We start from the raw sequence: 144179 nt of genomic DNA on the forward strand, positions 1-144179 counted from the left end.
AGCTCTGAAGCTGCAGAAAAGTAGGGCTTTTAACAGTGCAATTTAACAAACTAGTAAGAGGACTCCCTGGAGCTCTGGGACCAGCAGAATTTGCCTTCCTCTTTCCTCTCACATCCTCTTTAGCTGGAGCTAAAGCAAAGTGGACTGTTTTAAGAGTACAGGGAGCATATGCAGATAGTAGGCGGAATGGTCTGCCCAAGTATCTGCTCAAACATTTTGGGAACCCTCTGTGTATTTGATTAAATCTTTCAGTAGTCAGCAAAGCTCGTCATGAATGCACGTGCAGCAAATCATTCAGTACTTCTGGGCTTCACAGTCTCAGAGAACAGTCTGCCTCACTGCATTCGTATGAAATACTGCTTCTTAATTTGGATAACTCTAAACCAGCATTTCTGGAATAAGCAAATTTCTGAGTTAACCATCAGCCTCTGTCTTCAGCAATCTGCCTGTGACTTACACAGTTCCTAGCCTTCACTGAGGCATTAGTGTCTTTATTTTTGTATCACCTGCATGAGATAATGAAGTGTCATTCTTCCTAGTTTTTAACTGGGGAATTTGGATTCGGGGGAATTGCACAACTCTCCAAAGAGGAAGAGGTATTTATTTCCCAGTCCATATCTCCAGTCCCAGGCCAGTCGTCTTCCTCGTTTCATTTGCTCCAGGAAGGTTTTAAAAACTCTTTTTATAAATAGGAAATATACTTTCTTGTGCTTACTAGAGGCAAAACTGTTTTATTCTAGCTTGGTATTTGTCTGAAGATGTTTTGTTGTTTTCTTGAAAAATTTAGCCAGCGAGTCAGATGAAGTAGAAGGGTGGACTGGAAACTCTTCTTGAAAATCAATCACTACAGTTGTTGCTGTTCCTTCTACAAAAGTCCTGAAAAGATCTCTCCCATAATTACCTCATAACTAATTCGTCTTGTTCCTTTGCAGAAGCCAGTACACAGTAATTACTTCTTAAATGCTCTGATTGCTTCTCTAATCCATATTTAATGGATATGTAGTGGTGAAAATACCAGTAGACATGAAAGGCAGTATTGTCTGTGCTCAGGCTTAATTTGGTTGGTATCTGGGCAGTGTCAGTGCTCCGCAGCAACGGGGTGCGGGAGAAGGAGCTGTATGGTGGCACCAAAGACCAGACAAAGGGCTGATGGCCAGAGAATTAAACCCTGTGTATTACGCGGCGGTGAGCACGCTGAGGTGAGGCAGTGAAGGAGGACATGCTCCAAGTGCTGCCTCAAGAAGCAGAGGTAGCAGATGTGTGTTGGCCCGTGTAGGGCATCCTACTGCCGAGATGGAGGATGAGTGAATCCTCCAGCACTGGCTATAAGCTGAGCAAGACCGGCTCAAGTGAGCATCAGCGGCGTATAACCAGTCCTGTTGCCTCAGGACCAGTCTCGGAGGATGGCACCGAGATCCCCCGTTCATTTCTCATGTCATTGGGGTGTGCTGAAGAGACCTCTCATGGAAACCTTTAGGTGAATTTCCTGACTCTGCTCATTAATGATATACTAGGTTTATTTTCCTCTTTGTCTTGTATCACTAATCAAGAAGTAATTGAATTAGCTGAAAAGAAGGGTAAGATAAATTACTAAGAAGAATTAACTGTGTGCACCTGAGGTCAAAAGGCTCTTAGAAAATTCAAGGTGAGAACTGGCTGGACTGTAAATGAGATTTAGCAGGAGGATACCAAATCCTCTGGGGACTCGAGATGCAGAAATACATATTACAAACTAGCGTGAAAATCTAGAGGTATCTGAAAGTCTTTGGGCAATTCCTTTCTGTTTTAAGATGGGGGAGCAAAGGATTGTGCTTACATTCTTTCCAACTGCTGTATTTGATGAAGGGAATTTCCCTGAAGTTTAACTTTTCATCCTTGTGTGAACAGCCTTTGCCAGAAAGATATTTTTCCTTCTGTATTAATATTGAGGCAGTAAATTGTCTGTCCCTGTGTTCACTTGCTAGCCTTCCTTTTTTTATTTTCCCTGGTTGCTCTGTAATTTAAGTTCATCTTTCATGAAAACCATATGTTGGATTAAAGACAGGGTATTATTTTCATGCATTGTAATATACTCTATTACCTCCTCCATTATAGCACCATGTAAAAGTAATTATTATTCCATGTGTCACTAGGAATACATTTAAGATTCTTTAAGTCTTCTCTAGCATGAGTTGATTCCCGATTCACTGGTCTCATTCTTTTTCTGTGTTGGAATTAGCCAAGTATAAACATCTTAATTTTATAAAAGACTTTTAAAAATATGAAAAATGCATATTAAAAATGATTAGAAAATGAAGTAGATTACCATTCAGGAAAATATTAAGCTAATGACAGTAACTTATTTTATACATTAAAAAACCCTAAATAAATGTAATTAAGTAGCAATATAAAGAAAAGAAATTCCAGTCTTTAACACCTTGAAACAGACAAAATAAGCAGTTTATACAATTGCATTTGCTTTGGCAATTGTATTTGCTCTTTTGAACAAAGGTTGAAACTAGGTGGCTTTTAAGAGTTTATGAACTTATGTTTTTGCAGCAAGTTTAAACTGATTATATTAACTCCATAGAAGGAGACTTCATTTGATAAGTTTCCTTTATTGTTAATATTCTCTTGCCACCAAACCTCAGCTGTAGCTGTATTAAATAAAAATACAGAAAATGGTATAGTAACCTCACCATCTGCTGTACAGCTTTGGTTTTTGTTCTGGAGTTCAAATTGAAATACATTACTTGAAATTGTGGGTTAAGTCGCTGAAATTAGATGGGACCCCTGCAGTCTAATCCATAGGAACCGGCCAATTCTTTTTAGTTTTTGTGTTTGATTAGTTGTACTGTAATTAAAGAAATTACCAATAGTCTTCTGTCTGGAAGTGATTAACCCACCAAGTGCTCATACCTATATTCTCTAAGCATCTTCAAATAATATAAGGCTTCATTTATGTTCCTTAATAAGGAAACAAATGAAAATCGTCTACAGCCTTAATACCGTGGCTTGTGTGTTACAAGCTGTTCTGTCTTGTGCCTCTGTGATGTCTGTTCAATTGTTTCTGATTATCTGCATTTTAATTAAAGAACTAAAATGCTATTTGTATAAATGGAACGTGCTTCTCGGTACAGGCATTAACCACGGAGAGAAAGAAGTCAGATAATGATGAGAGCTACCTAAGCAAACAGAATCCGGCATGTTGACCCTGCACACTCCTGGAGATGTGGATATGATTGCTTGAATTATGGCTAAATTTCTTGTGGGCTCTCCAGAACCAGAGTTTTCATTCATTGAGGTACAAAAAGCTTAAAAAAAAAAAAAAAAAAAAAAAAGCCTCTCTCAATCCTGACGTGTTGGTGATGATAATGATTTTTGCTATTAAAAAAATGCAGATTGAACTGTTTTGTTAGATTTGCAAACTGAAAGAGCAGCAAAACGCAAATTCATCCTTATGTGGGTTCTCACTGGAAGGAGGAGATTCACAGACTGTCCTCCCAGAAGAATAACAATCTTATGCCTCGTGCAAAATTCTCCCTGTGCAGGGGTCTAATCGCTGTGGGCTCACGGGGGGCGAGTTTGGCAGCACTGGGCTGGTCTGCAGTGCCTGGATTAGGAGGTGCAGATCCTAACCTCTGGCCATTTGCCACTGCTCGCTGGGGTCACGCAGAGCCCTGTGCCACGGGCCAGCACGGCCCTGCCATGCTGGGACACGCTCGGCCTCTCTGCGCTGGGCTACCTACCAGTGCCGGAGTTCAGCCCCCAGATTGATTTTGCCTTCCTACTCCCCTTGGACTCTTAACGTCTCTCCAAGTTCTTCCTAAGCGTGAGCAGCGGAAGGCATCAGAGGAAAAAAACCAAGTGAGTTTTCCCTGGGAGAGCGGTGCAGCACCTGGTGGGATAAGGCACAGAGTGCAGCTGCAGCACCGCTTGGTCCCTGCCGAGCGCCGGCTTTCCCCAGCAGCCTGCTCCCTGCTGAGAGAACACAACCAGTAACCTCGCGACACATTGTATTAAAAATAATCTAATTTTCTCCAGAACAGGGCAGAGGAGGGCTCGTGGAAAGCAGCAAATGAGGAGGGGCCCGTAAGGTGGTTTTGTCTCATCTGTCAAATATGTTCTAGGAATATTCCTGCGTGTGTTTTCACTGTAAATGAATTTGTGCATGGGCCTAGATCTTGAGCTGTGCCCTGCACGCTAGGGAGGGAGACACAGATCTCTGCTGTGACATTCCGGCAGTCTATCATTTAACTGTTTCTACCCATAAAAAATGAGCTAAAAGCAAGATAACCTTTTAGAACATGCAAATTAATAGAACTTGCTTAAAATAAGTAGCATCGTGTGTCACGTGTCTATATATAAGAGAGAGATGACATAGGACGCTTCATGAGTTTCTGAAATGTTCTGCACCATTTTGGGTGAGAGCACAAAGTAAAATCCACTGTTATAAAATTCCCGCATTAAAAATTCTGTAAGTGGAATTTTTCCTTTTGATTCAGTAAATTGTATTGTTCTCACAGAAGCTTTTCAGTGGTTTCTTAAAAGTGATTATTCTTGTGGAATCTTTATTTAACTTAAAAGTCACCTAAATGTTCAGCCACCTTTATCAAAATTAAAAAATCAAAAACCAACAAACAACACGATTAACAAAGGAAGACTTAAAAGTCAGTACCAAACTGAGTGTGTATAACTAGGTTCTATAGATCTGTAATAAATCAGATGTTAAAAAATTGCATTAAATATGGATACTGACCCTGTATCAGTGTTGCTATTGATGTGTCAACCGGATATCGCAAGAGAGAAACTGCAGAAGTGAAAGCTTTGAAGAGAACCATTTGCTGAGCCAAGGTATTTCATCTGCAGTGTTTCACAGCACAAAAAGGTCTGGGTAGGCTCGTTTATTCTGAGAAATAGGAGTATAAATGCTGTGGGAGGTTTTGATGTACTTTTAGTATTAAGGAAGAGCCCAGAGATGAACCGGGTCCTGGTTCACCCATACTGGGAACCTAGGCACAAATCCCAAACCTATTTTAACCAACTGATGCATCCCCTTGATTTGCATGGACTTCAGATGGAACACACAGGTCCCAAGGAAGTGGCATTTGGAAAGGCTAAGACTTCAGGAAAGAGGCAGTAAAAATGGAAACTGTTTAAAAATGAAAATAGGTTCCTTGCATCTTGCTGTTGGCATGATTACTCTAGCACATTATGGGGAGAAAAGCAGTGGGGGTAAATGAATGCTTATGTACCAGTTCTAGAAAGTTTTTCAGAAATAAATGAGTGGCTTATAAATAGGATTGGATTACATTTACTATTAGCTACTAAAATAGGTATTAAAATAGTCACTGAGGTATTTGCAGAGGCTTTTATAGTTGATCTCAGAATTATATTTATTACATTTTTATATTTGATCTCAGAAGTTTTCCATGTACAAACCCTATTCTGTCTCACCAAAAAAAAATAGTTGGTAAAATAATCACCCATCTGTGGACAGCAGCAACATTTTCTTGGGATTTAATGTATCACACTGTCCACACTTCCATAGCTCCTCTACAGCCATTTGCTGCAGTGCATTTTAGTTGCATGCATCAGAATTTGTGTTAGTCTGTAATATGATGTATAGTAATGGGCTTTTACAGTAAATAGAATTTATGGCTTCATTTACTGCGGCATGCGAATTAAAGTTCTGTGTAGTTTCATACAGAAAAAGCTGCTTACACGGCATTTGTCATTGGCTGTTGATCGTCCTCAGGCTGTAGAAATAAGATTAACATATAAGTCAAGTAAATTTGTGTGGTAAGTATTACTATATTGTGTAAGATAGCACATTATGTATCTCCTCTTAGCATTACAATAATTGAAGGTTTGATAGAATTCGAAAACTGGTGGGGTCCTGTAAGGCGGTCATAAGAATTCTTTATCTGCTGTGGGTTTGAGCAACATGTATTGGCTGAGAAGTGAATAGAACAGAGATGCTGTGGAAATAACATGAATTTTGGTGGGCTCTGAAGTCCTGGCGGTGTCAAAACTGGAAATGCGATGGTCTGATTGGCACCACAGAGCCTCTTCTGTGACCACCCAATGGCACCTAATACACCCAAATGCTGGAGAGTGAAAAAATCAGAGGCAGGGGAAGTCGCTATTGGATCTAAGGTGGCCCTCAAAAGAGCTGCAGTTGGGTGCTTTTGCCAAAACCTCCCAGTTCGTAGCAAGATAGTCAAGGCAGAAGACACTTGTGACTGAACAGGGAGTAGAGTTTAAGGTCTAGAAAGACTGATGGCTTGTCCTGTCTCACACAAAACCGTGTGGCAAAGCTGGAAACTAGGGAAGATCCCCTGCCTGCAAAACAGACTTCTCATCCTCTTGTTTTCCCTATTTCGTCTGTTTTGATTGTAAATTCTCAGGAGGCAGAAGCTGTCTCTTACCATAAGTTACACAGTGCTTAGAACAGCGTGTCTTCATCATGGCTGGTACTTCTAGGAATTATAGTTTTTCCAAACGAATACACATCACGGAGAAATAATAATACTCATCCTTACTGAATGTCCTTTCCAACATCACAAGCACTAAATGGAAATAGAGAATAAAGCTACTTTTCTGGTTCTAAAAATAATTCTTCTGGGTCATGTGGAAAATCATTGTGGAGGTTATTTGTGGGAGTTCAAATGTTCAGTTGTTCTGCTTTACTTTTTCTAGGAATTACTGCATGGCTGAGTGTCAGCCTCTGAAATTCTCAAAAAGCTCATGAAAAGAACTGCTGTGTTTCCTTTGGAAAAACTGGATGGCAGTGTAAGGAGAGGAAAAAAAAAAGTGTTAGAATGCATTACAGCTTTACTGGGATTTGGAAATATAATAGAGAGTTTAGGATGTACCTATTGGTGTCACAACTCAAACTGGACAAGGAATTCATTTGGGGATAGACTTTATTTTTCTTAATGTGTTGTGACCCACCGTGAGGACAGAAGTACTGCTCAGCAATGGAAATGTGTCAGTGGAAAATCATGAGGTTTTCCTTGAGAAACAATGAAATTCCTCAAAGGTTAGTAGTGTGCAATAAAGAAGGTTGATGAGATGACTGTTTGGATCATCTTCAAAGTTGAGGAAAGGCTATTTGATGTGCTTAGCCAAGGGGGCACAGCCATGTGTGAGTGTTTGTATGGGCCCTGGTGACAATAGTAACCTGTAAAGTTTGACTGAAAAAAAGATGGCTTTCCTGAAAGCCGCTGGCAAAGTCAGGATGCTGAAATAGCAAGACTGCTGACCAGCAATTCCTGCACTCTTAGCAGTTTGTCAAAATGTAATAATTTTTTTTTATAGTCAAAGGCTGAAAATAGGAAAAAATAAAACAAAACAGTGTTGGCCCGGTGTAGAGCAAGTCATTTCCTGATCCTAAACCCGTTGTCAAACCACAGGTCATCAGTACTACAGTTTGCAATTCCTTCTCTTGAGTAAAAGGAAATCAGACCTGATTAAACAGCAGATTGGTTGCTTCTACGTACACCCAGACTTTTAAGGGCTACCTTGTTCTTTTTAGCTTGTGTGCCAGTGTATATTTTTATGGAAAAAAAAAAAAAAATCAAGACAGGAGCTTCCATCCCTTCGCCCTCTTTAATCTTTTTTCATCATAAAATGTCTTTTTGAGTCAGAGGAAGTAGTTGTATCATATATGGGAATTTCTATGTCCGGGTAACAAGGAAGAGAGATGTAGGGAGGACAAACTTAGGAAGAAAGCGAATGGTGGGAAGCTGTATAGGCATTATTTTATTTTCTCTGGCTCCATCCTGTCTGTTGTGTCATACGTTAATAGAAGTAGGGCAAAAAAATTGGTTCTGTAGCCTGTACATTGCATGCCTTGTAATCTGTATGCACGGAAGAGAAAACTCTGATGTTCATGTAAAACTTCTTCATGTCAGATAAGGGAAGAAATCAGCTCACCTGTCAATGCTCACCTTGTTTCAAGATCTAACATCTTCTTTCATGTTCTCTTGCCATGCGGTATGCAAGGATGAGGGAGGAGGACACCACAGCACTGCTCATTTGTAGAAGAATCTGTTGTACAAAAATCGAAGGGATCTTAGCCTGAAATTTTAAAATCTACTTCTTGATATCTGTAAACTTCAGGAGCACAGCATTAACACGTCTCCCTCTCTTCTGTCGTGTCAGCAGACTGAGAAGATGCTGAAATATGAGCTGATTGTCACCTTCTTGAGAAGAATAGAGGCCTAGCCAACCAGTAACAAACACAGAAATCTGAACAACTGAAAAACTGTGTCTTCTGCCTTATTTATCTTACTTGGCTCTAATTTGTAGTCTGCCTTAATACATGTTTAGCAACAAGGCTCACAGAGCTGAAAAATGTTCGCACTGTGAAACATAACTGTCTAATATGATATCAAATCCTGATAATAAATTTAACTCCCTGGGAGGCAGAGGTCTGGGTCAGAGGAAAGATGACTTAATTCTAAGTAGAACTAAATGCTGAAGGGATTTTGGCATAGTAAAACTGCCGTAGGCAGGAGAAAACGAGGACTTTACCGAAGAAATAAGGGGAGAAAAAAGTTTTACTACTGGCTTTTAATCTTGTTGGCTTCTCAAATATATATAGCGAATGGACAATAATTACTGAATAATTTGTAGTGAGAATTGGCTGTGTTCTGTCGCGTTAGATATATGTGCGGCATTTACTTCAGTACCTTCAGCCAAAACTTCCCTTCGTGCTGCTGCTGTTCAGGATGCTGAGTCCCGGGTGACCGCTGTTCATCGTTCCAGGCATGGTCGTTTGTAAATGCTATTCTCTGAATTAGGCCCAGTCCTGCTCGAGGAGCTCTGGAAACTCGGGCAACCTCGCATACGAGCTCATCGGGGCCTTGGGCTGGTCGCTGGAAATTCTCGTTTCCATGAGCAGTTTAAATCCTGTGGAAAACTCCCACTGACTTTGCAGGGATTATCCATTTGCGGAAAGTTATTTTGAGGGAGGCGCATTCCTTTGTAAAATGGCTGGCAAGAGGTCTGGGCAACACTTAGGTCTCAGTTCTGGCCGTATATTTTTGTTGGTCTGAATTTGTCCTGTGCCTCGCACAATGGGAATGTACTCCATGACTAGAGCTTGCACTTTCCATTTTAGTCTAATAAAAAGTAATAATAAAAAAAGAAAGCAAGGCTCGAGTGCATAAGTGTTTTCAGATATTGGACCCCTTGGGCTATATCATGTTTGTGTCTTTGAACAACTCTCTGTAGAGATCAGAGTGCAATTCTGCTTGAAAAGCATAGACCCAGCATGACCTACCTTTTCTCAGGGCCTTTGGACTCCCAAGTGAGGAAAGTTGCATTTTAAATGGAAAATAAAATTAGGTACAGTGTTTTTCATTAATTTTCTGAACATTGTTATTATTTATACTCTTTTTATATTTTCATACCTTCTATTTCTATTTATAGTTGTTTTGTGATCTCATTCATTTATGTATTTTCAAAAATATTCCAGTATTTAATTGGAAGGTAAAGGAGAAAAGTCCCCATGCTGGCTTGTTTAAAGAACATGTTAGCTGCCGTCTGGTCAACATATTTTCTGTGATGCTTCAAGAGAGAGAACCCTGCGCTGCATTTAAATTTAAGAGTTTGCTAGTAAAAATACAGTTCTTGCTGAGGTTATTTAAAATGAGGACCTACATTTCTCACATCCTACTGTTGTCTGAAATACAAAATCCCATCCTATATTGCTAAGCCAGAAAATGTTAGTAGATAAAGTGCACAGCAGGTCATGGTATTTCTAATTCAGATTAATGACCCCATTCAGCTTGTCTCCTTAGCAGGAAATTAGAAAGTGCTAGGAAGGAGAAAATAGTGATTCATAATGCGTGACTCTCTGTATTGGCAGTTGCACTCATTAAAAGCTAAGATATTGTTTTGATATAAAATAATTGAGTCTGACTTATTTATGGTATATGGCTGTCTGAGCTCATAGAGATTCCTTGAGAAGACTGCTGGCTCGATGCCCAGAGCGAGGAAGAAGAGGTGACTGATGGCTGTCAGCAATCCCTGGCCGGCTTAAGTGCACAACTCTCTTCTCCTACTGCAGAAATGACCACAGCTGCTCTTCTCAAAGAGTCTAAAAGAGTAAGCACCTTCAGGAAGGATTTGAGCAGTCAAGGAGAAAGCAATGAGAAACCACCTAGGAAAGCACCTCATGTTTGTTGCATAGTTTGATATGTGCAGTTACGTTTCAGTGCAGGGGTTGTAGCTTGAGGATCGTAGAAGAGACAATTATGTCAGCAGTCAGCATGGCTCCTCGACATCCTGGGCTAGATTTTGCCTGCAGAGGCTGGGGATAAAAGAGGTCTGATGTTCTGTGCACCTCTGGCAGCCAGAGTCCAGGATACAGCTACACACTCAGCTTCACTCACCAGCCACAGCCTTCCCTTCGTTACGGGGAGGCAGCCTTCCTCCAAGTTCCCGCTCATGCAAAATGAATTTGTCTTCAAAAGAAAGTAGAATTTTTGCCTGGAGAAATGGTCCCAGTTCAAGAGCATTTAAGTCCAAGCTAGTATGGAAGTGTGGGATGCGTCTTCAGGCAGCAATATTCGTGCACGTCACATGGGCATGGCGTAGGAAGAGGCTGTGTGGGGCAGTACACAGGATTTGCAGCTCCTTCCTTCTGCCTCTCTTCTCTAACCTGTGTGAAGGGCAGTATGATTTGGTTCTTTCTGGAACTGTATAATCTCTGCCCCTGCAGTGAAAGCTTTGCTGTTGGGCTGGAGAGACAGCAGAGCTTTTCTGTTGGGTAGGTGAGGTTCTCAGGGGTCACCAGAAATGCTTAAATGATCCTGAGAAGGAAGGACCAAACCTGGTCTCCAGGGGAGTGCTTAGCTCCCTGATATTAGGGTTTTGCTCCTGTATTTGAGTTCTTTTCCCTACCCAGGGGCATGGCACCACTTTCTGGCAGATACTGATTTGAAAGGTGGCAAAAAGGAGAAATGACTGTAGCAGTGTCTCTGACATGCTAGGCAAATCCTTAACCGGCAGCCTGTTCAGACAGTGGCACCACCCTCGGCAGTGGCCTCAAGAAGAGGGACCACCAGTACTGTCATTTTGTGAGAAGTTCAGCTCAGTTTGTGCCTGTTAGTTTGGAAATGTGCAGTAAACTGAGACCCGATGCACAGAAAAGGACTTCTGGATCCCAGGGGACCAGAGGGTGTGAAATGTTAGGGTATAGGAGGCTAGGCTTGTCAGAGGCTGGGGTGCATAGGATCTTGGATTTTCAGATTTTCAGCACTGACATCGGTAATCTACATTCTGCTGAAATCCTGTATTAGGTGGGGGTTTGTATGCTGGGTTTGGCTTGTAATCTTTAAGAACTGTAGTTACTAGATACTAAAAGGTGGTACCGTGCACGGCTTAGTGTTGTCTTGATTGAAACACTGAGGTCAAAGGCCAGCAGAAGTCAAAGGTCCCTGCAAACTAACCATATGCATGGGCTCGCTGAGCTCTTCTCTCTCTGTGTCATGAAGACAAATGGCATTTTTTAAAATTCTCCCAATGAACTAGCATTCATTTTCTGGCGTCTCTTCCTTCTTTATTGCTTCCTAATGAGCTTCATTCCCATCACCTCTAGCCTTCTGCTTTCCAACCTGCATTTACACCCATGCATAGAAGAGAAGCAAATTGAACAAATTAATTAAGTTGGCCTGTCCAATGAGATGGGTTTGGTGACTTCTGGGGTTTTGCCTCTTGCTTTTTACAGAAACCTTCTGCAAATCTTTGATGGTCACAACTGCCGGGCTTTTTCTGTCCGTAGGGTTGACAAGAACAACAAATTTTCTTTGTCTGGTGTCTCAGATTTAACTGAGAACATTTCTGTCTATATCTATATATATTACATACACGTGTATATTTTTACTCTTCATTTGTATATTTATGGTGGTCGTTTTACTTGCTTATTTTTTTTAGCAATGGAATTTTCATGAAAGTGCTTTTCAGGAGCTTTTTGGAATAACAGCTGTTACCTAGGGGAGGGGTTCTGTGCTATAACAGTCCACAAAACTTCCTCTCAACCCTGGCCTGGTTGGAGTTTATTTTCTCTCCTGTTCTTCCCATGCTGCTTTGTTTGCTCTTGGACAGGTCAACTGATTCAGAATCAAGTGTTAGCTAGATTTATTTTTTTTTAAACTCGTTAAAAGCGTGTGTGTGTTGGCTGGCACCTAATATTGCCTCCTGCAATGTTCCTATTGAAATCTGCACCCAGATATAGTTGTGCTTATACTGCTTTTGTTTTTCCCAGCGGTATCACTTCTTTGCACTGGAGGAAGGCAGCTGTCTTAAACTGGAAAAATCTGTTAATTTCAATGAATTGTGGATAAACCGAGGATCTGGCTGCACACATGTTTTTGTTGCTCATTATCACTGCTTTCCTCTTGGCCTCGGGTGAGGATCTTGACCTTTGTGCTGCAAGCTGCCTAGGTATAAAATCCATGCAACAACTCTGTGTGCAAATACATTATTATCTTTACGTGGCTTTTAGAGATTCTGCAGAAGCGTGAAGGAGCATGGTGAAACTGCTGAACCTTCAAAGGTTAAGTGTGGATCTAAGAAAGGACTTTTCCACTTTTGACCATTTACTAGTATCAGCTGTTGTCTGCAAACACCCGCTGCATATGAAGCAGTGGGTGTGATGAAGCTGTTCTTTCGTATGATATCAGGTGTTACCGTCAGGCAATCCAAGCTTACCCTTGGAGAAGGCAAATAATGCCAGCCACATTTCTGGTTTGTGTCAGGAATACTTTTCATTCCTCCTAACATGTGCCCTTTGCTGCATTGTCATTGCAAGGGTTTAATTCTGGTTGTAGATGACTAGGACTAATAGCCTCCACCTGATTTTTACAAGATAGCTATTTAATCTGGAATCTCTAAGTGCTGTTTCCTAACACAGTACTACTATTACCAGATGAAAGTGCTATGGATTCTTTCCAAGGAATATGTGAATAATTTTAAATTCCTCTGCTGAAACTGCTTTTACTGAACCTTTTCCCCTTCCTGTCTGCACTGTGTTTTCACTTTGAAGTAATAAATACATACAGGCTTTTGGTATCTAGATAGTTATCTTGGCCATTTTCTTCCTTTTTATTCCACACTCATCACTTCATTATACCTGAAAAACAGTGATGCTCCTGTGAAGTGAGGGTTATATAAAACACTGTTCTGGTATGGAATAGCACCTGAAACTTCAATAGTGGTTAATGGAAAACCAAAAATGTTGTACGTTGAAATGTCAGTGGGAATCTGAATGTGATTCAGCTTTCAGTGTTGGTGCTCTCTTAACTTTAGTAGCATTATTACACAGTGAGAAATAACATTTTTAAACTCATCCTTCTGCACCTCTTAATTCACTGCACGTAAGTGTGTCCAAGAGGAACAGCACAAGCTTTTGTTCCTGCTTCTTCCGTCACACAGTTTATCATGCAGTATTTTACCGTTCTCCAACTAGAATGTGTGGAGATGAATTATTTTAGACGCTTGCTACTGTATAGTCTGGATGATGGGTTTATTTCAATCCCTGGATGTGAAATTGATAGTGCAGTCTCAGAAGGAATGAAGGTGATCCAGAATGAAGCAATCAATTGGGAGTTCATACTGAGAGAAAGAGGTTCTCAGAAATTCCTTCAGCTACTATTCTTGTGGGTTTTTGGTGTCTTTATGTGTTCCTACTACCCCAATGATAGAAAGGCCATAAATGGCTCTCTGTGGGGGATTTAAAATGCCAGAAAGTGCTGCTGAAGGCGTAGGCTTGGTCTGCGTTGCTAACTGTTAGCCTTTGGGAGTCGGACTTGCTCCCTAAAAAGCTGTGTATCAGTGGCATTTTTATTTGTATTTTTTCTGTGCTGAGAAGAGTGGCAAGGGTGACCTCTAGGTGAGATTTTGGACACTTTCATTAGTCCTTCTGCATTCAGATTCACTGGCTTCAGCTTTCATAGTTTGAAGGATGCTCTTCCTGGCTGGAATTTCCTGCGGTCAAGGCAGTAAGAATTCAGCTTATTTTAGAAGGCAAAAGTTTGTTGTTGACCATGAGGATCAGCATGCCTCAGATTGTTGCAGTCCTGACAGAGGAGCTGTCGCTACAGAGATGGAGGGCTAAATTGGATGGGTTCTAATTGTACAGTTTACTTGCAGAACCAGCACATAAAATACATATTAAAATGGCCATGTCGGTTGTGGTTTTTTAATTTCTTGAATGCCCCACACCATTTTATGTAAGCTACAGTTCTTACAATTTTTTCACTGCTTTGAAATGGACCAGAAGCTTGTGTAAATCTTTGACAGAGCTGTTGCCATTTGTGCTTAAGGGAGGTCTGGATTGAAATTTTGCCAGAGAGAAGGAACAGGGCGGTGCTATCGGAGCAAGCCCGCTCACGCTGCCTTACCAGCGCACCGCTGCTCCACCGCTGTTGGGAATTCTATGGACAATTTTCACATGAACGCAAAAACTGGCACTAGGGCTTAATATAGGAAGCACCTGATGGTGTCTCCTGAGATCAAGGCTACCTCATAACAGAAACAGAGGTGAAATAGCTTGTTTAAAGCTGTACTGCTGGAGTAACGGGCCTGGGAATTACCCTAGGCCAGTGTCTTAATTGCTGAATGATTCAGCCTCGTTGTGATGCCATTTCTTCCCAATGCCTTCCAGTCTAGAAATGAGGGTACTAGACCACACAAAGGTGCATAAATTCAACAAAACCTTCTAGATTTTTTTGCCACATACTTGTCACGCCTGAGGAGAAGCAGTTCCCTCACTTCTGCCTTGGAATGCCTTGGGAGGGGGCTCCCTAGGTAATGTTATAGTTTTATAGGGAATAATCCAATTCTTTTGGGTTGAAAGATCTCTTTGGATAGTTAAGAAGAAGCCAAATAAGGAGGGAAACAAAACAAGATGTGCAAAGAAACACAAATAGCATGTTTTCTTTGTCAGTTTTCTTCAGGAGAAGCAGCACTGACAACTATATGCTCTACATGTTTGACGTTAATTCACTTTATGGGAGTTGGCACTGCCGAGATTCTATATTTATAGGGAAGTATTCACACGACTTCTGCTTCACACAGACTACTGATTTAGGTGTCTAATTTAGGAGCACAGGCGCTCTCTGTAGTCAGTGGAGCCTAAATTAATGTCTGTCTCTGAATTACCCCCTGAAAGGAGGTACCTTTCTCCACTGAGTTCCGAGCGACCCGGGGCTCCTAATTGAGGCACCTAGGTCACGTGCCCTGTGTATTAGCCTTGTGTAAACAATACTGTGATTAAGTGTTGGCCCTGGCACTGCTTTCTCCCCCCAGGCAGTGAACTCCTCAGGAGACCACTGCTTTGTCAGAGTTGAGTGTGTCTGAAGGACAGGATGATCTTCCCTAGCTGGATGTAGCCAGATATATGGGCCTTGGTGACTTGAGGGCAAAGACATGCTTGCATACAACTGTGCAATACCGAGATACCTTTTAGTCACTGAGGGAAAAGGGAAGAGGCGTGCACGCTCGGCTTCGGGTGACAGGGCACATAGCAGCAGAAACTGCCTGCAAGATAATATGTGCATATAGGAGCTACCGTGGATGTTACCTTAGGGTGAACAGAGCGAAAAAAAAAAAAAAAAGAAAGAAAACCCCACCTCAAAACAAGGCACGTGTCTGCAGAAGTGGAGATCAATAAAGTGAGGACCAGAAGGGGCCTGTGAGCCCCTGGCTTCTACATCTGCCGCTGCCAAGGGCTCTTCCTGTGACCCTGCACAAATTGCGGATCTCTTGCTCATTCTCCACCTCTTTGCAATGAGAATGATTTTATTCACAGGAGGTGATGTCACGAGATTGTTGTGAGGGGATGTGACTCAATGTTTGTATAATGCTTTGAAGATGAAGAGTGCTAAGTATTGTTATTTGAGATGGCAACAAAATAAAACAAAATATGTTCGGTGCAGCTGTTCAAGCCAAATCCATTTTCAGTTAATCTTCCAAGCAGGAATTCAAAATCAAAGTAAAAAGCCTTGCCAACTGGAACTTTACAGCTTGATGGGAAAGTTAGAAAGAGAATTAATTGGGTTTTAAATAGTTGTAACTGTATTGTGATGGAGCGTGACCTGGAGCGCTCATCTACTCCTGGTTGCCAGTCAGTTTGGAACTGTGAATTAAGGCATGCTCAGGGGAATCTTTTTTTCAGAAAAGAAAAACAGTTGGGCCATCTTGCATGGCATACTGTATAAACTGTCAGAAACGGCCTCTCTGCTCTCTGAAAACGTGTGCTTTTTCCACTTTATGCTGCCTTTTTTCAGTAATGCAAAACAGCAAAAGAGATGGAAAGCGACAAAATTTCCAAACGCCACCACAGAGCACCTCGGAGGGAATTGCTGTCCCCTGCCAGAAGGCTCAGCCTCTGATGCCGCCCCAAAGGGCTGCTCCAGCTAGGGCAAGTGTTCTCCTAGCACCAGGCGAGCGCTGCCCAGGAGAGCTTCAGGATCGCGTCCTGCCGCTTCACGCTCGGTGCTGGCCCCCCAGCACCTGCTTCTGGTTTGCTCACAGGTGTGTCCATTACACGAGGATCTTCCCTTTGGATCAGGGTTCTTAGTAAGCAGACAGTGTTTACTCTCAGTGTAGTACAGAAGAATTTGCTCCCCGGCCTTGGGACTCTTTACGATGGCCTTTAGCCTCTCTCGCCTCAGTTTTGGGAACACACAAATTATTGTAGTGAATCAGACTGACAGTTCAGCATTCCAGCAGCAGCAGTCAGTGTAGCTGACCTGAAACTCCAGTAAGGACAGCTGTGCTTCAGAATTGTTTCTACCTCGTGGCTGATGTTTCAAAATGTGATGGCAAAAATCTCCTTAATGCATGTTCTTATAAAATGGCCATAATGACACCCTTGCTTCCCAGAAGCACGGCTAAGTCTGGATCATTTGCAAAATGCTTTCAAGTCTCATCCTGAAATTAGCAAAGTTCAGCTATTTTTACCTACCAAAGACCTGCCTCTTGTAAGGAAGGCTCTATGTACACTGGATTTAGATTTTTCACCTGATGTTCAAAGGGACTTGAACATGTCTCTCAGCCTGTTGTGTTTAGTGGGATTTGTCAGTATGAAGCACCTATATAAGAGGGTTATTCATTGCTTTCTCACTTTCACTGAAGGCACTGTTTTCTAGCTAAACCATACTGTTTGAATTTTGCTGTTCTGTGTAGAGGTATGCCTTCACATCCTATTTTTTGTTTTCTTAATACTTTTGAAGTTACTTGTTCCTAAAATATGACTCTCAGTAAACATTTCAGCACTTTAATTTGTCTTAAATTTACACTTGAATATTAGAGTTCCAAAATAGTTTTATGAGCAAATAAAAAAACGATGGCTCTGGGAGCCTTTCTTTTCAATATCTTTTAGTTACGCTAAACTATATACACAAGTAACTGCCTTATAAACAGCTTTATATTGCACTCTATTGCAAATCATTGGAACAAGATGCCAAAATGGATTGCAAATGGCATAACATTATATGCCACAGTTTCTGCAGCCAAAATGAACAAGATCATTGGAAACACATCGTGTTGATAGAAGTGGGCATAGAAAGACTAACCTTAAATCTAAACTCTCTATATCACAAGGAATAGAACAAAGGAAAAAAATACAAATATATTTTTCTTCTCAGAAGCAACACAAGCCAACACAATTCTGCTTGCTGAAACACGTTTTCTATCATATTCCAAGTAAAATTTTTATTTCCTTTAAAGTGATGGTTGCTGTGACAGAAATGCTTCTTTGCATAAATCATTTTTGCTCACCTTTGGAAAACTGATTCTGCAAATCAATTAGTTAGCTGTCAGAAGAAAGTGCGTATCATATATTCACACACACTTAGTGGACAGAGCAGTGTTGAAACACCCATGGCAAACATTCATTACTTGAGCTCTGCCAATAGGAAAAGTGCAGTATAGGACAGACATTTATTTTCCCCCCTTCTGGAGAGAAACCTTTATAATTAGTCAAATGCTTATATTTCATTCTGAAGTCTAAATGCAGCGTTGCCATTTAAAACTGTGTCCTATAATTCTTAGGCGCAGCAAACATTGGACTAGCTTTCCAGTTCCTGTTCCCCGAAGTGTTTCTTAGTGGCACAGGTGTGTGTGACACCAAACACAGAGTGCTTGTCCCAGAGGGACAATCTTGCAAACCCTCTGCGCTCTAAATTTCTGGGCTTCCTCCCTTGGAGGCCACTCCGCAGGATCAAGTCTGAGCTGAGTGCTGTGAGGAGAGACCTTTCAGGGAACGGGTGGAAGACAAAAGAGCCAAGGGCTGCAGTCTTGCTGGGGTGGGGCTAGTACGTTCTGCCTGTGCTCTTCTGTCTTGATCATGCTGAGCTATATATGTGTATATACATATATCCTCCATCAACCACATACCAACCCTCCCTTGGCGTTATGATCAGCATTCAAAGGCTTGACCAGAGTCCTCTGTGTCTCCAGGTAGGCTGGAGAAGAGGATTAAGGGGAGATCAGTGTCAGTTTTGGTGCTACAACTGCTGGGCATAGGGCAGGGCACCTGTGATGCTGAGGAAAATTTTAAGCCACTGGGTTCTCTACTATGGGAATGTTCCTTATGTATCCTGATGTAGATGGAGAGGCTCTATAGGCAGGGGAAAATCCAAGTAGAAAACTCTAGCAGCATCATCTGGGATTTTCTGGTTTTACTCAAACTCCAGGAAATCTTTTAGTTTTGTATGAGTGTAGCAATCAGCCACAAAAATGAGAAATAGAGGAAAAGATGGTCAATACTCGTATGATATTTCACAAAATCTTGATCATAAAAATATCACCAAATCCCTAAAAGATACACATCTTTTCCAGTTATTATCTTGACAACCTTGACTTTTCAAGTGCTTTCTGAAACACATCCAGAAACTCATGAGACCTTGTTCCACATGGTGCAGCCTCTTATGCCCAATGAATAGAGCCACTGCCCCCACTCCACCCTCAGAAAAAACCCAACCAACAAAAACCCCTGCCTGAAAAGTTTTGGCAGAAAATAAAGCACTATTAACTGAGGGGCATGTGTGCTTCCTTTGTGTCAGTAGTGTTTTGGGTGTCAGCTGTTTGATGATCGTACATGTTAATTAAGGCAGGGCACACTGATGTGTGCAGTTTTATTTGAGCTTGTTCTTCCTTGTAAGCCTAATGAACTTACTCAGCCCCACAAGCATGAACAAGCCTGTCAGGTACCTCTGCCAGCGGTCTTTGGCAGAGATCCCTGTGCAGATAGTGTGAGGCAGCATCATTCAGTAGAGTGTTCAATTCTACAGAAAACTAACTACTATACTTAGTAAAATAAAATACTTAAAGGGGCATATTTTCTTCCTACCTTCCTGTACAGAAGGCAGTGCACTGGGGGAGGAGGGTGTTTCGCAAATGCGTTTCTAGGCATAAATGCTTTTGGAGAGGCTGAGATGGCTAATAGTACACAAATTCTGGCTTTCTTGGTGCTTATTTTATCGTTTGCTTTCAGGAGTATGAGCTGTAGCTGGTTGGGCTGTGGCCCTTGCGGGAAAAGTCCCCAAATATTTCTTCAGCACGGCTTGAGAGCAGTAACCGTGAGTTACTGCCCAGTAATCTTCATAGGGCACTTCACTGGGCAGTAAAGGCAAACCACTCAATTCGTGTTTTTATTTTGATTTGATTGTATTTCAACAGACTTTCCTGATTGTGTGTGAGAGAGGAAGAGAGGAAGGCCAGGTGGAAGTTTTTACAGTGACAGCCCTAACAGAGCAGCAGTTGGGTCCTTTCCCTGCCTCAGCCGTGGCTGCCACCTGAGGCAATTCACTCATCCTTTCTGAGCCCATGTTCACAGGGATTTCTGTCTGAGGAGTAAGTCTAATAACATTGACTCATGGTGGTGCTGGGGGGAAACGATGTCTTGTAGCTAAAGCAAGGAGTCAGAATCGGGGTCCTGTTCTCTTCAGATTTACAGATGCTTGCTCCAGTTCTCTACCTGTAAGCAGTGCCTGAGCTTCCTTGCTCTGTCCAACGACATTGTAAGCTGTGATTTGTACATTTAAGAGTCACTGCAGCAATCCTTAAACTGCGGGCTGATACCTGCATACAGATGCAGGGCACTGGGCCTACGAAGGGGAAACCCTGCAAAATGGCAGGTGATTCTTGGTAAGCGTGCCTGGTACCGATGGAAGCACCTTTTCCGTGTCAGGACCGTGGTTTCAGAGAAGGTGCAGCCCCTTCTCCAGGGCAGGAGGGGCACAACAAGCCCAGGGCCTAGGGGCACCCCCGGCAATCGCTCTCCGAGGGGCCCATTTTCCCCGGCCCTAGGCCCCGGCAGGGGAGGCCGGAGGCAGGCCCGCAGGCCTTTGGAGCTTCCGAAGAGCGGTTAAGAAGCACGGCCTGAGGGGAAACCCCTTTGTCCTGCGGAGATGGAAGCGGAGGAGGAAAGTCTGAGGCAGAGGAGGAGGAGGGCCTGAGGCGGAAGGCCTGAGGCGCGTGACGCCTGTGTGCGGGCGCCACCTGCCGGCGCCGCTGCCGCGCGGCCCGAGGCCGCCGCGTTTCCCGCCGAGCGGCCGCTGTGGGCTTCTGAGGCCCGGGCGTCGTTTCGGGGTGAGGGGAGAGGCCGCGTCGGGCTTTTCTGCTGGATACGACGGCTCGGAAAGCGCAGGTGGGCGGTGGCGGGCCTCTGCTTCTTCGCGGAGCCACCCTCCGTCACCCTTCTGAGGAACACGCTGAGTGCGAGTCGTGAGGAGATTGGCCTGAGGGAGAGACAAACTTCACCACTGGGCAGTCAAGGGCAGCCGGCCGGGGCAGGCCTGAGGTATTTTGACATGTGGGCGATTTGACCCATGCTGTGTTACATGTTGCACACATTTGTCCTGCCTTCTATTTTTAGAGTTTCTCAAAGGGAGAGCCAAGCTTTCAGGCGCAGATGACAATTTTAGCTGTATGAGGTGGTCCTCTCTACTTTCTGTGAAGAATTTCTCTCAGGTGTGATGCCCAGTGTCGTGGTTTGAGCCCAGAGGGCAACTGAGCACCATGCAGCCCCTCGCTGCCGCTATCCCTCACTGAGTTCATGCAGGCAGGGATTTCATTTGAAGGGAACCTGCGTTCTGTCAGCAGCTTCACTGTTATCCCCACATAGGGCTGGACTGCCAGTGCTCACAGTGCTTGTCTCTGGTTTGTGGTGCTGGAAGTCACACAGTATTTGAGCTTGCTCTGAGGAGAATATACTTTTCCTAAGCTGGAGGAAAGGCCAGTGTTTGCCCCGTCTAACTAGCCCTGTGGGCACAGCTGGCCTGGGTCAGGTAGCCCCTCAGCCCGCTGTCCCGAGGGTTCCGTGTGCTGAGGACGCATCTCTGGCAGAGCTGAGCAATCTCCTCTCAGAGCTGCTCTCTCCCCATGGAGCACACAGCACTGGTGACTGGCTCCATGCGAGCGCATTCAGGTAGGTGGCAAAAACGAAGGAAGATCAGTCTAGGTCAGCATTTTTGATCAAAGCCAGGCATAGAGAAAGTTTATTTAAGCTGTATGTGAGTTAAGTAGATAAAAGCCAGAGAGGAATGTAGCTCTTGGCTCCTAAGTACAATCATATTTTATTTCTAATTTCTGTAATTTCAGTGCTAACTTATATTAGAGTTATTTTCGAAAATTTCAATTAATAACTCGGTTTTGCTTTTTTATAAAAGTTCTCTAAATAACAAATCCACAAAATTCGCTAAGCTGGTTGAAGTCATCACTCCACTGCTATTTCTCTACTTCTCATGCAGTACCTCTCATGGACAGATGAGGCCGCTATGCAATTGTTTCTTTGATTTTGGGGAGTGATATTGAGGGGACTGTCCCCTCCTTGCTAAATACTCGCTGAGGACTTTCACAGGCTAGATCTCTGTTGTCTCCCAATAAATCGTGTGGCCGCTTTCCTGGCCCAGTGTGTGCGAGGGTCTGGGGAACCAACAGTACCACATCCTATCCGGCGAGCACCTTGCTTTCAGCCAGTGCTCCATGTGACATGCAAGCTGAATTTCCTTAGTTCCCCTGTGTTTGTAAGGCTAATGGGGGAGGGCACCCCTAGGAAAGCCTGAGGATATGAATTCGATTTGGAGATGAGGCATACAGGAGTGAAAAGCACTGGAGACACTGTGGGGAATCTTACCAGCTCCTGTTGTTGAAGAGGTTGCAGGATTCTGCAGTCCTGTTTTGTGATGTTACCAGCCCTGAATTCCTGGATGGCAGCCTTAACCTCAGTGCAGGTACTTCCAGCTTCGATGGGGCAGGGGTTTGCAAAATTTTCTTTCTGATGCAGGCTTTGCTATAGTTACCCCTGCCTGGCTCCTTTTAGACTAGATTACTATAAAGTGGAATAACAGAGGACTGTTTACCTTTGAAGACTGCTTGGTATCTTTAGGTAATGCTGAAGAGGCCCCACCAATTTTATAGGCTGGTGCTAGCACTGTACCACTGCTTCCATGTTCAGCACTGGCTGTCATTCCACTGCCATGGGCCCATCGAAACTTCGGTTTCCATTTAGAGAGCACCGAGTGCCTGAATGTGCCTCAAAGACTGCCTCTCACCTTTTCTGCCAAAACATTCTTGCCTATCTGAGATGCTCCTCCCGTTTCTACTGGAACATTAAGCTTGTAGATATTAGGGTAAAGCACTGTCAGCCGAAATCCCTGGCTCCACAACTGACTGCCAAATTTGTAGTCTAGCCTTAACCTCAGCATAAGCAAATGCTTACTTAGGTTATTTTCCAAGTATATGCTTTAGTGACATCACCAGACTTCTGCCTAATAAAGAATTTTCGAGAAGCAAACAATAAATGGCAGCAAAGCATATCCTTGAAGTAGGTTTTGGGTACAAAACTCTAAGCCTTAGCACATCCATCTTTTCAGTAATGAGATAAGAAGAACAGAATCAGCTTTTTGGATTAAAAAACATAGCACATGGTATAGGATGGAGATATGTGATGAACAGCACACCTGACACTGTCTGTGGGTGAGCATCACCATAATGAAAATCACTGTCTCCGGGCAGAACTGTTTTGTACCCTTATAAATCCAAAAGAAAATAAGGTAGGTAGTGCAATGTATTGTCCCGGGAAACAGCATCTCGTTACAGCAGACCAAAATCCTTTTTTCTCCAAGGGAACATATTGAATGAACTATATTATTCTCTAGATAATGGACAAAAACATTCTTTATTATGAAAACTTTATGCTCTTTCATAAGTGTTAATAATGCTGGGGGTGTGTGGGTGGGAGAGCAGGTGGGTAGAAATGACAAATGGAAAAGCAAAATGGGATAGCTATGAGGCTATAATTTCTTATGAAATATTTCTCCATATGATATCTCTTTCCTTTAGAACATTTTTATAAAAGAGAAATACTTTGCATTTCCTGCAGCCTTCAGGTTTTTACTGCTTTTTGTAAGTGCAGTACTTCTGAAAGGCAATGGGAAGGGGGTGGCTTAGGAAAGCCGTTATTTATCCAGATGACGTACAGTACTAACAGCAATGGAAATTTCCCCGTGCCTGAATCTTGTTTAAAAATCATCTCTTGGGCTCAGAGCATTATTCCTCTCCAGTGCTCATTTATTCTCCAGCAACTCTCCCAAGCCTACCGAGATGGGACAGATTTGCTCTTCTAAAAATGTTTTCTTGTGCTTTAGAAATTGGGTGGGTTTTCCTCATTATCTGTTTCAGAGGTGACTGAGCGATACAAGCAGCAGTAGTTGCCTGCACACTTGAATGGATTCCTGGGGTGGGCTCCACGTCAGAGTACCAGGAATCCTTTCATCTTGTGTTTGCCTGGAAAATTTTGTCATTAAATCTGATTCCTACATTGTAGCAATCAGCTGTTTCAGCTTCAGAGTTCTGTCTCAGTGTGGCAGTAATGGCCCTGTTCTTTTTTTTCCTATTTCAACCCGTTTGCCTCACTATTGCTATTGTAGGATCTTCCTCACAGATACTAGTAAGTGTTTAGGACCGTCCTCCTGGTGACAATTACCAATGAGAATTTCCATTCAGGGTCCAGCAAACTTTATTAAGACAGTTCTTTCTTCCACAGTGTGTATGGAAATGCTTTTCTGAAGTGATCAATTGCATTCTGATTGAAAAGTGTTTTCAAAGTTCTACAGACTTTTCATGGCTGAAAGTAAAAGTCAATGAGCTTGAAATATCACTGTGTAGATCTCACCAGCTAGCTTCTCTCTAAATTAAAGAAATATTACATTTTAAAGAACAATTAAAAAAATTAATTAATACAAGAATGGATATATGCAGCCCTAATAGTCAGAAGCAAATGATGTAATGAGCAAGATTAAAATCAGTGCTGGCCTTTCCTGTTAGAAGTTTGTGGGTATTTTATTAATATAAATGAAAAAAAATAATCTGATAATTGAGTTATTAAAAGGAACTTTATTCAGCAGGGTTTGAGTGATTTCTGTTGGCTTTCACTGTTGTGCTCCCCCTTCTTTGTCGCCTCAACCTGTATGCTGGAAGCATTAGGCCTATATTTATTTATGTAACAGGGAAAACATGAGAAGATACCCTTGATTGAAAACATGGAACTAGCACCAAAAAACACAAGTTAGAATGGGTACCAGCTGCTCAGAGGCTACTACAACCAGCTAAAGAGTTAAGACATGAGCAGAGAAGTCATTTGAAAGAGGTAACTGTATCAGGCTGGATAAATGCTTTTGTCCCTCTACACTTACAAGTTCAGATGTAACGCTTGACAATTACACTGGGGGGTAACAAGAGATTCTTACAGGGAACTCTAGCTGGGCAATTTGCATTGGTCCATAGAGAAAGACAGAGAACAGCAGAGCAAACAGTCTCAGCCTACACATCTGGCCGGGAAAATGCTGCAATAGGAATTAATTTTCATTAAAAAAGTGCGTGAAACAGCAGGAGGACAAACTGAAACTCTCTGCAGATGGAGAGGGCAGTGGTAGGAAGGCATCAGCAGGGAGACCCTGTGCTGCAAATTGTTATGCAGAAAAGGCAAATGCATTTACCCTGTCAGCTGAGGGAGGTTTCTTTTTATTGTAGGCTCTGTGTCACAGCTAGTGTATATGGGTGCTTATGGCTTTGGGAATTTTTGTTTTGTTTGCAGTTTAGTACCTGAAACCCCTTGAAAACTATTGAAAAAATCTAACAACTGTGAGTTATCTAGGCACTCGGTCTGACATCCCAGCACACCAGTGGCCTGCAAAAAACCCCAGAAGGAACTTTTCCCTTCTCAAAAAGGTCAATCTGTTACCCACAAAAACAACAGATGTTGAAAGGAAGTAATTTTAAACTGTAAGATTTAAATTGGCAGCAGGGGAAGATGAGTTGCCAAAATGTGTCTTTGTTTTGTGTTTCTGAAAGCCTCAATTCCTCCTAGTGGAAGACTTCCATGTCTGGCCCCTGCACAGATATCCTTGCATTACATTTAATCTGCTGTGGCGCAATCAGAAGGCTCGGGCTGACAAAAAAAGGCCCGTGGAGCAGGTCCAGGGCAGTTAGCCTATGGCAAGCTCTGTCTCAGCACTAGCCATACTAGGAGTGGTGATTTTTGAGGCACATCGGTGAATGCTGCAGTCACTAGGAGTCAGGTGAGAGCACTTGCCACATGGGAAGAAGCAATGGGCATTTGGTCCCTGGAACTTCCCAAATCCAGCTTTTGTGTCTGCGCGTGAGCGCTTCAGTTCCAGGTAACGGCAGCTCCAGTGGCTTTTCCTGAGGAACTTCACCTTGTTCCTGGTGTGGCGTAGCTGCTGTAGGATTGAAGTTACGGCGCAGAACCCCCTGTGCATGAGCAGAGTTTAAGAAAAAGAGATTGTGTTAATAGGGGTCTGTGGGAATCTACTAGAAAGGCAGAATTTTGAGGAGAATAAGAGAGCAGATGTAATTTCCCATTGAGTGTATAGAATGGTTCAGAAACTATATAATTACTTGGTAATAAGCTGTACAGAATCCTTTTTAATTATTTCACATACATGCAAAGAAATAAGCATTTTGCGACTGTAGTGGTCAGAGAAGGAGAGTAATTGAAATGTTAATTCTAATCATATGATATGCTCATGCATTGATTTTAAAATTCGTATTATCCATTAATTAGTTAATGCCTGCAAAGTGCATTGAAGATAGAAAATGCTATAAATTACTATGTACTGTTGTTACTATTGTTATCCACTAGGTTTAATTAGTTCTCGTACATTTTAATTGGGTTATTGAGATGTAAACTTAGAGAATATGATTTCAGCCCAAATGCTATCCTCAGAATCCTGGTGAAGTGAGCAGCTGCAGTGCCCGTACCTACAAGTAAGAAGACTAGCTTGTTTATGTGGATTGATACATAGATCTTTTTATATTTGTCCTACATGAAGATGTGCATCCGATGGCTTCCCTCTCCTCTGAAACTATCCCCGTCTAAGACTCTAGGCTAGGGCACATTTGGCACAGCCTGGTGATGGCATTTCTACAGAAGGATGCGTGGCAGTGCTAAGCAGTGATTTATGGCCCTGGAAGACTAGAAACAAAAAGATTATCGTACAAAGATGAGAAGATGCTGAACTTTCCCGTGGGGCCAGCACGTTTCTGTCACCCTCTGAAGAAGGGGAGTTGGCTTTAAACCAATAGTATCTAGCAATATCTGGTTGTAGATTTTTCTTTTTATTTTCTGTATCTATAATAATAACGAAACTGACCTTGTCCTTTGTGGTTCAGAAGGATGTATGGAAAATAACTGTTTCTTTTCAGCCTTATTTATTTAGAAATAACTGCTTTTGAGGGCAGCATCAGCATCTGATCCTCTTGGAAGAAAACCTTTGGGAGGTTTTTCCTTTCAACTTGGTCCAAACTGCTTCCCCCCGCCCCCCTGCAAGATCAGGGACTTTCTGGGTTTGTGTAAAGTCGTAGATGGTCTAGTTCCAGAACCTGCTTTATTTCCAAAACAGTAATTGGGCAGCTGACAAATCTTCCCATGTCTGCTTGCAGCAAGGCTCTGTGTTCTGCATTTTTTCTGAATGTTTTGGTTTTAGTGCTTGTAAGGCCCCCCCTGCTTCAAAATCCCCTCCCCCCCCGCCCCAAGCACTACAGTGGAAAAAGGCATAAATTTGCTCTTATTATAAAAGACATCTATCAAAGTTAAATCAGCTGGGATTTTATGATACATGGCTGACTTGCAAAATTCTCTTTAACGTCTTTGCATTTTTGGCAGTGTAAGGAAGTACTTACCATTTGGATTACTGGGACTGTACGGGAATTCCAGTTGACAAGAGAAAAAAGTAGGCGATGTGATTTTTATCTTAATTATTTTTTTATTAGCTGTTTCTCTTTTCTAATTTTTTGCTATCACTTTCTCCGTGCAAATGTCAGCCTGCTTCTAATAAGAGATCAGGAATAAGGCTGATAGGTAAGTAATTGAGCGGGGTACCAATCCAGTACTTCTTGCAAATAATGGAGACTCACTTATTTGGGACAAATTCTAAAACATCTAAAAACTGTCTGTTTCCATAACACTGTGAGTTCTTGATAAAAAAATACCGAGTCCTCTTTTTTTAATCACAGCTTTCTGTTAGTCAGTTCTGGTGTCTTAGGTAGTGGCATCTCATCCCCAGTTCTTCAGACTTTGTAGGACTGAACCCAGCTGTCCCTATCTTCAGTAATTAGGAAGTCAAAATCTTTTATTTAACCTTTGATGAATGTTTGCTGTGTCAGCCTAGGAAATCAAGTTTCTGGATTAGATCCTCTTTTATTTCACATGGTGCTGTAGTTGCAAGAACTCCCTGTGCAATGATCCTGCTTTGTACACATTGTTTATCTAAGGTTACAAACAGAGCAAACACTCGTCCCCTGAAGATCAGGGGGGTTTCTTTGGCCTCTAATATTTCCTCATCAGAAGCAATTGTTTCAACTGCAGCCTATCAGTTTACCTTCAGAAACACTTGCTCTTGGCAATTGTCATACCTCAGTTGTGACAAAATGTACAGCAATTTGATTCTCTTTCCTTTCCTCTCCCTGTATATTCCAGACGTTACAGTGTCTGTCATCCCTAATTGCTGGGAATTGACTGAGGTCAGCAAGATTTTACTGGCAGTTCTGAAGCAATGGTTTGTGCTGTACTCAGGTTAAATGTTATTTCTCGGAATTGCCACATTGCCCTCCCTCCCATTTTACCTCTGTTTAAAATTTCCACTGTGGTCTGTCGTGCCTGTGGCTCTGCAAGCCATACGCAGGGATCTTCTCTACCAATGAATTCCTGCTCCGCTTAAAAACCCAAACAAGCAAAAACCCCCTCGCCTCAGTGCCCACCTATTAGTGCACCAGCAGTTTCCAGAGTTTGTGTCTCTCCTCTTGAATTGATTAAATAATAATAGCTAAAAGAAGTACGCTTAGATTAGAAATCCTGGTTTGGGTGTTCATTTTCTTTTTGCTTTTACTGTTCATAAGCAAATAGAACAAAATCCCCAATAATGTGCATATCATTGCAACACTGTGTTGTACAGAACGTTGTGATACAGCATGTAATGTTAAGCTAGCACTAGATAGAATAGTTCACTTACCTAATATATTGAACACAGCTTAATTAAATATTTAATGGATTTTTCCTGCTGAGAGGAATCAGCAGAATTACTAAAGGGTGTGTTCATGGAGATGAAAGTTGCAGAGGAAGGTGATCTGTGGGGATCGCTGCTCATTCAATAACCTCGTGAGCTGCCTTTCCAATTACTGTATACCTTTCTTCTAGGTGTGGTATTGCGTGCATTAATATGTATAGGCGTGTTTCAGCAGCCCCAAACCAGTAAAAAATTTCAGAGTATTATTGCATGACATGATGGTAAATGTTACATTGATTACTGCTTGCAGAACTGGCAATAGAGTTGGAAGCCAATACATCATTTGAACACATTCAGAGTCAGAACAGAACATGCAGTGAAGATGATTTTAGCAGTGATACAGAAGCAGATTGGATGCCTGCAAGCACAGGATTCATGGGCCATTCTCTGCACATTTCACCAACAGTACACTTCCAGAGCGTTTTATAAAATTTCACCGAGTGCAGGCCGCAGAAGTGCCGTTAGGAAAGCCCAGGCCAATGCACAGCGTCATTGACAAGGCCACCTCTGGCTGCTGCACCAGCTAAACAATCCCTTCAACCAGACTGTGTGAGCCCATGTGAGAACACTCCCTGTTTGAAGACAGTCATCTTTTCTCCCCTGCAATCTCTATGGACCCTGTGGCCTCAGCTCCTGAGGGCAGTTGTTGTTCAGGGCAGCATGCCATTCTTCCCTCAACCATTTCTCATTTCACACCAGCAGATCTCCCGGTGGCTGCCCAGGTTGAGGCAAACTCGCAGAAGGACCACCCTTGCTTTGAGGACTTAAATACTTCTACCATTTTCCCTGTTGCATCTCAACGCCTTGTGTCCCCAATAGTTCTAAGGTTTTCATGAAAATCACCTGCCCAGGCATTTTGAGGTAGTTGTTTTGGTTTTGCTATTAAGGACTTCATAATCTTTTCAGATTACATTATTGGGTTTATAACTGTTTGATATAATTCTCACGATTACTCTCCTCAGAATTCTTCTTTGTCTCTTAATATCCATTTTTCTTCTCTTCATTGCAAACCTTACAATCCTCCTGTTTGACTTTTGCTACTTTAGTGTGGTTTGTTCCTTCATTGGTTTAATGTGTATGTAGGTTTACAGTGAAAAATGACTATATATTAAACAGGACAGTCTTATTTAACCAGTTCTGCCCCTTCCCCTGCACTCTGCAGGAACCAGAGGTCTGAGGTGTAGCTCGTAAATTCTAGCAATACTGTCTTTTTATGTACTATATTAAGGACAGTCTTCTCATTTTGTGGTTCTGTAGCTCCAACTCAAAGGGTCATACTCCATGGCTAGAGGTTGCAGATGCTATTGTAGTACAAATACATAAATAACGCTCGAGGCGACTAAATACACTACAGTGTTTATTCTGTCCTGAATGGCATTGTCAGAACTGCTAATTAATTGCTAAAATTGCTAGAGCTGTGTAAGGCTTGAGCAAGTGCAGAGTGTATCTGCTAGCGGACAGCTTCCTTCTATGTTCATGTAATTTCTAACCGATGTGAAGGCAATGACCATATGCTGTAGCTCCAGCTTCAGCTTGCAACTTTGCTAGGCACTGTGATAGTTTCACTGACATATCATTAACTCCCCTTTCTTCTCCAACAGTTTTTCTTGTTTTCCTCATAAAAGATAATCTGTGAATAGCAATTCAGGAAAAAAAAAATGGCAAAAGCTGTCTGCTCACCTGTGTTGCTTTCACTTGACAAACTGAGAACCAAGTAATGTTTTGAAGGAGCCTAAAGGGCTCTGAATGGTGGCTTCTTCATCCATATTATTAGCATGTTCCACCAGATCAGTGTGAGGCATTACCAGTGAACTAGAGACTGAGGGTTTGATCAGATGTGTGATATATACTCTAAAAAATATTGCAGAAGGTTTCAAACTGCTGTAGCAACACAGGGAGTGCATTCAATAGGAAGTATCGCTTTCTGTTAGATAAGCTCTGAATGCCTTACTTCATAGGAGCCCAAACACTGAGGGTTGCTTTTTGGCTTTTGGTGTTTTTTTTTTAAATTAAAAAGGAATGGAAGAAAAAGCCCAGTTCTGAAGAATAGGGAGAAGGAAACAGGAATTCAGAGCTGCAGCTGGTGTAAAGGCAGTGAATGTTATCACAGCCACATCTGCTAGAGAGGTTGTGTTACCCCTGCTGCTTTTTATTAGATAAAAGTTGAATGTTTTTTGTCCTAGAATTCTGTCTTGCAGAAAGAGCTATACAGAACAAAGCACCCCTCAGACGAAGCATGGGTTTGGGGCTGGCAATGCAACACTGCAGGTTAACGCTGAAAAATACTCGTTAGGAAATGAACTGTTCTTGAGTCGCTATGAAAAGTGGCACTCTAGGTGCTGTGGTCTGGCCATTGGCTTTGAGAAGTGCTGTAGATGAACTCAGAGTTGCAGTGAGGACATGAGACTGATACGGACTGAGGTGCAAATGTCTTCAGTGTGGGTTCTTGGGTTTATGCTTTGCTTTCATTACTCGGTTTCCAAATTTGTACTCAAGAAGCAATGCTTGGCTGGAAAGAATGGTTCTGTTTTATCTGTAAGCTAGTCTAGTACTTAAAGAGAATCTAGGGAAATCTTCACAAGAATCTTATTTTGCTTCTCTGTAAATAGGTAGTCCTGGTAAAGACAAGAACACCTCAGAATGGGAAGTCAAGAGAAGTTGGGAATCTCTGGAGTTGTTTCCCGCTGAGCTCCACTGTGGAAGTAGCAAGAGATGGGGAGAAACTGCCTTTGGCGACAGCCTGCTAGCGTCTCTCTGGCAAAGGGTAAGTGATGAATAAATTACCAATGATTTCACAAAAGCTCACCTTATTGCAGACAACAACTGAATTTGGGGGAGATTTGTTGAAACTGCAGAGTCTATTTACAAAATACCGTCCTACCAAGGAAGGGGGTGGATATAAAATGCGTTCCTGTAGCCGTGCGGCAGCCAGAATGTGTGGGTGGGTGACGGATTTAAATATTTGGGGATAAATGAAGATGATTCTAAATGAAAAGTACTGTGTTACAAACCATTGGAGATCTGTCCCATATACTCTTGTTGTAGATTAGTTTTATTTAAGGATACATAGCTTTAGAAAAACCCAATGAATAATCTCTTTTTCCTAAAAAGGGTTTATTAACAAGTAACAATAATGCCACTGAAGAGACAGATTAAAAAGAAGCTTCTAGCTTGAAAATACAGTCTTTTTGTCTCGTAGATTCAGGGAAACAATAATAGAATATGGAGGCTTTCCTCTTCATTAGATAGATAGTTCGGATCCTGGTTCTTAGGACTTAGGAAGGGTGGCTTATTTGGTACGATGGCTCGTGTGAATGGACATGAAGCCTGTGAGTGCTGGTTTTCGTGTGGTTATCAAGGAACCCACTACTCCAGTCAATTTGTATCAATTTTCATTTGTGGTACCAGAGCTTAAACTTGAAAAAAAGACATAGGAAGGAAGAGGGGAGGGGGAGGAAAAAGCTCATGTGAAGTGTTCAGCATCCCTCAGGGCAAGGGATTTTTCCATGTTCCTCCTTCCAGACAGCAGTGCCTGTCTTCCTGGTGTGGTATTGGTTAATTTCCAGAACGTTTAACTTTTTTTCCGAGGATTTGCCTTGATTTCATTCCAATGCTTGTCATACCTTAATCTCATTCCAGTGCTTGTGCTTACTGAGTATGTTGTAAATGCGTAAAGGTATACTTGACTACAGTTATCTTGGTGTCTTAGAGGAGGACGGAAGATCTCCATCTTCATCCCTGTAGATACTGTGCCAGTATTTGCCACTTTTATGGGGTTGGGGGAAGCAAAGGATTATGCTGTAGGGCATGCACCTTTTCTCACTTCCCACCGCACAGTCATCGACTTTACTTCCATCAGCAATAGTGGAAGGAAGCATCTGGCCCCTTATTAACTCACTAATCAAATACGAACACAGAACGAGGTCCAGTGTTACCAAACTGCGACCAGGAGTACAATTAAAACAAACCCACAGATGCTCTGGTTATGCATCTATGTTGGATCCCAGCCAGAACAAACTGTTAGCTGTGCAGAAAAGTTGCCAAGCTCTTCACGATAAAATCAACCTCATAAAAACGTTACAATTAACGATTTCATTTTAACATCTTTGGATGCCTTTAAGTTATTGTTTCAGATACGTTTTCCGCTGAGTTGGAAAGGTGCCTGTTTCTATATTTTATTTCATCTCTGAGGATCAGTCATCTAACCACTTGTTTAACCTTGAGCAGTTATAAAGCGTGTTTATTTACATGCACCTCGCTGCCGTTAACAAACGGTTTAGGAGTATCGGCCAAGGCTTGCGAAAGCAATTTCCGAGTCAGTTAGAGCGATGGTACCTTTTCCTAGCACCTCCTGTGAGTAATCTGTGACCTGGGGATCCCAGGTTTGTCCTGGAGAAGGGCCACAAAAGTCTCCAATCACTTTTCCAATTGAAATAAAAATAAGACCTTTCAGGATTTTTCTCTCTGTTAGAGATTCCAAGATTCCAGATTCAAATCTGGAAGCCTGGCTGAGCCCCAGTCACCACATAAACTGGAGCAGGAAGCACTAATTGCCTTCTGCTTCTCTTGTCTGGGGCATCTTTGGTGGCTGTCCTGAAGGCTCACTGTCCCGGCGTGTTTCATCTGCTCTCCATGCAGGCTGCCATCAACAGGGATGGTCTTGCTCCACCACCACCCCTGGGGTTGTGTGTTCCCTCCACCTCTCTTGCATCCCATATAGCTACTGTGAGCCAGATCAGTGCAATCGCCCACGGAAAACCAGTCATTATTTTTAAGTGGTTGATTTTTTAAATTTTTCTTTTTCGTTGACTCATGGAGCTGATCCAGCTCACCACACGATTGCATGATAGCTAGATCATGCAAAATGTGTAGGTGGCAGTAGGAGGAGGTTCATAGCAAACTTTGTTTCATGAGAAATCCTTAATTTTAAGAGAAGGAGATAAACTTTTGAGCAATTGCAAGAAGAAAAGAAGTTTTTATTTCAATTTTTTCCTTACAGTAAATAGAAACTGTTTATCATAGGTAATTAATTGAAGGGTTTAAAGTTGAAACTGTCTAAAGTTTTAAAAAGCCCAATGACTGACTCAAGCTGAGCTTTTTTCCCCTCTCCAGATTGTTAATTTGAAAACATTTTTTCTAGATTTCTTTTACATTTTCTCATAGCTGGGAATACATGAACCTTTTTCTCTCTGAAAAGTCTTTCTGGGATGAGAAAGCTGCATGCTGTCTAGTTTTAAAAAATGCTCGTAGCTGCACTGGAAATTATATTTGTGGAATTGTTTGTCATCTAGGTTGCAATAAAGCTGAAACATCGTCAAGAGGGTTTAAGAATCACACAGTGGGCCCTCGTGGAGCCAGCCTTGTCCTAGGGCTCTGCAGTCTCGGCTGTTTCTGCTCAGCTTTTGCTTTCTGCAGCTGTTACTGGTGCGTTGGCTTTGCTGCAGTGCTGTGGTTGGTGGCCAGCGTTGCTTGGGTGGAAGCCTCTCAGAGTATGGTGAGAGGCCTTCTGAAATGCCAAGGGCATGTGGTACAAGAGCTTTGGAGAACCACCTGGTATTTTTGAGTCACTTTCCCTTTCACATAATGTACTGTCTTTAATCTCATTTAAAGCTGAAAAGCATGCTGGTGTGTCTATACCTGTCACAGATTTATTGAGAGATAATGGTATAAAGAAACCATGCCTAAGCAATGGGTTTAAGCCAGAGAATGTGAGTATAGTTCACATTGAGTTGTGAACATAATGGAGTTTGGGTTTGTTCAAAGCTGGCTGTTTACTTTGAGCTATCCTAAAGCCCAGAGCAAAAGAGGAGGATTCTGTCTGTAAATGTTTTGAATATGTAGGTGTCTGTAATGAAGGATTTTGCTCCTGGCCAGCTTTAGCTAGATGGCATTATCCATAATACCCCCTGTGTGATGGAAGTGGCTGTGCGTGAAGTAGAAAATACTATATGGACTGACTAGTATTAGTCTATTCATTTTTATCTGTACTAATACTCTATGAACACTGTATGAGACTCTGTTAGGAAAAGTTTTATATTGTAGTGGAAAATATTCTTGTGTGAAGGGGCAGCCAGGGTCTGTGCTTGTCAGGTTGGAAAATGCAGACTCCTGTGACGGTGAAAGGGTTTGAGGAGTGGATGGATCCTGTGGTCAGCGAGTGCTTGCACAGCACAGTGTGTTGACAACAGGGATTTGGCTTTCATGAGTGTGGGACCCTCTCTGAGTGTCAAGGACTGTTAGGAAAAGATGGGATCCACCTGACCAAATTAGGCAAAAGTGTTTTTGCCAACATGCTGGCAAACCTGGCGAGGAGAGCTTTAACCTAGGAATGGACTTAGGAGAGAGCTGATGACAAAGCATCCAGTGAGTAAATAGCGGACCGGATTGACAAGCGAGGGATGCAGGGTGACGGGGACAAGGGAGACATCCGAAATCGCACACGGGACTGAAGGGCGCCCACCGAAAGCATACACACCTAAATGAGGAGGTGCTGGGGGGACAGCGTTGCCAGGGAAACTCTACCGCTTTTCCTGGGAAAGAGGCCCAGCTGGGTGCCTCTGGAATGCCTGTACGCTCACGTGGACAGCGTGGGGAACAAACAGGAGGAATCGGAGGTCTGTGTGCAGTTGCAGGGCTGTGATCTCACTGGGATCCTGGAGGCATGGTGGGATAGCTGATGTGACTGGGGTGCTGCCATGGAGGGCTTGGGGCTCTCTGGGAAGGCGAGGAGGGGGCAGTCGTCTTTTTTGTTAGCAACGGGAAGGCAGGGAGCTCTGCCTAGGGACGGGTGATGAGCCAGCAGAGAACTAACGGGCTGGGATTAGAGAGCAGCCAGCGTGGGCGACGCTGTGTTGGGTGTCAGCTACAGACACATGAATGACGGGTAGAACATCTAGAAGCAACTGTAACTAAAATTACTTGAACTTTTCATTTTTAAAGCTCTTTCTACTTCCTTCCAATTTGGGAATGACATTTTTCAAGTCTGAACTCTTCTCAAAAATATTTTTGGAAAGTCTGAACAAAACCAGTTTAGCCATCTTTGTGTAAAATGACTGCTATGAAAGTATTCATTTGCTATGACACATTTTTGGCAGAGAGCTATAGAAGAGTTTTATGGCCTTATTGGAAATGTCCAAGAGTGTTTTTAAAGTAATTGTATAATTATTATTGGTTATAATAATGCTTAGAGACTCCGCCCAGTGATCAGAGACTTAAAGACAGTCCGCAAGTGGCAATGAAAAGCCAGTGCTAGCCCTCAAGGACTTGCAAGAGAATTTGCCAGCAACCATGGCTGCGTATCTGCATGTCCAGGGGTGAGCAGGACACAGCAGTGAAAATGTTACTGAGCTGGCAAACCACGGCCAGCTATGGACATTTAATTGGAAGCGGGTCTGCATTGCTGCTAGCATTTGGCGCACGGCATGAAAGAATGGAAAGGAAGGGGACCTGCCATCCGCCTCGCCACTGGCCAAAGGCTGCAGTGATCCCAGCACTGCAGTCCCCGAGCTCATTTGCCTGGTCTCTCCACTTCAGCCTGTGAATGAGAATTATCCATCGGAGTAAGACTGTATGGCAAAAAAAAATCAGCTTCAGTGTGAAAAATAAAGTGTTTGTTTCAGGGCGATTGTTGTCATCACCGCTGATGCTAACAGCCCAGCTGTAGGAAAGTACTTGGCTTTTGAGCAGTAAGGTGGACTATCTGAAAGTAAAGTTTTAAAATTGCCAGGAAATGGGAATAATTATGTTGCACTTCCCACTCTCGTTTTGATCTTGTTACGCAAGCATGAGTGAATGTGAAATTAGATCCTCTCCTTATAGAAACATTCCAGATTAGTTTCACTTGATACGTTTTTGGTTCCATTATTACAGCTACATTTGTCCCAAACTTTTGAAGTCTGACTTTATGAAACTATTTCTCGTGGCCGTACTTTATGAATTCTCCTTTCACGTTTGCGCCTGTACAATAAAGCTGTGCCTCCTGAAGGCACACGTGTGGTGGCGTTTCACATCGGTGGAGCATGCAGTGTTCCCTGAAGCTGTTCATCTCAGATCCGTGCTTCCCGTGGCACCCCATGATCAAAAGCTATGAAATGCTACTCCTGAGAAACACTGTTAATGTTGAATTGAGGTGAGTGGACATTCTTTCATGAAGCTTTTCGATTAAAAATTTCAGACATTTTCCTGTCAACTGTTTATTTCATGGAAAGCAACACATGCGAGCTTTTAAAAATCTACCGTCATATGACCTTTCAACTAATACACTGCTGAATTAGAAGAATAAGAAAAGCCTTTATTTATTGCTGCCATTTCCCCAAGCTGTTCTTTTTTAGTTGCATTAAAATGGAATATATTTGGGCATAAAAGATGACAGCTCCTTTTCATGGCCTTTTACTTTATTTTTGCTGTGGCTGGTCATCTGCTTTTATCTAAAGCTTTGTTCTTTGCAGTGGAAAAAAATTCAGAGGATTTAAGAGAGAGATACAGTTTTCAGAGAAAATAAAATTTTCCCACAATACTTAGTGCTGATCAGGAAATGGGATTCCATGGTGGCAAAGCTCCATGCTTTGTCGAAAGTCTTGTTGACAGTGATGGGGTTCACATTCACCTTGCAGCTCAGCAAACAGGCCCATCCTTTTGCGCTTCCCTCTGCGGCGCAGGTACTGTTCGTAGTAGGGCTGGCGGGTAGTTCCCCTGCGCCCCGAGTAGCAGCCTGTACCTAGGGTGACACCTCGAGTGCGATTGCCACGCCGGGAGCTCGGCAAGTGTCTGTTAGGGGAGGAAGCTGTCATGGGCTTTTGGGGCTGCCCGTGCTGGGTCGTCCTGGGACCCAGCCGGATGGAACCAGAGGGTCAGGTGTGGCGCTGGGAAACTGGAAGTACAAGAAAAATGGATCAGCTGAAAGAGCATCTCTAAATGGCGCTTGGGAAGGAAAAACGCGGGGGACTTTTTGGCATGGTGAAAACCCAAAGTGTAGCCCACGATGGGTAGAGCAGGAGAACTTCCATTGTGATCAGATAGGTCAAGGAGGAGATTAGGAATAAGAACAAAGGCGTAATGTTTGATTTATCCATTCTTGTGACAACTTCTCAGTAGGACCAGATCAAAACCCAATCCCTGGCTGGTCTGGTCCTGCGGCCTTGGCTGATCTTCCAGCAGGCAGAGCAGAGTTGCCTGAGGCAGCGAAAGGCCAAGGGAGTTGGCTGAGATGGTGATGGCGGCCGGGCAGGGCAGAGCCAGCCCTGCTCGTGGGGCCACAGCCTCGTGATCTGCCAGTGCTGCTATTAAGTACTTCAAATTTTCCCTTCAAGAACGAGAAATCCTCTTTAATGCTAAGCAATTACAAAATTGCAAAATTGGAGGTAGTAAGGGCCTATTAAGTGAGGCACCCTCCTCTGCGTGCAGGGGATTGTTCAGGGGGAACTAGACGATTTAAAAATGGGAATTCAACCATTTATTCACCTAATAGTTTCAGTTCATCCACTTCTGCCACTGAGATATATCGTATCATCTTTCTTTGTAAGCAGCATGAATGGATTATCAAGTTTCATTCTCAAATCATCTGCAAGGCAGATTTATGTAGAGCCTTTGTATCTCTAAGCAAATGGGGAAATGTAAGCCTCTCATGACACCGCGACTGAATATTCTCGAGGAAGAAATATGAATATCCCAATCTTAATTCCCGTGGGGAGCTCATTTCACGGCATGCGAGCTCCCGCGCGAGTGAAGGGTGCAGCAGGGAGCGGTGTCGTTCCGCCTGAGCGCGGCTCTGCAGGGCTCCGGTGGGGGTGAGGAGAAAGCTGAGGCGGTGCTGGCTTGCGGTGATGTAATGCGGCCTCTCGCACGCTGCCCCGGCGGAGGGGCCGGACCGATGGCGGCGGCGGGGGCTGCTGCGTTTGTCCCTGCCAGTCCCACATGTCCGACTCAAGTGCTGCCTGGACCGCGGGAGGGCGGCCCGCGCCCGGGACCTGCAGCCGCCTGAGGGGCGGCCTCCGCGCCCACAGCGCCAGCTCCCGCCCGCCGGCCCTTCCAAGGGCCCCCCGCGGGGCCGCCCCCACCAGCGGCGGCGGCGGAGGACGAAGACGCCGGTCCCGGGGCGGGCGGAACCGGGCGGGGACCGGCCGAGCCCCCCCCCGCCGCCCGCGGGGGCCGCCCCTGGCGGGCAGCGCGCGGCAGGTGGCGCCCGCGAGCCGCGCGGGGCCAGCGCCGCCCTCCCTCTGCCCCCCGCCCCGCGCCGCCCGCGCGGGCCCGCACGTGGCGCGCGCCCCGGTGAAAAGCCGCGAGCCGCCCCGCGCCCGCCACTGGCGCCGGCAGCGCCCGCCCGCCCCGCGCCGCTCCGCTCCGCTCCTCCCGCCGCCGCCGCGGCGGAGCCCGCCATGGTGCGCTGGCCCGGGACTCGGCGCCCTCGCCGCTCGGCATCCCTCCGCCGCGGGGCGTCGGTTCCCGTGAGGGGCGCCGCTTCCAGCGCCGGGCAGCCCCGCCGCACGCCGCGACCGCTGACCTGTTGAAAGAGCCGGGCTTGTCGGGGCTTTCTTTGTCTTGGTCCGGTTTTGTGGTTTTTTTTTTTTGTTGTTGTTGGGTTTTTGTTTTTTTTTTTTTTGTGGTGTGGTGGTTTTGATTGTTTTTTACGTTCTCGACGGGGGAAGTTTGCTCCCTAGACTGTGGCCCGGCTTCCTCCCCACCCTTTCCTCCTCCTCTTCCTCCGTTTTTCCAGGATCTGCTGCTTGGGGCCAGAAGTCATCTCCCTCGTTACCCCCGGGAGCACCGGAGCCGGGCCCCCCCCCCCCCGCTCCCGTCCTGCCGCTGGCCCCGGGCTCGCCCTCTCCCCGGCGGACGGCGGGGCGGCCCCGGCAGGGCTGTTGCCCCGTGGCGGCGGGGCGCTGCCCCCGCCGGTGCCCCCGGGCTGCCGGACCGCCACCATGTCGAAAGTGGCGGCGGAAAGTTGCGGTGCGGCGCCGGCCGAGGACTTGTCCAAGGTGTCGGACGAGGAGCTGCTCAAGTGGAGCAAGGAGGAGCTGATCCGCAGCCTCCGCCGCGCCGAGGCCGAGAAGATGAGCGCGATGCTGGACCACAGCAACCTCATCCGCGAGGTGAACCGCCGCCTCCAGCTCCACCTCGGCGAGATCCGCGGCTTGAAGGTAGCGGGGTGGGCAGGGTGGGACCCCTGAAGTTTCTGCCGCGGCCCCCCGCCCGCCCCGCCGGGAGCGACCGCATCAGGTGGATGGGCTGGGAGGAGCCGTTACCGAGGCTCGCATGCGAAGCGAGCAGCGACGGGAGTGAAAAGCGTTTGATCCCGCTTGAAAATCGAGTGGCCGATTAAGAGATGCCCAACTCTTCAGCCGTGGAGCACGGCCATCGTACGCTCTGCCCTAGTATGCTTTATGCTGACGAAACCAACCTTGTGTTAGACTTTACTGGTCTTTGTTAGGGTTAAAGGATCCTGGCTGAAGCACACGTGAAAGGGGAGCGGGCAGTGCTGTAGACATTCAAAAGGGTTTGTGTAGCTTACGCTGTTTTCTGTCACTGTTTTAAGGTGACATACCCATCTGTCAGGCAGTCTGGTGGGCTCCTGAGAGAGTTGGTCATGTCCAGGATGCAGTGCAGAGTGTGGCAAGTGATGGCAAACCCTTGGGCTCGATTTCGGGATGATCAGAACCAATCCCTAGTTTATTGTCTGAGAAAGACGCCTGATAATGCATCTCTGATCAAACCGTCTCCGATTGTACGCTTCTGCAGACTACAGTCAGAGGCCGACCTAGCCTGTAATGATTTATCCCTTCTTAATTTAACTCTTTTGTTGGATGAGACGCATAGTCCCTAATGTTTCCTTCCCAGTTCCAAGGATTGGGAAGCTAGTGTGACTCTTTACAGATAATTACCCTGATGTAGCATGTACACGTGTGTCATAGCCTTAGAAACTTATCTTAAAGTAGGCATGGCTACAAAATGTTTTCTGCCTCGTTGCTCTGAGAAAGAACATAGTTTTTAGGAAATTCCTTCAGGTTGGAGGGAAGGAGAGACAGAGATGCAGTGTGGGCTTGTGAAGTATTACGTGAGAGTACAGTAGAAAAGAGTTCGTCACTTGTAGAATGGCTTTAAACAACTAAATTATTGAGAAAGTGTCTTTGGTAATAGTGCAGCATAAAATAAATAGCATGTGGGGGAAGACTGTTCCTGTCTCCCAAGTTTTCCTGTTCTGCAAAGTACGAGTGTGTGTGTCCTCTCCCTCTTTTTGACAATATATGGTGTCTAGGGGCAAAAAAGACCCATCCATGATAGTACTTCAGTAAAAATAAAGCTTACATTTTAAATGTAAGTTAAATTGCAACGATAGTATCTTTCTCCCAAGTTATGTGCAAAGGTGTTGCAACACCAGATGGATTCATGCATCTACCAGATAAGTAACAAAGCACACCAAGATGTGTAGGAAGGTGTAACAAATTCCTGCCTCAATTCTGAGCTCCTTAAGTGATGTTTAACTTCCACCTTTTGTTCAGATGCCTCAGCTGGAACTTTTTAGAGGAATTTGGGAGAAGGAGGTGATGAGCCCTGTGTTGGTGTCTGGACATCTGCCTCCTTTGTCCTGTGTGAAATAGCTGCTCCATGAGTGAGAATGAGCAGCTGCGCCTGGTTTCGGTAGCTGGGTGCCTGCTGCTTCTGACTGATGAATTGTGGGCTTCCACAACTTTTTTTTCCACTATGGGGTCATTTTAAATATCTCTCACCAGCACCAGTGAGGATACCTTGTAGCCTCATGGAGTTTTTTCCTTTGTCAAATGTGGATTGAAGTTGTTCAAGTTCAAAGCTATTTTGAGGCAAGGATCAGACAAAGCACGTGCATGTGTGCACACAAATCCAGTGGAGTTACAAAAGCTTCCTTTTCTTAAGAAACAGTGCTAAAATGGTCTTTCCATAAGGCTAAATTTTTAACAGTTGTGGCTAATCTCTACTTCTAATATCGTACTTTAGAAGGAGTAGATATTTAGATGGGAGAAAGATAATGACAAGCCGGTTTAGTAAAACTAGGAGGATAAAATGCTGAAAACATTTACTGTGGCATATTATTCTGCTATAGTAATTACTTGAACATTTTTGCTTCAGAGCATTTGCTTCAGACTGTTCCTCACTTAGAGAAGGGCATGGAATCATATACTTCATTTTGTTAGGAGTGAAAAATCTATTAAAGCAGATTATTTAATTTCATAGTGGTTGAAGCAATTCTGATTAAGTGATGACTGACAAGGTTCTCGTGTGCAAATCTGAAACAAAATCAAACAAAACCTAAATTTTTTTAAATCTCTGAAATGTTCTTCTTTATATGTGAGTATGCTTTAGCTAATAGAGAGTATAAATGTGAATAATTAATTATTTAAGTGAGATTACAATTTCTGATGTACCTTGCAGTTTTATTCAGCAATAACTCGCAGGTGAATATTTCTCAAGGGAGTGAGATCATCATGAGAGTGCTTACGATCTTTGCTCAGTTTGGGAGCTAAATTATTCTGATATTTAGCATGAAAATTAATTAAGAACCTGAAACTTTTATGCTGTATCAGAAGTTAGTCTTTGAGCCCTTCAACATTAGCTCCACATTACAGTTACTTTTTACTGGACAGCAGCGTTGTTTGAAGCCTGATGCTATTATAATATGCCAGATCTACACAGGCAATTACTTATGCCTCAGTTGAGTGCTTATATGATGGGTTTATAGCAGTGCTGTTCACTGGCTTGTATAATGGTGATGGTATACTGTTAATTCTTCTAGACACTTCTCTGTCATGATGATCTTTCTTTTAAAGGATATCAACCAGAAGCTGCAAGAAGATAACCAAGAACTGAGAGACCTTTGCTGCTTTCTGGATGATGACAGGCAGAAAGGCAAGAAGGTGTCCCGTGAATGGCAGAGACTGGGCAGATACAGCGCTAGTGTTATGCACAAAGAGGTTGCCTTATACTTGCAGAAGCTGAAAGAACTGGAAGTGAGACAAGAAGAAGTGGTTAAGGAGAACCTGGAGCTGAAAGAATTGTGTGTGTTGCTGGATGAGGAGAAAAGTGGTGGAGCAGGCAGCCGGAGCTCTATCGACAGCCAGATCAGTCTGTGCCAGTTAACCACGACGAGTACTTACGTAAGAGATGTCGGTGATGGGAGTAGTACTTCTAGCACAGGAAGTACAGACAGTCCAGACCATCATAAACATCATCCAAGTACTAGTCCGGAACATCTTCAAAAAACCCGGGGTGAAGGAAGCCCTGAGCATCAGAAACACAGGAGTATCAGCCCAGAGCACCTGCAGAAGCCCAGGAGTTCTGGCAGTCCTGATCATCACCTGAAAGGACCAAGTCCGGAACATCACAAAACCATTGTCAAAGCACCTGACCAACAAAAGCACAGCAGCGGCAGCCCAGAAACTCTCCCAAAGCACATTTTGAGTAGTAGCCCTGAACACTTTCAAAAGCAGAGGCCTGGTAGTAGCCCTGAGCATCAAAAGCACAGCAGTGGCAGCCCAGATCATCTTCAAAAGCACACGCCGAGTGGAAGTACAGAACATCTCCACAAAGTGAGGGGTACGAGCCCTGAGCATCTCAAACAACACTACGGAGGAAGCCCAGAGCATCTCAAACATCTCAGTGGAGGCAGCAGAGAAGGTACTCTCAGGAGACAAGTTACAGATGACCTGTCACCTCATCACCGAAGTATATACAATGGAATGAATGGTGGGTCAATACATGTAGTGAAAACTCGCTTTGAAAATTACTAAGGTAGTTTCAGTGCTATTTCTGGGAAAGGAATAATGTTTTCTGTGAAATGAAAGGTAGCAAGTCTGGTGTTAGCATTATTCCATTAGCAAGAGAATTAATTGGAGTATATGTGTTTGTCCGTCCAATGGGCGTTGGGTGGATTGAAAAAGTAGAGGAAAAGTGCATCTTGAGTGTTGGTGTAAGGTATCCAGAAGCCTTGATTCTACTTGGTGGTTGGTGGATGTAAACTCTTTGTCCCTGGGTGGGTTTCCATTTATGTTGAAGAGGAATTGTGTATGTTACTTGTCTTGCCTATATCTGAGTCAGCAGAGTGGAGGTGAATGTCTCCAGCTTCACTTCCGCTTTCCTAACCTACCCTGTCTGTAGCTTTAAAGATTTAAAAATTTCCTGTTTATTGATGGAAGGCTTCTTACATCCTTTGCCATAAACTCTGGAAAAGACCCCAGATGAAGAGCTAGACTCAACTGAACGAATCTGGTATCTCCTGAAGCTTTTCAAAGCCTTGAGTTTGCATGTGTTTAGTTATAAGAAATTAATCAAGGAATATCTTAAGTGTTGGGCTTTTTTGTGGTGTTATTGCTGCATTTTAGAAAGATACCCCGTCAACATGCCTAGCTTTTAAGAGCTGCGTATCCTCAATGATTGAAATGAATTACTTTAAGATAGTCACAATTTAAGTATTTCTGTATTTTGAAAGTCAAGTGGTTACAACAGTATCGAAATGAATGAAATACAGCAAATGAAATTATTAAAAACAAAGTTCAAACATCCTACTGTACTGTAGAAATAACTTTTTATAGATGTAGCAGAATTTCCATAGTCTACTTTATTTTGTTTCTTGTATGTGCTTTGAGATGTTTTGATGAAAGATACTAGCGTCATCGTTGAAAAGCCATTTCTCAGACCTTTACACTTAGATTTGAAGTCAAGCTCTGAAGAAGGTGAGGATTTTGACTTGGTAAATTGTCTTGGATGGAGTTCATGTGTTTCCATTTTATAAGCAGCCGTGAGAAGTTGTGTTGACACCGGTGGAACTGACCACTTGTTGTTGGATCTGCTTGTGAGGTGGAGGAGACAGTGAGCTCTGTGCCGGGTGCTGTCCTCGTCATTTATCTCATCGCTCTCTCGCATCGGTCCGTTTGCCTGTCATGATTAACTCAGAGAATGCCTTCAGTTAAGATAACCTGCTCTGTAGGGGTAAATCCAGATTACTTTCAGTGAAATGCATGTGCTTGACAGGGCTGAAAAACCCCAAAGTGGTAAGTGTAGAGACTTCTCTTTTTAATGATTTTTTAAATGATTAATAAGTTGACGCTATGACAACTGTATGAAGATCTGTAATACATAAGTTATAGAAGTTGGTCTTAGAAAATTTCCAGTAAATCCTGTAGTTTTTTCTGTTTATAATTGACCTGGCTGTAAGTAGTGTGAAGTGTGGAGCCATTTGCACTCATGATGTTCATCAATCCAGTCACTGATTATGTAGAATGGTGCTCTAAGGTTTTAAGTATCTGTTTTTAAAACTCACACACAGACAAAGACATGGGTTTTATGCTCCCAACATGGTGAGCTTTCAGATATTTTTTTTTTTGTCCAAATAGTCTTGCTGAGAACTCAGCCGTCTTATTAACAGTGCAATGAAAGCAGTTGTTACTTTAAACCTGAGTTGACTGACGGCCTTTGTGCAGAGTATTTCAACTATCTACAATTTGGACTCAAGCCACAAGATGCTGCAGAGGGCAGCTGGTGATTTGGGAGTCTGTTTATTTACTTTAATCAGAGCTTTGCCTGTCCTACACTTTATATAAGCATTTTTGCAGAGGACTTCTCTCACGGGTAAATTGTCAAACCTCTCTTCTTTCATGTTTATCTAACTTGAAGCAAGCATGAAGTTTAGTTCTGAGATTTGTCTGACCTTGGTCATTGGTAAAACTCTTGGCAGCTTTGCTCTGAGGAAGAGGCTTTAAGCTTGAGGAAAAGACTTGGTCTTCACAGCGAGGTTGTATCGTTTTGGGTTCTTTGTGTTTTGATTTTCTCAGCTACTGTAAAGTTGTGGAGAAGAACGGTTAATATGGAAGTGGTACAAGTGCTGACCATTATCACTTGTTATTGTTGTGAAAGTGATGTGTAAATCTGAATTTGCATGTTCTGTGTATACCTGTGTACATGGACCTGCCAATGGAGTATAGATGGGGAACTGTGCATTGAGCTGTAATGAAAATCCTGGTCTTTTCCATCTGTTGTAAGGAATGGTGAAATTGTGAAAACATGAGTTAGAAAGTGGCATGGAAACCTGGCCCTAAACTCTGGTGAGCAATGTAAAAGGATGCTATTCTCAATTACTATCCCAAAACAATGTAGCAAGGATACTATATCGTGTTGGTGGAACCTAGTTTGTTTTAAAATTTGGAGTAGATGTTTGATTGCACATCCATGTGATTATTTTGCAGGGCACTTGTAATCTTATTGCAGGACTTGTGGACTGTCATTTGAGCAGCAAGAGTGAAGCGTTTGTGATCCCAAGTGCTGAATAGCAATGACTAACATCTTTTGACTCCTTTGTAAAAAAAGGAATAAAATAATAGATTTTAACTATGTAATCAGAACTTAGCAGACTCAGTACAAGCCTGTCCCATCTTCCTTGGACTTAACCGGGCTCTGAATCAGGTCTGAGAGGAGGTTTTCCTCTGCATGGCAAACCTCATTTGAAGAATGTCTACCTGAAATTGCTGTTGCTAACTGGAAAGCGTGTTTGTGAATAGCCGAGCTATTTCTGTTGAAATGACAGCTTCCGTATGCTGTTAACAGCTCCCGTTTACCCAGAGTTCTGGTCTTGTCAGCACTGGTGTGATCACAGGGAAGCAATGTGTTCAGTAGTGTACAGTTATCTATACCAGAACGCTGACTGTGTGTGTGGGGAATGGACTTGGAGTATCTGTGGGTTTCTGAACAAACTCTTAAGCTAAAGTTAAAGCGGTTGCAATATAATATGACAATGCCATCAGAAGCATGATGTGTAGCTGTCGTCTGCTTTACAGGATATGGTATGTGCATTAATCATTTGGGCTTCATGCAAATTTTAAGCTGTCATGAGGTATGCGGGAAGTTACTGCAGTCTGAAGTCCATAGGCACAGCTGAAGGAATAAAGGATGAGGTGATAACATTTCCTTTCATAATTCTTCTCATTTCCTATGCTCAAAGGTTTGATCTTGGTATTTTTTCTTGTATGACATGTCAGCTTTCATTTATAAGATTTATAAAGTTTTAAAAAAAAATAATTACTTCAGGGTTCTCCTACATATTTTTTTGAAATGGGTGTCCTCAACCTTTGGAGTGACAGCAAATGGGATGTGAGAGCTAAATTTCGCTTGATGTTTGATAATTGAAAACATACGTATTTCATTTTAAAGGCTCTAACCAAATAAAACATGATAATCTTTTGCTGTGATCACACCTAAATGTTCTGGGTAGTGAGTACAGAGGTATTTGGGATAGAAAGATTGCTGGAATTAGAAGAGAAAATAGCACCGGTTAAAAACATTTTAAAGAGAACATTTATGCAGCCTAGAATAATACACGACAGTTTAACTCTGACACAAATATGTGGGGTGTAAGTGCCTCTATATACATTAATGTGCTTTCAGCATTTGCAATCTAAGTAGTGTTTTTTATTCTAAGCACTTTATTGTAAACTTTCTATTTTAAGAAGTCCTTTGTTTTACTCTGGGCTTTGACTTTTGTGTGAAAGGAAAGTATCAGAAGGCTCTTGTACGTGCTTTTCGCTTCCTGCTGAGGTTATTAATGAAGAGAAGCAAAACTGCTGACTAACACTATGTCTGCTGCTGGAGGTGTGAGGATTCTTACGGAACGAACGCAACAGCACCTCTCCTTGTACAAAGGTACTTGTAGGCTAAATGGAGACTCAGCTTAAATTTTGAACAATTTCTGCTATAAATGTGCCTCTTAGAAGGAAAATAAAATCGGAAAATACTGTGGTGAGGAAAAAGAGGAAACTGCAGTATGATTTCAGAGAGAAAAAACTTACAATAATGTTACTGAGTTAACTGATACCCTCTCTGTGGAATAGCTCACATCCTGCCGGCCAAATAGTGAAATGATGTCATGTTTCGATGTAGGTTTGCTTACATGTTATGTTTCTTAAAGTTGAAATGGAAATAATTTGCCTGTCACTAATAGCAGTGTACAGTACTTCGTGTGTGACTTTCCTGATGGCACCCACCGCTGTACATCTGCTGTTGGGAGCCTGATACAGCATTACTTACTCTTGAGAGTAACCTGTTGTATAAACAAAAGCTACAGGGTTGATAGAATTTTTTGCTTGCCAGTATGAAGTAATCTACTATTTATTTCAGAAGTTTATTATTTTAAGTGTAGAGCTCCTAAACTTTATGTCAGGGTCTTTCAGCTGAATTCCATAGGTTTTATGTCAAACTTGTACATTAGTTTTAGCTATTACACACTATAAGACAGCTGGGGCATGATCTGTGAATATGTATGTGACTAGAGCATGCTGCATTTATTAGCAAACTCATTTTTTGTGGAGTAATTTATCAAGTTGAAAATGTGGCTTGTAGTATCAAAACAATGAGCCTACTAGAAACTCATGTTGTGGGGCTTTTTGGGAGAAGCTTCACTTACATACCCTTAACTTCACGGGCCAAACCAGTGTTGGTTTGAATGTTTTAGTGTAAGGTGGATCATCCTTCCAGCAAAACTATTGACATGTTAATGGGAAGAGTGCTGCCTCTCCTTATAGAGAAACTTGCCTGGGTTCAAACAGTTCTATGGATGTTCCAGCACTCTGATGACTGAAAAGTTCAGCGGATGGTCAGAGGGGCAAACAGGCTGGTGCTGATCGCAGAGGTTTGCTTCTGTCCCTGTCTGTTTGAGGCTAGATAGGCAGTGGCACTGCACGTTTCGGTGGGAAGTATAGGAGGGATTCAGCTGAGCAACCTCTCTTGTTACAGGAGGATAAATACGTCACCGCCACGTGTGATACACAGCACTTTCTGTGAAGTTACTACTTTCAAGTTTTATACTTTCTCCTTTTTCCCTTAGGTTTCATATCCTGCTACACAGATGACTTTGTTCTGCAATAAACACTTGATGCTAATTCAGTCTTTGATGGAAGCAAGAGTCAGGGTAGGGAATATAGATAGATACATGATCTTTAAGCCATCATCAGTATACCATGTATCTTTTAGAACAAGGTCTGTGTTAGTCCATCAGGAGTGTGTGTGTTAATAAGGTGAGAGGGAATTGGTGCTGACTATAGAGCTTCTGCCAATGAGTGGGTTACTCATCCCCCGATGGGTTCGTGTGGCACAGCACAGTCACGCAGAAATGTTGATAGAGCCCACTCAGTAACTCTCCCCCAGACGTGTGAATAGTGCCCTTATCTTCCAAGCATTTAACCAGTATGAAGTGGAGCTTGGCAGCTCTGCTGGCTGGCTGATTAATTTGAGATGGGTGGCCACGTCTCTGGGTTTGAGTGTCTGCTGGAACTTCACTGACATTTGACCAGAGACCTCCCGAAGCGCAAGCCTAACAATAAATCACAGTGCCCTTATGGGCTGTGTCTTGACAAACACCCTGCAAGCCAGCGCTTGTGTGCATCCCCCGACATTGCTGAGATGGATCTGACGTACTGATTTTTCTTTTGTTTTGTCTATTTGCTTGTGTGTTTTTAAAAATAATGTATTTTCTGAGTAGTGAGTGGGAGTTTTGTTTTGGTATGTACAGAAGACAATAGAAAAGCTTATTTAGTTTTCACAGAGATTGGGTCAAGATGTGAGACATTTGCCTTTACTGCTGAGAGCTCATCAGGGGCTTGCATGGCTGTTAGTGTTGTCTGCCTGAAATAGGTGGGCGGATTTTTATTTTATTTTATTGTTTAGTGCCAGAGTGGAGAGTCCTCACGTTAAAGCCTTGTGTGAGTCCTTGCTTGGAGAGAATACTTTTAACATGAGGACAGGACCTCATGTAACATAGTGCTTTGGACAGCTTTCCGAGTTAGTGTTATGATTTTATAATAGTAAAATATGTTTTTAGAAATATTACAGTGATTAAATTGTCAAATTCTTTGAACTCTGGCAGTTATAATGCAGAGTTAGGATATTATAACTCTTGGTAAGTGCTGCTTGTGTAAGAACTTCAGCCTTGTAGGGTATATTACATGTGTTAATCAGTGTACTGTCTCTTCTGTCTATTAATGGGGTTTTTTTTTTCTTTAGGTTTTTTTATGTTATTAGGAAGTTAACAGAGGAGAGTTGCTGCAGGTTGTGCAGGGTTTGGAGCTGAATTGGCTAACCATTAGGGAAGAGCATAGCAGTCAGTCTAGTGTGGGGTTCAAATTTTGTACTACTATTCACACACCAAGTGCCCAGATGTTGACAGGAGTCAAGGACAGTGAGGCGTCCCAAATTACAGGGTATTTAATGAGGTATAATAAAGCTTTGTGTACATAAGAAAATGACTCTAGCAATGAAAATTCATTGGCTTCTGAGCTAGTAAATCATGTCTTAATTAGTAAACTGAAGCACAGCTTATCTTAGGTCTTATTGTCATATACACAGATATATAGTTACTGAGAGAGCATTAAGAATTATCTTCAAGTCATGATCTTGATATAAATCTTGTGTGCGTGTCCTTCTTGAATAGTTAAACGGTGGGCTTTGTGGAGGGAATCGGCTAGGACTGAAACACTGAACTTTGAATTTTGCGTAATGCAGAAAGTACATCTTAGTATACCACATCCATACTTGTGAGGAGATTAAAAGCAAATTATACAGCGCTTGTGGTATGGTCAGTTTTACAACAGCCTTGTATTTGAATCTGTAGAGGAGTCCACTGTGTAGCCGTCAGTGTCCTTGTGTGTCTGAAGATAACTGCGGCGTTAAGCCTTAGTAAAGAAAAAGGGCTAGAGCTCTGTCCCGTGGAATTGGGAGAGGTATTTTAATAGGATGTTCAGTTGTAACTGACTCTTAAGCTGCACTGCCAGGTTTAGCCAGACCCTCATTGCTGTGAAATGACACAGAGCCCAACAACAGTTAAAGTCCTGAGAAGTATCATACATTCCTTCGGATAATGCAAAATGAAAGCTAATATGGGAACCCCTGGTGTTTGGGAGATCTGATTCATTTGGTCTAAGGTGAACATCAGCTTCTAAGAACTGGAAACTGAGGGGGAATTTCACTCTGGTGTTAATGGCAAAAGTTTTTGTGTGCTTCTCTTTAAGACAGCTCGTCCTGGTCCCTGTTGGGGGGGTGGGGTTGGGGGGATATAAAATACTAATTGCATTGGTCTGATCCAGTGGCAATTTCTCATTTCTGTGAGGTGATTCTTTGGGTCATTGTTCACTTGTATCGGGATGCAATTTTTCCACACGCTCGTTCTCCAGCTGTGGCTTGTAATATTCCTGGAGGACTTAATAATACAGTCTTCATCATTAGTGCAAACTTGAAGTGCTGGGAAGGGTTTTAGTAATTTTCTTTGGTTCCTTTATATACATGAATTAAGAATCTTCCATAATCTGTGGGGCATTCACAGTCATGAAATCTAAAAGCATATTTAAGTAAATGAGGAGAAAAATCCACCCTTCTCTCTTTCCCCTCTTTGTGGTTTTTCAAGTTCTTTTGAAATCTCATCCCTTGTGATGGCATTTTCAGACAGTGTCATAACAGAAAGATACCAAAAGAAATGAGAAAAAGGAAGGATTAGCCTGGAAGAGGCCTTGGACAGTGGGACTGAAAGATAGCAAGATATACTAGTAATAACAGTAATGCCTGTCAGAGGAAATTAATTGGCGGGGTGAAGGATATATACTAAAGTTGTCTTTAAAAAAATAAACACACCAATGATACTAGTCTGTGCACATTTAGTGGTTTGGGGTTGTTTTTAGTGCTTTTAATTCTGCAAGATACACAGGACAGTCAGAATGATGATTTGAGATCTGTCCACGAGCATTTGGTGCACAGCATGAAAATGTTTGCAAATTTATTGATTGTGAATGGGAAAGCTGCTATCTTGAGCTAGGCTGTCTTAAAAGATAAACAGTTATGTGAAGGCTGTGAATAACAAATAGTCTGAGTTCAGCTTGTCAGTTTTGCTGTAAAACTGCTGGCTTATTTGCATTGTTTCTGTCCATTCCTGGGGAGAGGAAGGAACCAGCAGTTTTGTACCTTTTGTACCAGCAAGTATATGTTTCTTTGACCCTTTATTTTTTTATTTGCATGAATTGTGTGAACTTTGTGCTGAATTATTATAAATATTTTGTCAGGTTACAGAGGGGAAAGATGGTGACAAGGTTTGTAATACTGATTTGTAAAAGTCCGTATAATAACTTAAGTGCTTATTTAGACTAATCAAACACGGTAATGTTCAAGCAGCAAAAGATATGTCGTAGCTGAAAAAGCACAGTGAGCATGTGGCAAGAAACAATATTGAATGTCTTCTAAAGGTTTCCATTTTGGTACTTCGTCAAGGTTACCCAAATTATTCCAGAGCTTTTATGCCTGTAATATCAACTTCTCTAATTTGATCAGTACTGAGATACCTCCTTCAAATGTTTGACCTCAAAACTCACTAGTCTTCTTTCACTGCATCTCTTTAAGTTCCCATGAATTGTGAAAATTTGCCTTGATCAATGCTTGCTGTAGGCTTTTGAAGTATGTACTTGTGACTTGGATTCAAAGAAAATATATATATGCTTTCTACAGAAGTTACAGGGCTCATTGATCACTATGTAGCTCACATTTATGTGAAGTTCAGATAAGCCTCGAGAAAAGCATTGATAGGTGACCCACATCCCCTCTTGGTTTTGGAGTCTATTTTTGTTTTACAGTGAATGAATCTTAATGATGTTAAAAGTCAATCTTAGGATTTTTGTGGTCTGAAAACACTACCGATGACATTAAGATGAGTCTCTAAAAATACTGTGTGATTATGAGAGAGAAAAAGCATGTTTCACTGAAGGCAGCTGAATGCATCAAGCTCAAGCATATGAATGCTATGAGGTAGAACCTGAAAATTGACTTACATCCTTCAAAGTATTTGAGCACTTCTCTACTCGCTGGCACCTGACTTGCACTGAAATTGGATGCCCAGACAGGAGCAAGTGCTTAAATATCCCTGTTCTTGCAGTGCTCTGAATGAAGTCACTTGTCTGCTATTGTCATTCATCTTGCTTGCTTGTGTCCATTTTAGAATTTTTTGTAACCTGAAGTTAAATTTTGAATTTTAGCTTTTTGCAGTATCCTTAAGTTCATAAAGAAAACATGAAAGCAAAGAGTTCCAGCAATGTTTTTTCTTAAGCAGCTCTCCAGCCACCAAGACCAAAGACTCTGCACTCTTAACTAAACAGTAGAAAATGCCAGAATCTGTCTCCTCCAGGTACAGGTGCTAAGAACTTTTTGATTTATTCCTTGTTGTTGGAACTTGATACCTGGTGTACACTTCAATCAATAATGCTGAATGCGACATTTTGACTGCTTGCAGTCGTAGCATGTGCAAATATTTTGGAGAACTGGGAGGACAAAAGCATTCTGAGCATATCAAAATAAATCTCAGTTTCAGCATTAGGGCATTGATATTTGCGTGTTTTACCTTCTCTGCGAATGTAATAAAATGGAAAGATTTCTTAACCTTTTAGAGTGTACTGGAAAGATGTGTTTGGACTGATAAAAATGAATTGCTGGATTGCCTGACAGCACGGAAGTGACGGATCAGACTATGTTGGAAGCCTGGATCTCAGAGTTTTATCCTCTCAAGTCACTCCGTCATCCTGGTTTTGTAAAGACTGAGTAGGGTAGTTCTGACTCCTTGTATTGATCACAGCACACTGAAAAGATACTTGGGGAAGCCCAAAAAGAGATGTAGCACAAGAGGACTTGCTTGATCCTCTTTCATGATAACTCTACAAGAATCCAAATTAAATAAAATGTATTGTACTTAAATGAGAAGTCAGTGCTTATCAACTGCCACCTGGAAATGTGTACTTTAGGCACTGAGGCTAAGAGTCAGTTTCCTGGGCAACATATGCTATTCCACCTCTGTTGCTTCCATGGTGTTTTCCTTTTAATTTGTTTTTTTTAACTACAAAATCGACAGAGTTGATTCTCATAGCAGTTTGGAAAACAGATATGTGAAGGATTAGTGAAGAATGTTTGAATGAGAAATAATTTCTGTTTGCTTGTGAGCAAAATACCTGTTGAATTTATCAATATGAGAAGATCTATACTTTAAATGTAGCGAACCTTGGCTCTGTCTGCTTTGTGTTTGGTAGGGATGTGCTTAGCAGATGCATTTTTCAGTAAATTGATGTTAGCTATTAATCCTACATGTCACTTAAACCTAATGTGAGATTTCTGGATATTTGTTTTCCTTGTTACAGGAGAAACAGGGTGTTGACTGTGAAGATGTAGTCAGGTGATGAGTTCTCACATTTAACATTTTCATTGAGTGCTTTTAATACCACCAAAATTTTGTTAGATTTTAATTTATTTGTCCTTGCAGTGCTGCTCAGAAATAGATAGCATAGGAAGCAAGAGGCTCTTCAAACTCATGGGAAAGGATTTGTAATGGGAGGTGAAAGTGATTAGTAGATTTTCACTGCCCAGAGTGAAAAAAAAATCCAGATCATGTTTGTGTTCTGTGTATTAGGAAATGCTGTTTCCCAGGGAACCAGGAGCATCTTAATTTCAAGCACTGAGCCTCACTGGTCTGTGTTTTTAGCCGTCAGCATAGTATTCAGGTGCCTCAGGAGTGTGAATAGTCATGCTAGTTAGATGACGAATAAAGCAGCTGGTTGGTTTATTCATCTAGCTACTAGCAGCACTGTTGATACGCTGCTTACTAAGTACTAAATTTGTGTCCCATCCTATCTGGTGAAACACGGTGGGAAAGGTTCTTTGAGAGCCAGTTTCTTCACTGCTTCAGAAGTCTGATCATCAATCTGGAGAGGATAAAGCTGAGAACATTCTCAATTTTAGCCACATCCAGAGACATTTGTTGCAAATGTAAAGAAACCTATTTCAACAAACAGATTTCTCTATTTTAATGGTGTAAATCAGAAGTAGCTCTTTGACCTATGGATTGCAGCCCCAGTTCTCTTCTGCATGTAAACACCATCCCTTTAGCAATCCAAATGTATTTCTAAGTCAGAGCTCAAGCCAGCTGCAGGTCTGTGGAGGTCCAGGGATGGATGAGATGGTAGATCTGGCCTTGGCACGATGCTGAGTAAGCTGTCATCTGTGGGCCTGTCTGCTTTCAACTCCCATCAGTGCTTATTCCCCACGCCATGCACCATGTGGCCTGTAGCTGCAAACCAGTCAGCTGGGCTAGAGGCTGACTGTGGGGAGGTGTTGAGATTTTAGTGATAGCTGGTCAGATAAGGCTTGGCACCAATTTCATTGCATGCGCGTTAGCTAATGGCTGTTCCCATAGAGTGGGGGGTATTCTCAGAGAGGTCTGAGCATCCTCTGCCCTCCTCAAAACCAAGGGGTGCTCCTCAGTGCTCAGGTGGCTCTCTTCACCTTCTGGGATGGCATCACTGCAGTGAGGTCAGTAGATCTTGTATCCTGTTATCTTGCTCTGGTTTTCTGAACACATGTTTTTAATTGTGTATTGTGCAGAAAACCTAACCCTCAAAATCACAAAGCTGAGCTCTGAAAAACCCAAGTATATATCAGATCTGAAAGACGCCAAAATGCATATTCAGTGATATCTATTTTGTGTGTCTGTGGTATGTTTAAATTCTTCTGAATTCATGAACATCTGGCAGAGGGAAAGACTGAGAATCTGTAACATGTTGGTCATCAGACTGAAGACATTTATGGATCTTCTGGAAATTGCCATTGCAGTATGTCTGTTCTTTTCAGGCCCAATCTGTAGGGCCAAACCCCTTTGCTGTGGTTCATGGTGTGTAAGCTTGATTCTGTGTTTCAGTGCGTCCTGTGAGCTTCTGAAAGGTCCAAAGGAAGTCTGTGATCTCAGAGGTGGGGACTGTGCTACCAGCCAGGGGAACTGGAGGAGAGGACGACATTGCTGGTTTTCTTTGCTCACTTGGCTGCTTGGAAAGCCGTCAGAAAGTCCCCTCTTTGCTCCAGCTTCTAAGTGTGGAGTTGGAGCCTGCAGAGGCTTGTGGACCACTCTTGCGTGACTCTTAGGAGATAAAGCAGCTCTGACTAGAGACCTTCGGTTTTTCAGTGGAAGATGGATCAACTCATGGTAGTTCTAGCCCTGGAGACCTCTTGTGTGTTGAGCAGGATAGCATCAGTGTGTGGAACTTGCATGGATTTACATGCGTGAATGCTCTCCTGATTGTAGCCAAAGACAGTGGTTGCACGGTGTCAGGAAAAATGGCTTTGTGAAGTTGAGACCCTGATGTGTGTAAAGAGCTCTGATGCACTGTTAACCCAAGTAAACCCTTACATGTCTTAGTAGTGCCTGATTATTACTCAGAGCTTTTTATCAGTAGTTTTCAAAACAATTTACCAGTGAAGTAAATATTGTGATGATCATTTTGTGTATGAAGAACCATGAGCTAAACAAGTGACAGCACAGGATTAATCAGCTACTAACTAAACCTTAAAGCCAGGTTTCCTGAGTTTTAGCTACTGATTATTCCATTGCATCGTGCCACTTTTCTAACAGCTTTTTTCTTAGATTAGTCTGAGTGTGGTGTAAAAACTGGGGCTGAGGTTACTCACGTGCCTAGAAAACACCTTTATGAACAATTAGCTTGATACAAACATTTTCAATGTGTTTCCTTTCAAAATCAACTTTTAAGGCAATGTTTCCTTCCTTCCTGAATTTCGTGAATTATGCTAACCAGGCCAGTGGGGAACAAAGCTATTTTTAATTTATTTTTTTGTGTGCGCAGCAGGCATGTTAGAAGATGCTAATGTAACTTTTGCATTTACAGAGGTGCTTAAAAGTGTCCTTGCACATACAGAAAGTAATTTACAATGAAAGCAGACTTGAAGTGCTGTGATAGCTTTACTAGAGAAAGCTCTGTTTTTCTGTCTTGTTTCTTGTGGCCTGTTCTTTATGTTGCAGAATAGTTGTGTAGCTGTAGTTGTCTTCATTTGGGAAGTCAAGATGCTGGTACAAATCGGGAAGCACGGCCAGCTATCAGCTAAGGATTTCAGGTTGCTAACAGTACAATCAAAAGGACTAGTCATTTTCCATCAGAATAAAATTGGAAAATGAAAGCTCTTGCATGCTAAAACAAATGAGATTATTTTGGCAAGATGGTCGTTTGGCCCCTAGTATCAATCAATAGTGTGGCATTTTCTGAATATGCCAGGGAAGTGGTACTTAGCAGGTATACATCTCCGTGATGAGTCTGAGCCTGAACATCTGTGTGACTTGGCAGATGTGGAACATAGGAGCTTGGTCAGCTAGTGTATCTTGAGATTTTTTGGCTGAATGCTGGTAGACTCGTTTCTGGCAGGTAGGTGGTTGCTGCTGGCTATCTGATACTCCAGCCTGAAATGTTTACAGAAAGTCATGTGAAGCAGGGGCTGTGTTTGAGGGAAGACTGGGTAAAGGTTCTTGCTCTCTGCCAAAAGATGGAGGTTTCCTGTTCAAAGTAACTGTAGGAGAGTCATTTCTAAAAACGTTTGAGTGGCACTGATCAGAATTCAGTCGAGGATTTTCAAGCTCCATCGTAATGTACGCTCAGTGGGGAAGCAGGCTTTGACGTTCAAAAACGACAGCCTAAACATTTGCAGGCAGTGATATGTGATGACAGGGCTACAGTAACAATTCGATTCATGAGTAGAGAGTTACTGCAATTACAGCAGCTTCCTGCCATGCTAAGTAGTGAGGCTTTAATGGCACGTCTCATGATGAAATGTGGTCTGAGTGCAATTTAATGTTTCAAACCTGCGCAGAGATTAAGAAGACATTGGTGCTGTTGCTATTTTTATCTTATAAACTAGAGCAAACACCAGGTTGTGTGTCATGAGCATGATTTAGCAACCTGTTAGTCTTTTAATTATCTCCTTCCTAGTTAGATTGGTCTGATTATTTGGTACTTGAAATAAATGCATATTTTTAAGTTCTCAGGGCAGTAGCTTTTGGAAAAAAATCATTGCTTTCCATTTTACAGGCATTTTGTCTTTCATGCCGAAGTATGGGAACATATGGTGCTACTTCTGATGTAGCACTTGTCTAAATATCTTTGCTTGTAAAATTTTCTGCAGAGCCATATAATTTTCTCCTGTAAAAACATTCCTAATGTATTTAACTGACTTTAGAACTACAGCATGGGATTATCATGTTTTTGGCATTGTAAACTTTTACTGGATGCAGGTCAAGTAATGAAACTGTGAATCCTGAATAAGAAAGATGGAACAGTAAGTAGTTAGAAATTCAAAGAGACTAGTAAGAAATACAATAGTCATAATTGCATTAAAAAGTAAACTAGTTTATCAAAACACTTCCCAGATATTTTGAAAGGGTCAAAATAGTAATTTTATCTTTAGGGTAAACTCCTGGGCTATCACTGACAGTCAGTAGATACAGAATCCTCGAATACAATATCCAGAATACTCCAGTGGTAACTGGTTACGTGTCATGTTTTGTGTTCAGTCTAGCGAACACAATTCCTAAGTGATGGTGTTTCTTCTGCCTGAGCCATGTGAAGCTTGAGTCATGAACATGCATTAAAAAGTGTAAAATAGCAACACATTCATCTGTCTGCGATGAAGGGAAACTGAAAATGTTTCTGAGACTGAAGACTTCATCATATCTGGAAAAGTTAGAGTAGAATAACCAGAATACTTTTGTACATTGCTAGGCTGTTATGCAGTATGAGAGATGATTAGCAGGAGGCTAATTGGCCTGTTAAATAAACTTCTTTAGAAATGAACAAAAATATTTCTCTCGGGGGTACGATGCAGATCTAAAACTACTCTTCTTACATAGTGGTGGGAAAGCAGGGATCCTGATTCATCTGATCCTCCTGAAGTTAAAGTAATTTTCCAAGATTGCGATGAGCATCACCAGTATCACCTGCCACTCCAGGGAATGCTCTAAGGGGTGGGACGGGTGTCAAACTGGTGACAGGGTCTTGAGCTTCCCCTCTTGCTTCCCAGCAGCTATGTTATCCAGGAGTCAGCAGCTTCAGCGCACATAAGGATGGAACTGGGCAGACTTTGAAAGACAAGGTGCCAGAAAATATCCTAGCATATCTTCTAGGAATATGGGCAGGTTGTATTAAACCAACACCTGAAGCACCTCTTGCTATTTAGAATAAATGACACTTGCCTGTTTTAGAGTCTCGAGTACTGGGTTATAGAAATACGTGTGTGTGTGGATATGTGTGCTGTAATCTTGCTTCTTTTGAAAACAAACTGGCCGTGTTGTGTTGGAGATACTAGTCTAGCTAATGAAATAATTTAGGGTTTGATGCTGCTTTTGTTTATGCAGGTGTCTGACTTTATACACTCTCATGTTATCACTGAGTTCACAGGCTTTTAGAAACAGGTTGGGCTTTTTTTTGAATAGTGTCATGGAAATACGAGCTGGGTCTTGGAAATTTATTCTACGGGAAGGAGGCAGCAATCCCTTTTTTCCCCATAATGTTCTGATCTGAAGGACATCTTGCAACTTTTCTTTCAACAAGTTCTATTTGTCCACTGCCTGCTTTCAATAAGGCTGGTATTTGACACGGAGACTCTCAGTCCAGCTTTGAAGACAGTCAAAAAATAGCTATTGCCTTTCTCTCCCTGGAGCACTGCCTTCATTGATCCCTCCAGGGCTGAGCTCCTGCCCTCACTGAAGATGCGGTAGGAGCTGCCTCTGCAGCTTTTAGTAGCAGGGGAAGCATGTCAGGCTCCCTCTCTGCTTCACTGGAAACATTCAACCAAGTACAGAGCTCTTGACAACCCATATACCTTGTAAAACACTACAAGGGATGAAGCGTCTTCAGTCTCCAGGAGAGAAAAAGCAGCTCCAGCAGTCGTGCCTGGGGTCTGGAGCATGGAGGCAGAGAGCCCTCTTCCCCAGAGGGGTTACAGATGGAGTAGCAAGTGCACAATTGCTGGAAGCGGAAAGGAAAGAGAAGGACAAACTGAACAGGATCTCCTTTCTCCTCACTCCTGAAACTGGGTTCAGAAGCTGATTGCCATCTCTAGGGAAACGTCCCTCAGAGGGGAAGGTAGTGGTGTAGCTGTAATGGGAGAAGGCCGTGCTTGATGGAGAAGGTTTGAGTCGCACCCTAGTGAGCACAGAGGATGAAGTGGGTCAGAAGAGAACTTGGAGTTTCTGAGATCTTTTTGAGAAAAAGAAACTAGATGAGGTTAGACAGATTCAGAGTTATGTTAAGGAGTGTATACGTTGTAAAGTGAGGATGTCTGAAAAAGGGAAAACACCATAATCCAGTTGCCCAAAGTTGGATTATGGTGTAGTTGCACTGTTTTTAACAGCATTCTTGCTTCCAGAAAACTGAGGTGTAGGAGAGCAGAATTAGATTATAGGGGCAACCAGAGCTCTAGCATTTCCAAACTTGAAATGGTAGGAAATGATGTAGGTAATGACCGTTTATATATCACTTTTTTGTGGGTGATAAAAAGAATAATTGAAGAGTTTTGTTAATGACGATGCAGTTTTCTAGTCAGTCGCAGATAGTGGTTTGATATCCCACCCCCCCTTGTTCTGCTGTCAGATGAAAAATAGGAGATTTTTTATGGTATCTGCCAGCCACGGTGTAGCTGCCATCGTAGTAGGGCTGATTGTGACTGACTCACAGTGGGTGCTCAGGACTTTCACCTCTGTAGCATCTCTGAGCTCCCCATGGCTTTTGGTGTCTCGAGCACTTGAAGGTGCCTACTACAAGTTTTACCTTGGGATGGAAAGTGAAATACAGCTGCAGCTACTTTAGCAATCCTAGCAGCTAATAGTATAGAAGTGTAAATTTATTTTTACCTACCCTCTACTCTTCTACCAGAGCTTTCTGTAAAGCAGGATTCTTCCCCTGTGTATTGGAAAGCAGAAGTCTTTCATTATTAAACATTTAATTTTTTGAACAATTGCTGCCATGACATCAGTGAAAAGTCTGTGTTAGTTGATGAACTCTGCTACTAAATCTGAGCTTTCCTGTTTAAAAAGGAGAAAGCAAAATATGTTTTCTATCTGCTTTTTACTAAATTAATCGTAATTATTTGTGAAAGTCATTACTGTGAGACCTTTGATGATTATTGCTGTTGAAAAAGCAATTATATTGGAAGACCAACTAAAAGTCTAGTGTGAGATTACCAACTACAGTGCTAGTTTCTCTTTCCATTACACGGGCAGGGATGGTCTCTTGCTGCATTTTATAAACACAGATTAGACTGTCTGCAGGCAAGAACAGAGGTAATCCGTTTATTTGGATTCTCAGTTTTGCTATTAAATAGCTAAGTTCTTCTCTTTTTATAATTTGTTGCTGCAACAACATATATTCTTAAAGACTAATTTGTCAGCCATCTCCCTTCAAAGTGCAAAATCCACAGCACCTGCTTTAATCTGGTGGGATTTGACTGAAGATTCAGCGACGAAATTGGACAGATTCAGCAATGTGGCAAAAGTGTCAATAGAAGTTGAGTCCAGCAGTACAGAAGGATCTAATAAAGACTTTCAGTGGAAGATCCAGATGGCTTTCACTGCATTGCTTTTTCAGCACTGTAGAGCTGCTTAAAAGCTTAGTGATGTGGATGCAGGCATAATCAGAATGATCCATCAGGCCAGGGACAATGCATGTTACTCTGAAATAAAAAAATAGCTTAGCAGATAGGTTTGGCTGCAGTCCTCTTAATGCACTGAAGCTGCAGTTTCAACATGTATAGCCTTATATTGGGCCCTGAATTGTGGTCATTTACAAACAGCTCTCACCTAATGTGCTAAAGTGATGCAGTTGTCTTCTGTAAGCTTTTTTGTGTGTTCCTCATTTTAAGTACCAAAGCAGCATTTGCTGATTTGAGGACTCGGTCTTTTAAAGGGCAAAGTATTCTTCATTAAACTTGGCAATACAAGAAATTATGTGGTTCAGGGAGTCTGATGCACACCTAATGTACAGACCGTGTTGATAAGTAAACTTTAATTAAATCTAGGTTTGGAAACTATGCTTTGGGCATTGCCAAAGAAATGTTACGTAGATCAAAGTCATAGATTTTGTTGAGTAGAATCCTCAAAATGAAGAATGGCCTTGTTTTCTTACACATCACACACCCAGCTGGGAGTTGGGTGTGAGTACAATCTGTCTTTGTAAAACACGGTGTCATTCTCCGAGTGCTGCTTTAATGCAGCACTTATTTAATGTTTTCTATTTGGGTTATATTTTGTTGCCTTTTATACATTGGGTGCAGTGTAGTAAGAAATAGGCTTAATTTCTTTTGCATATTGGTAAAAGATGAATGCATGTGTTTTCTACCTCTGTGTAATACAGCTTGTCAGATAAACTTGGGATCATATCCAGACCTGACATAATTTTTGTAATTTCAACAGCATTGTGCCTGTTCCCACGAAGGCCAACTTCCCCCCCTACCAACACTGAGATGTATCACTGCAAATCTGCCAGTGACTAAAACGATAAGAGTCTTCTAAAATGTTTGTTTTTCCTTGATTTCTTTTTGATAGTGGGTGATATGTTACTCAGAGTGAGACAGGTATGTAAGAATTCCTCCTGCTTCCTCTTGTTAGTCCTTGTCTAGCAGCTGTTTAAATGATAGAGTGTGCTCTGATGAATATGGCAGCATGAATTTTATGGTGGTATGAAGTTCCTATAGGATCCCATGCTTTAGCACTTGGAAAAAAATCTCAGATTAACTGAATTGGGAAAGAATCTAATGATTCATTTTATGTCTGTCCACACATGGTAGCATTTATTAATTCAGGGCACCACTTGTCTCATTTTAAATAAAATAGAAAATGTTTACTCAACTGCACAAATAGGACTATCCATCTGTATACCTATTATCATATTAGATTAATTAAAGTAAAAAGCAGTGAATTAACTTCACTTACAAAGGCTGCCATGCATTGCTTGATAATCATTTAATTATATATTACATAAATAGAAGGCACCATATAACTAACATGTTAAACTACAGATTTTTGGTCAAACATTATGAGGTTTTTTTGTTTTGCTTTCAAGATTATCAAGAAGCAGCAAAATAGTCTTACAACGACAGCAGGTCTGAAAGCTTTCTTGAATGATTTGTAATGCTTAGTTTTAGCTTTATGACTATTTCTAACTATAGCCTTAAGTACCTTTAATCTCTCAGTTTGTCTAAATGGTAATTCTGATAAATTTAACATGAACCCAAGGTACTGTGGGATTGAAAACTTTCCTGGAAGGTCCCGAGAAGAGAAATGGATTTTTTTTTTTTTTTTTTTAATTGCACAGAGCTAACATGAAATTGCCTGCCTTTCTGTTTTTAAAAGTGAAACCTCTGTCTGAGGCAGAGAGAAGGGAGAGTAATCCAATGCAGGTGCCTGGAGACTGCCATCCCACTGCCAGGGTATTTGGTGAAAAGTTAAAATGTTTATCAGAGAGGATTTTTATATTTCCAATTCCATCATAAGGTCATATGTGCTTCTCGGGAAAATATATAGATGTGGGCTATATTCACACACACACACACACACCCCCCTTCCTTCCATGCAGTATATATGCTTTTGTACAAAACTCCAGGTAGGACGTGAACCTATTTGTGGGAACTTTTAAATCTGTTTCAAAAGGAGAGGTCAAGTGCAAGAAGGTACACAGTGTGATAATGGTTATGTTGTAGCTATACAAATAAGCTCAATATTTGAATATACAGGCTGTCTGCAATTCAGCACTAAGAGAGAAAGTAGAATTAATACAAGTGTTGCCAATCTATTACTGTACTGAGGGCAGGAAATTAGACCTGCTCTCTGCAATAAATTAATACTGTGACAGTCTGCGAGACATCCTTGCTGTGCGCTGGGCTATAATGCTTCAAAAGAAGAACTATATGCGAGTAGCACTCAAGCTGTTGTATCATGAACTGTGATTACATTTCTGGAGATTGGAATAATTTTTTGCCTGTTTCCTTTTGAACTTGCTTTGGTGACAGCCAAGGGCCGGCAGTGTTTGCTTGCTAAATAGATAATGGTAGACTGATAAGATGACTGTTCTCCTTGAGGAAATGCAGATTTTAGTCACTGGTATATTAAAAGTCACAATTACTGTGTATGTGATTTGGGCTGTGGTTTGGAGCTTTTTGCTCTTAAGTCAAGGAATTGCATGAATTATTTCACTGCTTTTTAGGAAAATGGAACTAGGTGGGGAAATGCGATGGAGATGGTTGTTGGAGTTGTGGAGAGATAAAAGTATAGGATTGTGCAGCCTCTGGATGAGGTTCTGCTGTGCCGCGCTATTCCTGTCATCACTTGAGGTGGGGTTAAAGTCCGTGGAAAGACTTGTGTTGACTCCTGATTCTGGCAGCTGGCCTGGGAATAGGCATATGAAGAAAGTCCTATGAGCGGGACTTAGCTAGCAGCAGTGCAGAGCGAAAGGACAGGCAAACAGCAATTTGTGGTAAGTGCAAAGCTTTATAACTCCATATAGATGAAAAAGGCCTTTCTAAATTTATCAGAGACTTTTCGTCTAAAAACTTGTTTTTCTTAATATCTCAGATTTAAAAAAGCCAAGAGTGTTACCTCGGGTATGCCATGGTAGCTCCCGGCTGTCAGCGTGATGAGCATTTCCAGTCCCAGTGCTGTGACCCTGTGTTCATCACAGTAACAGACGTGTTGAAGCGATAAGCCCAGGATCTTGAGGGTAAATTGGCAGAACTCTGTGAATTCGTTGAACCTATCTTAACATTAGATGTTCTGGTCCTTAAGTATCTTGAATGAAAAGAGCATAATATGCTTTTTCAATTACCCCCTTCTCTAAAGATGTAAAAAAGAAGAGAAATCCCTATGCAAGTATATCATAGGCTATTTCTTATCCACACGCAAGAGAGATTCGAAGTAGAATGAAGAAGATACTGAACTAGCATTGTTGGGCCTGTTTTCTCACCAAACAGCGGAGTCCTTGAAGCAAGAATAACAATTGCCAGGAGCAACAATTGACCTCACCACACTTAGGACACTGTAGGTTAGCAGATGACATGGGTACTTCCGAAGTACTGTTTCCAGCCTGTTTAACTCCAGTTTGATTTTTAAGAAAGATGGAATATCAGAAGGAGAGAGGAAGTTTATCTTGCTGCAAAGAACTGGTCACACAAGAATTCTCTTTTGATTTTATTTTCACAGGAACATATGTTTCATACTTGATAGCCATCTCTTCCCTAAATCTTTGCTTTCCCCAGTAGTTGAAGTATGAAAAATCAGTATGCGTATAGTGAAGGAAACAGGTGGGGTTGGAATAAAACCTTGACACAGTTGGCTGCACATAATACATCCTTTAGAACATAAACAGACGAGAAAATTTATTTTCTTCAAAATAAGAATGGCCAGTAAACCATGGGGAGAAGGGACAGAGGGATTTGGAAAATGCTTCAATTGCTTTAATTTCATTTTTGGTGGGAAGAAGAAATTAATTTGAATGAGAAATTGATCATACACGCTTTGATCTTCTTGTAGAGATATTGCCATTGATTTCTAGAGGAGCAGGACATAGCCCCATTGTTTGCCTGTGACTGTGCTTTTCTGTTGGTATAGACTAATTCAGTGACCCTCAAAAAAGCCCCCAAACCAAACAAAAACAACCCTCACTGCAAATGAACAAACAAAATTTACTTGACTGCATAGAGACTAAATTAGCTTTTTAATCTAGAATGTGATTGTTTTGCCAGAGCCATGGGGGCTGAGGAGAGATTTTCGTTGAACTTTGAGTCCTCAGACTAACTGCATGTTTGCTGAGTAGTTCGGTAGTTGAAATGGTTAAGTCATTTTCTAAAAATCACATAGATACATGAAGCTGAGACTTTTTGATTTATTTTGAGCTCTGAGGAATATAATGTGAAAACCTATTCAGGTTCTACTAGCTGGCCAGAGACTGCAGTCAGTTTAATAAGACACAGCTAAATTTACCATGATCAAGTGCTGCTTCATGCATGAAGTAGATGCTGTGGTCCTGTGCTGGTGATTGGTGCTTTATTACCTTCAAAACTGTAGAACCAACATGCAGAATTAATTTTCAGTGGATTATTCATGTTATCATTTGTTTGTACCCCCTGGAATCTTATACGATTGGTAAACATAATTTTTAAAACCCCCAAAACTAAAGAATAAAATCTGAGAGCTTTTAAAATTGTGCTTTCCACAATACCCCACTTTTCCCCCATTAGGTTTGTTTTACAAAGCTAATCTAGCTGCAACAGAAGTTTATAGCTCACTTTATTCTGTTTCCTTATCAAATTACTGGTCTTATTCTTTAAAGCTCTCGGGGGATTGACTTAAGCACATAGATCATCCCTCTCTGCATGGTCCTTTGTCACCCACGACAGTTTCTGGACTGATCTCCGCTGACAGGCTCAGTTTGAAACCCCAGGCAGCGGGAGACCACTCATCATGAAATGTCCGCATCAGGGCTTGCTCATCCAGGGGAATTTTCAGCTCTAAGTTATGGACCTGGTTTTACCCTCTAACTTCTGGGAAGATAACCTTTTTGTTTAGGCGTAGGATTAGCAAAACCCAGAAAACTGAGAGGAGAGTCCATCCAGCAGAAGATGGAGAGGTATGTTAGAGGCATCCTCTCCTAAAGAAAACGATCAGCTGTGGTATGGTGGTAACTCTGGAGGGTAAGCACAGTTTGGGGGTTTCTCCTGGTGCAAACAAGACTTGGAATTGACTATGGCACCATGGGGATTTGAAAATGTCCGTGCTGCTTCCTGAGTGTGTTCCTTAAACTCAGAGCTACATAAATGTATACAGCTAGCCTGTTCTGGAAGTCTCATTTTGGTAATCTCGACTGTATAAAATGAGCTGATGACACGCGTTGGGCCCTGTAGGTGAGCAGTGTGGGTTAGACAGTCGTGCCGCAGTGAAGAGCAGCTCAGCAGCTGAACAACTCGGCAGCAGCAGCCTTCAGGGTTGTACCTGTCTACTGGTGGAAGCATCAGTGTCAGCCACACTTCATACATCCATGGAGTTAGGCAACATAGAATATATGCTCTGACAGTCTCAGTAACACCCAAATGTTGGACTTAGGTGAAATTTTTCAGTTGCTTGGTGGTTTTGGTCCTTGCCCTGCAGAGATGAGGTGAGCCAATGACTCTGCTTTGTTCAGAGGTTGATTCATAATCCTCCTTTATACACAGGCTCTTGTGCAGTTCCAGAGTGACAGAAGGGCTCAGCAGTGTCTTAGCTAACAAAAGCAAAGACTCAGTGTTTTCTTTAATTCTTTATTTATTTCAGAAGAAAAGAAGCTGTACTTGCGCAAGCAAGGCTCTTCTCAGCATTTGTAAGCTGAGCAGGGTCAGTCTGGGTCATTACCTGGATTTTTAACCTCTGGAAAGAACACAGGTATGTTAGGGATGGAAAAACCATTATCTTTTGAGTCAGTCATAAATACTGTGAGGGTAAAGGTTGAAATATTAAGCTGAGATTCTTTCTACTTGTTATTTGAAGTCCCAAAGACCAAGAGCTTTAAAGTTTTTCCAAGGCTCTCTGCAAACATCGGTGGTGGAATGTATTATCATTCAGTTCTTGTCAGAAACTGCTGTACAGTGCTGCGATGTGCTTAAGCAAACACAGCCCTGTATGCCCGTCTGCTTCGAGTCCCAAAGCGGATTCACTTTCTTTTCTCTCATCACAGTACCTATTTATTCCCTTTATCACAACCCTCTTTTGTCTTATATCATCTTTGTCCCTCATCCCCACCACTCCTCAGAGTTACATTTTTTGGAAGATAAAATAGATTTAAGTATAAGCAAAAATGCCTGCTGAGGATGGAAGTGGTCCAGGACTAAGCCAAGAAGAGATCATTTCCATTCTGGGGAAAAACTCCCTTCTCTGACCTGTTTTCTTTCTTGGAAATGCTGCTGCCCTTCTGTTTCCCTACACATCTTCAGAAAACTCAGTGCTAAAGAATTTTACAATATATAAGCCAGATTTCTGCCTTTCATGGCTGGTAAAATAAATAACTTATCAGGCGACTCTGCAATCCCCCATACTCTGATAATGTGAGAACAACTGCAGTGCCCTCTGACTCTGAGCTGCTCACAACGGATTGCTATCTATCACAGATACCGAGCCCTGCAGTGCAACAGACCAGTGAGTGTTCTGTTTGGTAAAAATCAGTCGTGGTTATTCTTTCTACACCTCCCTGTTTTATTATCTGTCATCTTGGATTTGTCAGAATGATCAGTATTTGGACTTTTAAACTTACATCTGGCTTGACTGTGGGATGAACAGCTGTAGATACAAAAGAGACAGTTTCCTTAAAGGGCTGTTGGCATCTCAGTCTTCACCCTCGGAAAAATTGTAAAAAGTGAATGAATGTTGATGTTGCGGTAGACGTGGTTTTGTTTTGAAGGACTAAGCTTTATGCTCAGTGCAGTCATAAAACAATGATTTCAAATTATTGACTTCTGGAATGTGAAGTCATCAAACTTCTGTTATGGAAAAATCTTTTTGTATTAGAGAAATGTATCTTAGGTCAAAAATGGTTTTATTTGTCTTCAGCAGCCAAACCTCTGTGGGCTCTTGAGCAGCTCTCAGAAATGATCCTAACTTGGCTGTACTGGTACTGTACGGTACTGTCTGAACATAGCAGAACAAACTTGGCCAAATCTGAGATCTGTTTGCTGTTCCCCTTGGTATGGGCTTCACACATCTCCTGTAGGTATTTTCTGCCTTATCATGCAGGATGCTCAAGGCATGAACTCTTTCAGAACCATTCAGCCTTAGTTTTGCTCTCCATGGTAGAATACGGTTTACTGTTTTCTTATGCAAATACTACTTCAGTTTCTCTTCTGTCTCTCTGGTGTACTCCTCACTGTCTTTACAACATAAGTAATAATAATAATTAAAGGTTTTAGTATTTATTATTATGAATAATAAGGGAAACTTTGCGTAATTCTGAATCTCATCATAAGTTTAAAATACCCTATGGCTGCTAACAGAAGAGACATAGAATTTGTTACTATCCTTTAGACAGGATCCTATGATCACTCTATCAAAGTCTAGATGGGTGATGATCAAACTAGCTCTCTCTTGCAGGAAGTGTTAGATGTGACAGATTGAACAGATGGCAGGTTGGGCTTAATTTTTATATAAGGCAAGAAAGATGCTGTGTATTGCAATGCTGGTAAAAGTGTCCCTTCTTTGGACATTTTAGTAAAGCAAAAATGGTTCTGCAGGGCACGTGGGTAGAAAAAGGGGTAAAAAAATCTTTGGTCAAGAGCAGCATATGCATCAAAACTGTTACTTTGGGGGATATAAATAATTAGTAGAATTAAAACTTCTGAAAAGCTAAGAGTGTTGTCAGACAGCAAGGAATCGGAGATGATCTTGAAACAGGATAAAACTCTGGAACAGAAAGCAATGAAGGCCTAATAGCCTGGTCTTTAAGAGAGAGCGGGGAACTAGAGCCATGCATTGGATCAGATGAAGTGGTGTATTTCCAAAAGGCACAGGTATTACTCCAGCTTCTGGTTCTGGCAGTTCAGACAACTTGAGCATTATGCTTCTACTTTGTGATCTCGATTAATTTCTCTCTCTTAGATACTTGCAGAAGCTTTATGCTTGCATCCCAAGGCAGAATTTGCATTTGATGTCTACCTGAGGATATATTGCACTTTGTATCACTTGTCCACTTTGCACTATATACTTCACTTTAGCTTTTCCCCATTGAATGACAAAGGAACAGCAAAAATGTAGTAAACAAGGAATGAATATGTCTCGTATGGGAAATCCAAAACAAATTGGGAACAACTCCATTAGTCTGGGTGAAGTCACGTTACTCCTGCACCCGCCGAGGCTGACACACGCTCTAGCGAAAGTTCTGGTTATTAATCTGGAAGCAAATAGAGCTTTTGTACATGAAGTGCCCCAAAATGTTTGCCTGACTAATGAGTAAGACAATTAATTTGATGGAGCAGTGGGGTTTTTTGTTTGTTCGGGTGTTTTGTGGTGTTTTTTTTCCTTGCATATTCTTTTCCTTAGAGAAACCAAAATAAAATCCTTTCCCAGAGCTAAGGTTTCCTGGGTAGGCAGCATCAGCAGGAATCATAAAAGCCTTGGAAGGGCAGAAGGATGGTGAAGAAGTGCAGGATGCAGTTTATAGGCAGTATTCCTTACACATAATTCAACGAGAGGTGAAAACGATGAGCAGTTTTGGTGTCAAGTTCTGAAGATACTGTAATAGAGTCAAGAAAAGGGAGAAAGTTAGGAAGCCATGGGATGTGCTGAAGGTGACTTTTGTCTAGGTAGACGACATAAGTAGTAGCTGTTTTGAAGGTAAATAGAGGTTGCAGAACACCAGAACTTTAATCTGCTGGTTGAAATTCATATCAGGGCTGCTTTGAGTTATGCTGAATGTGCAGGACCTGGAAACACGTCCTGTGTCAGAGTGTAGAAGATCAGTGTTCTCTCCAAGAGTCAGATCCTCATGCGGAGTACCGGTCTGCGGGGATTACTCAGGGAAAGACATTCCGTCACAGTAACTCAGTAATTGCTGCAACGTCAGATGCTGAATGCCACAGTCTGATACTAAGCTTTAGTGATGGTTTGGATGTCATGTCAGAAGGGATAGATCACAAGGAAAGTGGCCGGGAATATGTTGCAGTGCAAGTAGTCTTGGTGCTGATACTATTTTTGGAATTTTCTCACTTGCCTAAGCAGTATCTTGATGAAATCAAGAAAGACTGAATATGTTTAAGGTTTTGGAGTGGAAAGGGAATAATGATGATGCTTTTCTCGAGGCCAGTTCTTATCTCACAGCCATTTCTTCACTTCTCCTTTCTCCGATAAGAGGTTGGTCTGATTACAGGAGCTAGTTTAATCTTACTTAGTAATAGCCGGAAAACAGTTTTTTGTTTACTGACTTATACATCTTAATGCATCTTGCTGTTTTCACTTTCTTTTTCTTTTCTTCCCAGAATAGTTTTAACAAATGCAAAGACACTGTAATGAGGAGGGAAGAAAATGACTCCTGACTAAAGACCTGTGAAAACTAAATCTCTTGTTTCCTTTAGCAGTGGTAAGAGAAGGACCTTGTGAACTTGACTCCATCCAACCAGCCCCCTGCAGCCATAGGGAATGGGTACCAGTTTGTGTTGTGATCCAAATTAACAAATAAAAGCTTAAAATTTTAAGGGGTGAGATGCTAAATCCTTAGCTAATGTAAGGTGGTGTAGTGCAACAGACTTCTGACTGATTGGGAATTTGGCTTAGATTTCCAGATCTTTAAGCCATTTCATACATTACATCAAATAATGACGGCTATTCTGAAAGCTGCAAAGATTTGGATGGTGGCCATCCCAGTGATACATAAGTTTTCCTTTTACATCTTCCTTCCATACCCTGACTTTACTGTTTAATAAAATAGTTTTAACTGGTAAGCTCAGCCAGTATATTTTATGTAATTATCATACAGGCTTCACTAAAGCTGTGTTATACACAGTAGATGGGGTTACAAGGTGAGGTATTATGTATCCATAATTATTCTGTCACTGTAGTCAAAAGCATAGCTGCTTTAAACTCCATCTGAAAGCAGACCAGTGTTGAACTTCTTTTAAGGAATCCCATGTACCTAACATGGATCTTGTTACATTTCCAATGCTTTTTTTTTTTTAACCACTTCATTCCATTACTGTGGCACCTGGTGTGCATAGTTGACCCCAAACTCTTGCTTTTCTGCCACCTCTATAGAAGCCATGCAAAAAGTGTAGTTTTGTGGGTGTGTCAATAGTGCTCTGGCTTTGAACACACCCTCTTTAATACACTGACAGTTTAGGCAGGGCCATGTGTGTATTTTATAGTCTGATGCACAAGGAAGGCATGGTAGCAAATCCAAAGGTGACTGATGCTGCAGCAGAACTTTAAAAATGAAATGGATTTAACTATGGGATAGTTTTCTGGGTCTGACCATTCAGCTTTGGGGTTCAAAGCTAAGGAAATCAAGCTCCATACTATACTTCATAGGCTCTTTTGTTTATAAGCAAGCAGCTCAGCTGGGATCTTTTTAGCCTGACTTGAAATTCTAGCTTGATGGTTCTCTGATAAATAGTCTGTCTCCTGGCATTTTCTGAAGCTTTAGGAAGAAATGCAAGCTGCATGTAAAGTTGCAGGAAGAATAAACTGTATTTTATTACAGGGATTTTTATCAGCTGCTATTTTTATTGCACTTATATGTTAACACTGTTAATTTTCAGTTTTGCTCCTTAAAGATTTAAAACTACAGTTTACTAAAAGGTAACAGATTTTTCAGTATTTCCTGGGAATGATAAAGGAAAATTTTGGGAAGAAGCATCAATACTGGGTTAAAATAAAATTTTTATTTAGCGTTTTACTGCTAGCAGCCTAGGAGTGTTGCTTGTATTTGAGCCTCTCTCTCAGCTGCAGCTCGAGCTTCATAGGGGTCTGGATCAGAAGACCAGTTATCCGTTAACTTCAAAACAAGTGAGGGCATGATGCAGATGCCATAGTGGAGTTAAACAGCAGGACCCATCTCTTACTTAAAACAGCATCTGTATTACTCTGCATTTGATTTGCACGTGAAAGTATGTCTAACAGGTATGGGTCCATGAACTGTTATATACCCTTGCTGGCGGGATAATCCTTACTCTCCTTTTGGAACATTTTAGGTTAAAGAAAAGTAGGTGAATACCTTCATATCTATATAGACTAAATCATCTTTCCTTTGATTTCAACATTTTACGTTTTGCTATTCACTAATGTAAGGCTGGCCTGTGAACTGTGAGAGCAGGTCTCCCAGCTGGCATCTGTTCCTTGGGGTCACTGGCTCTTGCTATACCAGTGCAGGAGCAGTCAGGGATGTAAATACCTCCAAATTCACACAGAAAATGCTTGTTGCTGTTGTCGAAGTGTTGACCTCGCAGGTGAATGAGAGCTGCTTTTGGTTCCTGGCTGGCCTGCGCTCCTGGAGATTAGTTGCGTTTTGTGAACTTGACTGTGAAACGCCAGAAGGCATTGGCATTCCAGCTGAGGAGGAATACTGCTCCTCGCCTGGACCCGACCACAGGCTGCCACCTGAAAATCAGGTATTTATAGTGTATACACCCGTGCAGAAAGTGCTGCTGTTGTATTTGGGACACTTCGGAGCTATATTTAACACTGTTACCTCTAGTTAGAAACCTTACCTTTTGCTTGTTAATTTTCTTAGCTTGCTCTAAGCTCATGCCACATGTCACTTTTCTGCCTCTAGACGATTACTGCTACGTGTGTGTAGGTTCCTAAACAAGAAGAATAAAAGGACTTTGAGGCAAGTGATGAGATTAAATTGACACAATATAGGACTGGAACTGAGAGTACTAGAGTACTGCTATGCCTTCAAGTGCCCTTTTACCAAGTAAGAAAACTGTCTTTAAGTAAATGGTTGGGACACAAAGAGAGAGTGACATTTGAAAGAGAACAAAGGGAGCATCTGCAGAATTCACAACCAAGATGTGAGTGAGTACAGGAAGTAAATCCCACTTAGAGTAGCAATTGAACAAAGATTTTTCTCCAGAGGAGGTCTCAAATATTTGTCCTTCCGTCACTTTTTCAGAAAAAGATTCAAATGTCTTTGGGAGTAAAACCCCATTGTGGATAGTGTTTGCTTAATATGTGAGTCATGCCTGGAATAACAAACTTACTCAAAATACGTTCCATAGCAAAAGAAACGTATTCAAGACCAGCTTACTTGAATATAATAAATTTTTCCAGTTCCACTAGAATTTGATGTAAAGTCATCACTGTATCGACCTAAACATTTAAAAAAAAGATACTCTGTCTTGTTACCTGTCTTGCTAGTGCTAGCAACCCTCTTCCATTTTTATATAATTCTTTCCTTGGTAGGATGAGTCATTTCCTGTTACTTGGATTTGTGAGGATAAAGAGCGCAAGGGCCAGTTTGTGGGCCCAGTATGACCAGTGTACTGTCCAGCTAGGGTAACTTAAGTAGGGATATGAAATAACTAAGACACTTTTCCCAGTGCTAAAATGATGACGTCGGTACTGGTATTGAACCTGGGCAGTACAGCTGAAAGGAGGTCCTGGGCTCGTGCAGCATTGCTTAGAGAAAGCAAAGATGGTGCTATGTTACATGGGCTTGTGAACGCTTCAGAGAACATGCTGTTGCATGTGTGTTTTGTATAAGCTTTGTTGTAAATAATAAGTGAAGTTCTGGTCATCTCAGGGACAAAAAAAGAATTAATTGGTGAAGGACAATAGGAAAAGTCTTTTTAATCTCTCAGGAGAATAGGAGGAGAAAAATTGAAAATATGTAAACCATGAGTAACTGCGGAAGACAGATAGAAGCTTTATTTTACTTCTGGAAAATGTAGGAGATACTCTTTGAAATACAATAGCAGGAAATTCAAAATCAATGAAAGAAACAAACATGTTGTTTAAATATATAAACAAAATTTACAACCAAAAGAGGTGCTTGATACTTAAAAGGTATTTAGAACTGAAAAAAGACTGAAATGTGGATATTGGGAATGTTCTGGATCGTTGTAATTGTCTGGAACAAACTGTGTTCCACAATAATTACACTTCAAGCTTCTGTTTACTCCTGTCTACTGAAGAACAGGCTATGTTCCCTACTAAAAGGGACAAATTAACCTGTGTCAGCCTGCGGTGGGGTGTTTGCCTGTTGGTCTGCAGCATCTTGAACTAATCGCTGAGAAACTAGTCTGGCTTCAGATCAGTATGGCAATTCCTGTGCTGCTGAAACACCAAGTTGATTTGTCCACTTAAAGGCTGTATTTACCCCCTTATGCTGAAGCTTCATGTCATATTTTAGTCCTATTCCATCAATTGTTTGCATTACTTGTTTTATGCATACCTCAGTGCACAGAGATGTGATCATTTGGTGGGGAACCTTCTGTGAAGAGTTTGCCTGTATTTGCAGTATAGATACAGCTAGCATGCATTGTTTGGCTTGTGTTCCAAGTGAGCCCATCCTGAGGATGCTGTGATTTGAAGTCTGTGAGAATTAAATACTGTAGCTTATTTTAGTGTCAGTGGATGGTTGTAATTAAGGGAAGTTGCAAGTAGAAGCTTTGTTTAGACTGTGTGTGCAGAAATAACCATACGGGTTGAATTCTAAAGATCTACATGCATTTTGATATGAAAGTTGGCTGAACAGTTAGGAGAGAGGCTGAATAGACATAAACATGAAACAAGGTTGAGGGAGAAGCTCTCTAGGAGTATCTGCAAATAAGAGAAAAGGCAACACTTACTATGTGTTCAGCAGGATCAAGTAGGACAGAAGCCGCAGGACCGAAGAGGAAGAGGTGCACAGTACAAGAGGGGTTTGGTTTGGGGTTTTACCCGCTCCCTCCCCTCAGTTCTGTACACCAGCGAGGTGATGGGGAGCATTCCGCACTGGTGCGTGCCTGGCAGCTCCCCTCTATAGCTTGTCCTGTTTTTACAAAAGGCAGGGCTTTTTCTAGGATTCTGCCTGGCACCAGGTGTGAAAAGGTCAAAACATCACCATTTGGAGTCGAAAGGTGTGATAACTTCAAGTTACATCATCTGGAGCTGTGCCCTCTGCTATCCTGGCCCTCTTTTTCTGCTGCAGTCACGACTTATTCTGGGTCAAGCCTTAAGAGCAACTCCCAAATCTGTTCAAGAACAAAGACTAAGTAAGTTGGTTTGTACTTTCATCTGCTGCAGCAGATGTTGGCTGCTGCCCTTCTGCTGCTTTGTCTCTTGGCCCTCCTTGCTCTATCTTACATTGGCCTTGTAGGTTCGCTGGGCTGGATTGCAGCAGCATCCCCGATGTGTCTAAGCAGTGTGAAAACACAAAGGAATATTGTCCTTTCCACAAAGACTACATACATTAGAAAAACAGTAAGAGAAGAAAGGAATGCAAAGAGTGCTACCAGGCAGCTATAATGATCAGTGGGGTGATAAATAGATTGTTTATTGTTTATATGTTTTCATATATTTTTCTCTACATTCTGTATGCATGACTAAAGAGACTAAGTTCCCTTCCTTTTTTCATTAATTCACCCACTCATCTTCCACTCCCCTAGCTGCTTACCAGCTTTGGTTTATTTTATTTACCTTAAAGTGCATAAATTCAAATGAAAAATTAAATAAAAAGGGACTAAGTAAATGATTTTGACTTGCAGTTGCTTGTAGGATACAGAATGGAGTCATTTGAAGGAACTGAAATTCTTGAATAGAAACAAGTGAAAGGTTGGTGTTCGCTTGCATTTGTCATTTTGCTAGAAGTGTAACAAACCCCAGGTAACAGACTGGGATGTTTTTGTTCTCAGATGATAAAGTCTGCATGGAAAGTACTGTTCAATTCTTCTAAATTACAGAACTGCCAAATTATAAACAGACTCAGTGGAACACAAGAAGTCCTTATGAATTTTATCTCTTCCATTTTATGATGCACAATATCCTGCCCTTTATTAAGCTACTGAAGGGACTGACAGTGAGAATCCAGAAGTCTGTTACTGTTCCCAGCGGCCTACTCCATCCCTCATTTATCCGACTTCTCATTTTTACTAAAACTAGTATCTCTCTTCTAGAAATGATGTCATGCTGTCAGGCACGCACACACGCAGACGCCTGCAGGTAGGTGTGGTAGCTTCTCTGGGCTCACAGTGGATACACAAAGTGCGGCCCCTTTGCTGCCCTTTGAGGGATATGGTGAAAACCGTATTTCTGTGTAGCATGAGAGTTGTTTCCTGTTTCTGCCTATGAGCTCATGTACATGAGGTAAATCTCATCTAGGACTTCACTGTGGGAGAGTTCACGGAGGCCCTGGAAAGATGAGCAGTGCTTTGGGATAGATTCTAGGTCACAGGGTTTTTTAAATTTTATTTTATTTTACTACTTAAGTTATAAATTTAGAAACTCATTAAAGCTTTGTCCTTATGGATTAGACATACTTAAAACAACTACAGGATTTTCTCTGAAGGATATGGTGGAATTTGTTGACAAGATTAAGGACAGGCGAAGGGTGTCATCCAAAGCCCACAAAAGTCAATGAGGAGTTTCACTGACTGTTAAGGGCTTTGGATCTGGCTGTCAGAATTTTACAGGGGGGGGGAAAAAAAGCTTATTTTACTTCTTGGATAAGTAATAATTCATGACTACTTCCTAATAGAAACCATGGGCATTGATTTCCCATAGATTTATGTGTGGTGGTTTATAAGACTAATTTTTATAAATGGTCTCTGTTTGCAGATGTAAGCAATCTCTTACTGCATTGTCTGTACAACTACCATTAAGTAAATGGTTGTTATTAGCAGGTACTGTTGTAAGCTTCATTTTGTTTAAGCATTTTTTTTTAAATCCAAGTATCTGTAAAATTGCAAAATGGGAAAAAAAAGTCCCTATCTAAGAGTTCAGATGACTGAGAAATTGAGAAGATTGCTTTAGAAGGCATCTTAAAAAGATGGACACAGCTCTACAGTTTTGACTATGTAATTCTAAATCCTATTAATTCTAAATATAATTGCACGAAGAGAAAAGGAAGATCAGGGAGAAATATAACTGCATGGAATAAATGGGTCTCTTAAATACATACATATTCTGCATTGCACTTACTTGCCCTGTAACCTTATTTTTAGTCTTACCTCAGGTAATAGATGTCTCTTGAGCAGTTTCTTTTTAGAGTAACACCTTTGCCAAGGGAATGTGAAAATTCTAATCTTGAAGCCCTATTTCTGGAGGTTTATAACTCAAACATTGAAACATTTACTCTCAGGTGAAATCTGCTGTGTGAGGTCTCTGGTGTCCTGGCAGGGAAGTTTTTGCTATTCTATTAACTGCTCTTTGGGTTGTATGAACTCCTCAGAGGTGGCTTTTCTGAATTCATCTTCCTGTAGGACGGCAGTAGGGGAGGGTGACAGAATGGCGTACCAGGGATACTGTTGCTTCTCAGGCTTCTCACTGTTCAGAGTTCAGCTGAGAACGCAGTTACAGGTGGGAAATGCTGACTGCTGGGCTCAGTGTTCTGCTCTGAAGAATAATTGCAGAAATGCAACGATGTCTGTCCAGCTTGTGCACTTTAAAGCTATGGCCAATTTCCAATGTCATGCCTTCCCCACTATATTTTGTAACGTAGCCTGTTGTCAGGATTTGCAGCAGACAGCAGTTGCTGGGAGCTATTGCACCTGAATAACTCGCACTCAGTAAGTGTGTTGCAGCATTTTAAGTGCCCCTGATTTACCTAATACCTTTGTAGAACCTCATACAAGAAATTATGTTAGTGATAATTATTTATTAAATTCTTTTAAGTGTTACTTTTGCCTGAAGAGCAAGGAAGTTCTGTTACTTCTGTGTGAATTGCAGCTGCTGATTTCTGCTCTTTTGAGTGCTGGAAGGGTTCAGGAACCTGACAGAGGCTGCTCTTCTCACCAGTGCTTCTTTTGGACATATGTTACAGCATCTAACTTGTTGGATGTACCTAAATATCTAGGTACTGAGGATTATATGCGGTAGTGATTGGATGGGGGATACTTTTGAAATAAACTGGGATTTCTTGAGGATATGGGCTTTGTCCTGGGAGATGTAATACACGACTAAACCTTTGTACTCTTAAAGCCAACTTTGAACGTACGTGCAGAATCAGGTCCCGAGTAAAATGAGCTCAGCATGAATAAAGTTAGCAGATGTGGTCCGTCCTTATGTTTAACAAAACAGCTACTTTAAGTTGCCCTTAAGAAAACTGGATATGTGGTAGTTACTGCTGTAAACACATTATAAACATTTACTTATTATAAACTGTTTTGTGAAAGTAAGAATTCTTTCCTGCAAGTACTTTATTGTTTACTACACTTTCAGTTAAGGGTTTTAAAACATGTATTTGATGCTATTTTCATGAAACTTATTATTTATTTAAGCTATCTATTAATCTCTTCTTAATTATTCATGTCATTTAAATTTTACATGTTACTGCCACAAGATATAGCTGCCTTTTCTGAAAGAAACATTGTACTGTCATGCATTATACTTCAGGGCAAGGTTAAGACTCAGTCATTATGTGTTTTATCTGGATTTAAGAAACACAGGAGTCATGAATCTCAATTAATTTTCTTTCCTGCTCCTTTTGGCTTTCACATCTGTTACGACTTTGATGTGAAATACCTACAAACCGCAAAATTTGATCTGATGTAAATGTAAAGAATTGTTTAAGCAGTTTACATTTTTATATACTCACTTTGTTTCCGCAAGCTTTTACATCTCCATATAATTAAGAATTCTTAAAACTCTTGAGTTTTCGTCTGATTCTACTGAAATCAAGAGAGATTTTTCCTCGTGGCTTCAACGGGAACAGAGCTGGCACTTGGCTGCTGCCTTTGAGAATCAGACCCATAATTTATTAAACAACAAATCACTGTCAGCATTTACAGTGGGTTTACAGTGGATGTCAGCATTTACAGTGGGTATATAGAGCATTTACACTATAAATATACCCATTAGATTAATCATTACACAAGTGGAAGAGTTACTGTTAGCTTCAGCTGGGACACTGCTTGGCTGCCAGCCAGGGCCAGGCTGTTCACTTTTGGCTCATTGTAGTGGGCTTTTTCTTAGGGAATTTGTCTCGGTGGCGTGTGGCTTGCTCGCTGTCTGTATGTCAGAGCAGACACCATTGCAGCTCTGCTGGAAGTGGCAGTCGGTGAAGACGTAGTGCCAGGCAGCCCCTTTTACTGGTTGTCCCTGAAAGAGAGGAAGAGAGAAGTGAAGAGGTCCTGTGATTTACAAAGGAAGCTGTGTCTCAACCCCGGATTAGCACCCATGTTTCCTGATGCTGGCGGCAGTTTAGGGTCTGTTCTTGAGGCCGGGTCTCCTGTCACTTCAGTGAGGCTGTGCTGCTTGATACAAACCAGAGTTCCTTTTACAGTTCCTGGAGCAATTATTAATACAGTAGTTGTACAGGAAAATACCAATACATGTACGTATTTTGTATGGTATCTATATAACTTGAAATGAAAATCAAATTGTTATGCAGGTGCTTTGGTAGTGGAAGGAACCACAGAGAAAACCAGTGGATGTACTGCATCAGGGCTACAAAAAATGTTCTGCCATGTAAAACAGTTACTGTTCTGTGCTGGTGCAATTCACTTATAGAATCACAGAATCCCAGGTTGGAAAGGACCTCAAGGATCATCTGGTCCGACCTGTCTTGGCAAAATCCCGGTCTTGACAAGCTGGCCCAGCCCCCTGTCCAGCTGAATCTTAAAAGTGTCCAGTGTTGGGCGATCCACCACTTCCCAGGGGAGATTATTCCAGTGGCTGCTTAGCATTCTGTCTTATTTGGGGAGCCCAAGTCAGTGCATTTAGAGAAAAGAGTACTGTTTTGGATATAGTAGCCTGAGTTCCACCTAAATGCCAATATAGGTGTCTGAGTCTGTTTTAAATCTAACTTGAAACCAGAGGCATATGTAGGTGGTAGAGGCACGCTGGTGTAAGCACACATACATCTCTTAAAAAGCATCACTTGGCACTTCAAGGGCAAATATGTCAGGTCCAGCCCCTCAGGAAGAGCTGCGGCTCCGCTGTGTTCCTGTTTGTTGGAGGCCCAGTGGCTGTGGGCAAGACGTGTTTTCAGATTGTTGACAACTTTGGTGCAGCTGCAACCAAATCCTTAACTGACAGCACATCCTCTGGGACAGCGTCGTGGACAGTCTCTCGTCATTTCAGTTACTGACTTCACATCTGCTGTAATTTAAAGAAGCTTTTATGTTTTTTTTCTAAAAAGTAACCTAGAAAGCGTTCATGATTTTCTGACACAGAAGCTAGAGAGCGAATAAAGAATATGGACCTTGTCCCGTATTTTTAGGGAAAATTGCTTCTCTTCACACCTGCTTGCATTGAATAATTCAGATAAACAAATCGGGACCAAATTTTCACTCAGCCCCTGCACTTTAATAATCTTATCCATGCAGCTTCCCATCACGGCTCTTTAGGATGGGAACATTGTTTGAACTGTTTTATTACAGGAAATACATGTCATGAACACATTTATCGTCATGTTTGTTACATTTATGACACTTGCAGAATTAGAAGCATTTAAAATAAAATGCCTTAAGTTCTTTCTTTCCATGGAGGTAAGTCACTGACTGAATAATCTTTGAAATAAACTGAGTAACTAGATATTTTCTCTCTGGAGGCAGGAAGAGACCCCAGGAAGAAGTATGGGCAATCCCCATTTTGAAAGGAGCATTTAAAGGAGGGATCTGTTCTGGGTCCCCTTGCCTACTGCTCAGCCCACCTCCATGATGAGGGTGGGACACAGGAACATGCAGTGGGGCTCAACAGATATTACCAGTTCCTTGAACTGCAGTACAGGAGACCCTTCATGTCATCATCCTCCTTTTATTCCTTCCACACTCTATAGCATCAAGTGCAATGAGTTCTTGTAACTCCCGTTTGGAAGGGTTATTGCTTGCTCCTGTAACAACAGGCATGATAGGAGCAGATACACATGAGCACGATCTCTAAAAATACTCCTGCAAAGCTCACGGGTGTTGGTGTTTCAATGGTGCCCGTGCCCGATGCTCAGTGACATGGTTTTCAACTTAAAACTTACGAGTTGGGCAGAACTTTAGTCTCTGAGAAACGGCTCTTGGGTCCATGGCTGGCTGCGAAGCAGGGTGCAGAGAAACAGTCAAAACGGCAAAAGTACAGATGGCAGGTCAGACAGATAAGGGGCGTGTCAAACCATGTTATGGCCAAATACAGTCCCTTCCTATGCTAGTATTAGTCTGAAAAAATAGCAGCAAAATGAAGCCTTCAGAGTGAAAAGGCATGCAAAGGAGATCTTTAAATGGATCTTGGCTCGGATTATGTTAGTTTTAGTAAAATAATTCATCCACCCTTGGATGTCCTAAATTTACAGCTCTGTGGCAATTTCTATGTGTGAGAGAAAACTGTTGGTTGAAAAGGAAAGTGCTGTGAAAACCCCGGGCTGGCAATACCGGCGTGCAGACGGGTGTTACTTCTCTGTAAGCGCTCTGGTAGGCGCTGCCCCTCGTGGTGAGCTGCACCTTGTGGGGCCGAGGTTGGCGTAAAAGAACAGCCTGTGCGGATCCTTAAAATGCTCTGATGAAATCTCTTTGTACTCAGTGTCAGATACTTCATCTTCCAATACTTTTGTAAAATGCTGAATTAATTCATGGGAATTGACAGTAGATTTATTCTCACAGCAAATACAAGATCTGCAGCATACTAATATTAAATGGTACATACTTTTTAGAGGTTAAATATAACTAGCTAAGTATTCAAAAAGTTTCTGTGCGTATGCTAGCACTTTGAAAAAGGCCCTAAGTGGCACACTTGAAAATGGACTTTTCTCACTCTTGAAACGTGTCCCCTGACTTTTCTTTGCAACAGGATCTAAATTCATTAGAATGTCATTTTTTCTTTTGTATTATTTAAAGAAAAAAGAAGTTTGTTTTGCATAAATAAATCTTAATCTTAAATCTTCATGCATGTGGCCTCCCTCTTGCTGCCTTGTTCAAAGCATATTTGTCTTCTGTGGGTTCTCCAGCTGCAAAAATACACAATGTGAATGTCTGCCCCAGGGTCAAAACGATGCTTCTGAGTGTGAAATTTGACAATGTGCATATTTATCCAGCTGATAAACATGTCAAGTATAAGAGATGTGTTTGACAAGAAGATAGGAAGCAAAATTTGAGGACGTGGAAGCATATGTCCACTCTTACTGTTTTCCGTGGGCTTTCAGCTATTTTTGTTGGCGTATCTCTAAGTGTTCAAGCTAATAGTTATGTTGACAGATGATATGACGATGTAAGGAAGTTGCGGCGTAAGGAAAATACTTAGTTATTAATTCTCAGTCTCAGAAATTGCCAGACAAGGACAGTAATGAGAATGGGATAAAATCTGAAGACTTTATTGTGATCCTTAGCAAGAGTTTCTTCAAGTAAACACAGAGTAAAAACTGAGGAAGTACTCAGGGGTTTGCTAATTGTGATTTGCCTTCACAAAGAGAAAACGTGTTTTCAAATGTGCATACATATTTTGTTCTAATGTAATAAAAAAGCTATATAAAATAATTTTATTGTGGGAGAAACAGTAATTAACTTAGCCTGGTACAGATTTTTTTACTGGAGAGAGTTCTACTGGGGATAGCAATCTTACCTTTGAATATATACTATTACGTTCTGAAAACTACAGTTCAGTCAAACTCATCTTTCATTCAACAGATTTTCAGTTTAATGTAGTATGAGCTTACTGAGCTTAAACTCGGTACGAAGATTGCTAAAGGTGACATTTCAAATAAACATAATTTTTCTGCAGCCTTTTTACAATGCAGCTAGAACAAATGAATGACAGACATCAAATAATCTTACAGTTAAGAGATATGACTTGTAAAATTCAGGTGTTTTGAGTAACAACGTCCCTAATTTCTTTTATGCTTGATTAACTTTTATATTGTGGTTCACAGGGCCAGGAAGACTTAATTATAGTGTGAGGTGACTCACCATGCTCTGTTCTAAGTAAGAAGCGTTTAAGGTCTCTTAAAGTCTGTAGCAGCAAGAGCAGCAGGTGAAAGCAAATTGCGGGTGAAAATGTGAACTTAACAATTAGTAGGTAAAGACTAGTGTTTGGGAAATGACTCTCGGCATGATGAAAACATATACCAATCCAATAATATTGATTTCAGGCTGCTGCCGAAGGAGACGAGACTGTCCTGGGAGAACTGACCCCAGCCCTGCTTTGAGGCTGCAACTCACTCTGTGAAGCTTTTTTTACAACTGGGCAGGGGGTGAGGGGAGTCCAAATTTGTCCTTAGTTTTAGTCCCCACTTTGAGTATATAAATTGACTAATATGTAAATTCTGCAAATGTACAGTCATGCCTCCTCTGGGTCTTGGGCAACCCACTGAGGTCTGGGCAGCATTGCCACAGAGAGCAGGGAGTGTGCAGCTGAACTTCTGCCAGCTTGCAGAGAGCGGGTGCAACAGCCTGCCTGAGGCATACGTATCACTATACATAAATAATAAAAATATCAACAGTGTGTAAATATACTATTTATCCATGTTTCTCTGCCCAGGAGTACAACTACACTTTGAGCAGATCACACCCCCCTTTGCCAGTTGCACTGTGTTCACCTGGTTGTGTGCTGCAACACAGGGCTGCTCCTTCCTTCCTGCCTTGGCATCATCCGTGCCCAGCTGAGCAGTGGGCTTGGCCAGACCCGTGGTTTGTGCCCCGTTAGGCTGCTTCTCAGTTCGTGTCTGCTCCGATATCAGTCCTCTCCCAAGTTATATGACCCATTTTACTGCACTCTAAAAAGGGAAGCGATTAGTGGCAATGCACCCTGCCAGGGGTGGCAAAACGGCCGATCTCAAAGATACACATCAGCAAGGGGAAGTAGAAGTTGAACTCCCTTTTAATTTGTACTGAGACATTAACTGTGAGTTAAGAACCAGCACTATTTAACAAAATACATGGTCTTTAATAGATCGGGGGGGAATGACTGTGCTTAACACGTAGGAAAAAGTAAGTGGTGTATCTGATTGGATTAGTGGCAAATTTAATCTAGTGTGTTACTCTGCTGATTCAACAGTCTGTCTTAGTTTAGGACTGAAGTGACTTTGGCTTGATATGTGATCTCTTCAATGCACTAAATGAACTGTAGGCTGTATGGGTGTGATCCATTGTTTCAGTGACGGAAGGAATTTCATTTGAGAAGGTCACAATATACGGTATGAGAAATTACTATTTTATAGTGTGGGAAACCTTTTCTTTGACGTGAAATTTCCTCACATAGGATCCCCAAGTAGTAAATAATAACTTGCAAAGACATTTCTGCAGAATAGCAGCACTTACTACGTAATTTGTGAAAACTTGTGTTTTCCATGATATTTTCCCCACCTGAATCCAAAGGACAAATATCCTTTTTCCTGTAAAGACATTTATCTGAATCAGCAGATCTGACTGAACGTTCTTACAACGTGAAGATAAAAGACTATGGAAATAGGTTAAGTATAGGGTGAATTTTAGTCTTACTTTTGTGGGAAAAGCATCTTGTGACTTCATGAGTATTTTTTAAATTGAAAGTCAAATCATAACTGCCCTGCATTCGTGCTAGGTCAGTGTGTTAAACCTCTAAACACTGATGTGTCACTGATTAAAGATTAGGAGAGCTGATTAGGATCATAAAGGAGTACGTGTCTGTGATGGGTTGTCCTGTTCCTAGGACAGGAGACAGGTAGGATCTGAACACCTGGGAATTATGGATTAAGGCACCTTTACAAAATTCATAGAAATGGACATTTCTACACGTCCAAATGTCAGCTCTAGGCTCAGTCACTTCAGGAAGCATCACTTACCACTCCTGTACTACTGTGGAGTTGAGCATGAACACTTGCTGATGTGCTTTGGAGAGAGAAACAGAATTTGTGTTCGGTTAGAACCATCAGTTCTGCTGGTAGTTTTATTTATATGTGTGAACATTTATATAGAAGTGGGGGAAAAAATGGTTTGCAGATGAAATTTCCATGTTGATCAAAATGCCGGAGATTAAATCTGGCTAATGCTTACTGTAAACACATTGTGCAGTTGCAGAGTATATAGGGGTTTTTTTTCCAGCTTTCTATATGTTATTGTGAGAACTCAGTTATGATGGAAGAGTCCCAGACTTCTGGTTTTGACACTGTCGCCTGGAGTTGTTAAGTATCTTATGTGCTAACACAAATATTTCTAATAAAACAGAGTAAAATGTCACTTCTGGCAGTACTGCATCTATTGTTGCAGTCAGTATGGTACTTAACAGATGTGCAGTCATAAGAGCTTTCAACAAAAACCACTTTCAACTTATTTTAATGCATTTATTGTATGGTTCTGAAATGTACGTAGTTACCAGCTGAGGAAAGAAACTGGTTAGGTGGCACCAGCAGTGGATATTATTTCGACTTTGACAAGGGCTAGTAGAGAAAAGTAGGAATTGACATTGTATAGTGAGCATTTCTGAAACAAAATTGGCTGTTGCCAACATTTGACATGTTCAGTCGCAAATGCTTTGATGCTTAAGGGATTGTGGACTTTCTTTGGATGTGATGGATAACTTGAAGAAAACTGTCTAGGAAAAAAAAATCACTTCTTTTTAAGTTTACAGGGAATTCTTTACCATAATACAAGAAACATTGTGTTCATGTTAAGAATAAGGCACTAAAGATAAGGTGATTTTCTGAAAATAATTTTACTGATTATTACTTACTTCCTCTGATTTTACTTTTCCAAACAGGTCTGCATTCCTCTGACTTCCACAATAAGAGATTTGTCTCACTTGTTAGTTCAAGCTGAGGTCAAGTTTCCTTTCTCCAACTCTGCCTCCTTCTCTTTCTCTTTTTCATTCTGAAAGCTTCAAATCCAAGTGTGAGTCTATCCTGTAATCTTTTTCTAACCAAAAGATCCAGTCCTTTTGAGACCTGACCCTTTACTCTTGTATTTTTCTAAGACAGAGCAATGACTTGCACGTTCCTGATTAACACAACTATAAGCATTTTAATCAAAATCTAAAATGTCCTTGGTAAGGATGATAATCAAGCAACTCTGGCAGTTGACAGAAGGCTCTTTTCATTATTGGTATTTCTTGTAAGGAAAGCTGGTGTCTGTTCAGTGGCCAGTCTGAAATAAAAGGGTAGTCTTTGATCATTTATTGCCCTGGAGCAGTGTCCTGGTCACAAGATCATCACTGCATTTGGTATCTGTGTTGAAGTTCTTGTGAGGTCAGAGCCAGTTGAAGCTCAGGGGTAGATCAGTCTTAGAGAAAATGGTGTTGCTGCACATTGTGCTGCTTCTCCATTCAGCTGGAAGTGCTGCCCTCAACTGCAACAGTGTTCAGTCATGTTTAGATGACTCTTACATAACGTTCTTGATGTTTAGCTGACAATGATAAATACTTCATTAAAATGTTGGCCAGGCAGCTCTAATTCTTTTTCACAGCGTGGTTACCAAAGTCGTAAGTCTGGTATAACATTGTTGTTAAATCCTGGGCTTTTCCTTTTCTCTCATCTTGGGAAGCAGCCCTTGGAGTCAGGGGTCCTGGGATTGTGGGTATTACTGAGAAACCCAGAGTTTGCCTCTTAAAGCAAGTTGAGTTAGGTGATAGAAAACCAAAGCAAAACAGTGAAATCAAGAGCTCTCTCTGCCTGTCATAAGAGCAGGCAACAATTCCCTTTGTGGGGAATACAGAACCCCAGTCCTGCCCATCTCCAGTATCAAATGCCAGCTCAGCACTCTGTTCAGTGAAGTTAACCCTTTATAGCATCCTTGTATCATTTACTAAATGAAGTACTTGATTCAAACCAGAAAAAGTCTGTGGCCTTTAAATACCCTCCCTCTAACTACCACACGTATTCTGTGACTCTAGCACTTTTTTTGCTGTCCTATACAGTGTAAATTGTTCCTGCGTGCTGTCTGTGGAGCCAGGCCTCTGGTCATGATATCACAAATACTCTCAGCAAAACTCAGCCAGCTGCGTCGGCTGCCCCTGCAAGCATTCCCTTAACAAAGAGCAAAAATGAAGTTTAGGAATATTGTGATTCATTGAAGTGGAGGACACTTGTAACAAGCAGGTATGGGAACAGGAGGAGACCGAGGTGGAAAAAATGCCAACTCACTACCACTTTCTGGTCTATGAAGTGGTTTAGAGATGTGTTAAATGCCTTTTTTACTTTTGTCTGTAACAGTGGGACAAAAAACCCAACAAACCAACCCCACCCCCCCAAAAAACCCCAACCTAAACCCAAAGCAGGCAGTTCCCATTACTACTCTTCTAGCTCCATTTGCCACCCAAGTGCTTTGATCTACCAGATTCTGTTTGTCTGATGAAAAATGATGGAACTTGCCACTCCACTGGAAGAGTTCAGTTCTGGGCAGCGTTGGATCCTGAGGACTCAAGAAAAGGTTATCTCAGGTGTGTGAGAAAATGCTGTTTTCCTTGGAAAGTAGAGCCTGTCCCAGCTGTGGTGGCGGCTGTCAGCAGAGAAGCGTGTTGCCTTTAGCTGCTGCTCTGCCTGATAATGCTGCTGCTGTTGTTGTGGAGCTCCATTGAAATGTGTTTATGCTACAGGAAAGGCAAGCTTATAATTTTCCTGAGCTCCTGGCACATTTCCAGGAAGAAGTTGTTTTGTGTGTCAACTGTTCCTGGAGTCAGTATGTTGTAATTGCTGCTATTAGAAGAATGGGAGGAAAGGAGATTCCTTTTACTCTCCAATCCCATGCTTTTTAGATTATTTTTCTTCTACTCTTCGTTAAGGCTGGAAGTTTCTGTTGAGTTTGTGAGCTAAGGACAGTTCTGGTAAACTCTGATGGATGCCAGACAGTTGTTACCATCTAGGAAATGCCAGTGGGTTGCTGACAGCCATCTTCTGTGTAAAACCTCTTGCCATATTTAGGGACTTGGGTGACACTTAACTGTAGCATGACAAATCTTGGTGCGATGGTACCTGGGGCGAACGGGTTTCCTTCTTGTGCACAAGGTGATGTAAATAAAGCGATGGAAGCTCAGTGATCAAGGGTTTGTCCTGCCGTTTCTGTAGGTGAACATGAAAGCAGGGTTGTCCTGATGAATGGCAGGAAGTAATGCGGGTGGATTGGAACTGGTTGTCAGGCTTTGCAAAAACCACAGAAATGGAGAATGTAACCCTCTTGTAATAATTTATTACTACAGATCTTATGTTTATGTCCTAAGTCACATGAAAAATGTTCTTCATAAACTTAATTTTGGTTAAATTGTTTTTCTATTTTTGCCAAAATTTTCTGTAGAAGCCCACAGCCTTCTTTTGACCGTATCCACTTCCAGCAGCGAAAAGGAAACAAGGCATTCCTGGGATTATTATCAAAATTCCTTTGTCTCCGCAGGGCAGGAAGCCAGACTGCATTGTTTTAATGGCATTTTTCTAGCCTTAAACCTCTGAGGCTATCTATATTTTTCAGTTTCCCTCAGAAATTTCAGGATGCTGTCTGCATTTTGTTACAGCAGCTACCCTGACAGCTCATTTATACACTTACTCTACCTTCCTTGCCCTCAGCACTATAGTATCTGAGTTCATCCCTGTGTAACAAAGTAGTAGGTAGTCTGGTTTTGTTGTCTTTTTAATATGACTTGCGGTGGTCCTATGTAAGTAACATAATCTGATTTGTAATTCCCCCCTGACTGTTTTACTTGTAGGTTTCCTTCAGTCTGTAGTTACAGTCACGTCTGTCTTTTATTGCCCAGAACTCTGCGAATAATTACGTCTTTTTGTCTTTGTTCTAAAAAGTCTCAGGAGATGTTGTCCTAGTTTGCAGCTGCTAGGAGAGTAAAATGTTGGTATTTTTATTTATTATATTTCACAACATTATTATATTTCAGTTTCAGTATTAGCATTAATCAGGTAGACATGATAACTGTAACTGTACCGTACCACCTGCTCAGGAGATGCTCAGCTAAGGAGCAGAAATCTCTCTGCTCTCTTTTTGCCTGCTGAAGGAGCAGATTTTTAGTCCTTGTAATCCTATAAAAGAAGCTTTCAGAATGTGTCCAGAATGAAATCCTAATAACTCCAAGGCGGGTAGTGAATGAAAAGACCTTCACCTCACGTGCAGGTGCACACGCAAACATGTGCAGTCTTGATTTTTGATGTCTGGCTCATTATTCTGTGTGCACTGTGTAGCGTGAGAGGGACCTGATGCTGAACAGGGCAAGGAAGGGCCTTGGGAGGTCGCGCAGCCCCTCTCCTTGTGCCGGGGGCAGAAGGATTAGTAATGAACTGCTCTGTGTAAATCTCAGCGTGAAGGACATGACGGTTTCCAACAGCCTTCGTAACCAAAATCCTTGTTCAATTATTTATATGTTTGGGGAGAGGAAATACGTAAATTGCTTTCCCATTAGTGAAGTAACCAGGAAATAAACAGAGGAGACCTTGTTTAAAATATTTGTTTTGTTCCGATGATGTAGATAAGCAGCTGTGAGAGCTCTCAAGTTTGACTGCTCCGTGAGTCATTATAAGCTTTGTCTGGATGTCAAAGCCCCTTGTGCAACTGAACAAAGTACTGTATCCCTGCAGATGAATGCAGATGATTTAAAAACTTGCAGAATTATTGCAACTGTTATTTACCATTTTCAGGTTCTAGAGTACTTCCTATATTTGACTGATTTCATCCCTGTTGAATTAAATGGTACTTGAAACATAAAAGGAGAAGGTGCAGGGGCAGCCAGCAGCAGTGCCATCATTTCATATGGTTAAGAGACAGCTCAGAGTGGGACGTGCAGGTTCAGAAATGGCCTCGCAGGGTGTCTGATGGCCGTGTTGGCAGCAAAGATGTACAGGCGGTACTGTCCTTTAGTTAGGGCTGCTTGGAGATACATCTGGGCCTTTCTCCTAAATGCGTAGAGTGTGGTAAAGTGAAAGTACTTCATTAACCTCTTTGATTAGGAAGATGACCACATCATATTAAAGCCCAAGGATTAGCTTCACTAATAAAAACCACATCAGTGGAGAGCCTGCCACATCTGCTGCCCTGGGACCTGTGCAACCTATATGGCATCACTGGAGAAATCTGTTATGCTGACCAGGAAACGGGCAGCTGGTTATTGAACATGCTGGCTTAGGAAAGCTCAGCTGGTTTTGCTACAAAGGCGTTGCAGATACACGACTAGCAGAAAGGGAAAGAGAGCACAAGGGGCTCAGCCATCGTTTGCTGGGTCTGGGAGGTGTATCATTACACAATCATTGACAGCTTTAAAGCAGACAAATGTATATAGTGCAGCCTATCAGTAATGATACATGCTGTGTTTTGTTACCTGTGTTTGAGATTACTTTTAAATTCTGAATGCCTTAATCAGCATCATGTTAATTTAATAGTAGCATATTATGATTGTGGAGAAACAACTGTGAAAAGGGACTGAGAAACCAGAAAACTGTGTTTATGTGGTGCATTTGGTTTCCTCTGAAGCCCTGACAAAACATAGGTTCCTGTGTTTTATGCCTCTCACAAGTGTTATTGTTTTGAATCACTTAATGATGTGGTTTTATATCTGTATACTTTCACAAAATAAAATGCAGTCTTTGATTAGTTCTAAAGCCCAGCAGCAGTGTAGGATACAGCCGTAGTAATCTCAGGGAAGGCAGGAAAGGCAGCGGGGCAGGGAAAAATGTGGGCTCAGGGTAGAGAGAACCATATGTCTGACCATGTGAATGGGAATATGTGTAAAAGGTGTCTAAACCCTGTCCCTGGGAGAGCTTGGATGCCTAAAAATGCCATGTGGCAGGGTTCGGCATGCAGCACCCGAGTCCCCGCTGCCTGACAGCCACCGCCTCGGCTGTGGTTCTGAAGAAGCCGTGGCTGCTGAGAGTCTCACTGGAATCGTTGCATAATCTCAGCATTGTGTCAGGACCCCAGAGATAGTGGGACAGCTCTGCAGAAATTAAGGAAATAAGGAGGTGAAGCTGGGGCTGCATTAGGTGGGTGCCTGCTCTGCTCTGGTACAGGCATCTCTGTGCCCCTGAGGTCAGGTTTGTTTGGGGTACTTAGAACATGCAGGGGACACCTGCAGTTTTCCAGAGTGCTGATTTCAGCCAGAGCTGGACATTTAGACTGATTCCTGGTCTCTGAGATCCCTCCTGGGGCTTTCCTCTCCCAGGGATTTTGTCTGGAGACATGGGTGCTCCAGCTGAGGAAGAAGCAGCTGAGGCTGTTGTGTTATGTGACCTGGCAAGACAGGCTATTGGAGATGTCAGTACCTACAGATAATGACGTACTTGCGCTGACAGATTTTTGGCTTAAAAGCCATGTCATTTGAATACTTCTTTTTATTACTGCCTTCCACAGTCAGCCCAAAAAAATCTTACAGAAGAGACGGAGGCTATACAGACAGCCTTCTCCGCTGCTATCGTATCGCTGCCAGCATGAAATGGATAGTTAATTTTTCCTCAGAATTAGGTTCTGTGCTGAGATTGCCGGTGGAGTAATTTTACAAAATGGTCATCTTTCCTGCTTCGAATGTGACCAGGGTCAGTAGGGACAGGAAGGCGTTATTATATGAAGGCTCTTTAATGGGCTGTGGGAAGCAAGAGGGTGGTTTCAGTCTTGAGGACATACTTAATCTTGCAACATCTTTTGCTAGATTTAATAGCCTGTCCTACATCTTAATCGCTCTGTGTAGAGAAATTAATCCAAAAACCCCTTTTGTCCTGGTAATTTTAAATCTTCACTGTGTTTGCCCACATTAGCCTGTCTTCCTCTGGCAGGTCCCCAGCTTCTGCTCTCGCCTGATCACAGGAGTGCTCCTCATCGCTCATCCATAGAGATGGGTAATTGTATACACCTTGCTTCTTTTTCCCTTAGAGACCTGCTGTTTTTGTAGTTTTCCCCGCTGTGTTTTCCAGTAAATGTCCATCCTGTAATAAGACGCTCAGGATTTTGGGGAGGACATTCTCCTACTTCTTTGTGGCTGGGCGGAGTGTCCCCATGCTGCGGTTGATCCCTCTGGGACGAGATGCCGCACCACTGCCAAGTGCTGATCGCGATCCCGGATGGATCTCTCGGCCACGTGGGCAGCCTGCCCTGGGCCAGAGGATGCCTGCAGCCATGTGAGAATGCTGGAAGTTTTGATGCCTTCGTTTCTAGAGGTGAGAGGCGTGGGCGTCCCCCATTGCCCTCTCTTTCCACCTGGCGATGAGGTCTGGCCCTCGCGGCCCTGGGCTCCGTGATGTCTTCCCGTCGAGTGCTACCCGGCACGCCCCGTGCACAGGGCGGGGGGACTGATGGACAGGTCCGAAATTCCAACTTAGATCTCGTGTTCATTAGAAAGTATGACTCATTATTCCAATATGGAATTGTATATTGGCAGAGCTTGTAACACAGCTAGTAAGACATTCTGAGTTTAAGAGTGAATGTAAAAGACTCCTGACCCTCTCAGCAGCTTTTCCTGTACCCCGGGACAGCAGAGTCTCGGAGATACTAGCTGAATTAAATCCTGCTATCTTCTTGGGTTATTGTTACGTGATACTTTTCCCCTGAAGGCTGGGTGTGCCGGGCATTGTTCTGCACGTAGGAGATGCTGTCGCCACGCTGGCTCTCGGCAAGGCTTCGTGCCTCTGCCAGCACACCGCACTTCACTGCAGGATGCTTCTATTGCAGGAAACGGAGCGGCCGCAGGGTCGGAAGTGAGCTAAGGAGCTAGAAACAACCTGCGAGAGTGGCCTTACTGACCCTCTTGCTTTTGTGGCACTGCCAGCTGCCCAAATAGCTCTTGAAGCTGTGATCGGATGGTTGTCTGGTTCTCCCAGGGGAGACTTCCTCACGGGAGGCCTTTCTGAGCAGGGAGAGAAGTAAGGAGTGAGGGAAGGACTCCCTGACACAGCTTGCTGTGTGCCGTGGGCTGCAGCCTGGGGACAGTAAGATGCAGTCAGCTGCCGTACACTTGCAGTTCATGGTGTCCAATTTATTTAATGGTGTATGCAGCTACGGGATCCTTCCCAGCCTTTGCCTCTCCATCCACACTTGCCCCACATAAACCCAGAATGGGGACTGTGGGTTTCACTCGCCCAAGGAGATGCCTTACCAGGGAGGAAGAGCGTGGGTTGGTTGTTCCTCCGCATATGCGTGTGGCTATCAATCTTTGTTGTGAGTTTTGGCATCTGTTTTGTAGTTGTAGCAAGAAAAAGTGTGTGTGCTGTTGTTCAGTGGCTTCAGTAATGTGAAAGCTTCTATTTCTGCTCTCCCAAGAACATAATTTGAATTTGGTTTTGAGTCACACAGATAGTAACCCATGAAAAGGGAGTTTACAGGCTGGATAACTGCCTCCTAATGAGGCAGTAGATGAGCATAAAAATGATTCATAGGTTTGATCTGATGCAGAATTCCTGGAGATGCAGTTTTCAGTTTTGGACTACATTGCAATCTTCCAAGGGGAAGCCAATATAATAATTAATTAGAGCTTGCTGTACCAGTACTAAAATTCTCAACAAAACTAACTTTTCTACACTATGTTTCTTCAACATCTGATGATTGGAGTCTGTGAAATACAGTTCTGTGTGGTAAGAAAGGTGGCTGTGAGCATCTGAGGGGAGTTGCAGGGATGATGAGGGACCTTTAGTGCACGTATTCAGCACCTCGGTCAGTTTGACCCTCTGATCCTCTGCTTTTTGCACTAATATTGCTGTCGCTGGGAAGCTTTATATTTTCATTTATTGGTTGTTTTTTTTTAATTTCATTTTGTGGTACTGCAAATGGTCATTTAAGGTGGGCAGAGCAGAACTGGGAGAAGCTGGAGGCAGCTCTGTGGATGCACGGGGCCATGTAAGCATGCATGGTTTCACACTGGCCATGTGTTTGCAGGGGACCCGGGGCCTTTTCAGCAAGGGATCACTTCACAGATGCAAACCAGCATGATCAGGAGGCACTGGTGTAAGGTCAAAATATCTTTTTGTATATTTCTTTCTATGTACCAGTAGTGAAACCCTCCCTTACTTATCCCTGCGAGCCAGTGCCCTCATCTACCTTCCTTCCCTAAGCAAGGCTATGCTGAGGCTTGCCATTTCCAGGCTTTCAGTTGATCTCGCACAGGAGCCCGCTGGACACCCCTCCTCTGCGGCTGCTGCACGTGCCTGCAGTTGGGGGACGCTCCTAATGAGCAGATGAGGGCACGGTGGCATAGGGACAAACCCGAGCAGTTAACTCAGTGGAGCTGATAAGGATTTTACCAATCATAAAACACAGAAAATCGATACCGGAACAAGCTAACAGCCAGTGTGAAAGGCTTTAGCAATAGTGTAATGGGTTTGATTTTCTCAGTTTTCATCAATAACGTGGCAAATGCATTTAGCACAGGCTGAGGTGGAGCTAACGGGATATCAAGCAGACCAGCAAGAAAAGCTTTGCTGTTGTCACCTCTAGCACCAGAAAAACCCAAACAAACCAAGGTTAGTGTTACAGCAGACCACTAGCATGACAGTGTTACCCAGCTGTTAGCAAGAGTATTATGGGTAGCTTCAGGAAACAAAAGCTTACCTTGTCTGACATCTGATAGCATTTTTTGGTAGTCCTGTAGTCAAATCCTTTTCCTCTGAGAGTTTTTTAAACTGTTTTTTAAGCTTTTTTTTTTTGCTAGATGAATTCAATTGGAAATTTTGTAGCACCCTAAAGCTAAACATGCAACAAAACCTCCAATAAATGCCAACCTAAATCAGTAAAGTTCTTAAGTGGAATCCAACCCTATATTTTTAGTAGGTTGTGTCACAGGCAGCATTTTGGTGACCTCGGGCATTCCTTGGGCGCCGTCAGCAAGAGTGAAACCCCCGGGTGCTGCCACAGCAGAGCAATGCGTGTGCCTCACGACGTGGAAGCGTGTGCATGGCAGCCTGGTCAGCCCAGACCTGCTCTCTGCAACTGCATAATCCACAGCATCAAAGTGGCATTTAAATCCAGACAAATACGACTGCATTGGCAATCTGAGTCAGGCAGCATTGATGAATCATTAAAGGCATTGCTAGGGCTGCCTCGAGACAATAAGAACTGTTTTTTCTTGTAATAATTTGTGATTAACAGCTGTTGCAACTGAGAAAACACTATTTTTATATGAAATCTGTGTAAAAATGTCTGATTACAGAGCTAATGTAATTAGCACGTGTCTCTGTGTAATGTGTGCTGAAAAGGGGAAACGTGGCACATGTTGCCTGAGAGATAAAACTAAGTGGCAGCGGTAACGTTGCATTCTGGATGTTTGAACTAGCGTATGTAAGCTTTTCCCTTTTCTAGGATTCAGTTTTGAAATACTTGGTGAACTAGCTAAGCTTAGTTAATTATATTTTTAATTACAGGGAGAAGTCAAGAAGTGCTGGATCTGTAATCACAAGAAATCTCAGCTTGGGGTGGGAGAATTTCATACAACAGCGATACTGAGAGCTGCCAACCCTAATTTAATGCTAACGCTATGGTGTTTGCTGTCCCAAAACTTTCTGAGAATATGTGCCTTAGTGGTAAATAGCTCCTAAACATTCTGGTGAGCTTAATAAAATTTTGCCTTAGGCAAACGTCTTTCTGTCTACATGATAGCACTAATCCTGATGGGGGAATTTGGCTGCACTTTAATAAGAAGTTCTCCAGCACTCACTCAACAAGAGCGTTATGTAAGATGTGCAACCAGAGTAGAAAATCATAGAAGACAGGGCTAAAAATGACCTTCAGAGGTCATCTAATCCTGCCGCTGGGAGACTGGAGGCTGCCAGTGTAAGCACTGAGCAGCTTCACCAGTTCAGAGATGCAGGTGGTGTAAATGTGCGTCACTGTAAATCCAACAGTGTGATGTATTTTTTTCTTATATTCAAACAAGGTAGCTGAAAGGGGATAGATTTCGGTAATAACGTATTTTATCATGAATATTAATACTGAAGTAATTAAATCAGATGACTAGGAATTATAGGACAGGGAGCTACTTTGCGTGTCATTGGATCTGCTCCCCAGTTAGCACAAGAGACCTTCCATAAACGTATGGAGCTGTCAATTAATTACAGGAGGGTTTAAAGTAGCCCTTGCACAGCCTTGTTTTTCATCTTCCATTTATTGAAAGATTATTTAGTTTTCATTGCAGGATGCTGGGTGTGGATTTGAATGACCAAAATCTGATTTGATATGCAATTATTATATTCCTGCCAACACAGTGCAGGAAGAGCAGCATAACAAATGACTTTCCCCGCTGAAGTTGAATATACCTTAACTGAACCTTCATTGCCATACATCAAAGTATCACTACACATAACAAGCTGAATTCTTTGCTGAGGTAAATTGTTGGCAGTTTCCTTCATTTATACCGTAAGTGTTTAAAATATGCATATTGGGATGTGACAGCTCTCCAGATTCTGGTGACCTCCTTTAGGAACATGAATACCAAATAGAGCTGAGCCAGTGGAAGCAAAAAATGTTGATGTTAACAGAACCAAGGTGATGTTTGCATTATCATGAAATTGTGTTTTTCCGTTTTCTGGCTGTGAGGATGTAAGGACTGTCTATTGCTGCTTCAGAGCAGCCTTCTGTCCAGTGTAGCACCTTGTCTTCCTGGTGGCCCTAACTTAATGGCTAGGGATCAATGCAAACAGTATTACTCTCTTCTCCTAATACCTCTACCCTTCTGACTATTTTCAGCTTGGAGGATCTTGCTCTACTTCCTCTGGGATGTCTGCTTTACTCATCCACTGTATTACCAGTTTTCTCCAAAGTTAAAAGATTTTCTACATTTTTTTTCAACTTCCATGAAGCAAGTAGCATCTTTTTCATTGATGGGTTTGTCCTTTAAAGTTAGTCAAAAGGAGGTCTGTGGAATCCCCGTGCTCAGTTTTTGCAGACAACTATTGTAATTTGGAATCAGTGTTTTTTAGAAATACAGAAAAATGGAATTTTAGTCATTGAGTTAAAGCACTTCTTGTGTATTACTTTCTAGGTTTATATTGGTACTAGAGGTGTTGCATCTCCTACTCTTTCTTTACCTCACATACTCCCCTGGTCATTAGCAAAAATCCCTTCCACCTGCTGTATTGTGCTTATTACTTAAGCTCATTTGAACAAGTAGAAGTGTAGGTTGAACCCTTGAGTTTTTGCTTTCTGTGGGGTTGTGATCTATTTGCTTTGCAGGGAGCTAATAGGAGGGTAAAGGACCTCTTTAAGAAGTTCTCCAGTGCAATATCACAGTTGCCTGTGAGTTGCAACCCTCCAGTCTCTGCAAAAAAACCCCAAACCCAGAAAAAAAAAGTATCAGAATTTAACGTGGCATCCTCAACCATTCTAAAGTAGCAGAGGATAATCTAGCTTAAAGAACATTATGAATTACTTGGTGGACTGAGATCAGCGACAGTCACACAAAAATGGATAAAGCCAAGGCACAAATGTGCCTTTGGCAGCAACCTAAGAGTCTGATAGCTTGACATAACCCCAGAATATCTACTGGCTTCAAGAGTGTTGATGTCAAAAGAAGAAAGAGATCAGCTACGTAAATATTGATGTTCTGTAGTAACATGTTAGAGCCACAGATGTGGAGAAAGGGTGGATTGTCACTGAATTTCCCTAAAAGCAAGATATTACTTTTTCTCTAATGATTTGGAAAAGAATTTTGGTTTCAGCCTTGGAACGAAGCGCCACATGGTGATCACATTTTCAGTGATGCGAAAAGCACGAGAAGCTCACGTAAGCTCAAGTAGGGAAGCTTATTTGGTAGGAGACCATTCCTGAGAAGGGGAATTGTTCAAAATTGTTGCTCCTGTAGAAGTGGGAAGGAGAGGAAGTAATGTAACCAAGAAGCCCACAGGTGATGATACTGGTAGTTTGGCTACTGCAGTGTCACATCTCTGTGGTCAGATCTTGTTTAGATGTGGGCCCAAAGTAATTGTTTGTCTGTTTTTATTTGAGTATGTGTTTGAGCTCAACATAGTTAACAGTTTCTGAACTATTACCCAGAACATAGTAGTTGAGCTTTTAGGGTGTTAATACAGATGCTGCTTTTCCCTGGTTGTGTTCTCCGTAGAGGAAGCTCGCCAGATTTGTGTTTGGAAGTTTATCTATAAGCAGTCTACAACTCAAGTTTAAGATTCTGCAAATAAGGGAGGGCTTTTCTGTGCACTTGCAGCTCTGTGAAAATGAGCAATGTGAGATAAATCTGTTTGGGGAAGGATAAAACACAAAAAGCTTTTATGACTAATGACATCAGCTAGGGATCATCTTGTTTGCGCAGGTTATGTTTCAGAGCAGTGGTTGCCTGACACATTGTAGCATCTTATTAAATGCTTTATTATAAGACAACAGTAATGTTGTGGAAGTGATGCTAAGTTTCTGTACTGCTTTCCCTTTGGGAGACATTTGTTTTCAGCTCAGATAAAGAAGCTGAAGCATTACTATCATCAGTTCATTCTGCTTCGGTTTTAAATTGCTTAATTGTCTTGTGAAAATTTGCCTGGAATGACAATGGGAGTGGTAGCAGGTAACTGTTTTCTGGATGGCATTTTAAGATTTGCATTTATTTAGAGCTCTTTACTGGTCTCCAGGCTGATTAAGAATAGATGGATCATATAGGCCTTCTCATAAATACTTTTAAAATGCAACTTTTTTGTTTGGTTGGTTTTTTTTAAGTTTGGTGACACTGTTTCACTTTGTGTATTTTCAATTCCACTGTCTCTTACGTCCTTGACTGCCTTTTCTACTCTTTTTTCCCTCTAAGCTCGTAGCATCACAGCATAAATATATTAACAGATACTGAAATATATATGCATCTAGTCTATGTGTCAAGAAGACACACATAAATAAGGATTCACTAGATCAAGCCTTTGGTAGATGACCTAATTTTCTGTTTCAATCAGATTACAGAAGGAGATTTAAATAACTCTTTCACACTTTAGAAGGGTTAACAGGCCCAGATTTCAGCCCAAATCCTCAGCTGGTATGAACTGGCATTGGGAAATTGTGAACTGTCAGTGGAGTTGTGTGATTTGAAGCAGCAGAGATCTCCATTCTAGACTCCCAACATGTGAGTGAAGGAATAAAACTGAGAAGCAAACTTTTCCAAGAGGTATACATCACATGAGGAGCTAATTAGTGGTAAAACAGAAAATCACAAAAGACCCGGAGCTGAAGAGGAGAATCCAGAAGAGAGCTGGTGTGAAGTGGGCTGGTGGGCACAGCTGGGAAGTTGGACTTGAGCATGAAGTCTGAGCCCAAACTAACAGAGAAGTGGACTTGTAACCAAGGAATTTAGAGATGGCTAGTGCCAAAGAATGCACCTGCTTCGGTCCCTCTGAAAAGATGGCTCCACAGAAACCGTCTGATGTAGAAAACAACAGAGAGAAGAGATGAGATGTGCCGGGAGCTGTTGCCTATGCTAATGGCCATAATGGTGAGGGAGCTTCTGTGGCTCCTCCCAAAAGTGCTGCTGCTGGGAAGGAAGCTGATTTGATGGGCGGGACCCTGTCATATACAGCTAATTGAATAAGCTGTTCATCTTCTAAGTGCTCATCTGAGCTAGGCTTAGCGGCTCTCCAGAGATGCACCCATCACTAGCTATGAAAATCCTTAGGCAGCAGAGCACGCAGGACCTCAGATTACCTCTTTCCCTTTTATTGTACAATGCTATTTTTAATCCGGTGCCTTGCTGTGTATGAATCATTTTTGACAAATTACTGTCTGTTGTCTTCATGTTGTGTAAATTCCCGTGCACTATCTGGGTGTGCATATTTTAGCCTCTGCAGTCTCATAAGAGCAGTAAGTGATACCTCATTTCCCATCACCTTTATTTTATGGGCAGACTGCCGTGGTGATTAGGTATCAGAGGAAACTGGTGCACAATTTCATCTGTCCGTTCAAAGCAGTGAACAGCTCTGTTGTCAATGCAGCTTTTCAGGATTATATCAACTGGCAATACTGCCCCAATACCCGTGGATTCTGTACCATTAATCATCAGAGAGAGAATTTTACTAGTTATGTGGTAGTTTGAGTACAAATATGTTACTGGAATTGACATCTCAGAGAAAGTTGAGTGGATTGTTGAGTCAGGAGCACGTACGTGGTGAACTTCCATCTAGATACAAGGAGGTACGAGAGTCACAGCAGTGTTTCCGCACTGAGAAGACGTCTTTTCTCTTCCAGTTGAGTGCTACTTTCTCAGGCGTGTATTTCTCTTAGACACAGGACTTCAATACCAGAAATTCAGTGCGACCCAAGACGTGCATGGTGATAAAGCTCTTGGATGCTTTTAGGGATGGATCACTGCTCTACTCTTCTTACATAAAGTTCTTGGGAACAGAGCAGACTAGAAGTGCTTATATTCTTCGTTATCAACCAAATTATCTTACAAAGGTCAGTGAGGTTACTTGTGAATAGAGTGGGCAGTCTTTTGCTCTTCAGCCAAGCCCGCACAGCGCAGCAGTGTGGCAAGAGCATGTCCTAGTAGAGCACTGTCCTGGTGTGCGTGGGGTGAGGAGAACCCGCCGTGAGCAGCGCTGTGCCGGGCTGTCATGCTGTCAGCCAGGCTCCAAACCCTCTCAGGGCCCTGGGGACACACGTCTGCTTTCCAGCACCAGCTCAAGCCCTGACAACATGGCTCTAGCAGAAGCTGAGGCTTGAGCCTTCGTGCTGGCAAGCGGCCGTATTCGCCGCAGGGGAGATCACAGCTTGTGGGGGGGAGCCTGCCCGTGTGCCACCGGACCTCCGCCGGGCTGTGTGGAGGGGCCTCTTTGACTGCCTCTTCCTGCAGAACACTGTCTTCTCTTTCTGGGCTTTTCAGTGGTGACTTGGTGGGATAATGTATTACTCTCATGGAATATTTCCAAGATACAGTACAAGCTCACAGAGCTCAGGGCATGGGTTGGAAGAGCTTAAGTCTGTGTTGCCTTTCTGTTAGATACCCTGTGTCTGAGAAGGGACCAACTTAAAGCACAGCAGTTTAGAATGAAAAGCGCGGAGGAATTGGATTAATTCTAGTATCAGCGTTATCTGCACTGCCCTAGAGAGGACCAGAGCTGAATGTTTAATGGACATTTGAGAGAGGCCATCTGCTGTGAGTACAAGTCAGAATGTAGCACAGGCTCTGACACTAGTAAACACAAGCAGATCTCTGTGGATAATATGAGTTTTTTTCTTTTTGATTTTTAGAACCAACCTTGTCCTATGTTAGGCAGCTGGAGGCAAGAGTAAGACAGCTGGAGGAGGAAAATCGCATGCTGCCCCAGGTGGGTGACTTCTGTTGGTGGGAACAGTAGCCGGCAGGTAGACAGCAACGCTTGAGTCTTCGTGCTTGAGACAAAATCAGTATTGTCATTTGACGTTACTGCATTGGAACACCCAGGCTCCTCATTTGGATAACCAAAGGCACTCACATCTGTTTGTTCATCTTGATGTGATTGAGTGGGGTATTTATTTAAGGCTATGACAATGCTTTCATTAATTTTTCTCCTTTCCAGGTGTTGATACCTTGGTAAGAAAAGTTCACTGGAAGCCGCTGCTTATAATTAATTAATTTAAGGGTTGAAAATCGCAGTGAACTGACCCTTTACATTCTGGTTTTATTCCAAGAGCTTCTTGTTATTAAAGTATCAAGTACTTTTTGTAGTTAACTAAAATATTTTGCTCTAAAAATGCAAATGTTTTAAGTAATAATAATAATAGGATTATATTTTTCTCATATTTTGAGGAATATATTAGATACATAAATGCAAGATTGAAATTAAATTGAATAAATAAGCAAATATACAGTTAAAGGTTTTCCCAATATGTTTTTAAGAATGAAAAATTTTGAAGTTCATTAAGAATGAATCAAAGACACTTTTAATTTTTTATATATACACATACATACCAGAGCATGTTTCTATTATATTTTGTTAAGTAATCCCTAAAAAAGTCCATAAAGTCTCCAAATGAAGCTGCCACTGGAAGAAAAAAGAAGTTGCACTTTGCTAAAATCAACCACTAGTTTAAATGAAGACATTGGTCTGAAGAAGAAAAGCGCTTTTTATTGAATTTAGCACTGTTATTTGAATGTAATGATCCAAGATAGCAGTGAAATGTAGTAAGAAATAAAATCCACTGGCTCAGATTTATGCATTTGTATAAGCTAAGATCAGCTAGAAGATCTCAGTCCCAGGTTAACAATTTCCTTAAGACAGATTTTAAGTAAAGTGTGGTGGCTTTTTCCCTCGCCTATAATATGACAGTTGGAAGGGCCTCTAGAGCTTTCGTTTAGCTCTTGACTTATTAGGTGACCTTGAGCAATTTATGTAACTTCTCTGTACCCTAATTTTTTGATCTGAAAAAGAAGGACAGCAAGAATGGTTAAATGTCTGTCCGTTAACATGTATACAGTCTTCAATAGGAAAGACAAAGGTTGATCTTCAGTGATAAAGAATATTATTTTCTTGTCCAGAACGGCATTCAAGGAAATGTTAACAAACCTGCCTGAAAAATACTGTCGTGGTTTGTCTGGAACAGCACTGGAGGTTAAACTGTGCAGAACATTCTTTGTGGGCAAAATCTTTAGAAGTGGCCGTATGTTTTATTTGCCTGGGGTTTGAGGCACTCAGGTGGAGACCCATGAACTGCATTGCCAGATCTTGCCAGGGACTGGAACACCCACATTGTGCATGTTGAGTTCATTGAAAATATCTTAGATGGGGTGCCAAAACCAGAAAATAGCACTTGTGAAAATAACACCTAAGTCCGTAGCTGTTCCAAAAGTAATTGTAACAAAATGTGCTGATTGTGGGGTTTTGAAGGGGAAGAACTAGGTGAGCAAGCCTGCAAAGGGCTTTTTGTTTTGAAATGTACAGGTCAGAGTTTGTTTTATGTTTGGTTTTGTTGGCACAGGGATCTGTAGCAGAGTTCTGAAAAATCTCCTAATATCTCTGGATACTTTAAGAAATAATGAGTGACAAGGATTCATGTTTCCTGGTGTATCTTGTTCACCTTTTCTCCTTAAGAAAGTCATTGCTTTGAGGAGAGAAGGGAAACGTAGACACCAAGCTTATTCCGACTTAGCATGAGTTCATTTGGGGGGTTTGTTGTTCCTGTGAGCAACACCTTGGACGTGCTGTCAGTGGTGATCAGGCCCCGTCACAAAGACAAGGATGCAGGATGGAAATGCATAAGCTCCTGGCACTGGTTCGACTCCATTTAATGGGAGGAATGGGAGTTTGTTGGGCATTAAGCCAAACCAAGTGCTTTTGACAAATCAGCTGAAAATATACAATGAGCTCCACAACCGATGAAGGTTTTTGGCACAGCTCTTACTCGGTTAAAGTGTTGTGCCTTAAAATTTCAGCTTCAGTAAGAGAGTGCCTTTTGCTTTTTGCATAGCACCTCTTTGGTGGCGTACTGGAGCACTGGGAGGGTTGGGGAGTTGCAGGACTGCACTTAGTATGACAGAGGTGACGACTCGCACTCATGAGTGCAATGCCTCTGCTAGGTCTTTACTGAAGAGTCCTTGCCTTGCTTTCTGAGGCTTTTTTCTCTCTTCCTGCCATGCTTTTCTTGTTTTTCCTCTCTGCTTTCAATATCCTTTCTTTTCCCCCTTTTCTGCTTGTGTCACTCATGAAAATGCACTGGCACATTTGTTGACACTCTCTTCAAATAAATCACTCCTTTCATCTATCACTTAGCTGTGGTTCTTTTCCAATTTCTTTTGCTTTGCTTGTCTCCCTCCATACATATTAGTTTTCTTTTCAAAACCTCACAGACCTCTAATGTAAAGGTTTTATTAATATTTAGTGGCAAGAACATTTCCAGAGAAAATGGTTTTAAGTGCTGCCATCACTGTTCAAATGGAATCCGAGTTTTAGTTCACTCTGCTGCACTGAAGGGCTTCTTTGTCAGGGGAAGTGCAGTACCACCACTGAGTCAATATTCGAGTTTGATCGGGTAATAGGAAAGGTATAAAAAATGTGCATATTCACTTAAACCTGTTAATGTCTCTTGCTGTGCTGCACAGTTGTTCTGGTGGTGGTTTCTAGCATAGTAGTGGGTTTAAGAGTTCTGAGAAGCCATAGATGGGTTGTGAGGTTTGCTGTGTTGGTGAGAGCTGTAATTAGCTGGGGTTTTTTTATAGTTGTTGTTCTTGTTTTCCTTCTCTCAGATAGCATGTAACAAGATATGATCCAGGCCCTTTTAGTTTCTGGCCACAAATAGGATTTTTGTGCAAGAAAGCAGATACTTTCCAAGATTTATGGCATGCAGCTGGGTCTTCCATTGAGAATGCCAAGCTGTGCCGGCTGTGCCCGAGACAAGGGGCGTGCAGCCTGCACTGGTGCATCTCAAACGCTCGTGTAGGTAAGGGTGTGTGACAGCAGTGTGTAGAGACAAAAGGATTTGAGCAAGAACATTTCTGGTTTTGCTAGATGGATTTCGGGCCAGAGTGAAATAACCCCTGTGGGGCTGGGACAGGAAAGCTCTCTGCAGCACATGGTCTCTGGCAGTGCCGCTGCCTTCTGCTGCCTCAAAATGGACATGAAACTACAGCATCACTGGGGATGGAGTTTTGCTGCTAACGTAAAAAAGCCCCAACGTGATAGTATGGGCAGTGCTCTAGCCAGAGCATAGTGCCTGCGCATGTTGTAATGAAGATACTCAGCAGTAATTAAGAAAATATGTAGGGACCGAACAATGGATTTGGATCCTGGTTACAGCTTCCTGGGCTGGGACAGATCTGTTATGTCAGTAGTAACTCAGCTAACTGCAAGCAGGAGTGTCCTCCCAGACTTGATGTGGTGTCTAACTGCTATCCCTGCCTTATGCTGAGGGAAGCGAGATCAGGATCTGGCATCCTCATGTCAATTAACTGAAGATATCCCTGAATTTTCACAGGGGTAGTATTTCAGGGCTGATAAGCTCAGCTGAAGTGTTATGGGAAAGTGGGCATCTGTCATGTAATGACAGTGAATGCATTTGCAAAAGATAAACTTGGCAAGGCACCCAATTTAAATGCTTTAGTTTTTATTTGTTTCATGGGAGGAGGGAACAAGAGGCAGAGATGGAGAACTGTCAGACATTCTTCCCCCTCCAACTCTTTGTCCTTGTAATTTAGCTTTACCTTTTAATGACGGGGAAGGGAAGTATTGCCAAGATGCCTCTTTGTGAGTGAACAAACTGCGTGGGTCAGTGGGGCCGAAGGCTGGGTGCGGGGAGCTGAGCTCCCAGCTTCCACCACATGCAGCACCAAAGCCACAAGGCAGGTGTGGGGCAGGGCTGAACGGGAGCCCTTCTGCTCCCTCTCACATGGGCTTTTCTGCCTGTTTCCTCATTCTTCCCTTTACAAGTCTTTCAGTCCTTTTCCATCTCTTTTTGTTGTTTTTCTTTCTGTTCTGCTGTTGCTTCAGGCACTTTTTTGGATTTTGCATCCTTGCTAGCCTTTTCCAGTCCTCGTACCTTTAAGTCTGTAATGGCAGGCATAGCCCTTAGGCACACACTAGCATATTTTTAAGCACTTCCAACACTTTCCATTTCCCTCTTTCTTCCCCCTTCCATTGGAATATCACATTTTATTTCAACCCATCTCCAAATCTTTCAGAAACCTTTTTGCTGAGATCCGCGATTTTTATTTTCCCTTTGCATGGCATGGTTTTAGTTATAAATCTAATTAGAAGACGAGAACTGTTTGGTTAGTATTTCTGTTGTAAAATCTGTGTCACTCACAGTCCAACAATGTTTGTCTCCTCCTTTCCATAGTGTGTAGAAGAATGGGGAATCCTTCAACCAAATGTAATTAAAACCCATTGAACAAACCCGTGTTACCTAATCATGTCATCAAATATTTGCTGAAAGTAAATCAACAGCATCCACCCGCCCGGTTCTTTCGTGTACGCTCATCCTCAGTTTGAATTCACAGGTCATTAATGGAGTTCACAACAGCTGAGGTTCTGACCAGAGTCTTTGTCTCAGGGTGTCTTGAGCGTAGCGCTTCCATCTTGGTTGGCGTAGGCAGGCTGAATGGCGAGAGCTTATGGGCTTGGTGTTACCAAGATACAAATTCAAGAAAAGCCTGGTGTACAAAAAGAATTGCAGGTGAGAGAGGAGGACAGATTTATTTCTTTTTTTTCCCCAAGTAATTTCCAAAAGCCTGGAATTACTTTGTACTCATGATTTTTTAGTAGAGTCCACGGAATCTTCCAGATTTTAAATAGCGGGGGTCTTTATATGTGTGGCCTCCCAAGATTTGGAGGTGCTGCAGCCCAGGGCCTTTTTCTCTTACACGCTCATTAGCACAAGAGGTTTGTGAAGGGCTTGCCACAGATAGTTGTTTCTGAAGGTGTGTAGCCAGCAATGGTTCTGGCCACTCAGAAATCTGAGCGTGCCTCCAATATGCTATGAGGATATGTGGATTTTGGCTGCAATATGCAGAAGTAGAGGTTTCTGCTGAGGTCTTTGAGAAGAGGAATTATGGTGAATAACTGCAGCATTTTAAAATTGTGTATTTTAATTGACAGGAATGTTCCCTAAAAAAATTGTTGCCATTTTGTTTAGTGCATTATTATTCCAACAGAGCAACACACTGCAGTTTATTGCTTTCTGTTTTTCCTTTCTCCTGCCTGTTTGAAACAAGCTGACAAACACAGCCTGTGTTTTCTTTGAGCTAATGGGGAAATTGAGGGCTGGGGAAATCAGAAAAGAGCTTTGACAATCAGGTAGTGATTGAACTGGCATGGCAGTTCCCCAGCAGGAAGGATATGCTTCCCAGTAAACCACTTGCCTCTGGGATAAAAGGCTGCTGGAGAATGAGGTCTTGTGCATTTGCTGAGGTAGGTCTCCGATGGTGAGTGAACAGAGCAGTGCCCAGTGGACAGGAAAATCGTGTTCGCTCAGAAGCTTTAGTGAGGTGACTGCAAGTGTCCTTGGGCAGAGATGGACTGTGTTTTTTTTTCTCTTCGGCTATCCCTGCGTGCTGTGGGGAGGTTGCAAGTCAGGCAGCAAGCAGCATGCTTCCTCCGGAGGGGCTGGCAGATAAACTGCCACTGACAAGCTGTACAGTGTGCTTTGCAATACAGTGCTTTTCATTCATGACTGTCCTTAACAGTATGGATTGAAAAAATGATGTTTTCTCCTGGCTCAAGTACAAAGGCTCATGATTAGCTTTCTCCATCAAAGAATACCCTGTTGTACACAGGGGTCTTTATTCTGAGTGTGACCAGGGTACAGGGCAGGGTTTGCCTCTGGTGCTATGAGAGAATGGCCTGAGTATCCTTAACATTTTGAAAGTGAGGGAGATACTAAATTTCCATTCATCCCGGTTTTGGTTATGTGATATTATGGGGTTGAGTCAGATTTCCTGTGCTTTGTATTCACTAGAGTCGCATGTTGGCATTAGCTGTTTTCTAGATTTACTTCCAACAGAAAATGGATCTGCACATTTAGTGATTGCACTCTCATCTTTGTAGCAAAATGTACACGGGATATTATATGGGTTTTACCTGCTTCAGACAACGTGCTTTCTGCAGTGGTGTAATCAGCACAGAGTATGCGTTAGACTCAGAGGAGGCAACATGCAAATTGTGCTTTAGCTTGGGCACAAGGGCTGGGAGGGGCAGTAGGGAAGGTTGGCAGTGCCCGATGAGCAAAGTAGTAAATTATTTCTCAGGTGTTGAAGTTGTGCAGCACTGTTTATTCAAAATTACTCAAGATGTTGATAGTTAATACAGATTTCACCACTGTGGAGCCATGACTTCATCCCATCTGTCTGACTTGGTTCCACTTTCACAGCTTTGTTACTGGATAATAAATGAAAAGATTTGTCCAAAACATGCGGACACACGAGATGCCTACTTGGAGTGGCTGAATGCAAGTGCTGTCTGTGGAGCTAGAGAAGAGGAGGACGGGAACAGGATTTCTCCTCCCATCCTCAAGGTCCTGCTCGGGATCCAGTTGTAAAGTGGGTTGGGCAGTGGCAGAGAAGGGCCTCAGAGCAAGGAAACTCAGGTCAGGTTTTGGTAGAAGATTAAACCTTGCCATGCTCCACAGTGTCAAGCAGCAGCTGTGGCGATAGGTCTGAAAAGCCCACTTTTCTAGTCTCCTCAGGCACCTTGTTTTCAGACACTGCCACTTTGGCAAAGTGCCTTTTGCTCTTGTTTTGCTTCACTGCCTCAGAAGCTCATAATGCAGTCGGTAGTGCTGGAGTGTCTTCAGGCACACAGGACTTGCCGAGGAACAGGAGGCTGGTCCCATTCAGGCTGGTCCCATCCCCATCGTCATCTGGGATAATCTTCCTCCAAAGAAGGCTGAAGCTCTACTGCTTCTGTGGACTGGCCTCACCTGAGATAAGTTCCTAAGCTGGAGGATGGGGCTTCAGGGCTGTAAAACCTGCCTTATTTTTTAAGAAAAGCTTATGTCTCCTATCAAGGACAGAGGGAGGAGGGAGAAAGATGTCCACAGGGCAAACAGTAATGTTCAGTTTCCTACCAACATGTGTTGAGAACGCTGTCTGCTAAAAGCAGTGCGTTCCCAACAAGTTTCTCATTCTCATGAAGGGAGACAAAAATGTGCTGCATATGGCACAGATGAGGCTGTGGAGGACAGCTACCTGGAGGAAGGCCTGAACTTGGACAGCAGCACAGTTTGCAGGACTCCTGGATTTTCTCATAATCAGGAGGCTTTAGATGTACAATCTCTACTAATTTTCCCAGCCTTTTAATAGCAGTATTTATATTTTACCATTCAGAACTGACCAAAATCTTTGCTGGCCCCGGAGTCAGTAAAGAAACAGAATACTTTGACTAATAAAAAAACCAAAGCTGACTGAAGGAATTTACCCCACACCAGAATTGCTCCAATCTGCTTTATTACCCCTTTTCCTTCCTCTTTCATTAACTTTCCCAAAGTATAGCATTAAGTATGCCCAGCCAGTAAGAGATGTATAAATTCTTTCCAGAGAGAAAGAAAGCCTAAACCTCCCCCCATACATAACAACAAACTGATAATAGCCATTGCTGCAGAGAGTGGTAGGACTGCACCCTGCCCTGAGTGCGTGCCAGTGTTGTCAGCCTGGTTAGGAGACCCATTAGTGCCCAGCGTTGCGGTTTACGCTGCATCTGTTGCTCGGCAGGAGGGCGGCCCTGGAAGACGAGTTCATGTACCATATGGGGTTTCATCTTCAGACTCAAGGTACCTTTTCCGTGGGCTTAGCAGATGCAGCATTCTCATTGTTTTAAATTGGTTTGGGGTTTTTTTTTGAAGACGTGAGGTTCAGTCCTGCAGACGATTGCTGGGATCGAGTCTAACGCGTTCAGTAGTCGCAGGGGTTCTCTCTGCGACGTGCCCCTTGGCACGGCTGTGAGCTGCGCAGCGTGGGTTACCGAGGCCTGGGCATATCCTGATGAAGTCATGCACAGCATATAAACTTGCTTTGGAACAGGGTAATTTTCAATTAAACATTTTCAGGCAGACTGGATCTGTGAAGTTCAGCCTCATGTCATCTCTCTGTGCCCTTTTTCTCCCACACCCACCTTCATCTTTCCTATTGTTTAGATTATAGACACCCCCAAAAAGACTGCAGCGTGCTGTGTGCTTGCTCAGCAGGGCAAATTAGTGCACATCAGGGCACTGATTCTGATCAGAGGCTCTTTCCACTGTCATTATTTTTCCTTCAGAAATGCATTTCCCACACATTCCAGCAGGAATTACTGCTAGATTGTTTCTTAATGTTTCCTACAGTGTTTCTTACTCTGTAAGAAGGGAACTTTACATCTGTGTCTTTGAAATGTTTTTCTTCTTTGTATTTTTTTTTTTTAAACAAAATTCGGCATGGAGAATGACAGTGAAGAGGAGGTCAGGTTGAAAGCACCTGGGAAATGTCTACTCAGGCCATCTCTGTCGCTGCAGCTATCACATTGCTGTCCATGAATGCAGCAGGGGTATTTTTAGCACTCCTCCAAAGCAGGTTGCTTGCTCAGGTTACCTCGGCACTGCAGTTGCTCCAGGAGATGCTTTACATCCTGCAAAGTTTGAGGTGACTGAGCTGTAAGAGTTTAGGTGGCTTGCATTTGTTTGGCAGTGTCCCGAAGAACCCTTCCAGGTGTTCACTGGGAGGAAAAAGCCCCTGAGATTGTCACTGTTTGGTATAAATTGAGATGTCGCAGGCAAGCGGGGGGACATGCCCTCACTCCAGAGCAGCCAGAGGCAGGGAAGGAGTGAGCTGGCAGCCCAGAGCTCCTGCCTCCTTCCCTGGTCAGCTGCGGCTCAGCTTGTGTTGCAAACCATGCAGCAACGTTTAGAAACGTGAGTTTTGTTGAAGGAACAACCTCCAGAATTACTGGGATAAAATTAGACACTCTGAAGACCTTCGTCTGGAGTTAAAATCATCTCTCTGAACCTCACAGGACTTTTGGGAAGCGATGTACATACATAAGAAATTTTATTACTAGATCCTGATTTTCCAGATAGACACCCTTGAGGGCCAGAGTGTTTGGGTGACACTCAACAGTAGCACTTGAGCTGCCTCACCTGGATCTTGATTACTGTGGCACAGAAAGAGGGGGACTTTGGAGTAAAACATGCCTTTAGTGCTTCTCAGCCTTTTAAAACAGAACAATAAATAATTGACATCTGTTTTAATTAGTTACCAACCCTTTTCTTTATTAAATAGTTTTCAATTTTTTGCGAAGGATCCCATTAGGATGCCAGGAGGGGCGGAGGGGAGTTACTGCTCTGCAAACGAGCCAGCTAGCGTCAGTGGACATGGCTCAGCCTCTCAGCAGTCTGACTCAGTGGTAAATGCTCTGAAGGTAACGCTCCTCCGGTACAGTCCATGCAAAACGTCGTGTCTGTTCCTCAACACGTGTCGTATTGTCCTGGCAACATTCCTGTGGACACCACTGGGATGTTACTGTCATGAGCGGGATTGTTTTTCTGTTTGTCACTCATTGCATCTGTGGACTGTGTGTTTCTCGGGGCAGGGATCCAGCCCTTACGATGGGGGTGATGCCAGCTGTAGCTGCTCTCCAAATTACTTACACTTGTACAGTTTTTCTTTGAAGCTGAAAGTGGTGTTTTTCTGAATAAGGAAGTCTTTCTGCTTCATCTGGGATGCATATTTGTTCTCCAGTGGAATATAATGGATTCCTGTAACCCATGCAGAGATAAATACTTTAATGCAAAGTTAAAGACAATGCACATGGTATATTTGTAATAAAATAGCAGAACTTTGGACTGAAGACCATGCATCATGATCCCAAGGTCAGTGTTGAAACTTCTTTGAGAGCAGATGTGATGTACTCTGAAGTCAGGGTTGGATTGCCAAGACCTGTGTTGCATTGATAAACAGCATTTGACACAATCAGAGGGGCAAATTTGCAAGTTCTTACCCATGTCAACAATGAAACTGTTACAATTGAAGAAACTCAGAAAGCTGTTACAAAATGCAGTGGATTGTCAGATGGTCGGAATCAGCGAGTGGCTGAGTTCATTGTCCCACTGCAGCATGGGTGTCAGCTGTGTCCGTGCCCCTCCAGAGAGGATTAAAAACTGATGGTGAGCTGAGCGGAGAGCAGGGACTCTGTATTCCTGTCTCCTAATGCTGGCTCTGACATGGTTGCTTTCTGGTGTTTTGTGCACGTCTTCTCTCCTGTACTTCACTCATTAGCTAAACTGCTTTAATATTAATTTGGTTAAGTGGATGTTATTCCCCACCTATAGAGATGCTGCAGGGACACACTGGTTACTTGGCAGGGGTAGGTTTGCACTCCTTCACCGGAGATCTGGAAGGGACTTTTGTAGACATTTGCTCTGGTTTTGAGCTTCGTGGAGATGCACGGAGCTCAGTAATGCTGTTGACTTGCCTGGACATCAGAGTTTATGCGCAGGGTGATTATCTTCCACGTGGTTGAGTGACATTGACTTCTCCTCCACAAAGCCTGAGGAAGTAGGTTTATGCAAGTGAACTGTGCACAAATTACAGCAATCAGATCCCTTCCTGTAACGTAAAACCTGGGCGCAGCGCTTCACCACAGCCACCTCGCCTGTTTTTCTGGCATCCGAAGGGGGGAAGCAGCAGCAGGGTGCTTGAGCCCCTCTCCACGTGCACACAATTGCAGGTCCCCTCTGTAATTGCCACCCTGGCCACGTCCCCACCGGCAGCGCCCCTGCCCCTGCGTGTGCTGGCCTCGCCCTTGTACAGGAGCGGTGCTGAGGAGCGCCTGCTTCAGCGGTGCTGAAGGTCCTGTGCCCATCTTCCGTGTCCTTCACCTGCTGCCCTCTAGAAAATAAAGCTATGGCAAGTGATTCTGTCAAGAGATCATGCATGATTATCCAAAAAAGTCTTTTGTAGTTCTCTTAAAATACCCACTGGCAAAGGCGCTTCCCTGAATGGAACATTTAACAACGTGCATTTGACAACCTGTAATAGCTGCTTGGTGTGAGTGAAATGTTTGAACAATGGCCGATACCTTGGTTGCTGAAATGGATTGATCAGAAATACACAGAATTTAGTTCAATATGATGTGAAAGCTCAGCTTTAAGTTTGCTAGGAGGTGTTGCAGCAGGCAGAAATAGATATAAATGATACTGTTATATTCAAAATGGAAAGTGAGCTGTCAGCTAAACAGACTGCCCAACCTTCCCCATCCCCAGCCAGGGAGCAGACCCTGCTGTTTCCCAGAGTGAAGCATATGGGTTTGATCCTGCCTTTTTGGGGAGTGAAGAGCTCTCACTTGCATCACTTAGCAGAATCAGATGCAGGAGGAAGAACAAGCCAAAGTAAGGAGCCTGCTTTTCTTTACAAATTTGGCAATTTGGAATTCCTGCAAAAAGAAATTAGTCTGTATTACAAAATCTCACTGTTAGTGCAATCCCCTTCTGCACAGCAAGAAATCTAAAGAGCAGGAATGTATTTTAAAGGGAGAGATCCATAAGAAAACAGCAGGAGGTCATTGCTAAAAATAGCCCTGTTTTTTTCCTGAGTAATGAGGAGACTTTTAAAAAAAAAAAAAAAGTTGCCTGTGAATCTCCCACTGGTGGAGACAGTGTGAAAGAGAGAAGAGCTTTGCCATGCAGCTGGTCTGATAAAGGCTCTCCCGTGGCCTGATCCGTCGTCCAGGGTGGTTGAAAGAAGAAGTTGCCACGTGTGTCCTCCGCCATGCCTGGGCCTTGGCGATCTTCCCCCCCTCCCAGTGGGTATGGGATTATTCCCTACGGGCAAGTGGCATCACTAGGGATACAGAAGTAGTTGTTTCATATGGCAGGATGCGTTTGTTTCTTTTTGCAAGTTGTATATGACATAACTGCATGCTTGTGCATGGAGCTGTGCATATTCGACATAGGTTTGCTTTGCAGACCAGGGTTTCTCTTTACGGAATGACGATCCTTACCTCCTCTGACTGTCTGAATAACCAAGGGCACAGGCTTACCTCTGAAACTTGCACTGGTTTTTCCTATCCTGAGTTTAGTGTCACCTACTGGAAGCTCCACTATGCCATCTACTAATTAAATTGAGGTATGCTTTAATCGAAGACCAGGTCTGAGGCCAAGTGTAGGAATCGCTGCAGAAAAATAAGTGTTCTGTGGTAGCCAGGAGGTCAGGCAAGAAGATTTAACAATCCCTCCTGCCCTGAAATCCAGAGCACTGTAATCAGTCTAATTATCTGTAAATGCAATCGGTCAGTTTTATATGTATGCCCATACTCAGGAAGGACCCATGAAAGCTTAGATATACTGCTGTTCTTATTTGTGGCTGCTAAAACAAATTTGAAAATAACATTTCCTTTTTTTTGTTTTTTTTTAAACATACTCTTGTCTTGGAAGCTCAGGAAAATATAAATCAGCAGGCTGTTAAAGACTGACCACTACCTTAGTGAGGCAGAAAAACCTGTGGCTGGAGAAATGTGCAGTGTTAAGTTTAAGGTGCTTAATTTTATATTCCATATTGAGCCTGGAAACACCTGAGGATGCAAAGTACTTTTTGTTTAACTGCTGACAACATGCCCTTGAAGATTTGATATGGAAATTGTCAATTACTGTTTCTGTAATGCAATTACTGTTTTATTAGGAACACTATAATTTTAACATGTTGCTCGGTATCGACCAGAAAAATCTATGTATGATAATATATCTGGGATAAAATACTGTATGACTCAGCTGACCCGAATTTATCCTTCATAAGAATAACGTTTGGCAGTATGATGAAGTCTGGCAGCCTCAGTTTCCCTGTCAGTCCAATGGCACCTATGTGTGTTTTTGCCAACATTATTGCTTTGCAATTTATGGATAAAAAAGCAGTTTCTAACTAATACATATTTAATAGTAATCCATAAAAGTTATCGTGATGTACGTAATGCCACTTCTAAAATGTGCTAACATACTAAATTTGTCATCAATTCATTTTTGTAAATCCCAAATATATACTTGTATTCTGCCTTGTCTCTTTGTTCCCCAGCCATTCAAAGCTCTGCTGCTGGCATTGGAATGCTACCTCTTCTTCTGACTTTCATGATCTGTCTCTGATTTGACTACTGATACATTATTATACTTTTAAAATAGTTAGTTATTTCCTTTCTGGTTTTACTTTTTCTTATATTCATCTAGTCCATGTTAAAAGTACAGTGGATTTGTGATAAACTAATTATAATGTTTCTTTTCTTCTGCATTCTCATTGCAGTTCCTGCCAGTTTGTAGCTCTCTGTTTTGCTGCAGCTTTATGCACTGTGGGTGTTTTACATGAAACATTTGCCGTGGCATCATTTTGCCTGTGAAAACAGTGGAATGATGACAAGCTTCATTTTGGGCTCTTACAATTTTGGTGCATAGTCTTGATTGGTACCAAAATGCAATTTGGATGTATAATTGACGTTGTAGGAATTTTATGGTGTTACATGATCGTGTTGATATTTTATTAAGATAATGGATGTGAGAATTCTCGATGTACATCTGGTCTTGGTACCACCTCATCAACAACGTCTTTGGGAATGTTTTTGCTTTGTATTTATATATTTGCATTGCCTTAGGAGAACGTAGCAATATGTAGCAGCGGGTTTGGAAGTCATTTATGATGTATTAGTGAGCTTGGAGGTAATTTCAAAGCACAAGAATGTTTGGATTAAGTCTGGAGGGGTGTTCTTCAGGATTTTCCTCAGGCTACCGGTAAGTTTTGTTCACAGGGCTGCAGCACGCTCAGGTGGGCTGGGAGCCAAAGGCAGGATGGGATGTGCCATGTGGGGTTGGTGGGGTGGCTGGGCAAGAGGGGTCAGGGACCCTAGAGATCTCCACGAGTATTTCATGCTGCACATGAAGTACCACGGGCCTCGAATGCCACCGCAGCCGGCTGGTGACATAGCTGCTCTCGTCTGCAGTTAGGGTGCAGGTTTCTGCCTGGCTTCCAGGGAGAAGATTTATCAGTCCTTTCACTGCGGCCTGTCAGAAGTAAGCTAGAAATGAATTGCCATGACTCTATGGTGAACCTCATAGCTGTCTTTTATTCAATCAAGGTTTCTGCTTAAATTTTGAGTGAAGTTTTTGGTACTGGGCTTTTTACTTTGTAATAACTATTCAAAACACATTCAGGAATGCTTAAGTATTACATTTTCTTTTGAGTGCTTGTAAACGCAAAGTAATTCTATTAGTGCTACGTGTGACAAGTCAGTGTTGAACTAGTGAACTGAGGAGAAAATAGCCCTATATGCGAATCCAAAATGCAAATACAATGCAGAGGGCCAAATAAACATGTGCGCAGAAGGCAGCAATGTGTACAGCTATCATGACTGTGCAAAGAACCGTACATATGCCAGCACAAAAGGAGAGTGTGGTGATAAATCTGCAGAGATTTAGTCTGTATCACCCTGTGTTTCTGAAAAGGAGGCAAATAAAAGTACTGCGATGCCTTCGAGACCCAGGTATCTGTTGCACTGTATGCACAAGCAAAAGTGGTTGCTGATAAAATATTTCTCTGCTTCCCACCCATAAAAATAGCATGAGTATTCCTTGTCGATTCCCACCTTGTCAATTCTGCTTAGGATGTCTGCTTTCCAGGGCTGTCTTGGATGTGTTTGTCCCTTCCTAGCAATAAGGGGTCATTTGTTCAGCTAGAAATAAAGGACTTTGGGAAGTGTCACCTTTTAGTTTATTACTGTCTCAGCATTAGCTGCTTGGTAAATATTGTCTGATGTTTATTGACCAGAAAAATTGTTGAAAGGCGTATGTAGGTACAATGTGCCTTCTCACAAAAGCTATCCAAGAGACGTTTCTTTTTGATAATATTAAGTTAGGAAAATCAGCAACCAAACATTGGAAAGAAATGCCTGTCTCATCATATCCAGCCCTCCACCATTTCTGATGGCTCAGCCATAGGCATCTGATTCGGGAGGTTTCACTGAAAACCCATTTTTCAGCTTTCCCCAAGGCACAGTGTTTCACAAAACAGCAAACATAGCTAAAACACATGCATATTTTTATGATGATAACTTCTGATTTCAGGCTGCAAGATTCTGGTCATACGGAAAGTTTGCAGGGTTTGGGTTATGCCCATCCATTAGTATTAAAGACAGTTCTCTTCAAAGGACTTTAATTTGTGTGTCCCTGTTTAATGACTGTAGCCTTATTGCTTCCAGTCTGGGAATATTTCTGGTTTTCATTATTATACTCAGGTTTTTTCAGCAAAGGCTCAGAGGAGCTGGGTTATTTTCCCATCTCTTGCACAGAAAAACAGTAGGACCTTGGGGTTGTTCTACCTTTGCTCATCAGCTGTAGGAACTGTCTTTTCAGGCTGTCGACTTCCCAGGATCCAGCTGCTTTGTGTTTATTTAGTTCCAGCTAATGCAATCTCTGTTCACTTCTGGGCTTTAGGCACTGCTAAAACACAAATAGTAAATGATGACAATGGAAAGCAGTTTTTGCCTTTTTTGACAGTCATATTGTTATTGGTCCAGAGATTAATGAGTGGTTTCGTAGCAGTTATACTTTAGCTGGTTGCTAGTTGATTGTTATTAAACAGAAATAATCTTAACTTGCAAAACACAGTATGGTGGTAGTCGCCACTCTTGTTTCTGGTGGCCACAGGAAGAGATGCCTGGTGATACGACACAAGCTACTGATTCTCCTGCTTATAATTGGTCAATCTTTTTGTAAATCATTATAAAGTACTTTCCTAAGGTTTGGTTTTTTTTTTTTTTTGGGGGGGGGGGGGGGGGGCTATAACTTCTCTGCATTTTCAATTCCATAACTGTAACATGGATGTTACGCCATCATGAATGGGAGTAGATGTGAGTATGAGGAAGGAAACCAAAAGAATTGCTGACTTCTACTAGTTGTAGATTTTGCTCTGGTTCAATGAAACACACAGGCACATACAGATCAGCAACTACATGCACAAGGCATCTGAGCTCAAGGAAGAACAAATGAAATAAACACTTTTAATGCCTTGCTTGATTTTAAGAGAACAAGTGAATTCTTTGAGAAAGAGAACTGCTGTGTGCTTTTTAAACTGGAAATGTTTAGACTCCTGGTCTGAGCTTTGAGCTTCTGAATTGTGTTCTGCAAGAGATGGGGTTTGGGAAATGGTTGAATGGAGTTTCAGTTGAGACCTTCTTGAAGGTCTTGCATCTGAAGCATAAAATATCCTGGTGATGCACGCGCTAGTTCATTTGTCTCTGGTTTTGATCATTTTTACCTAGAAGCATGTGCTTTCTGTGTTCAGAAGGAATGTTGTATCCCTTGAGAAATATTCTCCCGTTGTGTGTTGCTCCCCTCTGTCCTACTGTGCTGCATGGTCTGTGTAATGAACGCGTGGTGTTTCCAGATGCACGTCTACATGAACGCCAGTACATCTGAACTGGTGATAATGAGATCTCTTTCCATCCCTCCCTTTAGGTTGTGTGGAGGAAACTTGGAGATGCTGCAGGGTCGTGCCCTGGAATTAGACAACATTTGTCAGGAAATCAGTATAAAGGACCTATGTAAAAGGCCCTGAGCAAGTCCTCTCTCTGAAGAGAAAGAGTTTGAACTGCCAATGAGAGAGAAAGGACTGACTGTGTCCCCAGCGCCTTCCCAGCTGACAGCGGGGTGTCTGTATGCACTGCAAGAGACTTCGTTGGAAACTAGCCGAGGTTCTGCACAGAGGTCTTTAGAGGAGCCGTGTTGTCAGTGTTCCCCAAATACTGCTCTTTCGGTGTACTGGCTAGTGAAACGCTGCCGCCGCATCATCACTTCAACACACCATATTTAGAAGCACTGAGGTATTTCCATCCTAACTAAAAGATAATTGGGATTCTGCAGAAAGTTACATGAAATAGGTTTTATTTTGGTTAGTTAACAGTGAATTTCTAGTAAGTCTGAATGAGTTTTCCACTGGATTTAACAGAGGTTTTTCACCAGACTGGAGAGACGTTGATAAACTGTGCCTTTGGTCTCCGCAGTTTTGAGAAAGTCACTTCTTAGTAACTCACACTTCAGTCTGTAAAGTATCAGTTAATGGTGCTTAGGCAATTTCCAGATGATTTTTTTGCTTTGGTAGAATACCTGCCTTCGGAGGTGCTAAAAGACCATAAAGTCTCCTAACCAGCCAGTAGTGTAGCATAACTACAGTACTTGTAGTGAAACACAATTTCTTTCTAAATGAAAGTAAAGATAGCTTTCTTTTCAATTCACTTTGATGCACATCTTCTGAAGACGTGTACGATGTTCGCAGCCCTTTAATGAACAGAATACTTAGGTGTCACTATTACAGGTCTCAATTCAGAGTTCCCATCAGAGTTTTTTTCAGAAAGTATTTTCCAATTGTCAGGATGCTAATTTCTACTCCTTAATTTAGAGACATGCTGGTTTATTTAACAAGAGTCTATAAGGATCTAAAAGATTGCACTGCATTATAAAAAAGCTTTTCTTGCCACTGTAGTGTTCTTTCAAAGAAAATGGTTTTATTACACTCAGAGCATGTCTTTCATTATTATGAGGCAGAAAGCTCTTGTTCAGATTGCCTGAGATTTGACCAGACGGCGCCGTAGATGTGCTTAGTTTATTTTTATCTATGTGTATGATACTAGTTGTGTGTATTGAATTGCAATGATAGGTATTTTGTGTATATCTAAAAGCAATGATAGTTTCATGTATGAATGTGCAACAGGCTTGTGACTGAATGCTGTTGCTTAACTTTTTACCATAGCTGAGCATCAAAAAGACTAATAAAAGTTTAAAAAAAAAAGAAATAAAATAGGAATGCAACAATTCCTGTGTTTCTGGTTTGTTCTTGGTTACTAAGATTTGAGCCAAAGTCAGAACCTCTGTTTTCTCTGAGCTTGCAACATGCTGTATTTGTGGGCTATTTGCAGTGGAATGTAGCTTGGTTGCTGTACAATCTTTTGTTATATAGGAGTATGATGTAAATCTGCTAATTGTCTTCAGGAAAAGTGTGTTAATTTGCAGCAGTAATTATATTGGTTTCTGTTGTTATTTTTACTTGGTACCATTCAATGTAAGGCCTCTGATCCAGCCTTGCTTTCTTGGGCAAAACTCCTCTCACTCTGTCTCCTTGAGTTGGAAATGCAGAATCCGGCCTTCCATTTTGAAACATTGCACTCTTGCATTATTTCTTATATATAACCCAGCTCAAACAGTTGTCTGTTATCTTTACATGTTGTTTTCTCCCATACATACTGTTTGCATAGTTAAACTTCGATTGTTGTATTCCTATATCTCTCTCTATATATATATGTATGAAAAAATGTAAAACATGTACTTGTGCCTGCAGTATGTATGTGCAGGGGCTAATTTGAGGGACACTGGTCTTTTGACACTACACTTGTGTAAATTTTGATACTGTATTAAAACTATTTTTTTACAGTTCTGCATACAATTGGGTATCAAGTATCTGTGTTCATCTTAGCAATGGTAATAAATTATAGAATCTCACTGTTGTTTGCTCTCCTTTAATGATCGAAGCCACGAGGTGCTTGGGCTCACATGCAGCTTGCTTTGAAGGAGCCGCTTGAAATGTTTCCTTGCATGTTGGGGATTTTTGTTCAGTTTCTCTCCAGTTGTCTTAAAACATCCCGGATACCTGAACTTGCTTCTCTTTGGTGCTAAAGGAGGTAGCTACTGTATGTATTCTGTATAGACAGCAGGGTGCCATGAGGCAGCTCCAGGTTGCCAGTAACCACTTGCCCCAGGTGTGATGTGTTAAGTCCTCAGCTGTGCTGGCTGCAAGGGCAGCCCCACAGCACCTGTGCGGGGCCCTTCCCTGCCTCTTCTTCAACAGTGCAGCCTTGAAGCGAGGACGGGGTGAGATGGAGCTCCTGGAGCTGTTTTACTCAGGTAAGAGATGTAGGGGTGTTTGTAGTATGGGGGGAGGCTGGTTGTGTCCTGCTTGTGTGTTGGTGTTCTCCTGTGGTCACCACATCTCTGCCTCAGGACCAGGCTTCCTTGTCCTTCTGTGTGTCAGGGAAAAGGCAGCGAAAGAGCTGCCTGTTGTTGCTTGTGCTAGAGAGCAGAAAACTTGCCCTAAATTTTCTGGAAAAATAAATACTTAGTACAATCAATATCTTGAAGCTAATAAATCCTGGGGGGGCTCCTAAAAATGCAGCTTACAAAGAGGAGAAAGTGGGCAGTGTGTGGAGAAGAGGGTCAGTGCTCTTGAGGGATCCTGGAGCCTGCTGATATGTCTCTGCACTAATGAATAAAAATTGCTGTAGTAGTTATGGACCTTCATCTCGTCTGTCTTGCTTTCTGCCCACATGGTTAGGCATTTTTCAGTAAAATGTAATTGTGCCAAGCCTCATGGACTCCTCATTCAGTTGTTTTTAGCATAACTCTGCTTCAGTAGAAAATTTGTACACGTTGTTATGGGGCCATTCCCAGCTTCTGAGCTGAGCATGAATGAGCTGTAAAATTCACCATGCGAGTGAATTTTAAATAGCGCTCGTGTAGCGGATGTAGTGAGTGGATTTTACATTATGGAGTGGAGAAAAGCTGCTTTGCTGAAGGGTTGGAAGGTAAAGAATGGCAGTTTGTTTTTCAGCAAGTGAATGGTTTCAGTAGAGCCTGTTCCCCAAAGGTTGCAGTTGATGGACATGTTTATGAACAGGGCGTGAAGCCAGTGTGCCCTGTTTCCATGTTTTGAGCACAGCCAGCCCAAACAGCCTCTGTGGTGCGGGGACAGCACCCGGCCCCACCCTCCTTTGTGCTGCCTGAGCCTCTCAAACACCAAATGCCCTGCAGGCTTCCCATGTGGCTGGCGGGTGCCTCCCTAACAAATCCCACTCTTACCAGGGCACTGGTTTGCCTAATTCTTTATATGTTTTTGAGATAAGACCTAGTGTGTTGTGAATTCTTTGTACTGATCTCACCAGTTTGATACAGAAGAAAGTGGCTCAGCCACCTTTTTCCCTATCTGAAAGTGGGGAAAAAAGCTTGATGAGACTGTCCTTTATTTTGAATTCCTGCGAATGGACTAGCAAATGCAGCTGCCAGGTATATAATGCCAAGACCTCCTTCTAACTCCACACTTGTGTTTTCCAGGCTCAGGTGAACCATGTACACAGGGACCCCAGCCATGAACATCCCCAAGCCAGCAACTAGCTCTGCAAGTCTGGCTGTCCAAAAACCTGGAGGTAAGAACAGCTGGCTCGATAGCAGCTCTGCCTGGATTTAATAAATAGAGGTTCTGCATTATTTAATCAACCAGCGAACAGGCATTTGCTGGGCTGCCTCGTGGTTATGGCACTTTCTAGCACGTGCAGTCAGGCCCAGAAGTGAATCACAAGATAGTGTTTGCCAGAGCTGGCAACTCACATCTGATCTGTGCAGTATTCGGAGCGAGGGGGGAGGACAAACTGCAAAAGGAGGAAAGAGCAAGTAATCTTGCTAGTAATTACTTTAAAAAAAAAACCAAAACAAAACCAAACACCAAACCTCTTCCCCTCCTCCTTGGTGACTTCAGACTCTTCATGTTTGGTGCTTTTTCATCCCAGAAATAGCATGGTGTGATTTTTCAGTCGCATGGCTGAGATTTTCAATATGCGGAAGAGAAACTTTAGTTGTTACAAGAAGCCAAATAGTGGGGCCACTTCACAAGAATATCAGAGAGGAGGGGAAGACTTATTAACACTACATGGGATGCTCTTGGGCACTTCTGCTGGCTTTGGTGGAGGGCTAGATAAACCAAAAATGGTAGTGTGAATGAAAATAAAGTTTTACATAGTCTTAAGTTTTTAAAACATGGTATTTTTATTTAAGAGATAATGTGGATGAGAGATGTAAACCTTACTTGAATATATCTTAACTGAGAAAACTCAGACACATCTAAAGGAGTAATTAGAAAACTGAGGAATATTCACAGGTGATGATGAAAAATAAATAAAAGCATAGCATCTTATGATATTGTTAGGTCTTTGCTGGCTGTGCTGGAGCCAGGCTCTGGGTAGCTCCAGCCTTATCCAAGTGTTAGTGGTTCTTCTCATGCTACTGGCTGGTGGGGAAGGACCCCAGGGACTTCATTACAAGCTTCTGTCTGAAATGGCTTCCTAAACACCTGATTCACAAAGAAATGCCAAAATAATAATAATGAGTTATTTAATATATTTGTTAGAACATGATAATTACTATCCAGTTGAATAAGATCTTCAGTGCACTGGCCATGGCCCTGAAGTTTGAAGTTTCTTTGGTGGGTTTTTTCCCCACTACTGTGAATAGGTTAAAGTAAATTTTTAAAATAATTTATGTGTAAGTCTTCAGATGGAAAAAGATTCACATTTGGAATCCATCCCCAGACTCTGTAAAGAAAAAGGACAAAGAGAAGGGGGGTGGGGACTGGGACCTGTCTTGCCATGATCCAGGCTGCAGGTGAATCTTTTTGAGCATTTAGGTGACTAGTGGTACAACCCATTTGTTATGCAGCTCACCTGGGTGTGGGGCAATCACAGAGGCATGAGAGAAAGGCTGTGTGAGGAAGAAGGTGATTTAACATGTTCACATGCGATTTGGTTTTTATCTTATTTTTAGCGTTACTCTTGATAAATGCCAGGAGACAGTGTTGGCCCATGGGCAGTTGTTCCCTGGGTCTGAACACCTCAGCTGTAGAGCAGGAGGGGGTTGAATGCATGGTGTGTGGTTTTTTTTTCCAAGAAGTTTTGTAAGTCCCTTGTGACACAAGGACATCTTGACTCAGGCAAGCGTGCTGAGCCCTGTTAAACCGTAGCATCACTCAGGCCTTAAATGTAAAGGGCAGAGAGTGAAAGGGAAACTCTCTTGGGTTTTGAGGTGGCCTTTCAAAATAGGATCTGTTTTGTTGTCAGAGTGGTGGGAATTGGCCTGAACATCAGTCTGTGGTGTGGGGCTCTGGAGCCGCTCTGTTTTCACAGGCGTTGGACTTCATGAGAGAGGAAATACACAATCTAAAAATACATTATTTTTCTCCACCTGCTGAAGGGGAAGTGTTCACAGACTGCTGCATGTGCCCATTTAGAAAGCCCCAGAGCACCTCAGAGCCCACCCTATACAACCTTGAAAATCCCAGGAAAAGCACACCATGAAACACGGAAACGTTTCCATGGGAACTGTTCTGCTAATAAAATGGACCTATAACACAAATGATAACAGGTCCCAATTTCTGCACCGAACTACAAATGGTGAACGCTACAAAGGGAACCAGTAAAGAGCAGAAGTGTAAATCACCAGAACTGCTAAATTAGGCTCATGTGTACCTCTCCACAAAAAGCACAAGCAGATAAACAAAGCCCTTGGGGTGTGGGGGGGGGAGATCATTGTAATTATAGCACATCCAGCCAACATAAACCCCATGGATTGTGTGAAATCAGGTTTGTTCTTCTGATACACAGCAGGAAACCCTGTAGCAGATCAAATACGTTCAGGGAGGCTGTCTTGCTAATTGCCACTCCTGGCTGAGCCAAAGCAAACTATTTAGACAAAGGAGAGAATTCACTTTTGATTTAGTATTAATTATGAAATAGCATGTCTGGATGGGCTTCACAATAACACTACATTTCCTGGGGGGGGGGGGGGGGGGAAAGTAGTTCTAATCCTGTGAAAATAATTGGAGAATTAACCCCTTGCTTCAGGCTGGAACCCCAGCATGTGCTTACGATTGAGTGCAAGATGAATAATGTCTTGAATAAGGCCTTTCCTTCCATCACAGCAGATTATGAAACTCATTTTAAAGCCTTCTTTACAAGCATTCTGGTATGTTCTCACCTTAACACTGATGTTAAAGCAATGCATTCTTTTCTTTCTGTTGTGACTTTCACACTTCCTCTTGGTTTTTATTTTTTTAAGCCTGTTAGGGCCATTTTGCAGCATCCCTTTGGCTTCTCACTAAAGGTTCTGGAGTTTTGTACTGGGTATTTTGAAGCTTGGATGCATCACTTGGGCACTCTGACTTTGTGCTGCCAACAGCCTACCAAACATTGACTGGAGTTTTTATTTGCCTCCTGTGCTCTCTTCCTCCAGTATGCAAGTGGTGTCTCAGAGCAGCTTAGCTGAATATGATAATTTGTAGCCATGGAAAAATAAAACTGAAGTAGCAGGGAAGAAGTTGTGATACTGAATGCCAGACAGGAGTTCTTCTCACACTTGGTTAACCACCTTCCACACTTGGGCAGCAGGACTGGGGTCACTGATGTTCAGGCCAAGTGGTTGCTTGGACCAATAGAAAAGGGGAGTGATGATGAACTTAAAAGTGTGTGTGGTCAAGTTTGTAGGAAATAGATGAAAAGATGGAGTAGGAATTGGCTGGGGTTGAAGGCTGCTTTGTACCGTTGTGTAACAGGTCCTAGTGATTGCTCTGGTTTAGCTTTCTTTTACATCCAGCTTTGCATATGTGTAAGTGCAAAAACTGCTTCTTGGAGGCCTGCTCTGGGTGGAGCCATCTAGAAAGACAAATCTTCCACAGCATGGGAAGAAATCTCTCCACAGGAACGAGATATCACAAATAGCGCGAGGCCCTCTAAATCACAAGCGTTGTGGTTCAGTTTCTGTCTTGCCGAACCATGATCCCTTGGCTGAGCTCCCGGCACCCCGTCTGTCAGCTCCCTGCTGAAAACATTAGTTGGTTGGTGTGCACAGTGTCACCCTTCCGTGCCAGGGCACCGTGCCTTGCTGGCAGGACTGGTGGCAGCCTTAGACAGCTAACAGGTCTCTAGGGCCGGAAGGAGAGCATATGTTAGATGCCTTTTAATGCTGAAAAAGCTTTAAAAAAGCTCATCATAGCCACTGAGCCTTTCATAATGATGCATGAATTAAGAGCTGCCACTGAGCTTATGCACAGGATAGTAAGAGAATAGTATATTTTATTAGTTTCCTAGTTGTCCAGATCGATACGTAGCATGGTACGGCCTCCCTTTTGCAGAGGTGCTCCCACATGCTCTGTGGGTACTCACATGTGCACGCCAGGCTTTATTTGAAGGTCAGTGAAACAAACAGGACTTAGGTTAGCTTATGGGTGGGTGCGTGGGTGTTGCAGGTGGATCTTACGCTCCTCTGAGTAAAGTCTGCTCTCTTCTATAATGCCCAAAAGGCAGCGTATTTCTCCTGGTAAGGCTCCCAGCAGTTTCTCAGCTTTCCTGATCAGGGTACCAGTACCAAACAGTTAAAAGGAGAACCCAAACTAAAATCAAAAAGGTTTGTAGCCAAACTGCTTATTTGTACCTTGGCATTCAGTGGCATCTGAATGAGTGACTTCAAAGTAAAACGTGTTCCTTTGGGATGGTCTGCTCCCCGCAGAGGTAGAGCATCTCAAGTTCCAATGAGGTAGCCTGTAGCTAAGAGGACTCCAAGCATCTTCACTTAATCACAGTAAATAAATTATGTGTACATGTTAAACAGAACAAAAGATTTTGCCTCCCAGAGATTAATTACACCTAGGAACTTCTGATAAAATGTTCATCTTGTTTTGCTATTAACTTTGAAAGGGGGGAAAAAGGGTAAAATGATGAATGATTAAACCTTGTCTCCATAAATCCCATTAATAACATTAGGGGAAGAACGAAATAGATGATGTTGAAGGCAGTATACTCTGAGAGATTTTCTTGTACAAACAGGAATGTGCTCATTATATAGCTTAGCTCTTCCAGGGAAGCTATCTACTGTGTATCCAGAGGTGCCACAGGCCATCGAGGAGGGCCAGCAGTCCTGACTGCTCAGGCGCACTGTGTCCCATAGGGAGAGTCTGGCCAGCTTGTCCCTAGACCGAGGGCTCGCTGTGGCAAAGCAGAGCTGTCACCATCCTTCACCGGCTTGGAAAGGGCTGTTTGGGCTTGATGCATCGCGTGGGGTTTGCAGCCATTTGCATCACTGGGCACACGGGGAGAAAGGCAGGAAGGCACCAGTGTATTTCTGTAATCATAAATTATGCTGTGTGTTAGCTGGAGTTGGGTCTTTAAATTCTGTCTTGACTCCAAGAGCATGTGGCTGTGGTTAAGCTGTTGGCCAGAGCAGGTCTGCCCGGTGATGACATGTCGGGGCCTGTTTGCACGTGACAATGGAGGAGAAGGGTCAGGCGCCTGAGCACCTTGACAAGGCACTTGTGAACAGATGAGTAGTTACCACAATTTTAAGCGGGCTCTGGAAAACATGCTGAAACAATTCATAACAAGTAAACAGGATAGGAGTGGCCTGCAATCATCTGCAGGGGAAGGTGCTGCCGTTGGCCGTGGCATGTGCCAGCGGGAAGCTGTGTGGACCAGACTCTTGGGCTCGACCATACCACATCTGCAGGGTTCATTCCTGCATGTTTGTCACCCCTTACCAACTGCAGTGTTACTCTGTGCTTGATCCTGTTGGATCATCCTCATGGTTAAAAAGTTTTCTTTTTATCTGCCCAGAATTTCCTGCATTCCCATTTGTCTCTCATCCTTGCACTGGGCACCTCTGGGGAGAGGCACACGCCTTGTGCTCCAGCGCCTGGCTCTCCTGGTGGCCTCCATGGACTCATTCCAATGTGTCTGTGTCCCTCTGGGGAGCCCAAAACTGGACCCAGCATTCCAGATGTCTCACCAGTGCTGGGCAGAGGGGAAGGATCCCCTCCCTCAGCCCTATTTTATAAGCCCTGTAATACCGTGGCAAAAAAAGGCTATGTTGGTACCCTGACAGAATGGAAACTACAGGAATATTTGTATATAGCATCCATAATCCATATGTGCTTATGTTAAGTAGTAACTTTATTGTGTCCAGCAAAATGTTTCTGCAAGCACTAATGGAAAATTGAGATTGATGTAAAGGCAGGTATGTGCCAGCAGCGTGCAATGAACATGCTGCTCCAAAGTAATTTGGGGGAAATTTTCAGATTAAAAAAAAGATAGAGAGGTTGCCTCAACAAAAAAAAAAAAACACCACACCACCAACAAAAAAGTTACAACTTCAGACCGAGTAGCATCCCTCGGCACTTTGAAGCTCTTCCTTTTCTCAGATGAAAGGTCCATGTGCCCATATACTTGGCTTTTTCCCAACTAATATCCCTGCCTTAGCAGGAAGAAGGGACAATAGAGAGAAGATGGCTTTTGATAACATTCAGTGAGTGATCTTGTCTGCTGCTGAGCGGTGCTGAGACTAGTGCAGATAAGGTTTTATCTTTGATCTTGATGAAATAATTGATGTTCAGCATCCTTCAGCGATGCTCGTGTGTCAGTTGAAAATTTCCTTGTCTGTTTTGGTTCTGTGCTGTTGCTGAAGGGACTGAGGGGCTCGTTCCTGCCTGTATCTCTGTCCCAGGGAGTTGTTAGCAGACCCTGAGGACTCTTGCTTCCCAGGGTCAGCGCTGCAGGGTGGCGGTTTTGTGGTTTTGGGACCAGCTGGTCTGTCTGTGCGGCTGGTAACTGTGTCTTGCTGCCTGTCGCCATGGGGGCCAGCTCTGACCTGGCCATGCTCACTTTGACCTCTTGTGCTTTGTGTGCCAGAACTGAGGAGGACAGCAAGGCTAGCTCTGCTCTGCTCTCACAGGGCTGTTTCTCAATTTTTAATTGTTTTCCCCTCATGCCTCGCTGCTGGCGGCCATTTTGTCTGTTCATAACCCGCTTCCCCTGAGGGGCCCTGGCTTGGGGCTGCTGGAACCCGCCGGAACCATCTAGAACCGCCTGGAACCGGCTGTGGCCAGCAGGGGGCAGCCTCCGCCTCCCCTCACAGCCCGGCCGGCGCCCGGGCACCCGCCCCTGCTGCGTGTACTGGCGATAGAGCAAAATCGCACCGAATTTTGACATTGAAGAGTAGCTGGAGTCTCCGTAGCAGCTCCGCGTTCTCCGGGTGGGCTGAACGACCTCCCCGTCCCCTCAGGGCAGGCGTGGAGGACACGGCGCCCGGCCCTATGGCGCTGTGGGCAGAGCCAGCTCCTCCCTCCCCAACTGCCCCCCCCTTGCAAGTATTTCTCCGAGGTAGCGTTAAGATTTGGGAAGTGCTGAATCCTCTGTAACTGTGCGTGTGAGGGCACAACCCTGTCCCCCTGCCAAGGGCGGGTTTAAAGGGAAAAAAATTCGTTTGAATGTGGAGATTTCTAGTGATTTTGTGTCATAGAGGGAAAAGACTGTTTCCTTGGGTGGACAGCAGCTGTGTAAGTAATTTGTTCCTCCGCTTACTGCACCTGGTTAACTGTGCCTGCTCAGGAGCCGTTGGTGCCAAAGACTGAGGGAAACTTTTTGAATGCACGTTGTAAAGAAATGTGTTCTAAGTGATATTTGCTGCATTTTAGTTTTCTGTCATCATAGAAACTGTATAAACAGCAAAGTCCATAAATCGGAGCGATTGCAGGAGGGAAAGATATTTAGTCTTAATTATCCCATGCTATTCACTTGGATGGGGAGGAAATATTAGGCAGATTGTTTTTTGGGTTTTTTCCCTAGGAGTAATTAAATATATTCCCTAAAATGTTTCTGACTAAACTGCCTATTAACCACATTTGTGATTCCTATCTCACATGTTATTATGCTCTTAATTCTGGTGGCCTGAACAATAGAAGCTGAAATTATATAAATTAAGGGATGGTATTAGAAGAGAGCTGTAATGCTCTGGCTTGGTCTCTGTTCAGATGTGTTCTGCAAGTTTTCATTCTTTACAGAGAAATAAAGATGACCAAAGGGCAGGAAAAAATACGACTGCAATGCTGGAGTCTTAGCTGAACTATAACTACACACAAACCCAGTTTTTTTATTGTTATCCATACAATATTTAAACCCACCAGGAAGGGTAGCACCAGTTTAGCTGGGTGGATATTCACTGAAAAGAAAGGACCTGATTCCTTTCACATTTTTGCTGCTGCTTTTTGGACACAGTCCTGTTAACTGGGATTTCATGGATATAAATGACTGGAAAATTACATTAAAATAATGCATTTTTTTATTCTCGGTTTGGCCTGTCTGTTGCAATTTCCAGAGGAGTAGATAAATTACATGGAAATTGTCAAATTTACTAATTAAAAAGGTTTAAAATTCAATTTAACCTTGCAAGCCCTTTCTTGTGGTGAAAACACCTGAAACAGTTTTTATCTTGAAGCAATGGTAGCACCTCGGTGGAAACACATGTCCATCATTTGTGACTACTGTAAATCACCATTGTTAGTGGCTGCTGGGAATGGCCTGAGGCTCAGGGAAGGAACCAGAGACTGTAAACCTGCAACTAGGGTGTAAAAATGAAAGGAAGAGACAAAGCTGTTCCAATAAAAGATAAATACACTAGGTAAGCTCCTGAACTAATGCCATTTGATATACCTCAGCTGTAAGTAGATTTCCCCTCTCTGAACCTCCTAGGAAAATTTGCATTAACAGTAAAAATCTAATTGTGATTAAAAATGGTTGTACTTTGCAGGTGCTCTTGCTCTCATAAATAGCTATAGTAGAGCTTAGTAGAACAATTAGGTATTTATTGAAGGGATGTGGCAATGGTACTTGACAAACTGTACAACTCTATACAATTCTAGTTGAATTATAACAGAATATAGCTAAGTTGTAAAAAAAAAAAAAATCTACTGGGTGAAGTGCAGTGATCTATACTTGGCAATTAAAAATCAGCTTAAAGGAGTTTTAAATGATGTTTCCTTCATTTTGAAGTTTAGACTTTCAAAGGGCTTCGGGGAATTGAGATGATCTATCAGATCTCTCCCATTCCTGTTCACTCCCGTGTAGCTAATTGTGCAGCTCAGAACAACTCAATGAGGGAGTGCAGATGTAACAGGGATAGTTTTACGTGAATAAGGCACCAGCCTGGACGAGGTGTGCCTCTCTGCTCATGAGAAGTTGAAATTCGTTTCATGTTGGTCTGTGATTCACTGGATGCTTTTCTAAAGCTTCTTGTTAGAGGGGAATCTGTCATGTGGGATGTGTTAGTGCCTTTGAAGGATAACCCTGCGAGCATGCTCAGTGACAGTGCTTTGTAAACTGTTGGTAGGGACAGGTGAGTCTGCACGGGTTTTACTCTGAGTTTGTGGAGCCTGGTGCTGAAATGCATGCTTAGTTTATTTGGTCTCAGCTTAGTGTTTATCATAGTATGTGACGTGGCATCATTTTCTGTGGTACCACTGGGAGATACGTGTGAGTGCCTGATGGCCTTTCCTTGGCAGCACTGCTCAGAAAAATACAGCTTTTAAACTCTGCTCCTGGGGGAAGGTCCCTCCAATCCGATTCTAATTTCATCCCTATTCCTTCAAACTAATTTCCAAAAAGCAAGGCAGATCCCAAACAACCTTATTAACAGCATTATTATTATTTTTTTCCTCTATTTTAAAAATTCCAACCGGTGCTGTTGGGTTTTTGTAAGTCAATCCAAGTTTTTATTTACATGAGAAATGCCTTCATCTATTTGACACACATTTGGTTTGCACGTATTACTGCTGCACACAGGAACATTTGCTGCTGATTAGAGGGGTAAGGCTCAGTTTGCAAAGCAAAGTGTTTGTACAAACCTGTTTTTCCCCTTTGCCTTGCGGTCTCCCTGACTTGAGTTTTCCAGGCGCGGAATGGTCTTCACTCAGAGAAAAGACCATCTGTGTTTTGTTGATGCTCAGAAGTATAACGCTTTGCAGGTGAGAGCTGATTTCAGCCCTTCTCCTTTCCTGCCTTGATGCTGGAGTTGGTTTTGTGGCTGTGCCAAGCAAATTGGCAGAGAGGGCTGGGCCTTGTAAGATCATGCTGATCTGTGACCGGAGCAGCTCTCCACTCCTTTTATCCTGTAGGAGTATCTGCTTATTTTGTGTATGAATTTCAGTCTGACAGAGAAGTACCATTTATCCTGCAGACAGTGACAATAAAGACATTGCGTTGCGTGATGCTTTAGCTGTAAGTCCAAGTGACCGCCTCCCAGCCTCTGCTGTCAGCGGGGTGTCTCTGCTCAACGCAAAACTGCGGGACGGGGGGAAATAATGCACAAAGGAGGAGAATTTTCTGAACGCCTTTGCTAATGTCCCTTTGGTGGGTGCTGCAAAACTCCGTGTGATGTAATTGCAGGGGTGGTTTTGATCACTGTGTGCGGTGAACCCTCCCAATCTAAATGTATATGTAAGCATGTCCCCCTCATGGCCACGGAGCTTGTAGCAGCCAAAAGAGGTTTCCCTCAAAACTCAGCAATGCCCATTTGTTGACAGGGGGAATGAATAAGGACTGAAGTGTAATGCCTCGGAAATGGCATCTGGGAGATTTTGGTATTGGGCAGTTCACAGCTCTGCAAGAACAGTGTGCCGATGTAAAAACAACACTTTTCTATGGTTTTTGCAGTGTCTAATTATTTGCCTTGTGAAAGGAGAACTGCTATGACTGGTCTGTAAACCTGGCCTAATTCTCTGACACCCCGTTCTTAAACAGGAATGCTTCCTCTGAAGGCCACAGTGCTGCACCGAGAGGAGCAATACACTCGGACGTTGTCACGGCTCTGCTTTGCTGGACTGTCACCGTGGTTCTCGGCAAGAAGCAAAAGTGAGTAACCATTTCCAAAGCACTTGAGCACGTTTCCATTTGCAAAAGCAGCTCTCCGCTGGGGTCAGCAAGGAGGCCCCTGCCAGAGGCTGACTGCCCCAGCGCATCTGCAAGTGGGAGGTGGCAAAGTTCCTCAGCAGCTGATATGCTTTAGAAAGATACGTATCTTAATTTTAAAGAATGCTGATTCTTATCTCATGGTTTGTGCAATATATCAACTGTTTGCACAAATAGATTTTTACCTACTGTAAGACTTGCTATTAATTTTATTGTGGCAGAGGGTTTAATAAATTACAGGAGACAAGAATAAAGAGGAAAGTCCAACCTTTAACCAGAGCACAAAGGAATCATGTTGATGTGGAACTTTACTTTTCCTCTGTAATGAATGTACAGTATTTTTCTCTGTTACTAGCTGTTGGCTGTGGAAGTGAAAACATAGAGGCTGGTGACCCAAGGCCATAAAAATGAGGAAATGCTAGTACATAAAACCTTTTTCACTAAAATATTAAACTTGTCCAGAAGATAAATAATGGTGTTTATTAGCAGCGGTAGGAGAGTGATGGTTTGCTATCAGCCCTCGTAGTTTTTCCCATGCAGAGCGTTGCCTGTGGACTAAGGGTTTGATAGATGCTCTCAGCCACCTGCTGTAGCAGGAATCAAGATCTTGTGTTTCACATTTAACTTGATGGATCAAGAAAGAGAAGCTAAAAAGCAGAATGGATTGTTAATTTGCTGAGTGTGCATGTTTTAATACTGCTGCAAATCTGTATGGCTTAATCCACTTCAGGATTGTATGGTGTTTAAGGACTAATGGCATGTGCTGCAGCACTTGTGTCTGCTCGCTCCAGAGGAGCTGATATGTTTTAAAAAAATCTACATTTGAAGTTTGAAGATTTTTTTAAAGAGAGCCCTTCCTTGGGGCCCACAGGGTGGGCAGCTGGGCTGTGGCTGAGCTCGGGCAGCAGCTGCGTTCAAAGAGGAAGGTGGGCCCACCGTTAAGTTTTATTGTTCATGCTGTCTCTTTCTCTGTGCTGCTGCCTTGAAGCTTGCATCCCCCGTGGTGAGTTGCAACACACACACAAATCCTGCAACTGTTGTCTGCCTCAGATGGATTGTCATGCCCCGTGCGATGCATGGTGCGATGCGACGTAACCTGGTACCAGCCTGTTCCCATCTTTGTACTGACTTTTCCTTCCTTAATACGGGGTAGACAGCTGAAACGCAGTTGGTACGGCAGCAGCTTCTCGGGGGTGTGATTGATCTGGTTTTTGCAGCATCACTTTTGTAGTACCTAGGGGTGAGTGTGCGCTGGGGACAGCTGGATGTGGTGTTGCCTTGTCTGAATCCCAGTGGGTTATCGATAAGCAGTTTTGCCAGCATACTTGAGCTTAAGTGGATGTTGCTGAACACGTTACAAACTTTTACAAGTGAGTTTGCCAAATTAATACTGTTGTAGGGCAAGAAATAACTAACCAGAGGGTTTGCCTGCCGTCGGCCTTGCGTGGCCATTTAGAGCTGATGATGCAACCACCGGTTGTTAAACGATTTTAAGCAGACCCATTCTGAACCTTATAAAACCAACATTTAATGGAGCGAAACATGGATCAATGGTAAATTTTGTGCAGTGGCTCGGTCATATTGATTGCAAGGTTCAAAGACTTTTAGTATGGACCTGTTAAATGCCTATAACATAGGGTTGAAATGATGCTTGGCAAATGCTAACAAGGATGCACAGGCTGTGTGGGTGTGTTTGCTTCCTGCTTTCAGATAATCTGCTGCTTTTCTGTCAGTGAAGAGGGGTGGGGACCGGTTGGTCACACAGGAGATGCTCCTGGATCAGTTTGGGTTGCAAAGAAAGGGGTTTCTGTGCTAGTGCAGTGGCCGAGGCACCACTGCAGCAGTTGGGGCTGCTGCTCTCCCTTGGCACTGTGTCGTGTGACCCTTGTCATTTGCTTCCTGGAGTGGTTTTGGCTGTTCTGTGTGTGCATGCACCGGTGCAAGGGCTGAACTGGAGCTGGGCATGTCAGGCTGCAAACAGGGTCTCCCTCCTGTGGCATGGCCCCTCCATGCTGTGTGCGGGTGGCCACGCAAGGTGGCCATGGGGCGAGGACATGCTGGACACCGCATCTGCCACAGTGGCTGTTTGGTGAAGCAGATGAGAGTATAATTTAGCTGTATTTGGCTTTGGCACACTAAAAGCTGGATCCTGGCTCCCATCTGGTCCCCTAGTGAGAGGTCTGTAATTTGTAACCACTCAAGGATGCCGGTGGCTTTTTCTCTGCTACGTAGATCTATGCTGCGCTCTGCGGTCTCAGCCGAATCGTGCACCCCCTCCTGCCCAGCAGCGGGGTGGAAATGGGAAGATGTATGATCAGGCAGACAGGACTGCAAAAATAAAATCAATACAGATCAACTGAAGAGTTTTAATCTTGCCTTGTAATAACTTTTGTATCTCTCCATCCCCCATATACATTACAAATGTTGCATCATTTTAACACTGCTCACTTGCAAATCAATATATCATGGGGCAATACAGTATGTATAAATATGTGTGCACACATCAGAAATGCCCCCTTTCTGTGTGGCTGGGTGCACTCACAGAAACAAAACCAACCCATTTTCGTGGCAAGTAGAGCAGAGCAGTGCCTTAGGCAAATAGCAGGGTTCAGGTGCAGTGTTTGACCCTGACAATTCCTGCTCCTGTTATCTGGTCGGATGACAGTCACAGACTTAACACCTGGGTATAAAGGATTCTTATTTCGTAAAACAGCAGCTACCTCTCCTGCATATATTCTGACAACAGCAATTAAAAACATAGCAGCGCACCAGGGAACTGCTAAATATAGTATGGCCTGAAGTTACAAGCTTATGTTTCCTGGATTTTTTTGTTGTGATTTCTTACCCGCCCCCCCCCCCCCCCTTATGGATGATGCAGGAGAATTTAAAGGTCAGGTGAGCAAACCAGCAGTGAGACGGGAGGAGAAAGAGAGGGATCCCTACCTCTGCCACCGCAGCATGAAGAACAGAATTGGAAGTAAGGAAAGTCCATAAGGAAATCAAGGACCATTAATTCAAAATGAGGTTTTGCTAGCTTACGATAGATAAAGGTCGTGCCAACTCTGGGATAATGCTGAACTAAGGAAGTGTCAGGGCTTGAGCTCAGCAGGACGTTGGCCCCGTGCTGGGAGCTCGGGGCTGGGTGACTGCTGAAGCTCAGCTCTGGTGAAGGCCCTCCAGCCGGGCCAACAGGGCTCCAGGGCATCCCAGCTCCTGTGCAAGAAATACTGCCTTTAGGAAATTCTTTCCCTTTAGGAAACTCACAAAGAGGGAAAGCTTTACTTGTATGTCTTAATTCAGGGTGACTTGTTGTCACGGCTGCCATAACACAAATTTTGCTCGTGCGTAATATATTATTTATTTTACAGAGGCTGAATGAAGGAGAGAGCGAGCTTTCACTCTGTGGTATGCAAACGTTTATGGATGGTTTGGTGCTTGGTTTAACAGCTTATGCTTTTAAAGACTTGACATCTTGTTTGTACCACCTAAATAGATATATGTTATTTCCGGGAGCTGTTGCTACTGCTGGGCTTTTATGACAGTCTTTCTACACAGTTTAATTTTTAGCGTGGGAGAGGTCACAGTGTTTCCCTAACTCAAAATACCTGACACTGACAAGAGAAAACAAATTTCATTAAATAAAAAAGGGGTCAGCACTGTACAGACTGATTATTTATAAATAGTGCAGCCAGTCAATACCTGATGGTTTATTGAACTTAATGAAACTCCTGGTAGCCAAATGTATATTTTAAGAAGGCGTTTGACCTTGGGCATCTATCCTGCTGGGGGGGATGCTGTCTGCTGCGTCAGGGGTTCAAAATCAATAACCTCCAGCACTGTCCTGTTGAGGGCCCTTGTGTTTAAGGGTGATATTGTAAAGTGTGACAATATTCTGCTGATGAATGACTCGATACTAATATCCCTGTGGTGAAGGGTGGGCAGGGTTATGTGGTGACTGAAAATGCACTGATAATGAATGAGGGAAAAACTGCTGGGGATGCCATTTTATCCGTTTTGCACTTGGGTCCACTGCCCTTGTGTCAACCTTAACTAACACAGGCTGTGGGTGCCTGAGCAAAACCTGTTTGTCTGTTGTATTTCACAAATTTCATAAGATGGTTAGGGCTGTGGAATTCATACTCTGTTGTTCTCCCGCTTTTAACAGCGTTAGCAGGAGAGAGACCTCTGTGTGCAGAAATTATTCCTGTCTGACTTGTAAACAAAACTGAAGCTGTAGCCCAAAAATCAGTGCTCAAGTCTCACTTTTAGGGCTGGCTGGACATTTTATGCTGTTGTCTATAAATAGATTGAGGGTGAGCACCAGAGAGGGAGAAGAGCTGCCTGGTGCAGGAGCAAATGGGGATAAACTAGCAGTGGCTGCATTTACCATCTCAATTGGAAGAGAACGTCAAGCTAGCCTCCTGTAAAGGCTGAAGGAAGAAGTTGAATTTCTTTTTAAGACTTGATAGGCAGACGGTTGGTTCATTGACTTGCGAAGGGATTTTTCTGTGCTTTAAATATTTAAGGCTCCAGACTAACTGAGATTCTGCACATAGAGGAGCTTCAGTACCTGGCATCATTTTGAGGTTGTTGGCACTATTCATGGCCTAGATGGAACATGGATTTTCTGGGTTCTTGCTTTTGGAACTGGGGTGTATATTGACTTTGAGATGCTGTATAAACTTAATATGAAATAGTTGGACCAATATACTTACGCCAAACAGCTGCTCTGTAACGTGGGTTTCAGAATTTATAGCCTTTCAGAAGAATAATACTGTTACTTTCTTGTAAGGATGCTTATAATGGCTCCAAATGTCCATCTGTGTAAACAGACTCCTATGTCTTTAGCTTGACACAGACCGACAGTAAGAGAAGCAATAAATGCAAGTGTACAAATAGATGTGTAATTGCAAATTTCCAAAATAACTTTTCTAATAACATCTTTTAAATGCTTTATGTACTAAAGAGCTCAGCGGGTCTCTTCATAATATACAGTGTGATTAATTCAAATGAGAAAACACAGTCATGCAGACAGGCTTTACAGCTAATGAACAGGATGCATAAAATATGCTCTGCCTCACGAAGGTATTACTGTCATCTGACATTTTTGCAAACTCCCATGGAATTTATTTTGCATTAGCTTCTGGTAGTGCTCATGGAGTTGGTGAATTATTGCCTCTTTGTCTTGAGACTGGAACCAAATCTGTGTGCAGATTTTTTGAAATTTCTTTTGCACAATTCTAACTTACGCACATTATTAAGAGAATTGCACATAGGAAAGGTTATCCCAGCAGCCTAGGCAGTACACAGTGAATGCCATTCCTGCATCGCTGTGGGTCAAGTTGTCAATCATAAGCAAAAACATTGGACCTGAAGTCCCATTTTCTCTGCTGATAAGTGTTAGATGTTTGTTGCCTGTTTTAGTCCCTTGACCATTATTTGTGCAATTTTTTTAAAAATATAAATCCTGGACCTTGACAAACGAGGCTGGCTGCCTAACCTGAAGGAACCTCACTGAGACACCTCTAGATGGTAAGTGGTAGGGACTTTCTGATGAGGAGGAGCTACCTTCTGGTAGAGGCTGGGCTGGTGTCTCCAGAAAGAAGACATCCCAGAGCATTACCTGTTTGTAGAAGGCTGGGTGCTTTGGTCTTCCAAATAAAAATCTTTGTGCATGAAGAAGAATCAAGTCTCCTTGGCTTTTGTATGTGCTTTAAGTAATCTCTTACTTAAAAGAGACCACATAGTTCATAACTATGGACGGTTCTGGACCTGCCTGAGTATTTCCCAGGACTTGGGTATGTAATCAGAACCAGTGTCCCTTTATCTATTTCAGACATTTGATATGAATTGTTGTGCTGAAATAACAGACAACAAGCTATACTTAGCATATGTAAAAACCCAACTCCTTCCCCAACCTGAACAACAAATCTTGCTGGTAAAATATCTTGAAGGGAAATCCCTTAGTGAAGCCCTAGTATGTGTTTTTCTTCAATGAGCTTTGACACTGTTTCAGTATGTGCCTGTCTTGGGCCACGTGCAGAGCACCTCCCGGTATTGTCTACCTGAACCTTCAGTAAACTCATTTAGCGGGGAGCACTTCGTTTCCCTTGCTCAATCAAAAAGCATTTTTTGCTCTCTAGCTTCTAAAGTCATCCTTTTACTGAAAAGATTTGCTACTCTGAAAGAAAACAGGCAGAAGAAAACAGAAGAGGAGTTGCTAGAGAGATAAATGACAGACTCAGCCTTAAACCCTGCACTTGCAATTTATTTGAAGAAAATGTTCAGGGAGTGCGAAGACAGGACATCTGTTTCATGTTATTCCCAAAGCAACCTGCTTATTCAGCTGCAGACATCCCCACCTGCTCTTCTAATGAGCTCAGATCTCACAATATTCCCCGTTCACCCCTTCGAACCTGGACAGAGCTGTCTGAAGCAGAGAGGCACTGCCTAAAACTTAGCATAGGGTGAACCCTCTGCACACGTGCTGTTGTTGGAGTCTCTTTAACTCTCACACTGCTGGAGTTGTGATGGCTAAATTAGGCATTACTGTACATGGTCCTAACATTGGATGTTGTATGTGAAATTAGCAGTCTTGGGGCTGGCGAGGAGTTTGGGCTCTGGCCTTCAAGAGAGAATTTTCCAGTGTGATCCTTTTCCAATGCACCACTGGTGTTTGACATTTACAATCGACTGCTTATGCAAACTAAGGAATAGCAGAAAGAAACTGATTTCTTTTGCTCCCTGTGCTTTAATTTTATAAAGTAAATATCACAAAGAAATGCTTTGCAGGTGCTTTTTAGCACAGTGAGCATAACGCTTGGGGAATGCAGTTGAAATCCTTGGCCAAGGCTGCAGAGTCACTGTGTTTCAAAATTCATATGACTTTGGTGAAAACTCTGGACCAAGTACTCGCAGCCTGCAGAGATGCCCGCAGCAGTGGAAAAAGTGCTCCAAAATGGTGCAGTCTTCTGCGCAGGCAACCTTGTTTGTACCATGCAGAGAGAGGAAGGGAACGCCCTTGAAGACGCTGCAGGTCCCGGTCTGAGCCCCCAGGTCTGAAGGTGTCCATGGCAGCGCGGTGCCCGTGCTCCTTCGGAGACTGGTGATTGAAAAATGTCTTCAGTTGTACCTGAACACTCTGAGCTGACTTCTGACCTGTACACCAGCATAGTAAATGGGGCAGCAGGTGAGGCAAAAAATGCATTTTGTAGGCTCCCAGGGAAAGATTCCTTCTCAGGCAAGAGCATTCCTGAGAGCCTTTCTGCTCGTCCTTCCTTATACCATACTGTGTTTTTCTCTCTGCACAGCGAGATACGATTTCTCAGATATGCAGATGCTCTCATTCAAGGAGAAGGACTTTGGGGTTTTTTTTCTTATGCTAAACACTGCTATTAATTTGCCACTTACTTTGATGGCTTTTGCCTTTTACTGGCTACTGTTTCCTGGGCTAGTCTTGACAGGGGAGGATGTGTCTCTGATGGATTCCCATGAGAGCTCAGTGCAGGATCCTTAGGATGCGGGCAAAATAAGTGAAAAACTGAAATTTCTTGTGTCTGCACCCTCCCGTGAATGTTCTCAAAGAATTTAAAGAACGTGATAAATGTAATGTACCAGGCCTTCCAACTGTCTTTCCAGCAACAAATGACGCCTTCTCCCCCAAAACCCATAGGGGTGCAGATGCATGTGGGAAGCGGTGGGCAGTCACAGTCCAAACCCAGAAGGCTTTGGAACACGTGGCCAGATTCAGGCACAGGGTGAGGCAGCATGCTGGAGTTGTTGCAGCCACTTTGCTGTCATACACACAGCTTTGGTCGTGTAGGAACTGTGAGATGGGATAGCTGTATCTGACAGCACTGAAAGCATTGTGTGTAGTCACAGACCAAAAAGAGCATCTCTGGAATAGCGGAAATGGCTTCTCAGTGTCATCTAAAATATCACCAGCTGCGAAGGAGACAGATTTACTCTCCTGATCAAATAACCTTCCTGGTTTTGTCATCCTGAGCAAACAGAGACTCTTATTCCTCGATGGTGCTTTGTTTCCTTTGCCACTAATTTTTCAGAGGGCCAGGGTAAATATCAACAGCGCTTTTTGGTGCCAGCACAATCCTGGCTGTGAGACCAGGATGAGCTGCGGTGGTGGCTGCAGACCATCCTGGGTGATGGCTGGAGGCACCGGAGCTGCTTAGAGGCTTTGCTGGTGCCTCTGCTCCCCCTGCCAGGAACCCTGCGTCATGCTGTCGGCCCCCTGCCACGTGCCGAAAGCAAGTTGTAGCGAGACTGTAAGCTGTATGATTGGCTATGATGTGAAATCTGATAGCTCTTGCAGAGGACAGATGATTATCAGAAAGCTTTTATATAAATGCTGGGGTGAAGGAGTCTGTGGGATTTTCTGTAACAGGAAATTTTGTGTCTGCATGTTGGACCTGACTAGATGAAACTCAGCAGCAGTAACATTATGAAGGATGTGTGAAAATGGGATTTGCAAAAAGCAACCAGAAATTGTCTATAATGAAGGGGGATCTGCAGCTAAATGTTTCAGTAAAGACCACTGTGCAAATTGTCTTTTTCCTAATGGTAAAAGGCAGATCCTCTCTGCTGCTGTCTCCCAGGAGCAGCAGATCCAGAGAACAGAGCTATGACTTTCTCTGTTGGAGTGAGCGGGAGCAAATAGCTGCTTTCTCCACAGGAAAAAAAAAAAATTGGCAGTCATTTGTTCGCCTGATGCATAGTGCTCAGTGTGGAGCACTCAGATTGTATCTAACTGCAGCGTTTCCATTTCCAAAAAAAAAAAAATCTCATGGTAATTAGTTTTATTAGGTTTGGCCAAATGCCAGGTAAAAGCCTGGATGCTAAGGCAGATAACACATAGCTGTTGGCATGATGTTTCACAGGTCCAGATATGCTCCATTTCCAATAGCTTTTGGTGTCTTTAGTGACTTGTATTACATAACCGGTGCATATACTGAGTCAGTGCAGACAGCACGGTACATAGCAAAGTGTCTTTTCCAACGCCCAGTATTACAATCTATGGTATTTAAGTTGATATATCTGTGGAATTAAGTATAATGTTTTTTTCTTTGTAAATGGGGTGGCTATTTCCTGTTATTGGCAGTTAGGCTTGTTGGGGCAGAAAAGTAACTGAGAACAGGGAATTACAGAAGGTTATAAACTCAGTTTAGCACCAACTACATATAATTATACTTAAGAAATGGCAATAATAGCTGGAAACTGTGGCATGGTAGAAAAAATTTGAATCCTCACTGGAAGAATGCCTTTGCTATTTGTAGCCAATTTCACATGCTTAGTAACTTAGTTATACATTGATTTCTGATTTCTGTAAATGGTACTTTAGCTCACAAGATGGTATTTAGCATATTAAATGAAGTAAAGAGGAATGTTGGACCAAGGGCTGTTGGAGCGCACAGGGCAGTCACAGCTCTGTTCTCACTTAGATGTTACTGGCAGTGATCTGATAACTCTTGACTAGGACCATGAGAAATGGGAGGCTATTATAAAAAAAAAATCTGCACACCATAAAAACTAGCTTCTTTCTTAGTGGAAAAGGCCAAAGCACAACCACTTGTCTTGAACCTAGAGATGGTCTCTTCAGTCTGGGACTGAGATGTGCTTCAGGGGGACATCATTAGGGAAGTATTTATCACTGCTGTATGTATTTCACCTCTTCCGTGAACGAGTAGGCATCTTCTAGACCCACTACTGTAGTTTTTCCTCCAGTAAGAAAAAAAAAAAGGATATATACACAGCAGATGCTGAGATCCACTGAAGCACTGATCCTAGTGGTTGAGGGCACTAAAGAAAGATTAATAGCAAACTAACAGAGGGTTAGAAATGACTGAATTTTTCTCCTTCCTCCTTAATGACTGAACGGTTTATTCACTCCTAATTTAGAAATAAGAATAAAAAGGGGGCATCTTCAAAAAGACTGTTACCATTGAGGTTAACAGTGGCTTAGGAATTTGTTCCCTTGTGTTGCTCGCTAACCTTGCCTGCAAATCTGACTTTAATAACATGTGGCTGCAGGATCTCACACGATAATAGCTGCAGGTTCACAGCATCTGTAACAGGTCAATACCCTGCATCCTACAGCTAATATCCATCACAAGCAAACCAAGTGTGGAAGATGCAAAAGATCAGCTTATGCCTGTTAATTACAGGACATGCTGTAAAGTAGCTTCATATCCCCACTTAAATTCTGTCCCATTTAATTCACTCTCTCTATTACTTTCAGTAAAACAATTGATTAACTCTTGTTGATATTGTTATCTCTACCAGTCAATATATTTGTTTCAATCTAGTCTTTCTTTAGGGACAAGACAGTTCTTGACACCGCAGCAGACTATTTGCAGGTGTCAGTTTTGTTTAAGCATTGTGATTACTGGCTTTAACAGGCTGATTTCATTCCTGTAATATTAATGTTAATAACAATAACTTTAGAGAAAGCCATTAAAAGTCGGTGATGGTAATTTCAAAGAAAGGTCAGATACACTGTTCCCCATTCAATTATGATCAAGTTAGTAACTTTTGATGGCTACATTAAATGATGCTGTCATCCCTGGTCATATCACAGAATCAAAATTAGGGTCCTGTTTCATTCACTGTGTAAGTAACACCTGCATTGAAATGGTCTTCTAGCTAACACAGGTGTTTTCTACAGAGGGAAGGTTTGCTGTTTTAAACTGCATTCAGCCAGTACTGTGGGTGTCTGCCAATAGACAGCAACCCATAACCTATATATAAATTAAACAAAACCCCTTCATGACAAGAATATTTTTAAAGCTGCAAAGTCAGACACTTGGAGGTGAAGAAATGCCAGCATCCAAGTTTCCTGGGTGACCTCAGTTTGTCCTCTCCTTCCGTCGTGCACATGCATGATGATGCAGCTTATAATTACACAGCCAGAAGTTACTACTTCTTTATGCCATACCCCTGTATTCAGTACCTGAAATGCCCTTGCTCTTGCACCTATGCAGGGCTGGGGGCTTGGCTCTGACCATTATTACCTAACGGAATAAGGTGGTTTATGGAATAACACCAGATTTGTGCCCTGGAAGGAAATGTGTTAGAGGTGTTGGGCTTTTGCTTCTGCAGTAACTTAAATACCTCATGAAAGTGGGACTTGCCACCTTTGTGCATAACGATGTGAGAATGGGGTTCCATGGGCTGTGGGCTTCATATACAATGCTGTGAGGAAAAAGATACTGGAAATCTTTTTGGAGTTTCCCCTGATGTTATGTGGCTCTGTGTCTGTGAGCATATGTGTGTCTGGTGAGCCCTGGAGGGATTTAAAGCTCGTTTAAAAATAACACTTGTGCTTTACAAGGAAATACATTTCTTGGGGAATTTGGAGCATCATTCTGGCAAGAACAAACAGGACAAGTTTCACCAGTCATATGCTTCTGCATTTAAACTTCTTTCTATGTGGTTTTGGTCCTAGGTAGTATGTAAGATTTTTTTTTGGGGGGGGGGGGGGGGGGGGGGGGTGTTAAGTGCATGGCAGGAGTGTATTGTTCTGATTTTGGCAGAAAACAAGTGGCAATATTTGCAACTTCCAGAAAAAACTGAATTCATAGGGTATGATTTTTTTTTTTTTTAATCTCCTTTAAACAGACTTAGCAGCAATGCAGCTGCAGTGACTGATGGTGGTTGCATATCTCACTGGCCACTTCAACACATCTGTTCCTCTATCATCTGCTACTTTCATGCCCCAATCCCTGCCACGGGCATGGAGCGTTCTCAGCATGGCTGGAAGGAGCTCAGCCTCCGCCTCTGAGTGTCTGTAAGGGGGCAGACATCTCCATCACCCTGGGGTACCTCTGCTGGCTTTAATACACCTCTAAGTTTTTTGCTCAGTATTAAGCATCTGCTAGCAGCGGAGCCAAAGTAAATGAAATTGGGACTGGTATAATATGTATGTCTGCTGTGCTCCAGTCAGAGCTTCCAGCAGTGTTGAGGGCATGCGATCGGCTATAGGTCAAGGCTGTGCTCTGTCCTCAGCTTATCTTTTCATTCTAGACCTTCTCATTTTGGTTTGGGTCCCTATTTTCTCATTGTTCGAGCTGAAGGTTGACTTCATAACTGTCTTTGTACAGTTTGGGCCAGAGGGTATCTCAGCACATAATGCTCATACAGGACCTGCCTACCCGCTACACAGTGTTTGCAAGTGCTTTTCTGGTCTCTGAGAAATAAAAGTGCAATATAGATATTTAAGCATGAGAGAAGAACTCAGGCCCAGAAAATGACTAGAAACCCAGCTTTTCAGTATTAACTCTTCAGTTGTTATAAC

The 144179-nt window shown here is 42.6% G+C and overlaps 1 protein-coding gene and 1 long non-coding RNA gene across 4 annotated transcripts; one reads left to right on the forward strand and one right to left on the reverse strand.

Moving 5' to 3' along the window:
• The first annotated feature begins 38919 nt into the window (after positions 1-38919).
• On the forward strand, positions 38920-119825 carry CCDC85A (coiled-coil domain containing 85A). 3 transcript variants are annotated; one of them, XM_074817119.1, is made up of 6 exons: positions 38920-39128; positions 39301-39724; positions 42386-43301; positions 101115-101191; positions 110600-110719; positions 117789-119825. In XM_074817119.1, the coding sequence occupies exons 2-6, from the start codon at positions 39506-39508 to the stop codon at positions 117876-117878; spliced, it is 1422 nt and encodes a 473-aa protein (XP_074673220.1). In that variant the 5' UTR covers positions 38920-39128; positions 39301-39505; the 3' UTR covers positions 117879-119825. The 3 variants fall into 3 exon arrangements, with proteins under 3 accessions (XP_074673220.1, XP_074673219.1, XP_074673218.1); XM_074817118.1 differs by lacking the exon at positions 110600-110719; XM_074817117.1 differs by lacking the exons at positions 101115-101191; positions 110600-110719 and having other exon boundaries at positions 38964-39724.
• LOC141920419 (uncharacterized) lies at positions 78821-94851 on the reverse strand. Its single transcript, XR_012622332.1, has 2 exons — positions 94497-94851; positions 78821-79185 (listed from the first exon to the last, which is right to left on the reverse strand). It is a non-coding gene; the product is annotated as an uncharacterized LOC141920419 (long non-coding RNA).
• Positions 119826-144179: the final 24354 nt, after the last annotated feature.

The sequence above is a fragment of the Strix aluco genome, chromosome 3, assembly GCF_031877795.1.
Source record: "Strix aluco isolate bStrAlu1 chromosome 3, bStrAlu1.hap1, whole genome shotgun sequence".
Classification (NCBI taxonomy): domain Eukaryota; kingdom Metazoa; phylum Chordata; class Aves; order Strigiformes; family Strigidae; genus Strix; species Strix aluco.

Excerpts from the sequence above, each read along its gene's own strand:
- CCDC85A (XM_074817119.1), top strand. The coding sequence starts at position 39,506 with ATGTCGAAAGTGGCGGCGGAAAGTTGCGGTGCGGCGCCGGCCGAGGAC. Across the intron at positions 39,725-42,385 it reads GCGAGATCCGCGGCTTGAAG|GATATCAACCAGAAGCTGCA; the intron begins GTAGCGGGGTGG and ends TTTCTTTTAAAG. Across the intron at positions 101,192-110,599 it reads AAAATCGCATGCTGCCCCAG|GATCCCATTAGGATGCCAGG; the intron begins GTGGGTGACTTC and ends TTTTTTGCGAAG.